Source organism: Homarus americanus, unplaced genomic scaffold (assembly GCF_018991925.1).
Source record: "Homarus americanus isolate GMGI-L3 unplaced genomic scaffold, GMGI_Hamer_2.0 scaffold1024, whole genome shotgun sequence".
Classification (NCBI taxonomy): Eukaryota; Metazoa; Arthropoda; class Malacostraca; order Decapoda; family Nephropidae; genus Homarus; species Homarus americanus.
The window spans coordinates 3,736,722-3,853,314 of record NW_024715228.1 but is presented as its reverse complement, the minus strand read 5'-3'; the positions used below and the strand labels follow the sequence as shown (position 1 = coordinate 3,853,314).

At 37.8% G+C, this 116,593-nt stretch overlaps 7 protein-coding genes across 11 annotated transcripts in view; 4 read left to right on the top strand and 3 right to left on the bottom strand.

The window, feature by feature from the left end:
- The first annotated feature begins 11,493 nt into the window (after positions 1-11,493).
- LOC121856210 (kinesin heavy chain-like) lies at positions 11,494-38,154 on the top strand. 2 transcript variants are annotated; one of them, XM_042351567.1, is made up of 20 exons: positions 11,494-11,972; positions 14,714-14,801; positions 15,953-16,180; positions 17,208-17,351; positions 18,998-19,122; positions 20,488-20,741; positions 20,996-21,083; positions 22,096-22,225; positions 26,304-26,470; positions 26,789-26,995; positions 27,220-27,369; positions 27,566-27,832; positions 30,720-30,845; positions 32,171-32,308; positions 33,317-33,472; positions 33,831-34,019; positions 34,851-34,986; positions 36,379-36,507; positions 37,515-37,591; positions 37,919-38,154. In XM_042351567.1, exons 1-19 carry the CDS (start codon positions 11,823-11,825, stop codon positions 37,556-37,558), a joined length of 2,916 nt encoding a protein of 971 aa, XP_042207501.1. In that variant the 5' UTR covers positions 11,494-11,822; the 3' UTR covers positions 37,559-37,591; positions 37,919-38,154. The 2 variants fall into 2 exon arrangements, with proteins under 2 accessions (XP_042207501.1, XP_042207509.1); XM_042351575.1 differs by lacking the exon at positions 37,515-37,591.
- Positions 38,155-42,943: 4,789 nt separating this feature from the next.
- LOC121856185 (PRKCA-binding protein-like) lies at positions 42,944-78,346 on the top strand. Of its 4 annotated transcripts, none has more exons than XM_042351531.1 (9): positions 42,944-43,460; positions 56,507-56,617; positions 59,217-59,328; positions 61,412-61,540; positions 65,406-65,679; positions 66,923-67,056; positions 69,358-69,551; positions 71,141-71,393; positions 73,383-78,346. In XM_042351531.1, exons 1-9 carry the CDS (start codon positions 43,420-43,422, stop codon positions 73,560-73,562), a joined length of 1,428 nt encoding a protein of 475 aa, XP_042207465.1. In that variant the 5' UTR covers positions 42,944-43,419; the 3' UTR covers positions 73,563-78,346. The 4 variants fall into 4 exon arrangements, with proteins under 4 accessions (XP_042207465.1, XP_042207480.1, XP_042207472.1 ...); XM_042351546.1 differs by lacking the exon at positions 56,507-56,617 and adding an exon at positions 49,299-49,445 and having other exon boundaries at positions 42,946-43,460; XM_042351538.1 differs by lacking the exon at positions 56,507-56,617 and adding an exon at positions 49,289-49,445 and having other exon boundaries at positions 42,946-43,460.
- Positions 78,347-78,947: 601 nt separating this feature from the next.
- On the top strand, positions 78,948-79,502 carry LOC121855888 (basic proline-rich protein-like). Its single transcript, XM_042351060.1, has one exon. It carries the CDS (start codon positions 78,948-78,950, stop codon positions 79,500-79,502), a length of 555 nt encoding a protein of 184 aa, XP_042206994.1.
- Positions 79,503-83,032: 3,530 nt separating this feature from the next.
- On the bottom strand, positions 83,033-83,808 carry LOC121855661 (basic salivary proline-rich protein 1-like). Its single transcript, XM_042350739.1, has 2 exons — positions 83,438-83,808; positions 83,033-83,354 (listed from the first exon to the last, which is right to left on the bottom strand). The coding sequence occupies exons 1-2, from the start codon at positions 83,806-83,808 to the stop codon at positions 83,033-83,035; spliced, it is 693 nt and encodes a 230-aa protein (XP_042206673.1).
- A 493-nt stretch (positions 83,809-84,301) lies between these two features.
- Positions 84,302-85,034, top strand: LOC121855581 (homeobox protein Hox-D12-like). Its single transcript, XM_042350600.1, has 2 exons — positions 84,302-84,558; positions 84,818-85,034. Exons 1-2 carry the CDS (start codon positions 84,302-84,304, stop codon positions 85,032-85,034), a joined length of 474 nt encoding a protein of 157 aa, XP_042206534.1.
- Positions 85,035-93,807: 8,773 nt separating this feature from the next.
- Positions 93,808-110,891, bottom strand: LOC121856179 (potential E3 ubiquitin-protein ligase ariadne-2-like). Its single transcript, XM_042351519.1, has 8 exons — positions 110,781-110,891; positions 106,330-106,521; positions 104,195-104,489; positions 103,660-103,891; positions 101,187-101,304; positions 98,635-98,859; positions 96,254-96,466; positions 93,808-94,604 (listed from the first exon to the last, which is right to left on the bottom strand). The coding sequence occupies exons 2-8, from the start codon at positions 106,519-106,521 to the stop codon at positions 94,449-94,451; spliced, it is 1,431 nt and encodes a 476-aa protein (XP_042207453.1). The 5' UTR covers positions 110,781-110,891; the 3' UTR covers positions 93,808-94,448.
- Positions 110,892-115,403: 4,512 nt separating this feature from the next.
- Positions 115,404-116,593, bottom strand: part of LOC121855437 — a 17,271-nt gene continuing 16,081 nt past the window's right edge. Inside the window, exon 20 of the mRNA XM_042350377.1 lies at positions 115,404-115,847. Coding sequence (XP_042206311.1) covers positions 115,458-115,847 — 390 coding nt within the window. The 3' untranslated portion in view covers positions 115,404-115,457. The remainder of the gene's footprint in view (positions 115,848-116,593) is intronic.

Sequence of the window (116,593 nt, the reverse complement as noted above, 5' to 3'; positions counted from 1 at the left end):
TTTCCTGCATTGTAGTCATTGTCTTCCAAGAGCTGTAACAAAAGAGAAGTGGGAAGCTCTCGTGGTTTTGCATCCTGGACTTCTTCATTTTCGGCATCTTCTATTTCCCCAGCAGCAACAAGTTGTTGTAGATCAGCTGTAGAGAGGTCTTCACAGTGGGACTCGAGCAGTTCCTCAACATAGCACTTTCCACTTCAGCAAAGCTAACTTGGTTTGCAAGAGAAACACAATTTTCTTTTATTTTTGGGAGCTCCTCTGATGCATCAAAGCCTTTAAAATTATGAATGAAATCTGGGAGAAGCTTCCGCCAAACTCCACTCAAGCAGTCCTTACTTACATCACCCCAGGCCTCCACAATGATGTCACTTGCATGCTTGATGTTGAAACTACCAAAACTGAAGAACACTGGCCTTATCATCTCCTTCCTCAGTAGCTGCAATAAGTTTCTTAAATGTACGCCTCAAATAATAGGCTTTGAAGGCTGCTATTACTCCTTGGTCCATTGGTTGAAGGAGCGATGTTGTATTTGGAGGTAGAAAGAGCAGTTTGATATTGTCAGAAAGCTCAGCAATGGTGGGAGGGCGGCTTGGGGCATTATCTAAAATGAGGAGAATCTTAAAATCGATATTCTTCGTCTTGCAATAACCCCATGCCAAGCAACAGTACACTTAAATGTTCGAGTGGAATCGCGTTACAGCCAACACGTGTTCGCGTTTTACAAATATCGTTCTATTCATCAATCGCGTTATAGCCAATTCGCGTTGACAAAACACGCATTGTAGCAGAAATGACTGTATTGTTTAGTGAAGGAACAGGCAACTTAGTTAGGGATAACAGCAAAGCCTGGAGTGTGAACAAAAGGTTCAAACAGCAGGGCAGTAAACACTTGAGTACAGTACTGTACTCCTTAATAATAGTAAACGAGTTTGTTATAAATGGTTTCAAAGTATAACACCAAATTTGTATGTAAACTATATTTCTAGGAGGGTGTCAACATCTTTATCACTAAACTGAATTAATGCTAAACATATTATATAATAGCAAGTTATGAATTGCACTCTTGAGTCAATGTATACATATTAGTAAATTATTATATAAGATTTCTTCATCTTATAATATATTGCAAATGGCAAGTTCATTATGGCAGTATGGGAGCAAGCCCTAAGTCAGTCAGTCACAACATAAACATGTAGACATCACAGCTCATGACATGCCAGTTGACACTTGGGAGACAGGATGCACATTACTCCCAACACTAAACAACTTTTATGATCCTTTTATCACTATCAGGTTTCCAAAAGAATTCACAGCATACTCTCAGGCGTGACTGATGCGTTCACCAACATTCTTTTTGTCACATCATCGCTAGTGACCACCTTTTTTTCTTACTGGCGCGGTTGCCACATCTACTCCTTTTGTGATGTAGTTGTGTACTTTTCACCACAACTTTATTACCCCAATAAACTGTTCTAATACTGTATGTGCATGTGTACTGTTATGAAAAATTTTGAATATGGATACCTGTACTGTATGATTTTGATCTCCAACTTCACAGGGCGGCTTACATGCTTTATTGCATGAATTCTGTCCAAAACTCACCATTGCAGCTTAGAATTGGGGGTGGCATATGTTCATCAACTATGTTAGTGTGGGAACATTACATACACAGAATGGTGAGCATGTTTATATTTATGGATGAGTTCAGTACTTTTTTTGAAATGTTTTATTTTTAACTAGCAAAATTGTCTGGCTTTGCACAGGTTAAGTATAAACTGTATAACCTTGACTGTCACTGTTTGCCCTCCCTGACATGGGTAAGCAACTCCTGCAATCGCTGTGGCAATGTCTCAGTTGAGGAAGATTTTTAATTCTTGTCCTAACCATCCGTGGTCAATAGTAATACCAAGATGCACAACCTTGTGACCCATGTAATGTGTGTGTGTAAAGTTTCAAGTCTAACTGTGGCTGAGGCAGTACACTCACAGACAGACGACACATTCTTTTATTATTAGTGGTACTGTATAGATATTTTTTATGAATATTTGAAATGTTTTGTTTAATAATTAATTATTTTTTGTTATTGGGTAATTGTTGTTTGATTGTCACGAAATAGTGAAAGAAATGGGTCTGGGGAGTTCTGTTTAGGCAACCTGTTTTGTAAGTTAATATGCCATTATTTGTAAAAGGTCGAAATTTGAGGTTAGGAATTCCAGAAAATAATCAAATTATGACATATTGCAAATTATGGAAGTTTTAGTGTATCTTACCTAATATTAGTTACAAATTTGAGTAATCAGTGTGGTATATGTGTAGTGTGGTGTAACTGTTAGTCAAAACCTGTAATACATCCAACTTTAGTCCGACTTGCTCTATGCCACCTGTTGATATTTGGCTATTATGAAGAATACAGTATATAAGTTTCAAATAAATCCTACAAAACACAAAAGTAAAATATTTTAGGTTGAAATAATCGTCATGAGTTTACTCACCTATAATCCTGAAATGAAGTCAACATTTAGAGAAATATACAGTATAGTTAAAATCATGTACCGTATTTACTTTATCAGTGAACAAACTACAGCTTACTGGCCAGATCCAGCCATGGCAATATTACCTATTCCCAATTAAACAATACTTTGATTTGTAACTAAATTGACTCTTTTTGATTCTAGAAAACTTAAAAGAAAATGATAAGAATTACATAAATTTTAGCTTTAACTCATGCCATGCTAATGGTCAATGTTATTACAAAAGTTTATACTATTCGTATACAGTACTGTATATATTTTAAGAAATTTTAATTTAATGGTTTGTTATAGAAAATCTATTTCATCTAAGACCATATACAGTATACATACATGAGAGTAAATACATTTTAAGGGTGAAGAATAGATCATGCTGGTCTGTACAGTATAGTACAGTGTATATTATTAGAGCATGACACTTCACATAGTGTTTAATGCTTAACCACTCTACTGTATACTGATGGGACCCACTTTCATTGTATACATGGAGTTGTAGACTTTTCACAGTGGCTGATGGGGCTTTGGGGAAATACTCGTACTATTTTGCAAAATTCACTCTTTTTGCAATGGGCTTTGTGCCAAGTACTATATTGCAAAATATAGTGGAGTCTTGATAATTTGCAAGTTAAGTACCGCAAGACATTGTGAATTATATTTTAATTTATTTAAATAATCTGTATAAAATTGCAGTAGTTTGCTTTGAGGCCAAGAAATACCCATAAACTGTTCTAAAACTGCTTTAATTATTTTGTGTGGGTAACACTAATACACCAGCCGGACAGGCTGTGACCACATTGTCATTGATAATGTTTTATGAACCAGGTAACAAATGAACCTAAGTATTATGGGAATTATGGTGAAATTGCATAATGCTGTAGTAAGGTCGGAGGTGGAGGGGCACTGAGCACTCGGGAAGAGGGAGGGAGAGGAAGCTTAGTCCACCACCCAACTGCCTTGCCTCCTACCTCTCCCTCACACAATTCATTTCTTACTTTTAATTTTTCTTAATTTATAGTTTTATATTTTCGTTATTTATAAGTAACTTTAGAGCATTGAAGTGATATTTACATTTTCTAAACTAAGTCAAATAAGAGCATTGAAATAATATTTCCTCAACTATTATGGTTTCTTATGTCAAAGCTCGGCCGCAAATTATGGATATTTGACGGCATAATTAATAAAAAGAAAGGTCGTAATAGAGGTACTTTCAAATTGTGTTTGTGAATTTTCAGGACTACTGTACTGAGCTTCTATAACAGTATACATTACTTGTTTATAATTATGTATCAAATTAAATGGTGTACAAATATGAAAAATACATTAATATACAGTACAGTATTTCAAATAATCTTTAAAACTTTTGCAGCAATGCAAGCTAACGTATAAATACAGTTTTAATTAGAAATCCGTGATCCAACCTTTGAAACTGTAGGCAGAATTGGAATACGTACAGTACAGGGTACTTTCTTCAAAGCTCGTGTTCTTATATTATTCTCACATTTTTTATACCCGAGGTGTGGAGGTGAGATTATTATTATTATTATTATTATTATTATTATTATTATTATTATTATTATTATTATTATTGGTATTATGGTGGTACAGTACAGCGGTAACTCGCACCAATATGTCAAGGGTTTGAGCCTCGGCCTGGTCACACGTGAAAAGGGTGTTGTCCAGTGTGACCCTACCAAACATCATAAGTTCCCAGTCCCCAGTTCAGTTTCCTCCTGTACTAACACTGGATAGAGCACCCAAACGGCTAGTACACTGATAAGTGACAAAAAATTATAAAAAAATATTACAATTATTTTTTATTATTATTATTATTATTATTATTATTATTATTATTGCTTGTTTACCTGCATTAAGTTGAATATTCAGATGCCAAATTTCCATTTAAATACTGGCAGCCTAAAATCATTTGTAATTACTTTACTATTACATTCGTTTCAGCTCTACTACCAGCTTACCAGTCTTTGTCTTTGATTATATTTTTTATTCTTTATCCTGTCAATATTATCTTTTGTATCCATAGTTTTTATTATAACCACAGGACCACTGTTTTGTGCAGTCTTGCAATAAGAATGAAGCAGTATTATAGTGTCGCCAGCATTTAGAAGAGTTATACATTCTTCATCACCAGCCTGCACAAACTTTAGTTTGCATTTATGATGTTTCCTGAAGAGATTTATACAGTTCCCTGTATTCCCAGTTCAGTGTTTTAAGAAGTTTCCACAAGAGAAGGGGAACTCATAACGAGGTATATTGCATAAATAAACTTTTTTTTACTGATCGCCTCTGAACTTCTGAGTGATTAGATACTTTTAAAAACATTTCAGGGCTTATATTAAAACAACTAATAATAGGGAGAGACCTAAACACTTGGAAGTTCATCGGAATCAGGTTAGGAATGAAGGTGACACAGTACTACTTTACTAGAATAAAACATTAACTGTACACAGCATAGTATGATGTGAGTTAACATGTGTACAGCATGGTATGATGTGAATTAACCTGGGTACAGCATAGTATGATGTGAGTTAACATGTGTACAGCATGGTTTGATGTGAGTTAACATGTGTACAGCATAGTATGATGTGAGTTAACATGTGTACAGCATGGTATGATGTGAGTTAACAACATATGTTTATACAATCTCACCAGTTATGCCTTGATAACTCATTTGTACATACTATACAGTACTGTATTTAGTATTGAAAGATATTAACTCAGTCACTTCAACTTTTCTTCGTGATAAATCAGTTTTGTTTGTATACAGTAGTGACATGGATAAGTCACTGTTAGCTACAGGCTAATTACTCAATTGGTTATCAGTGGAAACCATGTGCAAAGAGAAATTATTTGCCTGAATTTCACAGTTGGGTTACTTATTTGGCCATGTTTCAATTTTAACACTTCATTCTCTAACCACACAGTATTACATTTGTTGTTCAGCTGGTCCAGAATCAGCATGAGTTAGTCATGGCCTTCTGTCTACATGTCTGGGCATCTGTTTATAACGTCTTTGAAACATCAACATACATTTCATAGTAACTTGACAGTCAAGTTGATCTAAAGATGCTTAAAATGGACTATTAATTTTGCTTGAATCTGTTGTCCACATTGGTATTTATCCCAGATTTTTTAGTGTTGTCTTTAAAGTTTTGTATTTATGCTATAACTCAAAAGAAATTTCAGTTAATATCAATTAAGCATATTATAGTACAGTATACTGTATTGTATGTATATATAGATGCCTTGAATAACATGTTACATAATGAGCAAGATCAATGAATATATATCATTAATATGGTCTTGCTACTACAGATACTAGGTTAAGATCCTAAGTACTCTGAAAGCCTTATTGAAGATACAGGTATTTTATTTTGGTTAAACTTATATACCATATTCCTTCTCAGATACCTTTACCAAATTTTTACGTAAGTTAAGTCCGTGCATATTAATAAGATTTTATGGATCCCTTTTGGTTAAATTTCTTAAAAAAAAAAAATTAAGCTTTAAGCTTTTCATATCACTGACACATTTGCTCCGATGCTGTGTATAGTTGATTTTATAATGGACGAGATTTATGCATACTGGCTGAATTTCTAAACACAGTGGAAGTCTTATGAAGCAGCACAGTTTCTGGCAACTTTGTTTGTGTTCTCTTCTTACACCCCAGCTGATTCATTATTTTTGTTTGTATGTATCAATATTCAACAGAGTCTTACAGTCATCTTGGAACTAAGATACAGTACCAAGGTTGTGATCAGTGGAACTGTCATACCGTACCTTGAATAATTTATTAATGACTTTTGACTTTAAAGGTTTAATCAATCCAAATTCTGATTGGGTGACACTTTCTGCTTAATTTCGCTAGTTCTTACCCATTTTAGATAAAATTTTACCTGGCAAACTCTTTTTGTGTAAGAATGACATTATTTTCTTTTTAATTTCAAATATATCATAATGCCTTTGATAAAACTACAGCATGAACCGAGTGATATAAATGTTATACCCACATCTACTAAAATTTGTGTTCAGATTGGTCAGCTGTTTCCTCTTGGAGATTTCACAGTCCTGCTTGTGGCTGAACTCCAGCTCAGTCATGTAGACTCTTTGGGATTGATTATATATTGACATATATACTTCTTTTGTTTTATCATACTTCTTTACTCTACTTTTTCTTGTACTAAAGAAAGCTCTCATATTTCCACATAGTTTAATATTCAGACAAGTTGTGCCTGTCCATGAAGATATAGCCAAACAAAAGTTCATAAATTTAACAAGTGTCCTCATTGTGTTTAGATAGTGGATACATTCAGATATGAAGTGAGCTAGCAGTCTAATTATTTGTACGAGTTTTAGCATATTCCATTTTGCTGTCAGTTTAATAAAAGACATAATTGGTAATGATAGGCAGTAAAAAAGTTAATAATTGTTTATTCATATCCAGTATATTTTTTTTCCTTGTTATAACTGCCTGTCACATTTCCAATTACGATCAGCCAAACTAACTTGATATAATCACAGAGTTTAATCATTTAAAGCTTTCCTAATACTCTGTTGTGAATATACTTTTTTTTTTTAATTACAAAGTGATTACAGGTAGCCTTGCTGTTCCCAGCAATATCTTTCCAGTTAGAAAGCATATGATTACATTAATAATTACAGTATAATTAACATTTACCACATTAGGATAACCAAGTAATCTTAAAGGCCATTTGCTCTGAAAAATATGTATGGTATAAAATGCACGAGGTAAAGGCAAACCTTAGGAACTCCTTCTCTTGCTGATTATCTTTAAAAATGTAACTGTATACACTGTATTTTATAATACAGTTTGTATAGTACAGGGCTTGTATTTGTATATTATCATTCCACATGTATTATCAAGGTAAGAATGTGACTACCTAAATCTTTTAAGAACCATTAAGAGAGCAAGTTAAGAAGTTGTACTGTAAGTGGTGTTTAAAAAAAAGGCATTGATATAAATGTGGTGCCTGTGTGACATCAATTGTATACTCAGACTTAACAAATTGTAAAGAGATGTATAAAGATTTGTTATGTCATGTGTGGTTATATTGACATTATTGTTGCCAATATCAAGTGTGATGTGTGACAGTATGAACTCTACTGATGTTTAAGATGTTTTAGTTTTGTATGTATCACAATAATTTGTTAATAAATGAAACTTTGATCTCTAAATAAAATGATCTATGCTAACCTGCTGTATTTGGTGAAATAACTAAAATGTTTTAAGAAGGGTAGGTACAGTACTGTATTATGTACATGAACTTCAAAGTTTTCTTTCTGCTAACCCCCAAAAAAACAAAAACCTAAAATCATAATGGATACATAATTATGATCCTGCCAAAATGGATGAGTCCATACAGGTATCCTTCTGGCTATGAAAGCTGGAATTATGTAAATTTACATAAACAGAATCTATAAAGTATAGAACGAATTTTGGGGTAAAAGACAACAAATTCCCATAAGTGGAAAATCTTCTGGAAGTATCTGAACCTTAATACTGTATGCATAAATCATTAACACATCAAGAAATTCACTAAACATTAAAGAGAATACAATACATAATGTATATAGTGTATAAAAAGATTGAACTTATCTGTAAACTAAAATGACATACAGTACAGTATTAAAAGTGCTATAACCATATTGGCTGACTTGTATATTAAGGGAAGGCTGACAATGCACCGTCACCTTAGGTGCAGTGCCTAAATTTTTCATAGATAGAATTTTTACTATACAGGTAGAATATTTTTTACTAAAGAAAAACTTGTTTTCAATTAAATATTGTATGACCTAAAAAATATTTCCAATGTCATTTTATTCAGTCGTGCAGGAACAGATGTCGGCAAGTCTTCAATTTGCTTCTTTTTGGTTATGGTTTCAAAAAATGCTCTCTTGTTGCTCCTCAATGTCTCCCATTAAAAATAGTGGTAATATGTTAGTAGTACAGGTACCGTAGTCCTCATTTATTGTAAATTTGTGCACATGAATTATTTCCAGCTGAGAAGCTTAAATTTGAAACTTGTAAATGCAAAGATGCATAAGTTGACACATGGCCGTGAAAGTAACACTCAAATACCCCAGTAAATTGCTCATTACCACAACTTAATTCTTTAATGCATTTTTACTTTTATTACATGCTTGTAGTTTTGTCATAAAGTGGTAAACTGGGTGTTGAGCGTTGATGGTGGTGGATTGTCAGTTAACATAGCCGTGAGGGAGAGTGTGGACAAAACCTCAATTGTATTTTATATTACAATGAACCCTTTGGTCATCCAGTCTAATTTGGGGAGGGGGGGGGTGTCTGGATTAGCAGAAAGTCCAGACTGTCCAAAATATAGAAATGAATGCATTACACTTGTAAGGGAAGCATAATAAATAATTCAACTCAAAATATTATTTAAAATTAACCTTATACTGTAAATAATCAGTAAAAAGAGAAAAATAAATCTAAAATCTAAACTATAGTTGACACTGAACTACCAATGGTAACGTGCATATGTCACCAATATGAGAAGGTTGTTACCCAGCGTGACCCTCACGGCCTCACTACCAAATGTCACAAGTTTCCCCGGTTTCCTCCTGTATTAACATTGGATAGACCAACTGCCCAAATGGCTAGTAAGCTGATAAGTGGCAAAATGTATAAAAAAATATATAAATAAAAAATGATTTAATTGCCTTAGTTTTTTTCTGAATATCAGACAGTTTGTTAGATATACCGTACAGGTATTGTATTTACTGAATCCAGGAAAAAAAGTCAGATAAAAAGGCACGGAAAAAACCTAACCTAAGCTAACCTACGTGCAATGCCATCATATATATATTGTGTTGTCAATGTGTACAAGTCATGTGACTTTTTTCCTGTGGACTTTATTTCCATCCACCGTATTTACTTTATCCTCTTTACCACTGACCAGCCATTTGGGCAGTCGGTCACTTTTTACTTATTTTTATTCTTATCCTCTTTAGCTATTGATCGACCCATTAGCTACTTGGGTGGTCGGTCATATCACTGGTACTGGCTCTATAATATATCTACCTGGTAAAGTCTGGTCTTCAATAAGCTCAACTCCTGCCGTCACGTATCCAGGAAAAAAAGTCACAATAAAAAAAGTCAGAAAAAAAGGCACGGAAGAAACCTAACCAAACCCAACCTAACTCAACCTAACTTAACCTAACCAAACCTAACTTAACCTAACCCAACCTAAACTAACCTACGTGCATCATATATAAATTGTGTTGTCAATATGTAAAAGTCATGTATTGTCAGTTAATAACTGTTTTAAAATATTTTTAGTTTTATTACCTTAATTTAAATAAAATGTGACTTTTTTTCCTGCGACCTTTTTTCCTAGCCAAAATTGTGACTTTTTTTCTGTGACTTTTTTCCTGTGACTCTTTTTTCCGTCCACCGCCGTGACAACACTGGCAGATTGTTCCAAGAGTTCACAACTCTCACTCTGAACATGTTTGCCTAAATAGATTTGGATGATCCCAAAGTTGAGGGTAGGCTTAGAAGTCGATTAATGAGCTCAAACCATCAACAAACTTCTTCGAGACTGATTGATGGGCTTAAACCAAAAAGTGATTTAGACTGAATAAAAAGCTTAAATCACAATAAAGTGGTTTAGAGTCAGAATAATAAATTTAAACCACCGACAAAAAGAAGATAAAGTTAAGTTAGGTAAAGATAGGTTAACTAAAGTTAGGTTTGTTAGGTAAAGTTTGGTTTGGTTTGGTTTGGTTAGGTTAGGTCCGGTTTGGTTTGCTTTGCTTTTTGCATATGCCTTTACCATACAATTTGGGTTGTGTTGGTAAACTTTTTATGTATATGCCCAAAAAATGATGGCGAAATCCATTTAAAAAGTCATCGAATTATACAGGTAAAAACACAATTTCGCCCCAAAAGTAGTGGGCGGTCCTAAAACTAACAATGATCTAAAATTTCAGTCCCAGCCTTATAATTTCGACAATACAACAGTGTTGCTAGTACGTAAATTGTTCCAAGAGTTGCTAGTACGTAAATTGTTCCAAGAGTTGCTAGTACGTAAATTGTTCCAAGAGTTGCTAGTACGTAAATTGTTCCAAGAGTTGCTAGTACGTAAATTGTTCCAAGAGTTGCTAGTACGTAAATTGTTCCAAGAGTTGCTAGTACGTAAATTGTTCCAAGAGTTGCTAGTACGTAAATTGTTCCAAGAGTTGTTAGTACGTAAATTGTTCCAAGTACGTAAATTGTTCCAAGAGTTGTTAGTACGTAAATTGTTCCAAGAGTTCCAAAATGTTTGCCCAAATGGATTCGGATAAGGGTAGGAGGGCCAGAGCAAGGCGAGACTGGGATGAATGAATTAAACATAAAAACTGTGTCGCCAAAGAGATACAAATTCTTGAAGGATTAGTAAGAACAGCCTGAAAATGTTTAAAGTGGAGGACTGTGGTTGCCAACTCTCAGAATAAGGACGGCACGGTACTCTGATTTTTTGAGTCTGTAACTATCTGTCCCTGGGTAGTATAATAGAAGTGTTAGTTATCAAAGGGATGCTACTATAGTATGCGGTCTACCGAGCTGGAGCTGGTCTACCAGGATATTTACACTGTATAGCATCCATTAACCAGGTTAGATTAGGTTAATGGATGCTACAGTGTGGTAGACAGCCTACTATACTGTAGTAGCACCGTCAAAAGCATATTTAAACGGAGTCTTATTTAAAAAAAAAACTGATATAAGATATCTCTTTTAGCTCGTGAGATGATATAAAACAATGGATTATAATTATGATTCTATTCGAAGAAAGAATATCATAGGTATTATTAGGTTATAAAAAGGTATTCCGTCATTGTCTTAGTTAAAGAATATCATAGGTATTATTAGGTTATAAAAAGGTATTCCGTCATTGTATTAGTTAAAGAGCGCGGTGCGGTGAGTCAACTTCCTGTGTCTCCTCCCGTAAGGCTGAGAGAGAGAAAATGGCCGCACGGGAGTAGCGACTTTTGCTTGGGCGTTCCTACATTACCAAGGCCGTGTTTCATTGTGCCTGTGAGCCACTAAAAATTGTAAAATTACCCTACAGGATCTGTTGGCCATTATCAGCGTGATTTACTTATTGAGGACGTTTCTATAACTCCATAGAGCGAGGAACCTGCAGGATCCACCCAAAACACAGCTGACTACACCATAGTCAATATTCCTTCCCAATGATGTACCAAACTTTACATTTACGTTGTTAAAATAGTGGCAAGACGTGTTACAAGGACGGCAACATGTCGGGTGAGGCCCAAGAAAAAGGTAATGAGGACTCTATTAAGGTAGTGGCAAGATTCCGGCCGCTGAATGACTCTGAGGAGCGAGCTGGATCAAGGTTCATAGTCACATTCCCTCAAAACAAAGATGACCAGCTAGTGAGCATAGGGGTGAGTATCTCTTACTTCACACTGTACCTCTATCAATCCTCTCTACAGAATTTTATGGAAGATATTAGATATTCTACGATGTTTTGACAGTTGTTAGAATACAACTTTCTACCAGGAAATTGTTGACATAACCTAGTAAAGGCTTTAACCATATACAAGGTCCAGGTGGTAATGGAAAGTTGTGTGTGCTTTTTTTAAATTTTATATTAATTAGTTAGATATGAAAATATTTCTTATTATCTAAACAAAATCACCATATTGTTAGCTTTTAATTATGTAAGGTTCTTATCAGTATTAAATATTTTGATCTACAAAACATATTTGGGTAAATTTTAGAGGTGCCTGTGCTTAGTAGGAAATTTGAGGAAACTGCCAGATTCTTTTTGTTTAATTCTCGAAAAAAATTGGGTAAATTTGCATAAGTGGGCCACATTCCAACCTAAATTGTACGATATTTTGGTAACCTCGTTTCCGACGGAAATGCCATATAAAAGTCTTAGAATAGTCTGAACTATGTGAAAAACGTTTTTAATTAAGAAATTGAGTTGGGCCCACCAATGCAATACTGTAATACCAAAATTTGATACTCATGAAATATATTAGGGGCCTTATATCCTGAACTTATAATTATAAGCTGTTATGGAGGGTTGTGAAAAAGAAAATGTGTGATTAGAGAAAAATAAGAGTTCGCACATTGTAGTGTAGGAGGAGGAGTGAGGGATCTCAGCTGTTAGCTGTCTCCTTTGTGTAGTGAAATGATCGACAAATTTTGTCATCCAGCAACCAAATGAGACTAGAGTATTTTTTGTTTTATTTTATTTATTAGTACAGTACAGGTATTTTGATTTATTCCTCACATTTACTGTACTGCATGTATTAATTTATCTTATTCCTCATAAGAGTTGGTGACTAACGGGAATACAGTTTCAGAGTTGGTAACACCGTTCATGCCGTCAACTGGTGTAGTGGTGGTCACAGCCAAGACGCAGTGTGAATCTGTGTCTTGCTACAAATTATCTTTAGGATTATACCTAATACATATTTCTCAAAAGTCAGAGTTGAATTATACAAGAAATATATGAAAACTAGGATTTTTTTTTAAAAATCGGGGTCCAAACTATAGCTCCTCCCCGACTTACGACGGGGTTAGGGACCCAAATCCAGGTCGTAAGTCGAAAATGCTTAAATAATAGATAGAAATTCTAAAATGGATGTCTCTTTTTCTTCTCCGCACCACAAAACTCTCACTTTTAAGCTTGCCAGCCATTTTAAAGTGAATTACAAACGAAAATTTTGTCAGTACACAGTGCAATCACTGACGTTGGGACTCGAAAATACGTAATTTGACAAAATTTTGGTATGACTGAGGCGGTCGTAAGTCGGGGAGGAGCTGTACTATGTGAGATCAGTTTATACACGCGTATATACGGTAGTTAAAATATTTAATGGAGCCTTCACCAGTGTTATGTTTTATTGCATAGAAAACAAGCTTGGTGGTGGGAGGGAGTAAGGACAACAATTTACTTAAGAACCCAAGACACACTAGTTTTGTGTCTGAAGTGAATGTAGTTGAATTTATCAGTGTGCACATATATCTTAGGAGTGTAAACTGGTCAATGATCTCCAGTGATTGACTTTCATTTGTTGGTTAGTCTTGACTGTTAATCCTTTGATATGTATAATACTGCATAATACTTGACACATATTGCTCAGGAGGATACTGGTATTTGGATGATGAAAGTTTGTATTGAGTGATCATGGGTTGTGTAAAACAGAATGACATAAAAATGATACTGCTACTGTATTGTAACTTTCATATTGTGTGTTAGAGATTGTTATTGTATGTGAAATATGAATTTTATTTATCAAGCACACTTATGAATATAAATTACTGTAGTAAGTTTACAGTAACTCAGTGTACATATCATAGGTTCTTGTTGGTTCCAGTATGTTGTGAGTTTGTGTGTTTGTGCATGATTCAACTCTGGACATAAGGAGATAGACACTTTAGTTTAATATACAGTACATTACAAATGGATTTTCAAAGAATGGTTGATGGGTAAAAAGCAGCTGTTTTACAGAACGAGGAACCATGCTTTTGGGAAGATGATAAAGATTGTAGTGTACACAAGAACAGAGGAAATATTCAAAGAAACAAGTTGTACAGTATGGTATCTTTTTGTGGTGAGAATAAACAATGGAAATAAAACTCCCTTAGATAGCAAAATAAGTGAAAGGAGTAAAGAAACCCGGAGGGGTTAATGCAGGTGAGAAGGAAGTCACAGAAGTGTTGGGTGATAAGTCAGCCTGGCTGTCTGCAGGGGGGTTTGCTTGAGGCTGCCAACTTGCATGCATAGGTGGTGATGCCTGGAAGATCAGTTTTACATACTGTATTTCCTTATGTCATTATTTACTGGAGTATTCTAGTTGTAATGCTGTTTCCTAAGCTGCAACAAATGTGTCTTTGTATATACTGTACTCAAGGAAGCTGCTACCGGTATATTTTTTTAATTAATACTAAACTTTTTTATTTACAAATTATATTTTTTATCACTACAACCAAATACTCTACTGTAACTAAATTTACTGTACTGGTACTTACTTTCATGCTATAATACATACTCATACGCTTAGTAGGATATGCTGTGGCCAAAGTGATATCCACATAAATTATCACTCCCTTTTTATGAAAGCTGTCATTCGGGAAACCATTTTTTACATCTTTTATTTTTTTATCACAGGGCAAAGTCTACCAGTTTGATAACATCTTGAAGCCTAACGTAACCCAAGAAAAAGTTTACAACACATCAGCCAGAGATATTGTAAAAGGTAAGGAACTGTATATTTGACTTTTTTTTTTACAAGTTTTGTTCATACTGTATATCCCAATTACAAGAGGTCACATGCATTGGCTTAACATATCCTCCCGCCCAGTTCAGGAGAGTGCAGCTGGTAACCTCACCCTTAATTCTTGTTTTTATTTATATAAAGGAAACCAGTGAATAAGTACTGTTTCAGTGCATAATGGTGCCACAAAAATTTTAAGAAAAAAATGTTTGAAGCTGTGAAAGGTGAAATTATCGTAGACATCCTGGTTTTCTGTGAAATAAAATTCAAAGGCAAAAGGATGGTGAGCTTAGAACAAGTGAATGGGTTGAAATCAGGAGAGGAAAGAGAAAGAGTGAACGAAGGTGTGTCAATGTTGTCTAATGGTGAAGAATGGAGTTGTGTGATGGAATGTAAGGGGTCAGTCTCAGAATATTATGAATCAAACAAGAAGCAGGGATTGTAAGACCAGTTATTGTGTGTGTACAGTAGTATATGCACCAAGTAATGAGAGCAGGGAAGACATGAATAACTTCTGTGAAAGTTTTGTTTTAAGAGATAGTGATTGTGATGATATTTAACCCGTCGAGCGCTAATCCCGCACTTATACGGGATGGGTGACCAGCTACGATCAGAGCTAATCCCGTAAAAGTACGTGGCTAGATTTAGCATTATCCTGCATATTATCGCTTAGAGCTACATTATCACCTAATGACCTTTAATATAAACAAATGTTATAATTAATTTTATTTGCCATTTATTCTCTCTGAAATTCTAGTCCTTGTTCTTGTAGAATGTCACCAATTTTTAAACAAAAGATATAGTGTACTTTTTGCCATCAGGTACAGAAGACTCTTAAAACGGTGGTAATAACAACACATTTATTCAGTAACTATACCAATTACATCTGAATCCTGTGAGATTCTTGGGCTGCACAATGTTCTCCTGGTATCCCAGGCTTATACTGAACGGTCCTAGGAAAACAATCTCCTTAAAGGCATATAAAATGTAAAAACTGATCGTACATCTGGAATTATTAATTTTGGCCGAGTGATATCCTATTCCTAGAAATGAACTTCTCTATTAGTAACACCTCTACTGTGTAGCATCTAGGTGTTAAATTGCATCATATTTAATAGTGACTTTTTTCACAGATGTGCTCAATGGCTACAATGGAACAATCTTCGCCTATGGGCAGACCTCTTCGGGGAAAACACACACCATGGAGGGTGTTATTGGAGACCCAAATCTCCAGGGTATCATACCTCGCATCATCCAAGATATCTTTAATCATATCTATAACATGGAAGAAAACCTTGAGTTCCATATCAAGGTATCCTATTTTGAAATCTACATGGATAAAATTCGAGATTTACTAGATGGTAAGTAAGTAGTTGTCTCGAGGAATGTTGCTCTGTGCTAATTTTCTGTATGTTGGATAAAAGAATTACAAGTTTCAGAAACCATTTGATGTACAGTATTTGTGTAGTGTAAGGTATTCATTCAGTCTTTTACAAAAACTATGCACACATGGCTATTTTGGTAAACACATATGCTGGTTCAGTTATACTGTATTAGATGTCAGGAATGGTGTTTGATAATTTATCTTTATTTGGATGGAAAAAATGTAGTCTTCTTTTAAATATTTATTTCTGCTTATGTTAAAGCCAAGACAATAATGAAGCCAGTGATGTATAAATTATGCAAAAAAAAGGCTATTTATGGGATAAATTAGCTGCAGAAAGAAGATGACCAGACTTTACATGAGTGGTCCCACATGATTTTTGATGTGATACAGAAACTTAAAAACTTATTATGTGCATGAGAAGGTTAATTAAAAAAAATAATAAATATCAGCTGAATTTGTTGAAATTTTTCATGGAAACTGTTGGATGAGTCTAGATATTTTGTTAAAATTTCATATAAATCCATTCATAAAAAAAAGGGGTTCCAGCAGGACAATTCCCTTAACAACAAGAACACTTAATCACCATAATTATTCACATATAGTACAGTACTTGTTAGCTTTGTGATTTTAGCAAAAATAAACCATGGTAGAAGTCAAGCTTCCGTGATATTATTGCCTTGTGTAAATGAGTGGCTCGTGGTTGTAGGGGTTAACTGACCCCTTAGACAGTTTACCCCTGAAGCAGTTTTATCCTGCAGAGAGTTTTTATTATACTGTATTTCTTTATTTCCATCAAATAGGGTGGCCAGTAGCAAATTAACATACACTGGCAGTTGTAAATACTTGACTGATTAAAAATCTCCCCCTGACTGTAAATTTTTACAAACAAGTCCAATAGGCCCCCATCTTGAATACTCTAGGAACTAGTTCAGGCCTTGCTTCTCAAGTCATGCTCAACCACTAAATGTTAATTGATCTTAATTAAATTTTATTCCCAACAGTGTCCAAAGTGAATCTTGCTGTACATGAGGATAAAAATCGTGTACCATTTGTGAAAGGTGCCACAGAACGGTTTGTGTCATCGCCAGAAGAAGTGTTAGAGGTAATAGAAATGGGCAAGAGTAATCGCCATGTTGCTGTTACAAGTGAGTATATAAGGAGGTAGAACTAAAGGAGTAAGGGTTTTTCTTTTGTCACTCCTTATCACTGGAGACAAAAGTCACACTCATTACCAGAGGATTATCATTTGCTAGTTATAGCTGACACTCCTCCCACTTATAACCACCTACATCTCTATCTACTGAGCCTGCTTCCCTCCCCACTACACTCACTTTCACCTCTGTTACTTTCCCATCCATGCAGTTTCCATCTTCCCAATACACACTCAAGGTACCGGTATGGTTAATTCCCCCCATAAGAATGCTGAAAATCCTTATGCTACTTGTCATTAATCCCATTTGAATACAGGTAGTTTACTGTACAATATGTATTTGTCTGAGTGCAACATGCAGCTAGAATGTCTTTATATGAGGGCTTCGTGTGTTGAGTTAGTGAAAAGTAAGCGAAATTACATTGATCAGGCATGGGCAGCATGCGGCCCGGACCATGTGTTTGCGAGGCCTGTGGAGTGATTGAGAAAATCTGTTGAATGTGGCCTGCGGTTCAGGTAAATGCAGCCAGTGGAGTTAAGCAATATTTATCAAAAGAATAGTCTTCACACACAATTTGTTACTGTTTCATCACCTAAGAGTAAGTAACTATGAAAATGTAACAATGAAATAAGTATATATATATAATCAGTGATATAAACATAACTAGTGTGAGATTACGGGCCAAGTTCTGTGCGGACTGATTGATGGATTCGCTGCTATATGGCAGTGGGTCACTTGGGAATTAATTAAGGTTGGGTAAGTCCAAGTGGAGTCATGGGCAGTGGTCACACATGGTTTAACTAATTAAGTACTTTCAGAATAACACAAAAACACCCAAATTCCATCCTGGAAACCCATAGTTGGCAATTAATTAGCATTGAAACGATGTAATTAAAAATATCCAAGCGTCAATACTACCACTATTTACCCCGCAATTGAATCGTGGACCATAGATTCGGAGAGAGAGATGTGCCTATAGGTTGTTTCATTGTAGTTCCTCATATGCCAAGATTAACATTGGCATTAATCTGGTGGGTGTGTCATAAGTAAGAAAAATGTTGTAACTGTAGGAAAAATCAACATATTCACAGAATGTTTCACTCATCTTCTGTTAAATGCCAAGAAACAGTAACATACAGTATTACTTTAAAAATTATTATGAAGGATTTGTTTCATGAATGGGAAAAAGACTCGATTGTAAACTGAAAATATTTTAAGGTGGACGTGATGATAAACTGCTTCGCTGTCTGTGCTAATATTAACACTACGTTTGGGTTAGGTAGGATATAAATTTTGGTGGGTAGGCCCGCAGAAAAATAATGTACCTAAATCGTAATGCGGCCCAAGACTGATGAAAGGTTGCCCATGCCTGGCATAGATAATTTAGGAGACAGTAACATTTAATTTACCCATTTACTTTTTCATAACATTTACTTTGTAGCAGAGCATTTTTCTCTGCTTTAAAGTGTTGAGACAAGAGTTCTGAATTAAATGATTTACTGTGCTCACTTCTGTTAATTTTCTCAAAATATCTAAGCAATGTTGTGTTATTGTGCTTGTCTTCCTAATAAAGTTCTAAATTTTCTTTTGATGTTAAAAATAGTGATGGCACTTTTTAAAATAAATGTATTTTTGTGCAGACATGAATGAACATAGTTCGAGAAGTCACAGTGTTTTCCTGATTCAAGTTAAACAAGAGAATATTGAGTCTCAGAAGAAACTACTTGGAAAGCTTTATCTTGTTGATTTAGCTGGGAGTGAAAAGGTAAGTACATTACATTTCTTTTTATTTATCCTTATTTGAATAGAGTCCTGTACAGTTACAGACAAAATTCCCTGAATACTTGGCAATATCTGGCATCTATATCTGGGTATTATGTATGAGGCGCTCGGAGACAGAGTAGCGTATCAACCAAAATTATGTTTTTTTCTAAAGCCATTTGAAGTTTGCATACTTTTTTCTATCTCAGTAACCAACCATAGGATTTTCATGTGTTTGGACTCTTATGATCGGAAATTTAGTTTAACTTTAGGGAATATAAAACTTTTGAAATCTTAGGGTGTGAGTTAAAATAGGTCAAAATTAAATTGGCACCACATTCCCTAACCTGTAATACATTATTATTAATATATGACATTTTTATTTAAATGCGCACCGACCCACAGGAAATATTGATATGCATGAGACTGGACTAGTATTAAAGCAAGTTGTAAATATATTGTGTAGAAATATTTTGTTTGTGGATCTTTTTTTGACTCGGTCTTGTAGAGAATTTATTCAGGGTCATTATGGTACCAAACTCATCTTTCTAACACAATTAGAAAATATGCTATGGATAAAAGTTTATACAGTGCAGTACATTTTTTTTGCTAGCCATAAATATTTTAACTCGTGGCCTCAGCATTATATAATAGGAGAATGAAAAGAAAATTGTGCAATGTAGAAGAGTGTTTCTTATTGTATACATTATTACTGCACTATAATATGTCTCTTGATGAAAAATAGAAGCACAGTAAATGTAAATAATAAAGTGTATACTGTACTTATTAATTATTAAATTATCACGAGTCATTTGAGTCTTGAGGCGGTTGAGTCAGGAGGTGCTTGTATGACACTCAAAATGTACACCACTGAAGTTGGAGCGGAGGTAATGTTTTCACTGCTAATTTCATTCACTATTCATATTACTTAGACACTTCTGCTTACTGAGAGGCCTCTGTTGAGTTCCCATCCTGTGCCACCAGAGTGGCAGGTCCCCCCCCCCCTACGTAGATGAACTTTCCCTCATACTGAATGGATTTTGGTTGTTTTCTCCCAGGTTGGGGATATACAGTATGTGTCTAGTGCTGGACCCCAATCTGGTTTGCAAGGGGATCCGGATTAAGCAAGTCCAGGTTAGAAGGAGTTTATTGTATTAAGAGATTTCAAGTAAAACTCTGCCCCCGAGGTTAACCAAGTAGAAAGAGGAAAGTTATTGTTACAAGAAAGAGAAGTTAAAAAGAGCAGTATTTTTAAGTTGGTATAGTTGAAGGAGGTATAACACCTTTAAGGGATTCTTTATTTGTCTTTGTTTTAATGAGAATTAGAAGTTTGTGTTGCAGAATATAAACATAACTTTTCCTTCTACAGGTAAGCAAGACTGGGGCAGAAGGTTCTGTTTTAGATGAAGCAAAGAACATCAATAAATCACTCTCGGCCTTGGGCAATGTGATCTCTGCCCTAGCTGATAACACTAAAACCCATGTTCCATATCGAGATTCTAAGCTGACTCGAATTCTTCAAGAATCACTTGGTGGTAATGCCCGAACTACAATTGTTATATGCTGTTCTCCGGCATCCTTCAATGAGTCAGAAACAAAGTCCACACTTGACTTTGGCAGGAGGTAATATACAAAAAATATTTTACCTCTCACATGATTCAGATTTAGGGTTCTTAATAATTATTAATATGTGTAAACTCTCTGATAATGGATATCATAAAAGTGCATGTTGATTATTTGTAGATAGAATGTATGTTAGAAATCTGTAGGGTCTTGAGTATGCAGGAATTAGGTTCATATATTGTTGACAATGATTTACGAGGCTTGTAGTTTGGTAATTTGAATAAATATTGAGAAAATTAATTATCTGCTCCCAGAGCCAAGACAGTGAAGAATGTTGTGACGGTCAATGAGGAGCTAACAGCTGAGGAATGGAAACGCCGTTATGAGAGGGAAAAAGAAAAGGTCTGGAATGAATTTTAACTTTGCCAGATTTTCTTGTATTTGTCTTTATAACTTGTTACTTGATCAGTATATCACTACCTTCATTCACTTATGCTCACTGCTGCTTCTTTAATGTCTCACCCCTGACCCGCACTTCTAGTGCTCTTTCACTTGTGCCTTTCATTTCCATGGTCTTCCCTATCTTCTTCCTCTCGTCCACCTCTAAATTGTAACTCTTTTTAACAATCATTCCTCTCCTAGTGTACTATTGCCCTAACATTTCTTTCACTTCCACATTCTCTGCCAAATTTCTGTATTTAGTATCTTCTTAAACCTGGCTGATGTCTTAAAAAGTACAGTATACTCTGCTTCAGCCCACCATTGATTCTGTTACAAATCTTCAGTTTCTCTTCACTGGTAGGGTCCTGAGCATCAATACTTTTATCCCTGTGGTCCTCAGTGATGTTGTTTTGCCTTTACTTGCTTTAGTGGCCATAATAATACACTGGAGAAGCACCAAATACAAACAAAACATAGAGTGCACAGTGGAGCAGTGGTTGTGACATCAAACACAAGAACTGATACCTCGCCCTACTGATACCCAATGCCGGAGCTCTTCCAACTAATGGGGGTTTCCGACTTACAGAAGTCCAACTTATTTTTTTTTTTTCAGTATCCGATGGGATAATTTGTATTATCCAGCCTGATAGTTTAAATTGATTTTTATAATGGCATTCACATACTTGTTAGTGTATTTTAGTAGGAAGTAATAGTGAGTTATTTGTGTTATTCAAATCACCTCTTTATTAATACAGTACCGGGTATTTATTCCCTTCATAAGCCCTTTCAGGTTTTCATCTTAATCCTTCCATGACTTCCTGCCTCTTGCTAGCTACATGGACACATTATTAAGTTCCATTTGGATTTACTCTCAAGTTATACACAATTAAAAACTTTTCACTTTGTGGTATAGAAGTATAATTTGCATTACAGTAATAGGAATGCTAACTAGAAGTATTTTTTTGTTGTGCAGGTGACCAAACTAAAAGCACAGTTGGAGAAGATGGACCTGGAGCTTGGGAGATGGCGTGCTGGTGAATCTGTGAGCACTGATGAACAGGTGGCTATTGATATGGATGCCTCAACTACATCACTACAGTTGGGTAAGTGTCTGAGAGTATGATAAAGTTGTAGAATTGAGAGAACATCGTTCCCCTGACATTACTAACCCAGTATTCTGTTTTGTAGCTAATTCGTTGTCTTGCTTATCCATAATATACAGAAATATATATATACAGTATATATATATTTTATTTTATTTTATTTTTTTTTTATGCTGTTAACTCATTTTGAAAGAAACAAGATGTATTATGCCATTGTCTAATAAATTTTTTTTGTCTTGGGCATACCTTTTGTATTGATTTAAATAGTTAGGAATATGAGGTGAAAGTGGGGGTTATCTTGAGCCTCTATCTGTTCATTATGGTGCTAGAGGTGATATCAGGGGATTTTAGGTATTGTCTGCCCTGTAAGTTGTTGTATGCTGATACAACAGATAATATTGAAGTAGTGGAGAAATTAAGAAATGGAAGGATGGAATGGAATCGAAGGTTTGAGAGTGAATGTAGCAAAATCAAAAGTATTGATTTGTGGTGTGGGTGAAGAACCTGAAGTAGAAAGTGGAAAATGGCCATGTACTGTCTACAAGAAAGATGTTGGCAGCAATTCAGTAATGTGTAATGAGTGTGGAAGTGGTTAAACAAGAGGTGCAGTGATGTAAATGGTAGACTGTAGAATTTTGTTCACTTTAAGTGTTCTGTATGAGCAAGTAATCATGTGGCCTTAACAAGGTTGGAGAAACTCAACATAAGGGATTTAACCCTGGACTCAGTTGATGAGTTCTGCTACTTGTGTGGCATGATCAGTGGTTGTGGTGATGTTAACTCAGTTGCAAAATTCAGAAGTAGCTGGAGGAAGCTTATGGAGTTGCTGTGTTTATTGTCAGCAATTTGTATGGTAGTGAAACATGGGCAGTTAAAGAAGATAACATATACAGGCTTGAGAGACTGTTTTGAGAATGGGTGTGAAGTGGCTATCCAAGGATAAATTAAAAAATATGAAACCCTCTTCAGAACTAAGAGGGCTGTTGAATATTGAGAGTATTGGTGATGTTTTGCATAGAGGTAGTTGGAGTTGGTTCAGGCATGTGGAAAGAATGGAAGAGACAGATTGGCTCCAGGGATGCATGAGTTTGAATGTGGAGAGGAGGAAAGCTGGGGGCAGTCCAAGAAAATGTAAAAAGACAGTTTGAATGAAGTTCATATAAAAATACTGTATGCTTAAAATTTACAGTAAATACTGTAAAGGTATAAAGTTCCCATTAATAAAGCTGTGTGTAAGCCTGTTAGAAAGTAATGCACATTTTCTTATACTGTATAATTAAGGGAGGTGTACATTATAATGTATCCTCTGAAATGACCTACCTGTACAGTACACCATAATTAAGAAAGGTGAAAATGCCTTCAAAATTATGTTGTTGTTATACCTCTCATTTAAAGAGTTGGGGGTTGTAAGTTGATGAAAAGATTTAAGATGAAAGGGAGTTCCTTAGTCAAGGTATGTGAGGAATGAAGGAGGCGACTTGTGAAGTTTCATCAAAGGGGCCTGCACAACATAGGGTTAGCATGGTAAGGAATGGTATGTGTTGAGATGGTTTGAAAAAAAGTGGAGTGAATAATTTATTGTTTTGTTAGCACAATGTATTTGGAAATAATTCATAACAATTGAAAAGGGAAAGTGAAAAGATGGATTATGTGATGTGGAGGAAGTGAGGGACTGGTCATTAATAAGGGATATAGCAGTCAGTATTTTGTATAAGATGGGTAAATTGGACTCTGGAATCTTACCCCACATGTGAGAGCAATAATTCATGTGAGGGCCAAAAGGGCTGTTTTAAATGGTAAGAAGTTTAACAAAGGTAAAGTATGGATAAAAGTGTTTCTAAATTCTTCCTCAGCCTAGGATTTTAACTACTTCCATAAAATGATTCACAATATCCTTGCTAGTTAAGTGTCTGTGGATAAAGTAGACTTTTTTGTAATCATATATAACAATAGCAGCTTTAGACTCTTTCCTTGTGTATTTATTCATTCTGCTCTACTCTGCCTATCCACCCTCTTGGCTCTGTTTTTATACTATAATAGCACCTGTGCCTCCTTTTCAGAGCATAATTTGTGTGTGGCTCCTTAATGTACAGTACTTCATGTTTTTGGGAGTTTTATGATCTGCTTTTGATTGTCTCTATCCACTTGTTTATTTTCCAAGCCCTTTTTCTATATTCTGTAGGGTGGTTGGAAGCAAGAGCAAAACAGATTCTCACTTGCGATCTTCCATTCACTCTAACTGCTATGTATGCTGCTGCCCAGGTGTCTGTCTACCTCTTTTCTAGTGTGGTATGGTAAACCTTGGCAATTTAGGATTAATTTGAAGAAAGGCCAGTCAAAAAAAATTAATTAATTGGAGATTTGTTCCTACAAAAACCTGTTTCTTGTACTGACATAAGTCTAATGTGGCCCCCTGACCTGAAAAACTTCCTCACCCCTGATGTCAACAAAGCGTAGGAAATTTAGGATGATTTATGAAAGGTTTTTCAGGAAATCCTATTGTAAATTGGGGAATACCTGTACCTCATCCTTCCATCTCTTTCTTGGGCTTCTGTCATCCCACTTAACCTTTACAGTAGACCTTTGTTACTTTGCCTCTCATGCATGCCTTCACAGTTCTCTGCTTAATATAAATAGTCTCAATGAAGATATACTTTGCCCACAAATCAGTTTCTTCCTCCATTCCAATATGGCACTGCAGAAAGAGTGTGGCACCTGTTTCACTGGCTCTACCTGTGGACTGTGATGAGTCTGTTTTCACTTGGATGGGTGAGTGAGTTACCACCATGGTTGTCAGATGTGTGATAATCCTCATACATGAACAATATGATATTTTATTGCCAGTATGATGATGATAGATGTTTCACATGTAAAATAAAACACTGCCATAATGCAGCTTTATGCTACTCACTTCAGCTGTCCAAACAAATCATGATTGTTAAAACTACCTTACAAAAATAACATCCAGAAACATCATGAAAACTACTACTAAGACTATGCATTAACTGGGTACATTTCACACACACTCCCAAACCCTCACACAACACTGACATCAGCTAACAGAACAAACCACTAAATTAGATCATTAGAGCAATAACCAAAGTTAACATCAGAAGTAACTCTTGAAATTCTACCTAAGTTAGATACATTTGCACAACCTCCCGTACTGCACACACCTCATGGGAGCAGGAGTTGCCGGTGGACCTTCAACCAAACATCTAATTGCGTGAAATCTTTGTTAGCCCACATGAGTTCGGTCGATGCAGCGGCCCAACCAGTAACTGTTAATGCACTCCTGAACAATTGTCATATAATTCCCTTACTAACATCTCCCACACACAAAAAAGATTCACTCACTCCTTGCCTCCCTTTCTCACTCTATCCCTCTCCCTTGTTTTCCTTTTTGTTTTATTTTTGCAATTAACAATCCATTTGTTATCCTAATTATAATGCACCCACTCATGCCAGACCCGTCAGCCCTAGTGCTTTAACTATTAAGAGTCAGTACTGTACTACAGTTTGGTAAGGGTTTACTGTACACTTAATGTAAATAAGCTACAATAATAGAATGCACAGCTGCAAAGGTATTACTTATGTTATTGTGAATTTCATTTATTTTGTACTGTATGTAGGCTGGGAGCAAGGGAACTAGGTGTCAGCACAAAACACCTATGGTTGTTTATTTCTGCTGTGGATAGACCAGGATGGGGCAAGAGATGCAGGCCTTGACTGGGGTGAGGCTGGAAGTGCTTAATTTGAGGGTTGGGAGGGGGGAATTCGGTTATTTGGCATTTTCGATTAATGGCATACCATGACTGCTCCATTTGGTCAAAGCTTTGATGTTTTGTTATACTTTTTTTTTGTCTTTCATTTTCCGTTCTCCATTATGTCCATACTATCTTAACTTTTTAGAAATAGTTTTCAGTGATATAGAGGTTATTAATAAATGAGTAATGTAACAATTGGAAATGTGAGAATTTAATAAAACATTGCTTTGGCAAGTATTGAGACATGTGTCTCCCCTGTCATCATCTTGGTTCACTTGTGTACTGATATGTGATTTGTATGTCTACCACAGCTCCAGTTTTGGCTCCAACGGTGGTTGTTGCTGTTGATGGTGATGCAGAAGAATGGGGAAGGGAGAGAGAGCGTCTTTACCAGAATTTGGATGAGAAGGATGATGAGATCAATCATCAGTCACAACTAGTGGAGAAACTTAAGGAACAAATGCTTGAGCAAGAAGAGGTATGGAAACTGACTCCAGTAGTGTGTTTTGTTGGTGGACATTGGGTGGCCATATTTTATTTCAGTTGTCCCAGTATAATGATCTAAGTGGAAAAATTTAGTTTGTATTACTTCTTATTTTCTTGTTAATTGATCATATTATGTTAGTATTAAATAGTGTACTTTTTTCATATACAGCTCAGTTTCAGACCATTTATCCTTTTTTTTTGTGTAAAATGCATACGATGGATATATTAGTATTGCTTTGCAAGCATGTTTCAGGTTACTGATGTACTGTACTTGATGATGGACAGAACCTGACGTTTGTTATATTTTTAGTTGATATCATCGACACGGCGTGACTATGAGCTTCTGCAGTCAGAGATGACCCGGCTTACTAATGAGAACGAGAAGGCCAAGGAGGAAGTGAAGGAAGTATTACAGGCCCTGGAGGAGTTGGCTGTCAATTATGATCAGAAAACAGAAGAAGTGGAACGCAAGAGCAAGGAGAATGAGTCACTGACAGAGGAACTTGGTCAGAAGCAGGTATATAATCTCAACAAATTATATGCGGTAAAGGCTCACTATGTCTTGGCTGTACTGATGTTGCCAATTTTCCATAATGGCGTTAAATTTATTTGAACCCAGATACGTCATTAAGGTATTAGAATTCCATTTTAATTAACTTTTTATTTACAACTTACTCCTGATTTAATGATATTGTTAAAGGTTCTTGTTAACTAAAGTTTAATTTGAATACCTTTGTACAGGCCTCACTAAATGTAGCCACATCAGAACTTCAGACTGTAAAGGACTCGCAATTACATCAAAAGAAGCGCATAAATGAAATGTTGGTGTCGCTCCTCAAAGATCTCAATGAAGTGGGGTCAATCATTGGCACATCCAATGATGCCATGAAGGTTAGTATGCATCGTCTTGAATTATTTCATGGCTTTTTTTTATAAGTTTCATTCTGTTCCAAAGCATTGTACTATACATGAAATTTTTGGTGAATTCTATATATACAGTATAGCTATGTGTGTTCCGTGAATTAAATACATATATACCTTTTAAGTGGTTAAAGGTCTTCTAATTTTGGTTGGTTTGTTTTTAAAGAACCTTGGAGATGTCGATGGCAAGGTGGAGGAGGAATTCACCGTTGCAAGACTATACATCTCTAAGATGCGTTCTGAGGTGAAAAATCTGTCCCAGCGCTGCTCAACTCTAGAATCAAAGCAGGCGGAAATGCATAGTCAGATGGAGGAACGTGAGAAGGAGCTAATCGAGTCCAAACTACTAGTTACCCAACATGAAGCCAAGATGAAAACCCTCTCACAGTCCATGAAGGAAGGGGAAAATAAAAAGAGGACCTTGGAAGAACAGGTGAGTGCACATGGTGCTGAGTGATAGTGCTAAGTCACCTAGACCAGTTGTGTTTAGTTTTGTATGTGTACTCTGATATATGTTGGTGAAAATAATGTGTTTAAGCAGTTGCAATTAACTTATTAAGGAGTGGGATGAGAAGTTTCCAGAATAGATAGTGATGGCTGGGGAGAGAAAGGTAAAAAACAGTGAAGGAGACTCCTTGGTCCACTGGTAGTCCTCACAAATACAATGATCCTGGGAATGACTCTCAGTTGGATAGAAGGGTTGGGTTTGTATCATATATACATTAGTTTGCAACATTAACAATAAAATGAGTACAGTACACTATCAGTTGTGGTTGCCAGTGGTGGGAGAAAACCCAGTGGACTATGATCCCATTGAGGGTGTGAATCAACAACTGTTGTAATGGACCTCTAAGACCATGAAACAAGAAGCTTTAAAGAGGTGTGCCTTGAGTGGTTGTTTAGTAATGGAAACTATGAATCATTAAGGTGGAACATAAGTGTGATGATGATTGTAAAAAGGTGACTAAAAGAATATGCTTAAGATTAATGGTAGTAAACACAGTAGGATGCTATGGTTAAGGAATGCTCAAAAGTAGGAGAATTTACTGTATACAGGTATCCCTCAATATACGAATGGGTTAGATTCCCCCCGAAACAAAAAAAAAATCATTCGTTTGGTGAATATTTGAATCATATAGAGGAATATATGGGAAAAATAGGGTGCGGTTTCCCAATCACAAAAAAATTAATGTCATACCCCAAACACGAAATTGGTTCACAAACAAGAAATAATTCTATGTAACTACTGATTCTGTAAATATTACACAACTACTGTAATTTACTGTACTACAGTAGAACGTCGATTTAAAGCGATTCAATTTAAGATTATTGATTTAAAGCGACACCCACAATTAAGGACAATTAATTTAAAGCGAATATTCCTATTTTGTGCGAGTAAATCTGGCTCATCATATTTTAGAATTCGCGCCTAATGTTTCTCTGGGCACGCTACACTGTCCTAAGGGCAAAGCTGTACTGTACATGTACTCAAAATAATGTACTAAATGATTACTAAAATTTTGTCTAGTGCAAACTATAGCATGATTATATTAAAATTAATCACTATCTTATAAGAATTCCAGCAATGTAAATTATATTCTCCCCGGTTACTTCTGTGACATTTTATAAAAAAAAATTAATCTAAAGGACATAAATAAACAAATAAGTACTTCACTATACCTTCGGCTCCGACTGCCAAACGTGTCACTGTCACCTCTTCTTCCATCCTTCCAGCCAGGGTTAGGTGGTTGTAGGATTACAGTTTTTATCTTATAAAATATCACAGATTAAAGTTAGAATATAATTTGCATTGCTAGAATCCTTGCAAGACAGCTAATAATTTTAACATAAATGTCATATATTTTGCACTAGAGATAAAAATTTTAGCCCTTTGTAATAAAATTAATTAGAACATGACAGCTCAGTGACATTTTATAAGAGAAAAACTTAAAGGCACTCTTAAGGACAGATAAATAAATAAACACTAGACCTTGGCATCAACTGTCAAACATATCACCTCACTTCTTAACTTCCCATCAGCTAATCGCAAGTAAACAGACCATTTAACGTCCCATAATTTTAGCTGTGTTGATTTATGAGTGTTTGTTTTAACATAATACTACAAAAAACAATGTTTTGTTTATTCTAGGAGATGGACTGAGGTGCATCTGGGTAGACTCTCAGTCTTTTTAGTATTTTGTGTTTCCCTCAAGTACCAAACAATTATTCCATTGAAACAACACTTCAATTTAGTGCGAATTCGGTTTAAAGCGACCTCTCTTGGAACGTATCTCGTGTTATATCGATGTTCTACTGTACATGACACATTGAAAACATTAATAAATTACTATCTAGATGAAAATATGCAGCTAAAACTATTAAGGAAAAGCTAAACCAAAGTTTAACACAACCGCCAGCAGTGCCACTTGCATAGACGCTGGCTGCTTCGCGCATGGCTGCCTCGAATCATCACCATAGCAACTAGCCCGGCTGCCTCTGCCGGCCCTTAACGCTTCCCCTCCTGCTCACACACAAAGAAATGTTTACTACCTTTAAGTTTTTTACCTTATGATAATAATTTTATTTATTTATTTATTTATTATTATTTATATATACTGTATATTTTCTTTTTTGCACATTCTGTAAGTTGGATTGTGTGCATGTAACTGAATGAAAAAAAATATGAAGACAGTTATGTTTATAGTACGTATACCCAAGATTACAAGTTAAAAAATAACCATAACGCCTTCCTGAGCCTGGTAGGGAGAGTGCTTGGGGGATGCGGCTGCCCCAGCTGACTACTGGGGGTGTGCGATTTGAATTTTCAGTGTGACCCAAATTCTTATAAGCAGAGGAAGCTTTCATAACACAAAAGGGGGTGAAAATTTAGGAAATTTGTACAAGCGAATTTTCATATATCGAGGGATACCTGTATAGGTTAATGGAAAGAGAGGCATAAGATATATAAAGGAATTTGCTTCTTCGCACCTAAATTAATATTGTTCATCTGTGTTAATTATTTTAACATGTTCATAGTTTGGAGATATTTTCTTTGATTGCTTAAGCTGTACATTAATATTCAGTTCGTCAGTACTGTACAGTACTGTAGTCCATTACGTATACTATAATGATTAGTCGTCACTTTATCTCAAAATCTTAATTCCTTGAAGATAATATTGAATATGTTTACTGTTCATTTATAATGATATTTTACCTGTGTTTACCTTTAGTTTTAGTGCATCATATTTATTGTTACATAATTATGATTTTGGTTTGAATATAAATGTTATAAATAATTTATACATTCCTGTAAATTTTAGTTGGATTCCCTGAATGAGGAGGTGGCTCGTCTGAAAGCAGTGTCTAAGGTTTCTGAACAAGATGGCCATGTTAAGGATGCACTTGAGAAGCAGATTGAACAACATAGGGAACAACATCAAAAACAGGTATGAATTATTGAAGGGTTTTAGTTTTAATGGGCTTTCCTAAACATGTTTCAGCCGAGTACTGTAGAGGCTGATGTATGGTAGCCGTGCCTGGCAGCCCGGATGTGACCAGATTAGGGATAGACAAGTGGGTTTTTTTTTGTCTTTGTGCCATTCACTTTCTTGGCAGATAGCTTAATATTTGTGGAGGAAAATACCCTGACAGTGATTTGTCAGGTGCTGCGCGACTCCACCTCCCCGTACATATTTAACCCTTTTGCTGGCCGCTCGTGCAGTCCAAATCTCACCTGTAGACAGGACGATGATGCAATTTGCAGCCAGCGAAAGGGTTAACCTGTGAGGACCGTCAATCAACCAGGTGATGGAGAGTGTGTTGGGGATGGGGCATGCTTAACTTGATGCCATATCATTTAGTTAACTTTTCCCATAGAAAACTGGGCAATCATATTTCCTCCTAAATTGCCAATAGCAAGCCAAAAAATTTCTGGGCAAATAAATTTCATTAATCACTTGCCCGAGACAAGTTGCTAAATGTTCCACATAATCTGCACAGCCTGATTTAACAGATAATGAAAATTATATTTGACATCATAGGACACACAGTGACCTTGCTCCAGGAGTAGTGGGAGGTTGCCAGGTGCCACTACTATGGCTACGCTTCACTCCTTGAAACATTGCACCATAGTATACAAGGCACTCTATTAATGCTGACATTATAATGACACATCAGGATTGAGTAACTATTGCAAGGAAGTGTAGGGGATTGAATCCCCAGACACCATGACCCCAGCTTGTATGACTGGCATGTAAGAATTTATAAAATTCTAAAATTAGATGTCTATCATAACACCAGACTCCTGAAGGATAGCCCATGGTATTGAGGGATCCTAAAAAGGGAGATGGTTGAAAAGATCTTGCTTCTGATAATAAATGTATGTCCATTGATTCGTGTTTATATTTTGAACATTGGCTTCTAAATATTACAAGGATCTTCACCTAAGATTCAGATTTATATAATGGAGTTACATGCTACATTCTCTTAACATTATGGACAGCTGAGTGTTTTCTGATAATTTTAAACACATACCTACAGTTTATATTGCTGCCATGCAGTCCTTGGTATTAGTTTTATACATGATAGATCTGTTTTGCATTACAGTAGTACAGTATGTGTACAGTATTTTGCTAAACAACCCAAATTGCTGTTTTTTTTGTTTTTTTATTCAATTTTTTTATCAATGATGTGTGACCTTATCTCAACATTCCTGTTTCTTAATATGAATAATTATATCATCTCCTAAATTAATTCTTAATTTTTTCTTCAGTTGGCTGCATTACGAGATGAAATTACGGAAAAACAGCAGCAAATTGATGAATTAACAGATGAGAACCAAAAGAGAGCAGTCACAGAGGAGCAACTGAAGGCTGAGTATGAGAAGCTTAAGACTGAAGTTGCTGAAAAGGTAGGGTTAAGTTATACTGTACACGAGAAGTTTTGCTTTACAAATTGAATTTCTTACCCATAATGCTACAGGTAATGTAAATTTATTTTTAAAGGATAGATGATTTAACTTTTGCCTTACAAACTTAGGGCCCCTGTTTCATTCCTAGCTATAGTGAGGTGCTGGTTTTCTTCCATTCATTAAAATGAGCTGGGTGGACTTGCCATTGATTGAATAAGGCTCTGATGGACTAATATCCTATCGAGGGGATGGTGTAACACACTTCCTGTCAAATACCAAAAGAATCGGGATCAGCATTTGACTGGCCACTCTGTACTGTAGCAGGAAAAGACTTACAGAAAAAAAACCTTTGTAAATGCTTTTCATGTCAATGTGATACCAGTACAACTGTAGCCTATTTTCCCTCAAAAGAATGCAAATAGAACATGCTGTGCTGAAGACTTTGACTATGACATTGATTTATTGTAACAAGAGCCTGGAGATCTGTGAATATGACATCAAATTAGTGTAACATGGGACAAGTCCATACCACCAAGAGACTTTCATCATAGAAATAACCCTCAGAGCAGGACCATCTTTCATTAGTTAAGCCACATACCCATAAAGCTTCATTTTGCAGTCTTGGAACTGTGTCTGTAAATGGATCAGCATGAGTTGTCACAAGGTTTTTCTGGTGATACTTCATGATCTTGAATATTAATTTTTTTGTACTGTGCATGGATATGTACTGTATAGCTATAATGGGAGGAGACCTTTAGTGTAAGGAGGATCATTTCTCACACCAAGGAAATGATTCTGGTTAACAATAAGAGTAGCAATATTTTGTCTTGATTATTCTTGTAATTTTGACTAAAGATAAAATTTATGGCAACATGTATTCTTAATGATCAGCTCTATGAAATTTTACATTGAAGTGAAGGCACACAACTTCCTCTCACACCCTTTATATTTTGCAGAATCTGATGATATAAATTTTGTTCAATAATGATATTTCTTCCTGTTACCCAGACTACTAAGTTGAGTGAGTTGACAACTGTCCACGAGCGCAAGGAGCAGGCACGACAAGACCTTAAAGGCTTGGAAGAGACCGTGGCAAAGGAACTGCAGACGCTACACAATTTGCGTAAGCTGTTTGTACAGGATCTCCAGGCTAGAGTGAAGAAGGTAATAAGAATGGATTTTTATTTGACTTTCAAGTATTTCTAGTGTGGGAGCAGCATCAGTCATACACATTAAGTGGAGGATCTGTTATGCCCATGACCGTCACCTAAATTGTAAGGAATATTACACTTTTGGCTATCTTATAACTTATCCTGCAAATTGGGAATCATTGTTTCCATCCCATTTTGTCTTAAGTGAACTCTGATTAATTGACTTGATACTGTATATATTTGTCAGTAATTTATTCAGGATTTTTTTTTTTTTTTAAGTTTTATGTGACTGTAGATTCTACTCTTGAGTGTGAATTTAATACTTTTGTGGTGTGTGATATGTCTAAAAAAAATTATTTTTACCTGTTTAGTCTGCATCAGGAGAGGAGAGTGATGAGTCAGGTGGATCACTGGCTCAGAAACAGAAAATTCAGTTCCTGGAGAACAACTTGGATCAGTTAACCAAGGTGCATAAACAGCTGGTCAGAGATAATGCTGATCTACGATGTGAACTTCCTAAACTAGAGAAGAGATTGAGAGCAACAATGGAGCGAGTAAAGGTAAGTAAGAATGAAAGGGAAATTCAAAGTTATTTCAGGTTGAATTAATGGCTTTGATTTGGACATTTTTACAGGCAATATTTTTATTAAAGTTAATATTGTATATATAAATCAGTCCTGAAAGTATTAATATCTGGGTACCAGAAGACCTCTTGTATCTCAAAATGACTTTTTCGAACTTAATATACAGTACATGTTTGAGAGGACATTTATTATTTTTTAACATGAGACTGGTCTCAAGCAACTCGGTGTAGCAAGCATATCAAGGGGTTTGTTTCAACTGTAAGAGTGAGTTGGTGATAAGAAGGGCATTCACCCATAAAACTTGCTTCAAATTTGCATGATGGCAACTGGGAAACCGTATCAAGTAATCTTGGCTCATTCACGTAAGGAGGACTGCTTATAATCAGACAAGCCGAACTAACAGCTGAACAAGTACTGTTGATCAGTAAATCACTAGGGCTCTTAAATATTATTGACTCCCTAGAAAGGTTCATCTTAAAGTGTTGTGCAAGTGCTTAAATATTGCAAGTTGGACAGTTCCAAGTGACCACAGAACATGACCAGGTTAACAATATAACCTGACATGACTACTGTAATCACACAAGAATTGTGTTGACAATTAATAGCTGTTAGTGGTTCAACTTCTGGATGCAAATTCAATAATCTTATTTTAAAATTTAAGCAATATTTAAATTTCAGTCAAGTTTGAGTCTTGGGACTCAGGAATGATACAACTCCATATACCTGGTGGTTATACAGAGTTAGTCAGTACTATATCAGACATAATATTAAATTGTGATTTCAAGACCAATTCCTCTTTTTTTCCAGGCTTTGGAAACTGCTTTAAAAGAGGCTAAGGAAGGGGCAATGAAAGATCGCAAGAGATATCAGCAGGAAGTTGACCGAATTAAGGAAGCAGTGAGGCAGAAGAACCTACAGCGTAGGGGCACGGCTGCTCAGATCGGTACGTCTACAGTTCTACAGTACTACTAGATTGTGATTTTTTTTCTTTTTATATTCAGAGGATGAGAATTACTGTGGAAATTTTTTAAGGTATTTGAAGAGTGAATGCTTCGGTGGGGTAAATTAGTGGCTTAAGACCTCCTTTTAGGCTCAATGATGGTAGGAGAATGAGGAGATGGGAGGATGAGGCGATGGGCATCAGAAAGAAGTGTCTACAGTACATAAATGAGTAAAGTGATTTGGGGGAAATTAAGTCCTGTTGATGGGTAATGTTGGGTTGGGTGAAGCAACTGGAAGGATATTTGAGACCTTGTGAAAAGGGAGTACCATAGCAGATTACATCAGTAACAACTGTAAATTTAAATAAATTGCAGTGAATAAGGGAAGTGTGCATGCGTGCCTGTTTATATGGGCCACCCTTCATTATTACACTAAACTCTTATTAATTTGAAACAAATGGGTTCTGGGTGACTCAAATAAACCGAGTTTGGAATATTTTTACATTATTCGACAATTTCCGAATTTATGTGCTCGATATGCACTAGTTTTCTGTTCAGATTGTTCCTCATTATTCAAACCAACAAACACTCAGTTACCAAGCCTTGGCTGCCACATAATATATTCTATTTGTAAATATTATGCAAACAACTATTTTTTTTAAATCTACAAACATTGCTAATGAGGTAAATAATACAGTAATAAATAAATGTGACGTATTCTACATTGCAAGGTGATCTGATAATATGTAGATGATATTGCAAAAGTGTAATGGTCACACTGGTAAATGAAGTAAACCACATTGGAGAAGTGAAAGACAAAATCTTGGAACTGGTATGCTAGGACCCTCTTGAGTCAACTAACAGAACAAAGCAAGGGAGAAAGGCATAGAACAAAGGAATCCGGTCATATGACCTGTCTCCTGAGTTTAGGTAGGGTGCTCACATAATTATGCAGTACAGTATCTTCCCTCCCATTGTTCATGGCTCTTGTAAAGCAAATGGCAAAACTTTTTATAATTTTACCTTTTTTTTTTTTTAATACTCATCTTTCGCTGTTAATGGAGAATATATGTGTGTGTGTGCATGTGTCTGTGTGCGTGCTCTTAATTTGGGCCACCCTGCATTATAACTTAAAAAAACTTGAAAGAGTGAAAAGGGAAATAATGTATGCCCGTTTTTTCATAAATACAGTACAGCATTGAAGAGAAATTAACGGAATAAAATATTCCTTTCTCTCTCGTACTCACCAAATTGGTGTGAGTCAATCAGCAGCCTGGGTAGAGAATCACCACCTGACATGTGAGGAGAATGAAATAAAAGAAGGAGAGAGGATGCGATGTGGAAGTAAAGCTTATAGTGTTTATCAATTATTATCATTCTTGTATTTTTTACAGCCAAACCAATTCGTGCTGGACATGCCCCTCAGGCAAATCATGCAAGTATACCTGTGATTCGTGGAGGAATGCAGCCCTACCAACCACCAGCAATGCAGAAGCGGATAATTAGTAGTAGTGCACGTATGGGTAAGTTGAAAGAATGTCTTTTTGTTTTGTAAGTAGTTAAACTATTCACTGCTTATTATTGTTGTTACTGTTTTTAATGCATTGTCAGCTGTCTGTTGTTAGAATTGTTTTATTTTAAGGCTATATTATGAGGTAGTAATACTCCAATTATCTATTTATTTGCATGTAAGAACAATTTCATTATGAACTTAAAAGTTTTCTGCTTTAAACAACGAATATTAGGTTTTTACTGAAAGTGGATTATTTTCATATCTATATGAAAACACTTATGGTAGCCAGTTACAATATCCAAAACTTGTCAGATTTGTTTTGGGTTTTATAGGTCACATTAATGGAGGTTAACAAAACAGAGTTGTGACAGGACATAAAAAATTTCACATTATCAGGATTCTTTATAGTATCTCAAAAAAGTATGCCAGGATGGGTCTGATGATTTCCTGAATGCTACATGCAGCTTGTGATGTCCACTGTGGCATATTGATCCTGCTACGTTTGGTGACCGAACATCATATTAATTATGCCAAAATAAATACACATACAGTGAGGACAGATACTTTATCTTAGGTACTGTACTCTACTGTACATCGACATTGTACACTATTTAGCTGCCAGATGTCACCAACCTCTCCATTTCACTAACTGAAATAAACATTTTCAACAGCTTTTTCTGTGTCATCATCAACAACATTTTATGGACAAATCCCGGGATATACAAACAACAAAATGGTCATCGTAAATTAGCTGGAGAGAGTCTTAAGGTGTAACTAGCTATTTCCCATGACAAAGCCATGAAGCCATGTTACTATGTTTCTCATAGTACAATATAGCTGCAGTACTACATTCAGTACAGTATGATGTAGCTGTCTTTCCTACCATGTCTGGATCCACCAGTTCTAATACAAAGGATTTTGGAGTGATATAAATACTATATTGTCTTTTAAGGTAGTAAAATTACATGACCAAGATAGTTACTACCAAAAGCCATTCTTTGCTTTACCCAATCTTAGGAAAATGCGATCTTCAGAACTCTTGTGGCAGGAATCCACCATGAGATCTCATCACTCATATTCCACAACACTGGGAGGTGGGCAGAAAACCAAGCCATCCACTCGACTCTGGTTGATGGATTTAATTGTTTCTAAAATGCAGTTGTGCCAGTGTGTTAGGAGCTATTTAGGTTTCATTAAACTCTTTTTGTGTTTTATCATGACCCTTGAGATGATTGTATATATCTTTATCATCTGGTCTTATTCTCACACTCCTAGTTGCTTTTGGGAACTTAAGACTCTTGAGTAAGTTTGAATTGACTCCCATATATTTATTGTATTATATAGTAGAGTGAATATTTAGCATGGTTTTTGCCAACAGGTTTAAATTTTATTATTTATCCAAGTTTTTCTTTTTCTTTCAGACACATCAAGCTAAATGAAGCCTTATCATATTTCTGAGATAGAACCCACCCCTTGTTTATGTTGAGCTGTGGCTATGTATTCTTGAAATATTTAAATATTTTGTTACCAATCTCAGTACAGTAACACCAAATTTATGCACTGTTACGAACCACGCCATCAATTGTCATGACCTATCTACCCAGCACCACGAGCAATGCCATCTAGGGACGAAACCCGAGTATGACTAGTCTTAGTTACCACTCCGGGGTTTCCCTTCTCCATATCCTGGTTGTTGCGTCACCTCCTCCAAGTCTTCCTCATCAGCTCCAGTTCGAGGAGAGTTCAGTTCACTCTGGGAAGTGACCACACTAGGATCACCTATCCTGGAAACCTACGGCACAGTGACTACCTACCATCTTCTTCAATTGTGAACAGAAGTGACTGGGAGGAATAATTAACAAGGAGTAACAAGGGGGGAAGAAATATGGCACTTAATGTTGGATCCTGTCACGGTCGCCATTTGTTACGAGTTGGGGATTTAGAATATAGTTAAAAGTCTACCCAGATCCCAACAGGCAACAACAATAAAAAAAACAAAGACAGTCTGACTATAAAAGGGTAGACAAAGGATGCGAGTTTTTGTTGTGTATAATAAAGTACCATAAATTCCTTAACAAAATATTCAGCTTTCTATAATTTACCCTTAACCATACTTTACCTAAACATACGCAACATTGGCTTAACAGTATATACATATTTATACAACATACAACAATTTTGAAGCAAGTGGAGGTGGGAGGCAACATAAGATTACAATACTTAAGTGCAGTGCTGAGATGGCTGACGAGTAAGGCTGAGTATTGAAGAAGATGGTAGGTAGTCACTGTGCCGTAGGTTTCCAGGATCGGTGATCCTAGTGTGGTCACTTCCCAGAGTGAACTGAACTCTCCTCGAACTGGAGCTGATGAGGAAGACTTGGAGGAGGTGACGCAACAACCAGAATATGGAAAAGGGAAACCCCGGAGTGGTAACTAAGACTAGTCATACTCAGATTTCGTCCCTAGATGGCGTTGCTCGTGGTGCTGGGTAGGTAGACATGACAATTGATGGCGTGGTTCGTAACAGCACCCTCTAATGAAATCTTGTCTTAAGCTTAAAGGGAAAGGGGGGGTAATGATGCAATTGTGTGGAGTTATGGAAAACAAATTCTATTTCCATTGGATAAGATTCTAATTGGAAAAACATGAAATTGTTTAATAATTTCTTTGCAATTTTATATATAGCATATTACTTCTTAAAATTTTAAACTGCAGGATTTGTTTTTAACTTTGGGTGAAAAATTTACCCTTTAGAGGTACGAATCAAGGTTCAATATCTATGAGTCATTTGCTTGTCAGAAACCTCACAATTTTAACCATTTTTATCATCAAACGTCCAGAGTAAAAGCTTACACGCAGAGTAGTTAAGCACAAAGTGAGGGACACCACTGACCAATGCTAAGTTGTGGGGTAAAAATCACCATGGACAAGCTTTATGGTAGAAGTGGGAGAAGCAAGGTGTAGATTGTTAGACCAAATTTTTATATAAATTGTCATTCAGTTTCAAAAGATAAACCCCATGGAATTGAGAAATATTTGGACCGACTAAACAAGGTAAATGTGATGAACTGCCCTTGTAATAAATGTGAAATCTGATAAATGTAAGAAGCTTAAAGTGGCTTTTTAGGATGTCCTACTTTTAAAATATCATAATGTCTTTATTTTTTACAATCAGATTGTATTATATAATACCTGTGACAATTTGTCTGTACCTTTACTATAATGTAAAGTTTCATATCAGATAATTTACTGAGGAGTTTTGATGGATTAATTTCTGTGAATTGATAGAATGTATACTGTTGTAGAAGCAGCTATTAAGAAGTATAGCACGTGTAGGTCTCAATGTTAGAATTTGATATCCCTTGAAATGTTAATTAGTATTTTAAAAACATATATGAAGAAGAAATATATACATTATATACATACAGTATTTTGGTCTGCTTATTTTGTATAGGATTAAAATTATTTGATAATATACAGTATTTGATATGTTTTTACTTGAACTGAAGTTTGGATTTCTTGTACAGTACAAATTTCAGGCTTAATTTTTGTGTTCCCTTGTGTATAGTGAACCTATAGTGTGTTCTGTCAGCAGATTATTGGTATTGGAAGCTGTTTCATATTTCAGAATGGCTGTTTCTATTACATCAAGAATATGTGTTTAACATTCTTGATCAACAAGATGTAATAAGGTCTGAACTGATGTTTGCTTACATTTTTTTTATTTACTTTTTTTTTTTATTGTTTGTCTTTTTGATGACATATCCTATTGGTGGTTAAGACTGTAAATTAGTACTGATAGTAAAATGCTGCAAACATGGCTTAAAAACTTGATATATAACTTACTTAGATCTGATGATTCATGTTGATGCTGTTCCAGGTTTTATATTTAACTTAAGTTGATATGTATGGGGAAGATCACTATTGAGGCATTATACCAGTTTTAATTGTCCCAAATTTGTACAGGTATTAAAAGAAAAAGTCAGAGAAAGGTCCTATTTATTTCCATCTATTATAGTTAAATGGAAACATGGGGTTTAAATATGCTGATAGGCTGTCTGCTTCTCAGAGAATATATATTTTATGTTGAGACAATTTATGGTAAATCTCTCCAACATATTATGTAGATATATTACTATTGTGTTTTGTTTTTAATAGTGGCCTGTGACGCTACTTGTCATGTCCCTCACCTAACGTTAGATCAGCATTCACTCCTACATTAGGTCGAGTGATCTCTTTCAGCTTTAAAATTGAGTGTAAGATGTTCTACAGTGCCCTTATTAATTTTGGTATAAGGTACAATTTTTGTAGTTTTTTTTTAATAAGTTTTTAAGTCCATTCCTGGTGGAGAACATTCTAGTATTTAATTTGGCTAATTTATTTATTATTTTAAGTGTAGTTATGAGAGCAGCTACATTTTATCCATCCCACTGTTGCCTTAAGTTTATCCTTGCCAGCAGGAGAGCTATCCAGGTTTATGTCATCACGCATGCCAGTCACCTTAACTTCATCCAGTTATGTCACACCATAAACTACCCTTTACATCATCTTACCTGCCATCAGCACCATTGCCTTGGATAAATAATGCTAGAACTCCTTGAAGAGAAAATTTTTAAACATCTTAATCAAGTTTGAATTGAAGGTTAATTTTCTGTCACCAATACAGCTGATGTATGCTGGTGGTAAACATTGTCTTGCCATTGGTCATTGTGAGGTGAAAGTTTGTTCTCCCATATTCTTTTGACTAAGAATATTGAAAGAGCATGCTGTTTAATCGAGCCACACTTATATCAGTAGTCAATATTAAAAAGTGATACCAAGCAGAAGAAAATCAATATGACCTGAATGGTATGCCAAAAAAGACCATAAACAATTTAATTCTTGAAATTTGGTGTGATTTTTAGCATTGTAGTGTTAGGTATTGGTTCACGCTGCCTGGATATGTACAGAATATTGTAGTCCAGATGTAGAGAGGAATTTCTTCTGCAACCCAGATCTATTACCCAATCACTAAGATGAGAAATGTATTAACTTGGCCTTATCTCCACGTTTGCTAGGATTTACCGTAGCTATATTTTGCCCCTGGCCATGATTAGAAATCACCCAGTTGGACTGCAGGGGAGGAAAACAAAAGCAATGTGAAACTATTTTACAATTGTAAAATTTATTGCACTAAAATTGCTGCCTCAGCTTTACATGCTTGTACTATGGAAAGGTACTGCAGTAAAAACACTAATTAATGCAATTAGTTTTATTTATGTTTCCTATAAGTGTGTCTGCTTTAATTTTATGATACAGTATTACAATATTTACTTTGCAAAAATGTTTCAACTTTTGAAATGTAATGGTTGCAGAAATAGCAAATGTAAACAAAGGGGAAGACTGATTGTGATGAGAGACATGAATGAGAGTAGGAGAGAGTTGAAGGATGGGCGTGGCTTGAAGTATTGGAATGCAGTAAACTACTCAATAATGGATATTCCCAATTACTGTTCAGGGTATATAGCACAGTGAACACATTTTATTCTGTATAGTTGGGAACATTGTCTGCTAATAATTAGACAGCTGACAATGTTTACAGGATGATGTATCAACACACTGAGCTTACATAAACTGTTACACACTAATTTCTCCTCTAAACTTTATTAATATATTTTATAAATTATTGTTGACAATACAAATTCCTAATATCAGGGTTGCCACAATGTTTCAAAACTATAATACTTGATGTGGCATTAGATTTATAAGTTGTGTACATTAGTTTATTTTAATCTCCGTCAGTATAATAATATTCTTAAGTAATATGGAGAGGTTTTATTTTGCATACTAGTATTTTGATTTAGTCTACCATTCAAATTCACAACCTCTGTCTTCTATAGAGTTGGACTGTCCCTATCCTGATTAGGAAGAGCACCATGTGAGCACCTACACCCACATTCCTTTTCATTATAGACAACACCTGAGAGCATATACTTTTAAGTTCCAGTTTCTCGGCCTTTATTGCCTTCCTGAATGTAAATAAACAAACAAGTTGAATTAACAAGGGGTTGACGGACTGAGTTAAAGTGTTTGGGTTGATGAGTGCTTAAAATAAATTGGGAACCCCCATCCGCTGGTAACACTGTCCTAGCTTACTTAAGTCAGGGCCTGCAGGGAGAGAATATAATAATAATAATAATAATAACAATAACAGCAATAATAATTAACAATTAATAAATAATATAAATAAAAAAAATAGTGATAAACGACATACATTATGTATGTTGTGTTGTCGACAGTAAAAGAAACAACTGAGAATCTGCAATTGTGTGTAAATGATAGTTGTATCCAGTATGCTATTATTAAAAAAAAATCAATAGGCCTAGCATCGGGGGCTAATACCAAAGGCTTTACTAATACAGTATCATCTCCGTAAGAGAGACGTAACCAGCCGATAAGTAGCGCAGAGGATAAAGTAAAGTAATAAATTGGGTGTATCTGTGGTGGTGGTCGTGTATTTTACCACTAACATTCCTTTCTTTTGTCCAATACCAAGGATTTTTTTAATATAATCCTTGACAATACCCCCAAGAACTCTACCTACTAGGGAGTCGATCAAGACATTACTGAACCCATGAATCCCCGATCCCTCTATATAGATGAAAACATTTTTATCAGTTTCACTACTTATCAGCTTACTAGCCGTTTAAATAAAATAAATAATGACCAAAAAACAGGTTCAACTACCTAGATTTATGGTTCCGTTTCCCTTATAAGAGGTTTGGGGGTTCGAGTGAAGCCGTGAAGCCGTGAGACGTCAGACAGGTTGACAGAAAAATAACAAAACACTGCAGTAGTAAAGACTAAATACGTCTTTGGTGCAGCAGTAGTAATATACCTTCACCATCATTATTCTTCCTCCCGTCACGTCACCTTTCCTCCACATGGAGTTTGAGGACGAGTTTTACCTGGAGGAAGACAAACTGTGAGTGTCCCATGTTTTAATTACCTAAGTCATTTACCTACGTCATGTTACCTTATATCTTGTTTACCTATATATTTTTACCTTCTTCATTTTACCCATTGTCGTATATCAAACGTCTTCAGTAATCAAGGCTTTATTCAACTCATAAATCCATATACATCTGCAACAGAACAAAACAAAGCCCAATTAGAACAAGAGAACATTTAGAGTAAAGGTAAACACAAACATAATTTATTCCATAATATGACATTCACCCCTGCCAACATAATCAATCAAACATCATAGCCGCATCGCTGGGGTTCTCTTCGCTGCCGAGTAGAATGACGAGGAGGTAACTCCTGCATGATACTAGGATTCAGTAATGTTCTCCCTGTATCTCCCTCTGCAGCAACTCCCTCACCATTATCCAACATTTCTGGCTCCACTGAAGGTGAGGTTGATCCGGCATGGAGCAAGATCACGGAGGGAAACAGAAGATTCGCGTCCATCTGAATACTTGATGTGTGCATACGTTGGGTTAGCCTCGAGGAGCTCCACCTCATCAACGAGAGGGTCACCTTTGCTTGAGCGGACGAATCGGCGTAAGAAGACAGGACCTTGGCAGGGATGTACCCTGACAAGATCGTCTCGGAAAATTGAAAAACCTCTCATGTGGAGTCACGTTGATGGCTGTTGAGAGCAATGATCTAATGGAGTGAAGTACTTCGGGTAGGAGAGCTTCCCATTAAGTATCCGGAACATCTCGAGATTTGGCAGCTAAACATATGGACTTCCAGATTATGCCATTGTACCGTTCTATTTGACTGTTTCCTGTTGGGTGGTAAGGTGTAGTTTTGCTGGACGCCACTCCACGACTAGCGAGATGAGTTTTCACTTCACGAGACATAAAAGCACTTCCTCGATCAGAGTGGACAAAACTCGCCATACCACAAAGCGAGAAGATGGTGTCCAGACATCTGATGACAGTTGAGGATGTCATGTCAGCACATGGAATAGCAAAGGGAAATCTGGAATATTCATCCACAGCAGTGAAGAGATAAGAGTTTCTCGTGCCTGATGGAAGAGGACCTTTGAAGTCAATGCTCAGTCTATCCATTGGCTGAGTAGCTTTGATAAGGGTATTTTCAGTAGGCCTGTGAAATGTTGGCTTGATTTCAGCACATACATAACAAGTTGAACAGACCTTTTTCACATCCTCCGTAGAAAATGGGAGGTTCTTTGTCCAGACAAAATGAAGCATTCTGACAACCCCTGGGTGGCAGAGCCCTTCATGGATGACAGTTAGGTTTGACGATGAGATGGGTCCGCAGAACGCTCGAGTGAAAGTGTCAGGAGCAACGTTGTCTCTACCTGGCTGATACCAAATGGAATAGCTAAAACATGCAAGTTCGAGGCGCCACCCTTGTATCTTGTCATTCTTCACTTTAGTTCTCCTACGACTGTCCAGCATAAATGCAACTGATCGCTGGTCAGTAACAATGGTGAAGTGCCGTCCCAACAACAGGCGAGACCAGTTTCTTACCGCTTCAATTATTGCAGTCACCTCATTCTCAACAGGGGAATAGTGAATCTCACTGCCAGATAACATCCGAGGCATGAAGGCTACTGGCCGACCAGCTTGATTCAAAGTAGCAGACACGGCTACATCCGACTCATCACACTCCACAACAAATGGGATGGCATGGTCACTGCTATTTAGGGCAGCTTCCCCAAGCAGTTTCTTCAAGTCATCAAAAGCTGTGAGTGATTCACGGTCCAGAGGAAAAGATTTAGCATTGTAGAGAGGCCGTGCCTTGTCTGAAAACTCCGGGATCCACTTAGCGTAATAAGCAAACATACCAAGTACACGTTGAAGAGCCGATCGGTTTGTAGGTGGTGGAAGTTCTTGCAGTGGTTTTAGCCTTTCAGGATCTGGTTTGATTTGACCATTTCCAAGTTGATAACCCAGAAGATTGATCGATGTTGCTGATATTGTAGATTTGGATGTATTGAATGTCAGCTTCCTTTTCTCAGCAGCAGCAAGAAATTTCTCAAGATTTGTGTCGTGATCTTTCTGATCCCGACCACCTATGGTAATATTGTCAAGGTAGGGAAATGTGTCACATAGATTCTCCTCCTCCACGAACTTGTCTATGGCTCTTTGAAAAACAGCAACACCATTAGTGACCCCAAATGGTACACGTGTGAATTGATGCAGTCTGCCTTTTGCTTCAAATGCTGTAAAGGGTTTATCAGACTCGCTTATGCGTAGTTGATGGTATGCGCCCCTTAGATCAAATGTTGAGAACACGTGGTACTCAGCAAGAGTGTTGACCATGGTCTTGTTAACCATGTCTTGTTAGCAATATCATGTTACCTAAATCTTATTACCAACATCTTGTTACCTAGTATAGGTCGGTAATCCAGGAAAAGATGGCTAACACCAGAACCTGCTGTTTGATTTCATTATTTTTTTCCACAAATGTTCTTTGGGTGATAGGAAGTAATAAAGGTTTTATTGCATTTTCACATTCCACATTCCTACCACTAATCTATTATCATATTCTAATAAGACGTCTAATTTTAAGATAATTTTCATCTATTACATTACCGTCGCAAATGTATAATAACAGAGATAGCATATCCAAAATTTCTCTATTTTCTTCCATTAATCTTTCGCCATTGCCGCCTACCTCACCTCCCACACTGCGTGTCTCCTTCATAAATCATCACGGGCATGCGTTCCCGTACACGTCACGCGGCCAATCAAAAGCGTTTTTTTTTTTTGCAACCAATTAAAATGAATTTTGGTTTAATTCGCGGTATTTTTGACACACTCAAATTCAATTTTTATTTTGGGTCTCTCGTATTTCGAAATTCAAATTCAGTTCCGACCATGGAAGTCTGCGATGGATGTCACTTAAATTATATGCAGCTTATTGCGAGTTTTTTTTTTTTTAAACGAAGAAACTGTTGCATTTTTTCGATCGCATGGTGTTCTTCCAACATTAGTAAAGTGTCCTAAGTGCAAAACAATGTAAATATCTCAAAAAACAACATGTGTCCTAACTCGTCCCTTATCCCAAAGACAAAGAAGAGACGGCAATAAGGTAAGAAATAGGTGATTCCATCATGTGGTGAGAGTCAGTTAGGTTTGGTTTTGGTTTTTCTAGCGTTTTTTTTTTTTTTATTCGCTTAGCCATTATTTTTTTTCGGAAAGCGTCCCATGAAAATAAATCGATAAAAAAACAGCCAATTTCCGACGGAAATGAAGGTCATATTCGGTTTAAACACACAAATACACTAGAAAAATTTATTTTTTACTTTCTAACAGAGTGGAATGTGCAAGTGCAAATTTACCACAATAAAAATGATACGATAATGCACAGAACCTTATAGAACCTGACCTAACCTACCAAAGAAACCTAACCTAACTACCTTACCCCCTGGACTTCTCGCCATATTAAATAGATAGTACTAATTTTGATATATAGTAACAATGAAAGTAACTTTATTGAAGCATCCCTGTGTAATTTTACGTTTTTTTGTGGATGTGTGAGTACACTCGGACTGAGCGGGTCTGTTGTTGCAGGTAAACAAACATAGAGCAGATGACAACGCTGACAGTGGCAGGTTTTTCAGGAGAATATTTAATGTACAGTAAGTAATTAATTTCCTTGGTCAATTTAGGACAGTACAGTACTGTAGTCAGGTTTCGAATTCCGTTATTTTATTGTTTGCTACCACATTACCTAACAAAAATAAGACAGATTTCTTCTAAGACTCTTTCTGAGCTGACGAGAAATAGTGGAGATATAGCGAGTTAAAAAGCCACCGCATTCCTTGAAGAGCTCTGTTCTCGGCAGTAGGTAAACGATGAACGGAGGAGAATGATACATTGTTGGAAATGTGGGGCCTGTTCATAATTTATTTAATGTCTTGCATTGTGGTAAGGCCATAGCCAGTTAGCGATGACACATATTGCATTGACCAATCACAGTGATTAGGTTAGGTTAGCACCAGAAATGAAGGTCAGATTCGTTTGAATCACAACAAAAACCATAGGAAAGCGTAATTTTTATTTAAATAAAAAACCTGGCTCCTATCATAAATTGACCATTTCATCACATTCAAATCACGTAGAAACGTCATTTTAGTGTCAAAGCATCAGTTTTTCACCATGTTTTACCTCACAATTTCCCTCATCCTTCGTACCCTGCCTACTTTCATTTTCCTGTTCAGGACCATGATATAAGTCTCTTGACATTGAAGAACTGAACCCTATTTCACCCATGTTATGTTATTTGCTATACGAATATTCATTTTATCAAATCTTTTTCGATCCTTCATGCAGTACACTCATTTCAGATTTTTTCTCATTTGTTTCAGAAAGTATTATCTTTGTGTTTTTCATTATGAATTAATCACTTCATTTAATGTGTATGTTATTCAAATTATTACCTGTAGCAAAAGTTTTTTCTTATTTGTTAATAGAAAATGTATTGACAGTACTTAACCAAAGTTCCTCCCCTAGCCCCTTCACTATGGGGATGCCTCTTTCTATACTTTATTTGACTAATGCCAGGCAATTTTATTAAGCTCAGAGACAATGCCATATACAGGGGGTTAAACACATAAAGTATGTATTGATCTCTAAGAGGAGTTGATGCCCAGCCCCTTCACAACTTCTCTGAATCTTATATACAAAGACCTGTATACAAGTACCCATATTGTGAAAACTGCCATGTTATTGTTAGCACATTATTTGAGGAAGACCATAATGATCCTCTCATGTGCTCACTAACTGTGTAAATTTATGTTGTACAGAATTCAAATACTGTACAGTAGTTAAACTTACAATAATCTTACATTGTGGGTTTTTTACTTTGGAGTGAAATTGTGGTCAGCCAAGTGCAGGTACACTACCGATTTTCCTGGAACTGATGGTCCGGCACCTCGTTTAGTCCGGACAAAATTACGAGAGGGCGCTTGAAATTCCTGCGAGTGCCAGACTAGTTTACTGGGCGATTCTTAGCTTATTTTGCTTGCATTTAACCATAGGTATGGCTTCTAAGAAAGGTACAAGTGTCGGTGGTGGAGTTTTAAGTTTTTAGCAGTCCATAGTGCTTTAGAGACACGGGAGGTGTATAATTAGTAGGCCAGAGGTGTACAGTATTGTTGAATTATTATCACCTGACCTCGGCTGGTCCGGCAAAACGGATAATCCGGCAAGGCTTTGGAACCAAGGGTGCTGGAAAATCGGTAGTGGACCTGTATTATAGAAATTATCAATTTTATAACTTCTTCCAATTGTCATTTAAAAATATGCAGTAACTTGAGTGCAGATTTGTCACAGCAGTTAGTATAATCCATTAAGTATTGTAGCTACTACAGTAAGTTTGCACTCTATGATTATTTTTATTTTGTAATATTAGAAATCATCCATCAATATCTTAATTTTTGGATTTTATGGTCACAAGTACAGTACAGTACAGTACAGTACAGTATGGTATGGTACGGTATGGTACAGTACGGTACAGTACAGTACGGTATGGTACAGTACAGCACGGTACAGTACAGTACAGTAGTATTCGTACATGATTGACCTGATAGCTGTTGACAGTTAATTGTTGAGTAAATTTGGTTTAACTAAAGATACAGTACTGTACAGTATACAGTACTGCTTTCTTTATCGCAAATTGAAATCATGGTACATGCACACTACACCCAACAGTGGGTGACATCATGGCTTCTGTTTGCTGTGAGGGAAGGGTTAATGAAAGTGTCTGCACTTTTATACTATTAGATTGATGCTACTGATGAATGTTGCTCTACTGTGCTTACCCAAGGTGCATATAGGTAGTGGAGACCCCCCCAATGAGTATCAATGTGGTCAAGAAACTTTCCTGGAATGTATGAGTATTCCTTGGTGCCCTTCTACGACCCTGAACATCTCACAACTCTACACGAAATGGAAGCTTATTACTCCATGTTTGAAGATCGCATGTATGTTGTCTGATTTTCAGTTTTTGCTAAATTACTTTATTGCTGTGGTAGAAATTTCATGTTGGTGCTTTGGCATTTGTTGCATTTTTATTTCCTGTTGCCTTTATTTCCTCTGGTACTTTGATTTCAGTTCTTTTGCTTTCTTGCTCTTTCTTAATTTGATGATGTCAGATAGCTTAAAGCTTCCTTACAAATGATGGTGTACATCTCTGGCGTTCCCTCACACACTTGTCCACCTTCACCTGCCTGTACGTGTGTGATTAATGTTTACAGCAGGTGATTTAACCGGTTATTTCAACGTTTGTTCTGTGGTTTTTCATTTATAGTTATGTGGAACTTGTTTTCTTTTTTTATGTTTTTATTGACAAAGATGTATGAATTCCCAGTTAAAAAGGCAGTTCAACATTGTTTTAGTAGTTTGTTGATTTTGTGTTCTTTAGAGGATTACGGTATGTTCAGGACAGTTTAAGATCTTCCCTATTCTACCCTAACTTATTACAACCTAACCTGTACTAACTTACTACGACCTAACCTGTACTAACTTACTACGGCCTAACCTGTACTAACTTACTACAACTTAACCTAACCTGAAATAGCTTATCCCAACCTTATCTAACTTTCTCCCTGAGTCAAAGTTTGCCCTGAACTGTTTAAACACTTTCAAAAGGCAACCTTACTACTTACTGTACATATATGTTTGTTGTGGTGTTGGGCTTTAGACACCTTGAGCATTCTGCATCCTTCTTTTTGAAATGCTTCTCCTCATATAGCTAAAAACATCCAGTTACATAATTTACATCTTCAGATTTCTAGTCAACTACTGTATTACAAAAACTTAATCATCTGTTCATGTGTTTCTTTATTTCTGTACCTAAGTCCATGGATCTTGGTTGTTTTTCAATCTTTTCTTCCCTAACTTGACATTGAGTTAGTGCTTTGTAGATTTATTTTTGGTTGGTGCATCTATGATGGTTTTACTAAATTCTACTAATCTCTTAGTCCTGAGACACGCATAACATCAGGGTCTCCCATCAGGGACAGAGAAGAGAATGAAGAGTAAGTACAGCAACTTGTTTTGAGGTGTGAGATGTTCTCATGCCACATATCACTAGCAGTTGTAAGGTTTTAATCTAGGTTATCGTAATTAAAGTTGAAGTACTGTACAGAGATGTCCTGTAGGTTATAACCTCTTGTAATGTAAGTGACCTTTTCTTGTTTGAGTGTTGGATCTTTATTAGCTTGTATTTGAAGAGAGGTTAGGGTAGTGCAGTAGCATAGATGTATAACAGGTCTGTTACTGTAGCTTGAGAGAATGAGTGACAGGGCAACAAATGAGAATGTGTGTGACTCTTAGTTTCCAGCCACCCCTTTGTCAGTACAGTAAGTCAACAGGGCTTACAAGAGTGGAAATAAGAATTACTACAGTTGTTTCAGAGACATATTCTCCCCAAGACATGACTCGCCCAAGATTCACTGTACAGTATTCATGTCAATTATAGACATAACAGTAAACTATTTCAAAGGGAATGTGACAATGTCTTATGGTAACAGGATGGCTCATGGACAGTCTGTTTTGCATTCAAGTTTTTAATTGTAGCAATAAGGTTTTGTTGAAGTAACTTTGTTATTTAATAAGAAAAATAAGTACTAAACGTTTGTTCATGGTCGCATCTGCTGTCCTGCTGTGATCAGCTGTTTTGTTACTGTCCACTACCATTAATTCATATTTTGTAGTTTTTTATCATAATTGTTGTTTGCCTTGTTTCCTTTGATACATGTATAAGAATTACACAATCAATATAGAAATGTTTAGAATCATTGTTAACAATTATAAAAAAAAAAAATTAACAGCACACCGTATATCTCGGCTTATAAGACGAAATTTGAACATTAAAAAAATCTGCCCAAAGTTAGGGGGTCGTCTAAACCACCAAGTATAAAATTCTTACCTCTTAAATATTGTGGTTTAGTGTGTCAAGAGTGGTGATGAAAACATCGTAAGCCACTCACAAGGTCTTACCACTAATTATTTTATACTGAAACTTACGTTTGGCAAGCTGGATTCAAATTAAGATTACCGGTATATTAAAATAATAAAAATGTATTATAAACCTGTCTAACATACCGTAAAAGAGATTTATACCCCTGTAATAAACACAGCTATCATCACACACCCCTCCCCACGCCCCCCCCATTTGCCAGTGAGGAGACAAGAAAGGGAAAGTGACCGCGAGATTGGGCTATTTTTAGCCGTGGAGGTGGTCAGTAATGCATATCGGTATATTTACTGATAATACTTATCTCCTATAAATAATTAATTTAAAATTTATTTTTTTACAAGGAATATTCAGTAAATGACTGCATTAATTCTTGAAACTACCGACAGTTAAATACAGACGCTTAAGTGACGTCACTAGTGTTTACACTACACCAGCGGGTAACATTTGATGACATTACTTGAAGTGAATTGGCCTTTTTTTTTAAAAACTAAGGATGGTTGGTAAAGGACTACTGAGTCAGTGGGTAAGTGTCACATTTGGGGTACTGGTCTTATACAGCGATTAGAGCTCAAAAGCTACTTTTTAAATGGAAATTTGGGGGGGCCGTCTTATGCACCCCGACGCCTTATAGGCCGAGATATACGGGTACACATCATTCTGGCAGATTAGTTGACCCTCAATTTTAGCTGATAATTCATGTTTAGGCCAATGCCTGTCCTAAAGCCTACCCCCCAAAATGCTGAGCCATTTCTGTGAATTCCATGTCTAACTATATACTTGTAACTTTAACCAAGGCACCATTTTGGTGATTCATCACAATATTCTTTTTCCCCACAGTACAAATTAAAAACTGCACACTTAAGCTATCCTAATTACAGTACAGTACTGTACTTATTTATTTATATATAATGTGAATTAGCACAACAGACATGTTACATAAATGTCAGGCTGCCAACACAACTCTGCTGCATAAAATTGTCTGGTTTTATCCAAATAGACAACAGTACTGTACCCAGTACTACTGTACTTAAAAGTGGTGTCCCTGTAGTGAACGGGTTAAACTTACACCTTAAGTCACTCTATATTTTTGTTTTTGTTTTCCCTTAAGGTTTGAGTTAACACACTCCAGTCTTTCTAAATGCTACATTCATTTTTAATCCAATGAGTACAGTACAATGATAACCTCTTGAGTATGATGTCTTAACCCTTCAATTATGATGACCAAATCCGTTTTCACCATCCTCAAGGGGTTAACGCCCAGAGATTTAATCACCGTCTTCTGTTGAAATGATTCATCGTGTTTACAACCAGAGTTTTAAAAAATTTGAGTCGCGAAGGATACAGCACTACAGCGCTCTGTCAGGGAGGTGTTGCGATAAAATTAACTTGTAATATTGGAATTAGTTAATTTTACTGCCCCATCTCCCATCAAGTACAGATAGAAAATATGGTAACCACATACATAGAGTAAATCATATGTTATGCAGTACGATACTGTACTTCAAAAGGCATTGTGAGTGAGCAAAACACAATATAATACTGTACTGTATATCTTACTTGTATTTACTGTACTGTGTTTTGCCTCTTGTTGGTAACTTGTGTGCCCCACATCAAGAATGTCTTTGTTGTACAGTACTGTATTGTATTGTGTGGTTATTGTGTGCTGGTGGAAAGCTTTCACCATAATTGCAAAACATTTAGGTTAGTATTCATTGTGGACATGGGGGTCACCTCAGGTACAGTACTACCCTCATGTGAAATATATGCAATTTTTTTTTTTTACTGTTTATACAGTACTGTACTTTCTTAAGTTTGTAGCACTATACAGTGAAAGGGGGAGTACTTTTTTTTTTTTACAATCTAATTAAGCTTTGAAGAAGATAATGATTATGATGATAATTTTCTGTTCAGTACCGTGGATTTACTGTACGATGGAATGTAAACAAGTGTAGATTTATTTCATAGTGGCATGAAGCTTTCTTGTACAACAGAGGTGTGTGTTTGATGTGCAGGCCTGTGTATTTGCTCTTTAGCTAGGACTAGTTCAGGCTCTTTTTTACAATTAATTGGTAAATCCAAGTTGAGGCTTAGAGGGAAATGGTGGGCAGCATGTGTCTCTCAGCTATGGGGGTGTGTGTGTGGTGCTTGCTGCCAGTATGGTACTGTACATGTCTTTGTGAATCCCCCCGCCCCCCATCTTAACTCTCTGGCTAGCCTTAGGACTAAACCTGATAGAGAGCCACAAGTAAGAGGAATCACTTTGGTGTAGCTGTACAGTATTGTAGTTCTGGATGTTGGTTACAGCAAATGCACAGGCCTTATGTATACTGTACCTGGTGTGGTGATCTTATGTAGTCTGCTGTAGATATTTCTATAATAATGCAGTTTATAATGTTTTCTTGGTCCATTTTTTTGTCATAGCAGTTTTATCTTGTAGCCATAATCATCACAAAGCTTTAAGTCAAGATTATAGGTGATGATGAAACTAGTGTAGCATAGTAATAAATAGGGTTGGGTGATTACCTCTAAGTGAATGTTGTTTTTAATATGTGTTAGATATTTTTTTAGTAGTTTTTCCTTCACTTTTGTGTTGATGAGCTGTCAGCCACATGTGATATTGTACTGTATATAGTTCACTGCTCACTTTAAAATCTTCATAAATCATTAAATAATTCATAAGTTTTGCACCAAAACATTTAGTACAGTTATATTGTTAAAGTTAACAATATAACTGTACTAAATGTTATGTGTGTGTGTTTTCACTAATGATTTTTTGTTTAAGTTGGCATTGTGCAGTCTTAAGTTTCACTTCACACGTGCTTAGAGGAAAATTAGGAATCTGTATGATACATTGTCCCCAGCAGGCACCCACTGTTGTTTAAAGCAAAGTTACAGTGCCATTTACATTTTCACTGAAACACTATTGTGTGCCTGCAAGTACAGCATATATGAGTTACCATACCATATGATGTGTCCAGTGATGAAAGTTTAATATGTTTGTGATTTGTCTTAAATGACTACCAGTGTCAAATTTACATGTTCCAACCTAAGAAAGAACTTGTTTTACAAAGTACATTAAACATTTATGGGTAGTGAGAGGTTGGTGTTAGACTCGGTGTCACTGAATCACTGAGATCCAGACTTTGCATAAGACTTGTTTAGCAAGTTGTGTAGCAAAAACTCTTGTTTCCCAGTGTAATATTATTAAACTGAAGCACATTTAGTTCTATGTTTTATTGTACAATACAGTATAAATAATGATGATGGTTGCAATGTTATTTAGCCAGAAAATTACAGGTTTTATTACAGGTATCCCTCGATATGCAAAAATTTGGGATACGAAAATTCACTTATACAAAATTCCTAAATTACCCCCTTTTTTTTGTCTTATGAAAGCTTCCACCTCTTATATGAATTTGCCAGCAGTAATTCAAATCGAGCGCCCCCAGGACTCAGCCACAACTCCCTAGCACTTTCCCTACCAGGCTGAACTAGGAGTTATGTTCTGGTTATTTTTCAACCCGTAATTTCGGGTATATCCTGTACTGTACTGTACTATAAACATAACTTTCTTCTTCTTTTTTTTCCATTCAGTTGCAATCACACACAATCCTACATACAGAATGTGCAAAAAAAAATAAAAAATAATAATTATCATCAGGTCAAAAACATAAAAGGAATTACTTTTATGTTTTATCCTCTTCGCCACTGATCGGCTCATTAGCCACTTGGGCAGTGTTTCACGTCTCTGTTACGCACTGCTGGCAAGTACTGGGCATGTGCTGGCTCCTGAATGTATCAACCTGCTCTAGTGTTGGTCAAGTCTGGTCTTGTTATGTTATGATTATTTTTCAACTCGGTAGGTATTTTTGTCATTGGGGAACCGAATCCCCTTTTTCTTATTTGTTCTTTTATTTGAGATATGAAAATTCACTTAGTGATTTTTATCCTAATCCATTTGTATATCGATGGATACCTGTTTACAGCCCCCAAAGGGTGCCAATTCCATACCAACAACAGAAAAACTAACTAGCCAGTGACAATGAAAATAAACCAACTGAAGCTAGCTTTTTAGATTTTCTTTTCTATATTTTAAAGTTGGGTACCCTGAAAATATGCGGGCCCTGTTTGACAGCACACCCTGAATGCTCCTAAATCCAGCACTGGTAGGGGAATCATAAGTCCAGGAGGGAAGGTGGTGAGTCAAAGCAGTGGAGGAAAGACAACTACCACATGTAATAAGTCTGAGATTGTATAGTACAATGCATAAGCTCTATAAACTTATATCAAGCTGTGTAATAGAACCAAGAGTCAAGTATCAGCAGAAACCTATGACAGAACTGTGGTCAATTTCATGAATTTCTTCATAATCAATTAGTGAGAGATAGGTGGTGAAGGAACCTTGAAAATATTGTATTGTAACCATGTAATGTCATCAAATTTTCCTCAAAATTTTATGATCTAAAAGTGGGTAGAATACAATCATAATAATTTCTCCACATACTAAACATAGAGTGGATACACATAGTTATGACCTTGAACATTTTTAGTGTATAATCGTACATGTTTCAGGCACCATATTTGTGAAGATTTGTACGTTAATCCTCGATAATTGTTGTTATGGTTGAGCTTCGGTGCAGTTTTCATAAATTTTGGCCAACATTCTTGTGCCACGGCATAACAAGTCAGATGTGTTCTTTCATATCCGGTTAAAGAAAAGTTTAATGAATGAACCGTAGGGAATCCAACTTTGTGTTGTAGCTCAAGTGAGTCAGAGATGTTCTCTCAATTTCCAGTTGGGACGAAGTTTAACATACTGTATTAACCATTTTGAATGAATCTTTGTGTTATAGCTTAAGTTAGTAAGTTAGTGTGTTCTCTGGTTCTGAGGAAAATGTAAGAGCTGGTGTAGCATCTTTTACCCCTTCAACATGATGGTAACAATGCATACAGATTCCTAAAGCTTCCATATTAATAAAGTTCCATGTGTGGTATTATCGTGTGGTGTGACGACTGTGTCTCACTGTGTTTGCTTGGTTTCTTCCTTCATTGCTTCCCAAGACCCAAACAAAAGGAGAATGACAAGGGGAAGGAGGATGAGGTTAAAGAGGAAGAAGAAGATAGTAATGAGAGGGAAAAGTTTTTGTGTGGATTTCGAAGTGAAAATAAAATGTAAGTAGAAGGCTAAATTAATCTAAGAAACAAAAGATTCTTATGTAGAGATATTATTGTCTTGTAGACGACCAAGTAATATTGGTACAATTGTGCTCACCACTTCTACCAGAGATGTTGGACTGTCAGGTGGTATGACATTGTCTTCTTTAACGGCTTATTAATAAATTATGTGTTTTCATTATTATCAATGGTGGTACATTATTGTTTCTAAAATACAGTACATCATAAAGGCTAATTACCCCTGTATTGTAAGAGGCCGGTCATCTTATATCTGATGATGATAACACCTGAAATACCCACAGAATTGCTTTAATGTCCCTTACTTTTTATATATTTTTCTCTCTTTTTGTAGTTGTGGTCTTCACTGAATTTGATGTTGATGGAGCTTATTTGTGTGTTAGAAACTTGCTTGGTAACCTAAAATGCTTAAGAGACAAGTATGGTCCTCCAATAATCAAGACATTAAATTAACATACTGATGAGGATGTCATGTCTGTATGAGAGGACTTCACACAGTACTGTACTGTATATTCAAAGATTGGTGAAGTTGTACCTGTAGTTAAGGCACAACTGAAAATATAATTTGCTGTATTTAAACTGTTAAACTTGAGGACAGTAGTCTAGTTAATGAGAGTTATTTGCTGATATTGAAGTGAAAGACATCCTGGATATTAACTGTGAGCAATTAAATGAATACAGTATTAGTGTTGGGTTAATACTGGAGTAGTTTTGGGTTAATACAGTACTACTGTACGGTAGTGTTGGGTTATTATTGTGGTCGTCACGTAAGTACTGTATGTCTTGCCTCCCTTTGGCATGCTCATTACATTTTGTTGTATGGTTACTCACAAGTGAGTTAGCTAGGTTATCTTTTAGTCAAACTAATTAGATTACCCTCAGTACTGTTGACTTTAGGTGCTCTGTCACCTTGACTTTTTTAATCCTAAATTTTTCCTGTTGACAAATTACATCACCAGATGTACAAACTAAGGAAAGTCCGCACATGACTTTTGTTACTCCATTATACAGTATAGTGAATGTTGTGTGGTGGGGTGTACAGCAGTGGTGTGAGACAACTTCTATGTTATTACTGTGTGTACAGCTCTGGTACATATGTTGTCTTTTGAAAGGTAGCAGCTGACTTAACTTGACCTTACATCCTCTGTCATGGTACTGTATATACTGTACTGTATAGAGACACACAGGCTTATCCCTGCCCTTTTTTTTTATCATCACTGTTTATCAGCTTACGAGCCATTTGACCAGTTGGTGTGTTACACACGACCTTCTTTGTCCAGTGTTTGTTGTTCCTATTCATAGGCTTGAGTGAAGATTTGTGGCTCAAATAGAACTTGAGTGAATAACTTTACAATACTGTATACAGTATATTGAATATCTAGAGAGAGTTGGATAATGATCATTTAACAACTGTGTTTACCAAAGAACTGGCCCTTTCTTTGATGTACTGTACTGTACAAATTGTAGCAGCAACAGTCATCACTGTCAGTGATAGTCCAGTTCTGAGCACTAAGTATTCATTTATTAGTGTATACGTATTATCATGAAGAACTGTACTAACAAAATATGGTGATTTTCTCCTTATTTGTACTCTATTTTTTTCTGTTAGACAGACCAAGACTATGACAAAGAGATAAATGTATAGTAATTGATTACCATACTCAGACATCAGCATGGACAGTAGTATTGATAGTGCAAGAGTTATGATGAGGTAGTGGACATTATTATTTCATGTCATTGGGCTTTTTATATAACAAAGCTTTCAAAATTGACTTTCCTCAGTACAGTATGTGTACCCGTGTAAACTTATATTGGTGGTACTGTATGTTAGTCTCCGGGTCATTTGAGAGTCGACTCGTGATTACTTCTTATGACTTGCTGAGGTAAAACTTTTTGAACGCGCTGATAAAGCTTTAAGTAAAATATTGGGCGGAAAATAATGTCTTCCATATATGACATTGATTAAGTGTACTGTTTCTTATTTAGGCTTTTTGCCTTTATGCTGAATTATTCTCATTACCTGTATTGTGGATGAACATAAAAGGCTTCAGTTGATGCTGCTTCTGCTTATACTGTACAGTAGTATTTATATTTTGCTGATTTGTGGTTTGCTTGTGTTTAATGTTATATGTTGCTTGTGGTGAAAGGTTTCTTTTTTATTTTGCATGAGTCTTGGGTGTAGACATTAACCAAGATGTGCATGGGGAAGGTACTGTAGTGTTGATGAATATATGTCACTCTAAGAATCTCTGTGTGAACAAATAGTACCAGTTCTGAACTCATATATTTTTTAATTGTCAGTCGATTGTATAAAATAGTAGGCTAAGTTAATCATTTTCATAATCATGTAGAACAAGATATTTCCTACATACAATACTGTACAGTATATTGAAAGATACTTATATTAATAACTAATGCAACCTAATGGTGAACACAAGCTTTCTTGTTAATGTCTGTTTCATCTCTCTATCTCTCTCTCTCTCTCTCTCTCTCTCTCTCTCACACACAAAATAACATCCCATGGTGTACTGACCCAGACTAACATGATGAAGTATACTAACTGCATGTTGGTCACCAGGGGAATGACCGTCACCTCGGGGAGTGTCACCCTTGAGAAGAATGACAGCAATCTCATCGGTATTAGTATTGGAGGCGGTGCCAAGTACTGCCCCTGTCTCTACGTAGTGCAGGTATGGAATTGAGCATAATATTGGGCTTGTTGACATGTAGTGTGACTGGGTCCATAACTGGAGACTTGTTAATGTTACAAGAATAAACTTGAGAGGACAAATTGGAACATGTCTTAGTTTGCATCAGTGAATTATGATATTAGTTCAATTGATTGTTTAATAGAGTGGTATTGTCCACCCATTGAAGATTTTGTGAATTGAACAGAGGGAGGCTGTCAACAGAAATGCACAATGTGATTCAACAGACATACCAAGATCAAGCTGTGGCTTGAGCAACAGTTTTTGGCTGATACAGAAATTTAATTTCTGGCCTAAGGATATTGAAAATAAACCAAGTGAATGGTGCTCTTAAACCTAAACAAGTCTGAAATGAGAGTAAAAGCTGATGTAAAAATTAATGAAAATCACCATTTGAGGGATGTTGGGAGTCTTATCTCCCAGAAATAGAATTTGATTACAGTGTATTTTGCTCAACTCTGTACTGAATCTCTGAATCATGAATCTTGGTAGCATGTGTCGGTCTCATCCATCCATGTGACTGCTGAGGTGAGCTCTGTCACTAATTCTGTTTTTTTTTGGGGGATGGGCATACTGTTTGTGTTCATTTAAATTTATGGAATATGTATGAGGTTGTACACCCCCACACTACACTGCTCTTGTATATCCTTGCCAAAACCCTACTGTTGTCAAGGGGCAGGCATAGAGACATTCTCATATGTTCGTCAACAGAACATTCTACTGCTTCGGATTCACTGCCAGTGTCCTGCCATACTTAACCACTGTTCTGCTGCTCCAGCCACATACTCTCCCTGCCACTTTTATTCTACCACATCACTTCTTTACCTCTTTGCCTCTACCCATCTACTCCATTGCTAAGCCCAGGACTGCAGTGGAGACTCACTCATAGCGTCGGGGTTGGATCTCAGCGACACCATAGTGGTGGTGTTGTCAATTGTGTCAAGTGTGGTGTTTTATCATGCCAAGAGATTCAAATGTTGTGGTTTAGAGTGAAAAGTGCTGTAGTATTTGTGATGACTAAGTTGTGTAAATAATTCTATTTTTTATTAATGCATTTTCCTGATAGTACAGTACCTCAGATCTGGCATAGCCCTCTAGGAGATGTAACATCCTGGTCCTTCACACAGACTCTGAGACAATACTGAAAAATTTTGAATCTCTCTTGGAACAGCTTATATGCTGTACCATTGTTCATGACAGTAGGCTTATTGAATGATTGCAGCTTATTGGATTCCATGGATGTTATAAGAAAAACCAAAAGCTAATTGAGTGTGCATTTGTTAACAATGGAGGTATCAGCTTCATCAGGAACCAAACTTTGTGATCATGGTGCATCTGGTGACCAGTCACAGTATTGCAGGCATCCCACACTTCAGAAAAGGAAAATTTATTCACAGTGCTGGGAAGGTGGTGAAACTATTTTTTTTAAAGAATAATTTACATTTGTGTTCTCAGAGGATAGACTGTCAGCATAAAATTTTATTCCTGTGTGCTCTTAAAATTCCCACAGTTCAACAGCAGTGGATGGATACAGCAACAAGATAAATCATCTACCCATACCAGTTGTGCCTGACAACAAACTATTGATGAATCAGATACTGAATTGATGACACATCCCTTGTATACTAGTACTGTATTCAATCATTGGCGAGTGGTGCTGGGGCCCCTCTGAGCCTACGGACCCATGGGTGTGAGCCCAACTTACCCATGCATTGATCCAGCAATGCCTACAGCCCTGTGTCCCCACACCAGCTCATATAGAAGGTTACCTTCAGAATTAAGTCATATTTTCCCTACAAATTGATTAGTTTGTTCCACAGGAGGAGATCAGGTGAAGCCAAGGTGAGCACTCTGGACTATTCTGATGATCCTTATGGGCTAAAATGACAAATGCTCTCATTTGTGGTCTCAGACTCGGTCTCAGTCTTGGTCGTGACTTCATCACTAGTATATACTGTACTGTATTCTACTGTTATGATGCATTTTGGCTTCAGATAGCTGAAGCTCATGTAACTTATACTAATTACATTTACAAAACTCATCACCAGTAATGTTATCGTATCAGGTTTTCGACAACACTGCAGCGTCACGTGAAGGGACCCTCCAGAGTGGAGACGAGATCAGTGGGGTCAATGGGGTCAACGTCAAGGGCAAGTCAAAACAGGAGGTGGCCCATCTCATCCAAAGGTCTACGGTGAGTCATCGTTAAGTGTTGCCATATTACTTTGGCTGTACCAGTGAGATGGGCGTTGCCTGGTAGTGGAGGAGAGCGGTCGGTGTGTGGAGTGTGGTTCTCGTGGGTTCAGTATGTGACAGCCAAGACTCATGCTAAGAACTCTCAGTAAAGTGACAGCCATTACTCTGGTGTTTCCTTCCATTCTGGACATCTTACAATCTCTTCATCATTGAAAGAATGACAAGTGGTGGTGGTGGTAGAGATGAAGGAGATGGTTAAGTGGTAGAGGAATGGTGCATTTGTTTCTATGGTAATGCTGTTTGCTCACTGCCAGAAGTAAGGGAACAGCTGTCTTTACACACAAAGAATTATCAAATAAATAAATAATAACAATCAAATGTTAATTTAGATTTAAAAAAAAAGATCAGTAAGAAAGATATTAGGTGCATAAACCATTCATATCACCACACAGCTCTCCACACACACTTACACCCGTCAACCACACAGCTCTCCGCACACACTTACACCCGTCAACCACACAGCTCTCCACACACACTTACACCCGTCAACCACACAGCTCTCCACACACACTTACACCCGTCAACCACACAGCTCTCCACACACACTTACACCCGTCAACCACACAGCTCTCCACACACACTTACACCTTCAACCACACAGCTCTCCACACACACTTACACCCGTCAACCACACAGCTCTCCACACACACTTAAACTCTTCAACCACACAGCTCTCCACACACACTTACACCCGTCAACCACACAGCTCTCCACACACACTTAAACTCTTCTTCAACCACACAGCTCTTCCACACACACTTACACCTCAACCACACAGCTCTCCACACACACTTAAACTCCAACCACACAGCTCTCCACACACACTTAAACTCTTCAACCACACAGCTCTCCACACACTTAAACTCTTCAACCACACAGCTCTCCACACACACTTACACCCGTCAACCACACAGCTCTCCACACAGTCAACCACACAGCTCTCACACACACTTACACCGTCAACCCACAGCTCTCCACACACACTTAAACCTCAACCACACAGCTCTCCACACACACTTACACCCAACCACCCAGCTCTCCACACACACACTTAAACTCTTCAACCACACAGCTCTCACACACTTAAACTCTCTCTCCACACACTTACACCGTCAACCACACAGCTCTCCACACACACTTAAACTCTCAACCACACAGCTCTCCACACACTTACACCCGTCAACCACACAGCTCTCCACACACACTTAAACTCTTCAACCACACAGCTCTCCACACACACTTCCTTCAACCACACAGCTCTCCACACACACTTAAACTCTTCAACCACACAGCTCTCCACACACACTTACACAACCACACAGCTCTCCACACACACTTACACCCGTCAACCACACAGCTCTCCACACACACTTAAACTCTTCAACCACACAGCTCTCCACACACACTTACACCCGTCAACCACACAGCTCTCCACACACACTTAAACTCTTCAACCACACAGCTCTCCACACACACTTACACCCGTCAACCACACAGCTCTCCACACACACTTAAACTCTTCAACCACACAGCTCTCCACACACACTTACACTCTTCAACCACACAGCTCTCCACACACACTTACACTCGTCAACCACACAGCTCTCCACACACACTTACACTCGTCAACCACACAGTCCTCCACCACACAATTAAGTTTTTCAGCCACAAACATTTTGTCATGCATAATAACACACCCTATAAAAAATTTTAAGATTGATTTAACAATATAGCCTTGGGTAGTGATCAATAACTGGTAACACATCACAGTAGGAGTGGGAGGCAGTGTGGGAGAGGCTCATTCTTGAAACTTTAGGAACACTTGGAACACTGTCACTTGAAGGGTCTAAAAACAGTCACAATAATTTGCAGAAATCATTCAGGTAAGAGAGAGAGTAGGTAGTCCATCATAAGAAGCACAACTGAGAAAAATGTATGTCTGAAGAGAGAGCGCTCATTGGATAGAAGCATACACATTTTCATCGCTCTCATTGGCTGATGATGCAAACAACAATTGGTGCACTGTATTATACTGTATATATTATAGAGATTAATTTTAACAAAAGGAGCGTGATTATATTATGATGTACTGTACTTGAGTTACTACTGATTTAATCAGAGAAGTATAACTAGACGAAGGGACTAAGTTTAGTCTAACGTATTACCATTAGTATATAATTTCTGGATATGGTCAAACTCCGGACAAGAAATTAGACCTCGAAAGGCCTCGTTTGGCTTCTTGTCATCTGAATTTATGTTATGTTAATCTGTTCTTAATCCAAATGAATGCAACACTGAGTGTGCCTGATGGGCTGCAGTTAGCGCACAGCTGGTCATCCTCAGCTGCTCCACAGCAGCAGTTATGTTTTGACTCAGTCAGAATCTCTCACCACCTTCAGTTGTATATTATACACTGTATGTATTTTCAAAGTTATTAAAACACTTGAGTACACATAAGTTAAGTTATTTTTCTTGATTTTTTTTTTTTTTTTTTTTTTAAACATCTGGACTGTCCTGATTAACAGGGTCCATTCAGATATCAGATGATCTGGATACTCTCTCCCCCCTATAAGTCAGGATTAGTGAAATTTGTCTGTATATGCGATTTTTTTTTTTTTTTTATTTTTTATTATACAGGGATTAACCCATCCGAGCACAGGTCACTGACCCACGTCGAGGCCTGGGGCGCGAAAACGTAATGATAATTACAATAATAATAATAATAATCAGTTCAAAGTAATTAAAATTTATAATAAATGCAAAAATAAAAAATAAATAATAATAACAATATTAATAATAACACTGATAACAATAATAATAATAAAGAACCTTAAAGTTATAAAAAATTGAAAAAAGATCAATAGTGAGAAACGATATATGTACAGTATGTTGTGTTGTCAAAGAAAGAGAAACAATTGGACCCTGCAATTGTGTGTAAATGAAGCAGAAAGTCAGATCAGCAACCTGGAACTTGGTCACAATTTTCGTGGTGCCATATGGCAGCAGGGTCTACCATTAGACAACACATATGCTTCCAATATCTTCCCTGGTGGTAGTACCTCCCTGTTTGGGACAGGGTAGCTGCCTACTACCTGTTAAGGTGGTGGTGATATGTAGAGGATTATTCAGTTTGTATGTATGACCGTCTTCAGGTCATTGCAAGATAAGCAAGATAACCTTTACTGCACACTGATTCTTGGGATCTTGTTGATGACTTCCCCTGACCCATGGTTTTAGGGGCTCTGGAATTGAAAGCTCTGTGAAGGTTCGAGGACAACACTGAATAAACTATATAGTAAGGGAGAGTTACAGTTTAAAACCAGCATACCCCCACCCTATTCCTCTCTTAGGGTGCATGTTGACCTTATCAATGGAACATATGTAGCTTCTCTTCCCAGTGTTGTAGCTGGCTGTCTGTTATGAGAGCTGTCTGACAAAGAATTTATACGTACCGGTAGTTAGAAATAAAGGAATGATCTTGAAATTTTATTTTCTAGCTGACCCTGCATTCAGATGGCCTTAAATACTGACTAGATAGCTTTGCCCACATTATGCTATCTGCTTCTAATCACCCTCTTCTGAGGTCAGCTGTTGTGATAGGGAGGGATGGGCAATCATAAGATAGACTTTGATGTGTCAAATGGGGGCAAAGAACAGTGGGCAAGTGTGATAATTAAAGCTAAATGGGTATAGGTTCAGCTAGGAAAATACTAGTAAGGATATCAGGATCAACCCTCTATTTCTCATCCCTTAGGCTTCTAGTTTTGTACAGTTGTACTGTACTATGTTGATTTCATTTTCAGGGTTCTGTCACCATCCAGTACAACAAACTTCATGCTGACCCCAAACAAGGCAAGACCTTGGACATTGCCATGAAAAAAGTGAAGCATCGACTGGTGGAGAATCTGTCGTCCTCGACAGCAGATGCCCTGGGACTCTCTCGTGCCATTCTTTGCAATGATTCCTTGGTCAAGAAGTTGGATGACTTACAGAGGACTGAAGAAATGTATCAAGCACTCATGGACCACACTAAGAGGCTGCTAAAGGCATTTTTTGACTTAGCTATTGTCTATAGAAGTAAGTTCATTTGTAGAAATGGCTAGCCATAACAGAATACTTCCAGTAAGTGAAATGTGTCCATAAATTTGTTGCCGATTCAAGAGAAGGTTAAATGTGTCAGTGATATGAAGGCAAGCTCTGGTTGGTAACTGTGTTCATTAAATTGTCTATTTGTTTATTTTATTGGTACAGTATTCTGCATTAATATGTTTAATGTTATCTCTAATATGTAATTAAGTCAAGTGTAAGTTAAGGCATGATGATTGAAAATTTGCCTTGGAAACTCATCCCCCATTATAATACAGTATTAGAATCTGTGGTAAAATTGTATCTGAATAATGTTAGTTTGGATAACTTCACAGTTTTTAAGAATGCTTCCATGACGTACATTAGCAACTTAGTGTAAAGGATTTTGTATTTTATTTGAGAAGAGTATAAAGTAGGAAGAAATATTCTGATGCACCTCACATTTGTAGGAAAGATATGCATGGTGTACACTACATCACTGGTTGAGTCATTTCATTTAGAGAGATTTGTGTCATTGTCATCATTATTTTATTATCTGTTTACATGATTTGCAGCCTATAAAACAAATTAAAAAAGTTACGTTCCATATATGGTTCTGTATAATGTAAGGTGACCTGTTCTATCTTTCCAAACACACCATCTGCTTTATAGTTCCAACCAGTCATGTCCCCACAGTTGGCCTTTTTCTCTTCATCTAATTCCTATAATGTTAAATAATGCACACTTTTCTCCTTATAAATTACTGACTACACTTGGAACCACCTCCTCCCCTCCTCTTCTCCTCCCCCTCCTCTTCTCCTCTCATCCACTCCTCTTCTCCCCCTCTTCTCCTCCTCCTCCACTTCACCTCTCCTCCAGTTAATTATACAGTGTACTTTAGTGATTACCAGTAATAAATAAACAATTCAGTATTAGAATCAAAATTATTACATGACATAATTTTGGACTTATGTGAAGTGAAATGTTAAACTCTGGGGATATGATTGGGTCGCGGTGTACAGCAAGTAAATTAGGTCATGTCACATACAGTATAGTTCTTCATCTTTGTTTATTGAAAAACTAATTTTCTTCATTGTGATGTATCCACACTGCCCCTAATGGGCTGACAAGCATATGGAGCTGACTCTCACTTTCACATTACATTAAGTATGGGCCTTGACTCTTTTGGAGCTGAATGGCTAACAAAATTTAAAAGAATGTAATATACAGGTTATGTAATTTATTGTGTTTCCAGAGTTTGGAGATATCTTTTGTGAAATTGGAGTTCGAGAGCTTCAGCAGAGTGCTAATGAGGCATTCAACCAATTTGGAGAAGCTCATCGCCAGATGGAGAAGTACGGTATTCAGATGCTCAAGAGACTCAAGCCCGTAAGTTAAGCAGAAACTTTTCATCACTCCTTTTCTTTAACAAGGTGGCCAGACTCAAGAGCAGCAAAGACTCCTCCAATAATTGCTATCATTCTTCTCTTAACTGCTATCATGAGTGTATATTCGTTTTTTAGATTAATATAATCTTTTTCTTTTCTATTTTTAATTTCTTTTTACTCTTACTTTTTTGCCCCCTAGGCCCTGTTGTGGGTCTATGACCTGTTCCCGGGTCGGCTATTCCCCGTAAAAAAAAAAAAAAAAAAAACATTAATAAATAAATAAATTTGTTCTAGTGTTCCCTTCCACAACAAAGCATAGCCCCAAGAAATCCATCTGGTTTATCACTGCCACTTCACATAACCCAGCATCAAATATCACAAGAACTTCCTCCCAAAAAAACCTTCTTTTTACTATACAGTATTGTTTACCCTTAATTTACTTGGCTATTAGGTTAGGTTCTATTCCTAAAAAAAAAAAAAACATGCAAAGTGAATCCACATTAAAAAAATTCCTTAGGCCTTTTGGCAGTAGGAACTACAGTATGTCCCAAGCTCTCTCATTAGTTCCTCATGACTGGCTCCAAGAAAGGTAGATACCATCAGGTGGCCAGTACAGTATAGACATAATCTACAGTCGATAAATGTCATCATCATTCTAATTTTTTCCTTAGGGCACTTGTTCTTTGTTCACTACTTTCATCTGCAAGAAATAACTTCTCCATTGATACCAAACTTGGTAATCTAAATTACGAAAAAAAAAATGTATGTTAACCTTAAATTTAATTTTACCAACTATCTTTGGTAGCTGTGTGGCATGTTTGGTGGGGCTGAAGGGAGATTTGCAGAATTGTACCACATGCATCTAACATGGTGACAAAGTTGGTACTGAGGCTTTGAGGAAGCAACCAGTAAATACAGGGAGCGGCTATTATCTATGGACAGTTCAAACTGTGGTGCAAATAATGTGCACCATGATCATGGCTTAAACTGAGCAGTGGTAGTTTTAAGATGTTACCATAGAACATCATCACTTAGAGATCTTTTAATGTTATTCACTCGCCAGTGGAGAATATGCACCCTAATCAAGATAAGTGTCCAGAGAGGTATGACAAGTGGTCATATGGTCAGATGGAAAATAAGAAAATCAGCATTTACTGTATTGCCATTCTAAACAAAGTCATTTAACTTAAAACAAATGGGATATAGCATAAGAAACATAAAAATTACCATGACTAGATATTACTAAACATGGTGCATATTTAGTAACATCTAGTTTTCATGAACTTATCAGCTGGCTACACTTGGTGATGAATGATTCAGGCTTAGTATAGTTAATATAAATTTACAGTAAATACAATTTTGCTTTGGTAAGTATCAATACTTTAGTTTCAGAAATGTTTGATTTTGATGCACTATAGGTAAAATACTTAGTAAATTTTGCCAATGACAGTCTCTCAGACCTGCCAGTGCCACAACTTCCTGGCTCATGCATATAAGAAATTTGCACAGTTAACTTAATTTTGCTTAGTTAATCCTCAAAGCTCTAGGTTTTGATTATTCTTGGTTTACTCTACTTTTATAATACTGTGCTAATGCTTGGTTTAATCTACTATCATAGCACTGGTAATTCTTGGTTTAATCTACTATCATAACACTGGTAATTCTTGGTTTGATCTACTATCATAATACAGTACTGTGCTAATGCTTGGTTTAATCTACTGGTGAATTTTACTGCAAGCATGGCCCCTAAGAGGATCATTAGTGACAGTGTTCAGTGAAGTTACGCGTTGATTACCTAAATATAAAAAAGGGTAATTCATATATATATATGCAGGAGAACCCAATATGTACACGATAGCTATATACATCCTTAGCGTGAAGCAGACATGAAACTGTAGAGCAATGCTTACAATTCATTCATTGTTGCATAGCAGATTCTGCTATTCATATTTTCAGAATTATTTTGTTCTCAGAATGGTCACATGTACTCCCACAAGGAACATTCATCCAGTCTTGATACACTGCATCCCACTATAAATTGAGCTGCAAGTTCACAATTATAGATAGTGAATTTTCAGACATAATACCTTGTAACTGGCAGATGGCCTTCATGTACTTACTGCACTTGTTCCTAGTTATAATTAGGAATGGCCCATCCAGTGCTATAATTTTCTAATATCCAGAAGATTATTGTAAAAAAAAAGTAGGATAATTGTCATTTTCTCCAGAAATTGTTTGAATTATGTAAATTTATAGTTACAAAGAATGAAGATTGTGTTTATATTTATTAATGTTCTTCAAGATCTTGAGTGATTTGGGGACATACCTCCACAAAGCCATTCCTGACACCAGACTGACCATCAGGCGGTATGCGGATGCCAAGTTTGAATACCTCAGTTACTGTCTCAAGGTGAAGGAGATGGATGATGAAGAAATGCAGTTTGCCCAGTTGCAAGAGCCTCTATATAGAGTGGAGACAGGCAACTATGAGTACAGGTGAGTTATGAAACTGTGTACAGTACTTGTTGCCATTACAGTTTTACCCCGCCTAACGCGGTTTCACTTAACGCGTTTTCGCATATACGCGGTGCCTTGCCAAAGCTGAACTTTCACTTAACGCGGATTTTTTCCACATATACGCGGTGAGTGTCCGAGACGCTATTTTTAGATTTGCCCCACCCGCCACCCTGCCTGACTGCCTGTTTTAGCTCATAAAATTCATACAAATTACCAGGCCAGAATATAATTTACATTGCTGGAATTCTTATAATTTGGTGATCATTTTGAATATAAACATCATATATTTTGCTTTAAACTTACATTTATATTCAAAATATTCCTGGTCTTACAAGGAATCCAGCAATGTCAATTATATTATCCTAACTTTAATCTGAGGTATTATTTAATACTAAATGTTAAAAACTCTGGAAGGGAGGATTGGTGGGGGGTGGGGGGGAGGGTTGGGACTGACCGCGCGGTTGGAAGAGGGGGGAGGCAAGGTGGGGTACTTTGATTGACAGATAGTGTCGTGAAGATTATTTTTTTTTTATTAACTGAAGATATTTGTTTTAGCTCATAAAATTCATACAAATTACCCGGTCAGAATATAATTTACATTGCTGGAATTCTTATAATTTGGTGATCATTTTGAATATAAACATCATATATTTTGCTTTAAACTTACAATTTTTAGATAAAAATTTTTCTCTAGGTAACTATGTTATCTTTTGTGCAAAATATATGACATTTATATTCAAAATATTCCTGGTCTTACAAGGAATCCAGCAATGTCAATTATATTTTCCTAACTTTAGTTTGAGGTTATCCCACACATCTCCTTGGGACGGTTGGTGGGGGGTGGGGGGGGAGGGAGGGACCGACCGACCATCTGTTAGCCGGCTGTGTAGTGTGAGAGGGGGAGGGAGTTGAGTCCATTATTTGAATGGACATTAACTTGGCGACTGTATTTCTCTATTTCTCTTAAGTATTAATTGTGTGCATGTACCATCATAAAATTAAGATGTTATTTTTACTACAACATAGGTATGTGCCTTCAAAAAGTGGAGTTTGGGGGTCGGGCCGGTTTCTATTGGAATTAATCCCATATGTTCTGTTGTTCACTTAACGCGGATTTCACTTAACACGGGACCCTCTGGGTTCAATTGACCGCGTTAAGTGGGGTACAACTGTATATCATATGTGTGCATGTTACCATTACATCACCTGTGTGCATGTTACCATTACATCATGTTATCACCTTCTGCTCCCTTGTGTTTTCCTTAGGTACTTGGTATTCCATTTTGTATTTTAACATTTATCAATTTAATATCTTGTAAGAAGTTCACATTAATTATATACATAAACTATGCTCTTTGTGTTAAATTTTACATATCCATTAATGAAGAATAAGTGATTGTAGCCAATGTTATTATTTAAAAAGATTTCCTTCAGATTATACGATCATCATTATTTTCCTTCCTCTAACACTAGAGTACAGTACCTACAAGCAGCTGCGTTGATATACCCTTTTTCACCATGTCAAGAGAACTAGTAAGTAAGATAAATCCTCTTCCATTTACTTGCAGACTGGTCTTGCGTTGTAGGCAAGAAGCTCGAGGCAAGTTTGCCAAACTGAGATCAGATGTTTTGGTGAAACTAGAATTGCTCGATTCCAAACATGTCCAGCATCTAACGGAACAACTAACTCGACTCATTGGAGGTCTAGCAAGCTACCACAGCCAGTGTCAGCAATTAATGCATGACAAACACTGGTTTCCCATTGAGCTAGACATGGTGGGAACAACTCTTCATTCAGACCACAGGAATGATAGCTTACAGGTATATTAATGTGGTGTAAGGAACCACTGATCTAGCAAGGATGATCAATGATAAGACTGATCACTACAATCTATTCTAGAAGGGAGGTGAATCTGGAGTAGGTGGTGTAGGGATCTTGATCGCCAAAAAGTGGTTAAAGTACTAGAGGTAAAAAGGGTGAATGTAAGTAAAGTATTTTGGCTCTAAGTGCAAGTAGGAAAGTATCTAGGCAAAGTGAAGAAATGAAGGTTGAGTTCTGGCATAAATTGTTGCATGTGGTGTCATAGCTGGGTGAAAGAGATTGTGGTGCTGGATAGTGATGTAAACAGTCACATTTGGGCACAAACAAAAGGTTATGAAAGTATGCCTGGCAGAAGAGGCTATGACACAAGAAATGTAGAAGGAGAGAGAATAACTTGAGTTTGGGGATGCAATGAGCATGGTTGTATGCAATACATTGTTTAAGAAGAGGATTAGTGGGCTGATTATGTTTGAGTCAGGTGGAACAAATTCACAGATTGATTACTTTGTTAGGAAATCTGATATGAAACTTGTTAGGGATGTAAAGGTGTTGCCATGCAGCACATATTGCTTGTGTGTGTGACGTGATGATTATAAGGTGCAGAGAAAGGAAGAAGGTGTATGTTCCAAGAAGAGAGTGGAAGTTGGAGGAACATTTCGAATGCAAGAGAAGCATTTTGTATGGAGTTGAAAAGATTGGAAACATCCATTGAGAGTATGGGGTAGTGTAGTGAGATACTGGGCCAAACTAAAGGATGTTCTGCTGAATGCAGCTGACAAGATGTGTGGCTGGACAAAGGACCCAGCAAGGCATGCAGTAGCAAGGTGGAGGAATTATGAAGTAGACAGACCAATAAAGGAAAAAAGAAGATTGGGTGGTAACAAGGAGGGGTACCTGAAGACCAAGTGTAGGGCAAGAAGAGAGGTTACATGAACAGACACATTAGTGGATGAGACAGTCGGTGGAACAATGATGTACTGTATGTGCAAAAATTTTGTTTAGTTGGCAAATGTATGGTATCAAAACTTGATGTAACTTTCTGCTAAGAGTCTCTGATTTTCTGAGTTGTGGCTTAGACAGTCTCGACCTGTATCTACCTGCAGAAACTGCCCTCCCAAATCTTCATCAACATCTTTAGTTGAACTTTAGTCCCCTGTTTTGATTTATATACAGAATATCTGAAGTTACAAAATTCAGGGTCTAGGATATGAGGGTCTATACCTGTAATAGCAGATGGTCATGATGTTTAGGGAGGCCTTCTACCAATGAATACTAACTGATATGATGCACATCTTTCCTAAGTGTGTTTTATCTTGTCCAGAAATTTTGTCCTAGTTTGTAGTCATAATAGTAATATCTCCATTAGCCGGAATCCCTCAAACCCGGAACTCTCCAATAGCCAGAATTGAAATTTTCTATGTAAAATCATTCCCAAAGCTGGAATTTTTTGGAGTATTCCAGATTTGGGAACGATTTTACTAGGGGCACATTTTCTGGAAAATTCCGATAAAATTTTCCCAGTATACCTGGAAAATTCCGGGTATGGAGTTCCCCCTGATTTGAGAGATGAAAATCAAGCACATTTAACGGAAATTTCAAGGATGGGAGATATATCTTTCCGGGTTCGAGAGATGATGTAATGTGCAATTTCTGGAACTTCTGAGAATATTTTTCCATTAACCAAAACATTACGGGGGGATGAGGGATTTTATCTGGCTTTGAGAGGTGGAGTAATGCATCATTCTGGAACTTCCAAGAAATTTTTCCGTTACCTGGAAAATTCCAGAAAATTCTGGGGATGAGGGATTTTTTTTTTCCGGCTTTGAGAGTCATGTTGTTACCCGGAAATCTCTCATTCCCTGAAGTGCTCTGCACCAATTGTTCCGGCTAATGGAGATATCATTATTTTTATATTAACATTGTGTCTTAAAATTCTATTGACTTATTTTTTGTCCTGAAATTTCATCAATTTCTTTTATTGTCGGTAGACCGGAGATTACGAGGATGATGAAGAACTGCTCGACGCAGAGGGGGCCACGGAGGCAACAGATCTTGTCCAACCAATGGAAAACCTCACTCTTAATACCCACGATACTTGTAATAGTAAACCACAGCAGGAAGTAAGGGAAAGAAATTTTCAAGAGGTTAATCTTCTTGGAGACTTTTAAACCATGTACAGTACTGTACTGTACTGTAATTGAGTTCAATAATAAATTTTTTAAGAGAAAATATTTTTTGGACTGAATATGAATTGTTAATTTACTTATTCAGAAATTTATATTTATTAATATTTGCATAGGATATTGTGTTTTTATGATTTTTATGCAGAAAATCCTATTGGCAAATAGATTTTGATTGTAGAGTGGAAACTGGCCATGTAACGGGTGATGATGATGGTAAAAGATGTGTGATGAACAGTAAAATTTTAATTGACATTGTACAGTAGGAAATGTATCTTAATGGTACAGTACTGTACAGTAAAACTTCCATAATGCAAAATAAAGCAAATTCCAAGTTACAATCAGTTGCTGCAAACGTGGAAAATGTCTGTAAAACAGTGATGATGATGACAGTGTGTACAACAATGCCAGCAAAGTCAACATATGATTTATTATAGTTTATCATGTAACATTAGCGTTGATCAACAACAATGAAGCTCAGTGAGGTAATAGTTTACCTTCCTTGCATTCCTTGATTATAGCATGCTACTTTATGTAGGGTAATAGAATGAAAGAAGTTTGTTACCTTCTTAATATGACAAGGTCAGCATCTGCTAATGCATTCATATGCAAGGATAATTTTTCTTACAATCATTCATTGTATGGGAGATAATTCCAGCCTTTTATGGTTAAATGTGTAAACCCAATTCCTGTGCCACTTCCTGCCTCTCGTTGGTCATTTCTTTTCAAATGAGAGTCTGCTACATAAATCTGCCTGTACATGAGAAATTATTTATGATGCTACTCTACTCATCATGAAGGCAAGCCCAATTATACATGGCTGCCATTTTAAATTTTGCCACCAAGCCTAACTCGGTAAGCCAGTCAGGAGTCCCCACCCAGCAAAAACCCACCAAGCCTAACACGACCTGCCAGTCACAAGTCCAACCCTCTCCCAAGGAGCAATAACCCGGTTAACTATTCATTTTATTTATATTTAAGTACTACAGTATCTAAATGTCTGAAGGGTTGGTATTGAAAATAGTAATTCTAAAATTTGATTAATATTTGTTTAAAACAAAATGTGCTGGAGGGAATACTTATGTGTACAGTATTCCTTACTTGATATCCAGTGTGTCTGTACACTACATGTTAAAGATGCACAAAACACTCCAGCTATCAATAGTGTATGGGGCTATATATAAATATCTTAATATCTTGTGGGTTTGTTTGAATAAATATACAGTTGTTGCTCATTTAACACAGTACAGTATATGCTTTCCAGAAGGATACTATGTTGGTGTAATCATATTAACCCTCTCAGCCTCGGAGCCTGAGACACATACGTGCAGGAAAATTAACGCTCAGCCTAGAAGGTTTTTGCCGAAGAATCTTTGATTTTTTGGGGGGGAGGGGCTCATTTTACTGCTATGGAATTGTTTTATTAATTGTAATGGGGTCTCTTCCAGCATAAAATTGTCTGAAAAAATTTTAATTTAAATTCTTGAATTTTATGTCACTTTTTTCGAGTATAAGTTGAAAAAGTAGGAAAATGTTTAGTAACATCTCGATTTCCATTCACATTTTCCTTGTATTATGGTGTTTATTGATATGTACTGTATACCAAAATAAAGAACAAAGCATGTAGAATATTTTGGTATAAGGAAAAATAATATAACACAAAACTCATTGAATAATTAAAGGGCCAGGCGGCACACCCTCCTCTCGCTCTAATGGCCAAAGCAACACTGGCTTCATACTGCACTGCCATGCACACAATGACCAAGACGGTCTTGGGGAAGGTGATAAGGCCCACACAAAGAAAACAACGTCTGTCAAATGGCGTCCAAAGTTCAGTCAGTTTCACTGAATAGTTCTTGAGTTATTTGAAATATAGCCCATTGGATGTACCATGTTGGTGCCGCGAGGCTGAGCATAAGTTTTTTCGCCTTTTATGTTCAACTCCACAATGGCATTGTGCGAGGTTGAAAGGGTTAAGCAAATACTGATTTGCCATTGTGATACATATATAGGTAGCTCTTCACAGTACGAAATTCACATTAGCACGAGGACCCAATTAAGAAAACTGTTTACTTAGCATGAAAATGTTCCTGGTTTAATATTGGCTATAACATGTCAAAGTGTCATCACTCCAGCCCACCCCAATGGTTCACTGCCACGGTCTGCTTTTGACTGTCCTCTGGGTCACACATTCATCATAATGATTGGCTATTATCTGTTGTTTAATGATTTGTTGGCAGTGCTTCAAATATTTAACCCAAAGGTTCATCACCTTGGCCACGTAGGATTGTTCGGGTGTTATTTTGTTGCATGTACTAAACTGGCAAATAGTCTCATCAGTGTCCTGGATGTTAGTTATGAGGGTTTAACACTACAGTACTGTATTTTGTACTTGCACTATTCTAACAGTACAAAACCACAATGTTGCAGCCTTAGAATCAAGACCTGTATTGATGCAGTGAATCCCAGAGGCATTTTTCAGACTTCAAACTACTGTATTCAGTGCCATTTTTTATGGGTCCATCCATACAGAAGTTTGTGTTATTATTTGGTTCAAAATCAATACTTAGTTCAGTGTATATGTACTTTATGTCTGTACATGCAAAAGCTTTAGTTTTCATTGTATTAAACTTCAGAAAAGAGCACAGCATACTCAGAACCTCTCATTTAGTTTTTGCTGTACGCTGGGAGCCCACAATATGAGGGGCCCATCACACCTACATTAAACATGCCTCTGGTGAATCCTTCATATTGCTCTTTTTTTTTCTTTGTTCAACAAGAAATCAGTTTTAATATTCACTAGTCCAAGATGTTCACTGTGAACTGGCTACTGACCAAATTGGCTGATCTTTTGTAATTCATGTCAGGTCCAGTGCAGATTTCCTCTAGAACAAATATTTAACGGTAATTTTTGTGATGATAGAAAAACTTAACCCATCCATAGATAACCTATAAACAAATTTCCTTGAATTTGGTTTTGGTCATCTAGCTCAACTTAGAGAAAAAACACTGAATTAGATTAAGTTATTAATGTGTAATATCACATCAACATGTTATATTATTTGCAGAAAATGCATAATTTTTTGTTCTTTAAATGTGCATTAATGTGTGTATATTTTACAAATATAACTAGTCATTTCTCCAAATACTGTATCCAAAGTTTCCTGAGTGCCATGAATTTTGTGTTTGATTTTGTAGGTTGTCTATCACTTCCTGTGCCATATTCACTGTTAACAATTCCTAACATGTCACATTCTGAGTGGAATTTCCCAATTGTTGTTCACAGAAAAAAGTAGCTTCCTTGCAAAGATTCCAAAAAGTTTAACAAGAAATGTGATGCTGCATGGACAGGTCAGAAAGTAGTCCGTCAGTCAGTAATTATTGGCATTCAGATAAGATAATTCAAAACTGTTTTTCACTCTTTAAGTGTTGTATAAGAATGTTAAAGAAATGTCTTTTTGTGGCTTAGGTCATAACTTCCATTCATTGACCATAATTAATAATATGTATTAGTAGTTATTAGATAAAATAATCAGTGTTCTCAGAATATACATTTACTGTACAGGCTTTAAGTAATGAAGTTGTTTAAGTGCAGAATTGGTAACATGGGATAAAACAGGATGACCTTTTGAGTGATGACTGGACAAGTACAGGGTAGATCAAGATGATGTACATTTACAGAGGTGTGAGTGTATGCTACAAAGCCACTGCCCCATCCACTGTAGTCCTGTCAAGTGGTTTATAATCGAATGTAGATTTGTACTCACAGAGAGAGAGAGAGAGAGTTCATCCACAACACATATGAAGAAGTGACAAGATTATAACCACTCATCTTATCCCTCTCAGGCAGTTCACACCACCTGATAGAACATTGTGTCAATCAAGTAACATGAACACTCACTCACTGACCAGTATTTGTTTACAGACACCAAGATTATTGAAGGACACACACACACACACACACACACACACACACACACACACACACACACACACACACACACACACACACACACACACACACACACACACACACACTACCAAGACTACAATTCTGAAAACCTTAGTACAGGCAACCTTTGAGTTACACACAGTATAGGTTCTGTTCCAGAATGCCATTCTTAAATTGGTCCTTTGTAAATTTAGGGATGCCTATATTTCACAACTTGGCATCATAATGCATTTGTGAACTTCATGTTGCAGTGTAGTACAGGCATCCTCAACTTACCATTGTTGCATTCCTTAAAACCTTTCTTTAATCGAGAAATACTGTACCTGTACAATTCATATATTATGTAATATGCTAAGATTAACATTTCCCATGAAATATCACTTAGTCACTATTTTAAAGTTTCTTGTGAGTCTTTTCAAACCATTTGATATTTGTAGTTATAGAAAGTTATTTTGTAAGGTTACAGGAATGTCATTACATCTTAGGGACTGGGGGTTGTAATTATTGCTCAGGACATCAGAAGACAAAGTTATTTTAAATGCACTCTCCTGCTAAGTTGGTTCTCCTGTCATCAGAAGGATCTAATGATGATAATGACTAGCTGGAATTTGGAGAGCAATTCATTCTTATAGTGAAGATAACCTCCCAATGGCAAAGGGAAAATGACAAGTATTCATACATTTCATTATTTACAAACATCTACAGTATATTTTAGTTTATGCCTTGTGTGCATGAATTTTTTTTAAAGACTTATTATTTTGTAGTTGTGCCAAGAAAATTAAATTTATATTGTCAAGTGAAAAAGTTTGCAATTTCCAAATCATCTTGTTTTTATTATAAGTTCCTGTTAGAAGATGTACACTACTATGGTGTGGGTCTGTTTATTCATCTGGGTGTGTGGAAATTCTTGTGCTGCTGCTACACAATTTGAAAAACCTGTTTTGATTATACAGATACATATATCATCACTATATGAAATTTACACCACCAAATTCAAGTCTCTTCATCAAAGTTCAAAGACATGTGGCTGAATATTTTGGTGGTTTCAGCCAAAAATTAGATTTTGATGAAAATCTCAATACGGGTATAGGTACTCCTGAGCATGCCGATTCTGAATCTATGGTCCACGATTTGATTGTGGGGTAATTAATGGTCATAATAATGCTCGGAATAATCTAATTACATTATTTAAATGCTAATTACTCGCCAACTATGGGTTTGTGATATGTGATTTTGGTGTTTTTGTGTTATTCTGGAAATATTTAAGTAGCTAGACTCCTTAAATTCCAATTGCAAGATAAAAGTATATTTCAGTAAATAAATTACTGTGAGGGACCCTCCCAAGGGCGGCGGCATCCCCAGGGGCCCTCCTTAGGAGTAGTGGCGATCTCAAGGGCCCTGCCAGGGGCAGTGGTCTTCCCATGGGTGGCTGCACTCCCAAAAACCCTCCCAAGGGCAGTGGCGACCCCAGGGGCCCTGCCTTGGATGGCAGCGCTCCCAGGGTACCTCCCAGGGGCGCGGTAACACCAGGAGTCCTCCCTGGTACGGTGACGTCCCCAGGAGCCCTCCTATTTGTGGCGGCACTCCCAGAGGCTCACCCACGGGCGGCGAGGTGCCCTCCAAGAGGCGGTGGCGACCCCAGGGCCGCCAGCGCACCCAGGCCCCTCCCAGGAGCGGCAGCATCCCAAGGAGCCCTCCTTAGGGGTGGCAGTGCCCCCAGGGGAACTTTCATGGGCCCTCCCAGGGGCAGTGATGGCCCCAAAGGCCCTCCCAAAGGCGAAGGCGCCCTCAGGAGCTGTGCCAGGGGCGGCAGTGCCCCCAGGAGCCCTCCCAGGGGCGGTGGCGCCCTCATGGGGCCTCCTAGGGGCCTCAGCACCCTAGAGGCCTTCCCAAGGGTGGCGACACCCCTTAAGGCCCACCCACAGGTAGAGGCGCCCTCAGGAGTCCTCCTAGGGGCGCCGAGGGTCATCCAATGACCTTCCCAGGGGCGGTTGCTCCCCTGGGTCCTTGATTTTGAATATAAGGTCCACGATTCGATGGGGTAATTAGTGGTTGTAATGACGCCTGGAAAATTAATGACAATGCTAATTATTCGCCAACTATGGGTTTCCAAAGTGTGATTTTGGTGTTAATGTGTTGTTCTGTAAGTACTTAATTAGTTAAACCCCTTAAATTTCAATTATAAGAGAAAAGTATATTTATGTGGAAAAATAACTAACATTTCTGATAGTTTTGGCCCCAAATTAGATTTTGTTGAATATCGCATTATAGGTACTCCTGAGTAAGCTTATTTCGAATATATTCTCCATAATTCGATTGTGGGGTAATTAGGGGCGGCGGCGGTCCGAGGAGCCCTCCTTATGTGTGGTAGCTCTCCTAAGGGCCCTCCTTAGGGGTGGCAGCACTCTTAGGGGATCTCCCAGGGGTCGCAGCGCCTGTAGGGGCCCTCCCAGGGGCAGCTACACCCCCAAAAACCCTGCAAAGGGCCCTGCCAAGGGTGGCAGGGCTACCAGGTGCCCTCCCAGGGACTGTGGCACCCCCAGGGGCCCTGCCATGGGTGATTTTGCCCCCAAGGGCTCTCCTAGGGCAGCAGCACTCCCAGGGGCCCTCCCAGGGACGGCGGCACCACAAGGGACCCTACTAGGGCGGCTGGTGCCCCCAGGGGCTCTCCCAGGGACAGCGGCGCTCCAAGAGACCCTCCCAGGGACGGCGGCGCTCCCAGGGGCCCTCTCGGGCGATGGCGCCCCCACGGCCCCTTCCAGGGATGGCGGCTCACCCAGGGACAGTGGCGCCCTCCCAGAAAGGGTGTCACACCCAGGGGCTCTCATAGAGACTCCGGCACTGCCAGAGGCTCTCTTGGGGGCAACAGTGCTACCAGGGGCCCACTCAGGTGTGGTAACGCCACCAGGGGCCCTCCCAGGGACACCGGTGCCCTCCCAGGATGGGCGTCGCATCCAGGGGTTTTGCCAATGGCGCTGACATCTCCGGGGGTTCTCCCAAGGACAGCGGCGCTCTTAGAAACCCTCCCAGGGACGGCGGTTTTCCCATTGGCCGTTCCAGGGGCCCTGCCAGGGACAGCGGCTTCCCCATCGGCCCTGCCAGGGGCGGTGGCGCCCCCAGGAGCCGTCCCAGGGGCGGCAGTGCCGCCAGGAGCTCTCCCAGGGGCGTAGGCGTCCTCATGAGACCTCCTAGGGGCCTCGGCGCCCTAGGAGCCCTCCCAAGGGTGGCGGTGCCCTCCCACGGGCAGAGGCGCCCTCAGGAGCCCTACCAGGGGCGCCGAGGGTCATCCAAGGGCCTTCCCAGGGACAGTTGCACCTCTGAGGTCCTTGATTTCGAATATAAGGTCCACGATTCGATTGCGGGGTAATTAGTGATTGTAATCATGCCTGGGAAATTAATGACAATGCTAATTATTTGTAAACTATGGGTTTCCAAAGTGTGATTTTGGTATTAATGTGTTGTTCTGTAAGTACTTAATAAAAAAAAAAATTAGTTAAACCTCATAAATTTCAATTATAAGAGAAAATTATATTTAGGTCGAAAAATTACTAAGGTGTAAGGCTTACTTTCCGATAGTTTTGGCCCAAAATTAGATTTTGATGAAAATCACATTATAGCTACTCCTGAGCATGCTGATTTCGAATATGCTCCATGATTCGATTGTGGGTTTTATTAGGGGCGGCGGCAATCCGAGGAGCCCTCCTTATGTGTGGTAGCGCCATCAAAGGCCCTCCTTAGGGGTGGTAGCTCCCTAGGGGACCCCCCAGGGGTCGCAGCGCCCGTAGGGGCCCTCTCAGGGGCAGCTGCGCCCCAAAGGCCCTCCCAAGGGCCCTACCAAGGGCGGCAGTGCTCCCAGGGATGGTGGCACCCTCATGGGCCCTGCTATGGGTGCTTTTGCCCCCAAGGGCTCTCCCAGAGACCACGGCACTCCTAGGGGCTCTCCCATGGACAGCGGGGCCCCCAGGGGCTTTTCCAGGGACAGCAACGCTCCCAGGAGCCCAAACAGGGACGGCGGCACCCCAAGGGTCCCTGCCAGGGCTGCTGGCGCCCCCAGGAGCCCAAACAGGGACGGCGGCACCCCAAGGGTCCCTGCCAGGGCTGCTGGCGCCCCCAGGGGCTCTCAGGGACGGCAGCTCCCTCAGGGGTTCTTCCAGGGACAGCGGTACTCCATGGAGCCTTCCAGGGACGGCGGCGCTCCCACGGGCCGTGCCAGGGGCCTTCTCAGGGGCGATGGCGCCTCCACGGGCCCTTCCTGGGACGGCAGCGCCACCATGGTCTCATCCAGAGACAGTGGCACCCTCCCAGGAAGGGCGTCACCCCCAGGGGCTCTCACAGGGACCACAGCGCTCCTAGGGGCTCTCCCAGGGACATCAGTGCTAACAGAGGCCCACTCAGGTACGGTGCCCCCACCCCAGGGGCCCTCCCAGGAAGGGCGTCGCCTCCAGTGGCCCTGCCAAGGGTGGTGGTATCCCCAGGGGCGCTCCTAGGGCCCCTTCCAGGGACGGCGGCGTTCCCAATGGCCTTGCCAGGGGCAGTAGCACCCCCAAGGGCCCTGCCAGGGACAGCGGCGTCCCAAGGGAAAGGCGCGCTCTCAAGGGCCCTCCTAGAGATGGCGGTGCCCCCAAGGGTTCTTCCAGGGACAGCCACTCTCCCAAGGTCCTCCCAGGGGCCTTCACTGGGATGGCGGCATCCCCATCGGCCCTGTCAGGGGCGGTGTTCCAGGGGCCCTGCCAAGGGCGCTAGTGCCTCCCATTGACACCCGCGCCCTTAGGGGGCTCTCTCAAGAGCGCTAGGGCCCTCCAAGAAGAGGTGGCGACCCCAAGGGACCTCTCAGAGGTGACGGTACACCCAGGGGCCCTCCCTAGGGTAGCAGCGCCCCTATGGGACCTCTCAGGGACTGCAGCGCCCTCATAGCCCCTCCTAGGTGCGCTGCCCTCTCCAGGTGCCCTTCCAGGGGCAGTGGCGACCCCAGTGACCCTTACAAGCGTGGCTGTGTCCCAAGGACCCTCCTAGGTGCGGCGGCACCCCCAGGTGATTATCGTTGTGTCGTACATAGTGCATACGTCCAGTAATCTCTTTCTTAATTGTGATTGGTGGACTCAAATGTAAATCCTCCAATTTACAGCCAATAGGAGAACAGAGCAATCAGTCAGCACAACACCCCAACTTATGTTTTCCTGTTGGATTCATCTTTTCATTGATCAGGATGCGATGATACACCACCGCTCATACACCGCCCATCGTCACATTTGCTGTGTGTATCATCGCATCCTGAGCAATGAAAAGATGAATCCAACAGGAAAACATAAGTTGGGGTGTTGTGCTGACTGATTGCTCTGTTCTCCTATTGGCTGTAATTTGGAGGATTTGCATTTTAGTCCACCAATCACAGTTAAGTAAGGGATTGCTGGACGTATGCACTATGTAAGACACCACAATCAAGCCCCTGGGGGCGCCGTCGTACCTAGGAGGGCCCCTGGGGGCGTCACCACCATTGTGAGGGCCCCTAGGGGCGCCGTTGCCTCTGGCAACGATCCAGGGAGGGCCCCTGGGAGTGCAGCTGTCCCTTGGAGCGCCCCGGGATGCGCCAGCCACCCTGGCAGGGCCCCTGACGGGGCCACCGTCCCTGGTAGGGCCCCTGGGGGCGCCTGGGTGCGTCACCGCCCCTAGCACGGCCCGTGGGAGCGCCGCAGTCCCTGGGAGGGCCGATAGGGGCGCCACTATCCTTAGGAGAGCTCGTGGGGATGCCGCCGTCACTGGGAGGGCCCCTGGGAGCGCCACTGTTCCTGGCATGGCCCCTGGGGTCGCCACCTTCCCTGAGAGGGCCTCTGGGGGCATTGCAGTCCCTGGGAGAGCCCCTAAGGGTGTTGCCGTCCCTGGGAGAGCCCCTGGGTGCGTCAGCACCACTGGCTGTGCCCCTGGGGGCGCTGCCGCCTCCGGGAGGGCTCCTGTGAGCGCTGCTGTCCCTGGGAATGCCCCTGGGGCTCCATCGCCTATGAGAGGGCCCATGAGGGCGCCTCCGCCCCTTGGAGGGCCCAAGGGGGCGCCGCTGTCCCTGAGAGGGCCCTTGGATACGCCACCGCCCCTGGCGGGGCTCCTGGTGGCACCAACATGCTTGACAGAGCTCCTGGGGGCGCCACCGCTCCTGGCAGGGCCATTAGGGGTGCCGCCGTCCCTCAGAGAGCCCCACCGTCCCTTGAATTCCCTTGGGAGCGCGGTTGTCCTTGGGAAAGTCCCTTGGGGCGCCAGCGCTCCTGGCAGGGCCTCTAGGGGCGCCGCCATCCCAGGAAGAGCCCTTGGGAGCACCGCTTTCCCTGACAGAGCCACCAGGGGGTGCAGCACCCCTGGCAAGGCCCTTGATGCGCCAATGCCCCTGAGAGGGCCCCTAGGAGCGCCACCATCCCTGGGAGGCCCCTGGGGCTGCCACTATCCCTGGCAGGGCCCCTGGGGGCGCCACCGTCCCTGGCAGGGCCCCTGGGGGCACCATCGTCCCTGGGAGGGACTCTAGGAGCGCCACCGCACCTGGCAGGGCCCCTGGGGGCACCACCGCCCCTGAAAGCGCCCCTAGGGGTGGCACTACACCTAGCAGAGCCCCTGGGGGTGCCACCCTTCCTAAGAGCCCCTGGGGGCGCCACCGCCCCTAGCAGGGAGGATGGGGACGCAGCCGTCTCAGAGAGGGCCCCTGAGGGCACCAGAGCCCGTGGCAGGGCCCCTCGGGGCCCCGCCGACCCTGGGAGGTCCCTTGTGAGTGCATCTGTCCCTGGGAGAGCCCCTGATGATACCAGCGCCATTGGCAGGACCATTGGGGGCGCCGCCGTCCCAGGGAGGGCCCATGGGAGCACTGTTGTCTCTCGCAGGGCCCCTGGGGGCGCTACCGCCCTTGGCACGGGCCCTGCGAGTGCTGCCGTCCCTGGGAGGGCCCCTAGGAGCTCCACTCTTCTTGGGAGACCCCCTTGGAGAACCTCTGTCCCTGGGAGCCGAAGCACCCCTGGCAGGGCCCCTGGGGGCTACAGCACCCTTGATAGTGCCTCTGTTAGCGCTGCTGTCCCTGGGTGAGCCCCTGGGGATGGTAGCACCCCTGGCAGGATCCCTGATGGAGCCGCCGTCCCTGGGAGGGCCCCTGTGGGCGCCGCCGTCCCTGGAAGGGCCCTGAGGGTGCCGCCGTCCCTGGGATGGCTCTTGGTAGTGCGGCTGTCCCTGAAAGAACCCCTGGGGGCGCCGCCGTCCCTGGGAGGGCCCCTGGGCACAATGCTGTCCCTGGCAGGGCCCCTGGGACGGCCCCTGTCCCTAGGAGAGCCACTGGGAGCGCCATGGTCCCTGGGGGCAAAAGCAACCTTGGCAGGGCACCTGGGGGTGACAGCACCCCTAGCAGGGCCCCTGGGGGCTCTGTCGTTCCTGGGAGGGCTTCTGTGAGCGCTGCTGCCCATGGGAGGGCCCCTACGGGCGCCGCGGCCCCTGGGGGTGCTGCCACCCTTAAGGAGGGCACTTGGGGGCTCTGCCACACATAAGGAGGGCCCCTGGGAGCACCGCCGCCCCTAATTACCCCACAATCAAATCGTGAACAATTATTTACAGTATTATGAATACTGTATATAAGTGAGCAATGAACATTTTGTTCCATACTGTACTTACCCCATCAAAAAGAACCACTACATTGTACTGTATTGTAATTTAGTCATTATGAACACCCATCACTGAAAGCCATAAATACAGTGTCCTACAAAGTACACATAAAAGTCAAGCAACAAGTACTGTAGTTTTAACTACCATCAGTTCCTTTGCCAAATTACTAATCCAAAGCCATGTTTTCTGTCATGCACCTCTTTTTTTTCTGTATGTTCTATGATAATGTACTGATTCTATATCAAATTTGTGTTCCAGTAAAAAAATTTCATTTACATAGTCAATATACTGTATCTTTATTTTCCCATTTGGCTAATGACCAAGCAAAGATAAACAGCCAAAGATGGCAATAACACAGACTTTAGCCAACCTGTGGAGCCAAGTGGTGTTTTGCAAGGAACTGATTGGTAAACATGTATAGTGATCAAAGTTGATTTCAAGCCTTTTATTTGCCATCTTGTTTTGAATATAAAAAACAACATGTGTGATATATGGAGACAAGTATTTAAAGAGCTCTGCATGTGCAATGTGACTTTAAATAATACATTGCAAATTAGATATAAAAATATATTTAGACATGAAGAATAACAAATCAAATGAATCAGACCAGATCTTCAATTCCTTTAAAAAAAAATCATACTAAAATGATAGCTATGCATAAGGATCAATTTTGCATTGTTTTATGATAAAAATGTTTGAAGCATGAATCTACTGGACATAAATAATATAAAAACATAACTAGCAGTCAAGTAGGTGATGCACATTTCTCTACCCATTCACAAAATTCATTTTCACTTGGAACATGGCAGACACTTCTACAATTCACTCTGTTAACATGAACTATTTGAGTATTGCTCGTTATTTTAGTTTTAGCACATGGGAAGGGCTATGCAAGAGTAAACTGTATTAGATCATAAAATGGGTTACAAGTTCCGTATACTGTATATCATCTGGTTTAGTAATGTGGAAAGGATAATATATGATGGCAAATCATTTTCAAGAATGAAGTAAAAGGGATAAGGTGGGTGGAAAAAAAAAACTCTAGCATATGGGTAAGGTGAGGTAATGTACACTTGAAAAAATTATGAAGGTGTGAAGATAATGGAAGAAACTGGGGAGGTATATTTAGATAAGGTAGACAAAACTTATTCTGCTGTATCTACTGCCTCATGGGGAGTTCCCAGAGATATTGAGGAATGAAAGATGTGAACAGACAATAGCAAAATAATTGTTGTTTCTATTTTGTTCCAAAACTAAATACAAAACAACCTCGGAAATCTGGAAATGTTGGGATGAGAATATGCAGTTGTTTTTTCCACCTCTTTGAACAAGGTCACTCCCCCCTCCATATATGCTCCTATGCACCCCACTTGAATCCATGACACATTTCTATCTTAAACCAATGAGTATTGCAATTTAGAGTTCACAACTACATCGTAGAATTTTCTTAAAAAAAAAAAAAATCAATAGTACATGGATTCCTTGGTTAACATGCACTCATACAACACAATTCCATTTTTACACTACAGCTCCTCCCTGACTTACGACGGGGTTAGGGACCCAAATCCAGGTCATAAGTCGAAATGGTCAAAAGTAATAAAATGCTTAAATAATACATAGAAAATCTAAAATGGGTGTCTCTTTTTCTTCTCAGCACCACAAAACTCTCACTTTTAAGCTTGCCAGCCATTTTAAAGTGAATTACAAACGAAAATTTTGTCAGTATACAGGGGTGTACAGCGCAGTCACTGACGTTGGGACTCGAAAATATGTAAATTGACAAAATTTTGGTATGACTGAGGCAGTCGTATGTCCGGGTGGTCGTAAATCGATTAGGTCGTAAGTCGGGGAGGAGCTGTATTCAGTATTCATCAATGTGGAAATACTTTTCACAAAACACAATCCACTTCCAGTTTAATGTATATGTTCGACAAACATGTCTAGGCTTGTCCTGAACAAAGTTTCTTTGCATATCCACTGTAGAACAGTACTCAGCTCTATCCTGATGGCCATTCACCTCTCATGCATGTTATACTCAATTAACTCTACCAATGACAACCATTAGAATAATGAGCACAAAGCAAGCATTCAGTGACAACAATGCTTTTAAAATGTAATTGTAGGTAGTAAATATAAAAATAAACAAGTAATGTAAGTGCAGGATACATGAATCAATATAAAAAGTTGTAATAATGAGTGTTCTATTATGAGGTATAAAGCTATAGGTACAGTACAGTGTGTGTGTGTGTGTCAACTATATTGCATCATTCATGGTGTTTTTGACTCGCAGCCACTATTCCACATCAAGACATTTACCACTCCCACATTATGCAATAAAAAAAAGTTTTAAGAACAAATAACTTTAATATTGTACATATAACTCACGCTCAAATCTTGGATGCTCGCGTTAAATCTTGAATTGTGCATAGTCTTGACCATTATGGATGTGTGAATTTTGGATTTTTGTTAGTTTTGACTGTACAGTATTTGCATCTATAATTCTTATTTCATATTCTTTATGTAAACAAACAGTAATTTAATACATTTATGTTTGTTATGCAATCTTTCTGAAACACACAACCTTCACCTTTTTCACGTTTTTTTTATGGAATTATTATTTTCCCTTTACTCGTTTTTGCTAAGTACAATACTTCTCAGGAACATATCCATGGTGTTAACCAAGAACTACCTGTACTGTCTGTTACTTACTGACATCAAATCATCTTACCACAATAATTTAGACAGTTTAGTCATACAAAAAATCTTAGTGCTGATAATAATGATTCCCCTAAACAAGATAAACATAAGCAATTCATGATGAAAAAGAAAAATAAGCAATCTAAAAAAAACGTCCAATATCACTGTAGTGCTCCTCAACAGTCTCTCTCCCGCCTGGCAGACAACACATTCCATAATTGTTGTCCTACAGTCTATGTATCTATATCTTTCTTCTCATCTTTACTTTGTTTTCAACATTATTTAGATACATTATGGGTGTTATAATGTCAAAGTATGATTTATAAAGTAATAGTTTTCTCATTATATAAATAAAGATCTATTATGATAATGCATGGTGTTTCTGTTACCTGTTTACAAGTAGGCAGTGCATGACTGCATAGCATACATTTAATCTGGACATAACAAAATACTTTTTGATCATTTTTTTTTTATCAGTTCGCTACTAATCAGCTTACTAGATATTTGGACAGTTGGTCTATCCGATATTAGTACCATGCAATACAGGAGGAAACCGGAATACGGGAAACCTATGATATTTGGTAAGATCACACTGGATAACACCCTACACCCTTCTCACATGTGTCCAGGCTAAGCATGACTCAAACCCTTCACATATTGGTGAGAGACAATACCATTGTACCTCAAGTTGATTGTAAAAAAAAATTATTTTGGAGTTACATAATGTATGATTTTGCATCTATAGCCAGAGTAGTAATTTTTAAGAATCTTTTAGAACATTTTATCCAGTGTTGGCCGATTCATAATATACAAGTGATATCTCCGTTAGCCAGAAAAATTGGTGCAGAGCATTTCCAGGAATGAGAGATTTCTGGGTAAGACGACGACTCTCATAGCCGGAAAAATTCCCTCATCCCCGGAATTTTCTGGGGAATGGATAAATGTTCTCAGAAGTCCCAGAAATAGAGCATTACATCATCTCTCGAACCCGAAAAAATATCTCCCATCCCTGAAATTACAGGTTATCTGGAATTTTCAAGGTACCTGAAAATTTTTCTGGGAATTTCCGGAAAATGCACTTGATTTTCAGCTCTCAAACCTAGAAAAAACTCTCCCATCCCCAGAATTTTCAGGGTACTGAGAAACTTTTTTCTGAAATTTCCAGAAAATCTCCCAAAGCCAGAACTTTCTGAAAAATTCCTGCTTAGGGAACAATTTTCCGAGAAAATTTCAATTCCGGCTATCAGAACTTTCCGGTTAAGAGCGATTCCTGCTAACAGAGATATTACTGATAGTATAAAATGAGGAACTACTAAATACTTCATTATAATTTTTCCTCCTGCTGTTATGTTATTTTTAAGAGACAGTACAGCCAGATACAGAAACTTTATGGTTTTGCTTTAATAAAAATGTAGTTAATAATGACCGGTTACTATTTACATATTTTAGTAGAGAAATGACATTCCTCGAAAATGAAACTTGGAAACAAAATATGGCCTAAAGGGTTAAGATGGAAAAAATTGGCATAAAAGACTTCATCCTGAACAAACCTTACAAATGAAGAGTTTTGCTCAATTTGTTTACATAAAGCAGCCATTCAGCATACTGTACCTATTTTCACTTTATTTTCATATTTACACTTTGTCCATTGTTCTGAAAAGGTGGTATGTTCTTTGAAACTAAAAGCAAATACTGTATGTGAATTCTGTGAGAAAATTCTGCTCAATAAATGTATGACATTATACTGAATGTTTTCAATTCTGAAAAAACAGCACACTGACAGGCTGATGCTTCACACATGGAGGCTGCCTCACTGCCTTCCCACAAAACTGTATGTCAAGTTAACTTCTCAACTGTGTCATGATATTAGTTGTTCTGTTATGCTGTAATTTAATTATACCATTTTTACTTATTCAATTCTACATGAACAGAACTTTAAGCAAAATTTTAATTCGATTTCATGTTTATTATATCTAATAAAATACAATATCAAACAGTGTGTCTGGCCCAGTGGTGGCATACTGTACACAGCAAAATTTTATAACTAAGAGAAACCTTTATGACAAGTATAGAAAGTTTAGGAGTACTGGGTAATGCTGCCAAACACGAAACCATTTGGCATTTTATTTACATAAATATCTCGGGTATCGCTACAATGAAAACAAAGTGTTGCCTGCCATCTGGGAGAAGAGAGTTGCATTTTTCACGTATTTTCAAATGCTCCAGTTTTCCTGGATAGCTAATTTCCGAGGTTCCACTGTATTTGGAATGTGCCTGTACCATCTGTGTAACCGTTTTGTGATTTCCCCAACTAAATACAAAACATACATGCAAAAATCATCTGGAATATTGATCACTATATTTACTGTATTAAATATTTTAACAATTTTAATTTGGGCAAATGTAAACTTTTTAATGGATGAAATACAGTATACTGTACTGTACTTCAAGTTAATTGATATACAGGGTGTCTATATAACTGATGAAAGGATGTTTTGATGATCCTTATGAACAATTTCCTTTTTCACCACCTTGTTCAAATCCTTCTTCATTTAATATAAAATTACACACTGGTGAGTTTCAAATAATTGATAACACCATTGAATAACAAAGAAAGGTTTACATAAACCAGAGGAAATCCTTGTCCTTTTATTATCACAATGGTGGTAGAAAATGAAATGCCCTGCAATTTACTCTGGAAAGAACTTATTAATTATCACCAATACAAAAGTGTATTGGTGACAAAACCTTATATTAAAGCCAGAGACTTAAGTGAAAAAGGTATTTTGAAATACAAGCTCTTATTTATTCCTTCTGAATTACATGAAAATGCTAATAAAAGATTAAAAATTCAATTAATTTCTTTCTAAAGTTAAAATAATTTATATACAATGTGACATCAATTACTGTATTTCCCTTCAAAGATTCACCTTTGACAACCAGCTCAAAAACACTTCTGGAAAATCACTCAAGATCATTATATAATACAGTACAATCAAAAATTTTCCAACCTTTATTCATTCAAAAGTTCATACTAATTTTAAGCTAGATATATTTCCAATTCATTTAGATTCTTGAGGAACACAAACTTTCCTTGAGATCTAATACTCAGTAAAGGAAAAGACTTCAAGAAAATTAATTTCATTTGCATATAGCCGGTTAGCATAACCACTTTCATTCACCAAGTAAACAAGACACATACACAAAAAGCCAACAATGAGCTACTGAGTAAAAGACAAAGATGACTGTATGTAATGGGTACATTATCACACACCAGTAAATTGACTGTATGTAATGGGTACATTATCACACACCAGTAAATTGACTGTATGTAATGGGTACATTACCACACACCAGTAAATTGACTGTATGTAATGGGTACATTATCACACACCAGTAAATTGACTGTATGTAACAGGTACATTACCACACACCAGTAAATTGACTGTATGTAATGGGTACATTATCACACACCAGTAAATTGACTGTATGTAATGGGTACATTATCACACACCAGTAAATTGACTGTATGTAATGGGTACATTATCACACACCAGTAAATTGACTGTATGTAACAGGTACATTATCACACACCAGTAAATTGACTGTATGTAACAGGTACATTACCACACACCAGTAAATTGACTGTATGTAACAGGCACATTACCACACACCAGTAAATTGACTGAATGTAATGGGTACATTACCACACACCAGTAAATTGACTGTATGTAATGGGTACATTACCACACACCAGTAAATTGACTGTATGTAACAGGTACATTACCACACACCAGTAAATTGACTGTATGTAACAGGTACATTACCACACACCAGTAAATTGACTGTATGTAACAGGTACATTACCACACACCAGTAAATTGACTGTATGTAATAGGTACATTATCACACACCAGTAAATTGACTGTATGTAACAGGGTAAATTGACTGTATGTAACAGGTACATTACACACACCAGTAAATTGACTGTATGTAATGGGTACATTATCACACACCAGTAAATTGACTGGTATAACAGGGATTACCACACACCAGTAAATTGACTGTATGTAACAGGTACATTACCACACACCAGTAAATTGACTGTATGTAATGGGTATACCAGTAAATTGAATGGGTACATTATCACACACCAAATTGACTGTATGTACGGGTACATTACACACACCAGCAAATTGACTGTATGTAATGGGTACATTACCACACACCAGTAAATTGACTGTATGTAACAGGTACATTACCACACACCAGTAAATTGACTGTATGTAATGGGTACATTACCACACACCAGTAAATTGACTGTATGTAACAGGTACATTACACACACACCAGTAAATTGACTGTATGTAACAGGTACATTACCACACACCAGTAAATTACTGTATGTAACATGTACATTACCACACACCAGTAAATTGACTGTATGTAATGGGTACATTACCACACACCAGTAAATTGACTGTATGTAACAGGTACATTACCACACACCAGTAAATTGACTGTATGTAATGGGTACATTACCACACACCAGTAAATTGACTGTATGTAATGGGTACATTACCACACACCAGTAAATTGACTGTATGTAATGGGTACATTACCACACACCAGTAAATTGACTGTATGTAACAGGTACATTACCACACACCAGTAAATTGACTGTATGTAACAGGTACATTACCACACACCAGTAAATTGACTGTATGTAATGGGTACATTACCACACACCAGTAAATTGACTGTATGTAACAGGTACATTACCACACACCAGTAAATTGACTGTATGTAACAGGTACATTACCACACACCAGTAAATTGACTGTATGTAATGGGTACATTACCACACACCAGTAAATTGACTGTATGTAATGGATACATTACCACACACCAGTAAATTGACTGTATGTAACAGGTACATTACCACACACCAGTAAATTGACTGTATGTAATGGGTACATTACCACACACCAGTAAATTGACTGTATGTAACAGGTACATTACACACACCAGTAAATTGACTGTATGTAACAGGTACATTACCACACACCAGTAAATTGACTGTATGTAATAGGTACATTACCACACACCAGTAAATTGACTGTATGTAATGGGTACATTACCACACACCAGTAAATTGACTGTATGTAACAGGTACATTACCACACACCAGTAAATTGACTGTATGTAATGGGTACATTACCACACACCAGTAAATTGACTGTATGTAACAGGTACATTACCACACACCAGTAAATTGACTGTATGTAATGGGTACATTACCACACACCAGTAAATTGACTGTATGTAACAGGTACATTACCACACACCAGTAAATTGACTGTATGTAATGGGTACATTACCACACACCAGTAAATTGACTGTATGTAACAGGTACATTACCACACACCAGTAAGATGCAAAATAATTTTTCAATAAAAATGCAAACAATAGAAATTAGACGAGATGATGCATACAAATTTGCCTAGTCATTGCACATGCACGATTGTCTACCAGTTTGGGATACATATAAAATGACCCTATTATTCAAAAGGTAGACAACACCAATACCTTCCTGATAACACAAACTCATGCTAGTGTTTGTTAGGACAGATACAAGATAAATTCATGTTTAAAAATAAACATTTAAATCATCTGCTATAAAGCAGTACATATCACCACTTGCAAATTAGGTGGTCTACCTGCTGGTTTAAGGCAAGATCTACATCACCTTGCCATTAAACTTGCATAAAAAAAATTTTGTTTTTGACAATGAGGGTTGAATGTACATCAATTAGCCAGTTGAGGCTGTCCATAAAATCACCACTCTTTATATATAAATATAAATCAATATATATATATATATATATATATATATATATATATATATATATATATATATATATATATATATATATATATATATATATATATATATATATATATATATATATATGTATATATATATATACACACACACACACGGTGATCCAGTTACAGTTGCATAAAAGTCCACAACCTGCTTGTATTAATACATACATAACTACGTAATTGATAACAATATATAAATAACTGCCCTTAAAACCTGGATGAAATGTGTAACTCTCCCAAACTGACTAACCATTCTGGAGCTGCAATGTAATGATAAGGCCCCAATTCTGGAACGGCACCTTTCAAAGTAGCTTAATGAAAAGATAGTCGTAAAAATAACGAAAAACAAAAAAAAACTGATTGCAGTTAACAAGAAAAATGAAAGGTACTGTACTATACTTGGCATTTATATTCTGTTGACAAGTGCTTTACCTAAAACAAACTTTTATATATATACTGTAGTTACAAATATTAATGCCAGCCAGACCTAACAGAAACATTCAATCGGAATAAAGCTCCAAAATAAAAATTAAATGTCTAATGAGATGCAGTTATTTTAAGTCACAGTAAACATTTTCTCAATTAGTGCACTTATGGAATAAGATAACACCAATTAAAATTTGCAATATGCGCTCACTGAGTGCATTCTCTGGTATGGAAGTATATTTCTGCTACTGGGAGCCAGGACAGGTGAGCTATGTTCACAGCCCCCATCATACTTGTAGGAAGTCTGTCAAAAGGGTGGTTCTTCGCTTCTCTACAATATCCATTTGGTTTTCCAAGTCGCCTCTGTCTGTCATCTCAGCACGCTCAATTTTCCATGAGAGATTTTCAATCTCTGCTTCTAGCTGTGCTTGCTGATACTCAAACTGGAGGTAAAAATTGCTATTTTATTAAATTGCAGTCACAAATACCCCAGCTATATCATTTATAATAAAGCTTACAAGAAACTTAGCAGCTATTTTCATCATCACCACCATTTTACAGCCAACCAAGCAATGTTTCTGAATCTAAATTACACATCTTGCACAGACAGATACCATCCCACATCCCCACAATGTTTCTGGGTGCTGAGGAAAGTTTATTGAAAATATGAGGGAGTCTAAACTACACATCTAATCTCAACTTTAAACTATGCTTCTAATCATCTCATCTCACAAGGACAAACACTCTCCTATTACATTTAGACTGCAGACAGTAGTGAAAAGTGTATAAACTTTTATTCACACAATCTATTCTAATTGTGCTAGAGATGAATATGGTACATAATGACCTTGAATAATTTTTTGACACGATATAATGACGGACTCCATTCTTTTATACACCATTTTTTCCCCAAATAATCCTCAGTGTTTTATTTAAAAGTTTGATTAAATTACTAATGTACTGTATATTTAAATAAATAAATAAATAAATAAATAAATATATATATATATATATATATATATATATATATATATATATATATATATATATATATATATATATATATATATATATATATATATATATATATATATATATATATATATATATATATATATATATATATATATATATATATATATATATACACACATATATATAAGAACATAAGAAAATAAGGAGTCTGCAATAGGCCGGTTGGCCTGTGCATGGCAGCTCCTGTCGAGAGTTACAACCACTCTCTATCATCCATGAATCTATCTAGCCTCCTTTTGAAACTTTCCAGAGTTCCAGCACTTACTATAAAGTTGCTAAGCTTGTTCCACTCGTCCACCACCCTATTTGTGAACCAGTTCCTTCCTCCGTTGTTTCCCTTTTCCCGTGTGATTTTATCAAGATTTATCTTATCCACGTTTTCATTGTGGATCTACATGATATATATATATATATGGGCAAATCACTGTTAATCATAATTAATGACTAATTTCAATTTCAGCTCATAAATATCAGCCAGAGACACATTAGATGATGATGTTCCTACTACCAATATTACCATGTAATTCAATTGATAGTAGGAACATCATAGAATCTAGTCTTATTAAACATACCGAAGCATTCAACATGAATTTGAGTAGCGGCATGTACAAGCTGGACAATTTTGTAATTGGGCGAAGATTTGTGATCAGGGTGAGAAGGCCGGGTCACTGACCATCTGACCTGACTCACCCACTGCCAGTGCTATTTGTAAAGATTAGTAGGCTGGGCTACTCAATACTCACCATTGTGGACTCATTCACCCTCCTCTGTATATATAACTTGGATTTGTATTACTTCTAGTCTGTACTCACCCTGAAGATGAATTACACGAAGCGCTGGAATTTTTTGTGTTTTCTTTTCCTTGTATATATATATATATATATATATATATATATATATATATATATATATATATATATATATATATATATATATATATATATATATATATATATATATATATATATATATATATATATATATATATATATATATATATATAAACTATTAAACCAACACTGATCTAAAAAAATACAAAATTGATGAGAACACTAACCAAATCTTTTCTAGGTCCAGATTCGAGGTAGTACGCAAATGGATAAGTGTTCTGGAGGGTGTAACGGCATCGTGCAAGGAGAGCTGCAGCATCAAGAAGATACTGCCAATCAATCCAGGTGCCAGTGCCTGCCATCACTTTGTTCTGGATCCTCTCCCGAATCTTGGCTAAAGTCTCTTCTTCAAGTTTTAGAGACTTGCTATGATTCTCCCACTGAAATGATCAACAGTTATGAATCATATGATTATAAAGTTGATATTAAAATAGTTAAATTTCTTTATTACGTAAAGAAAATGTAAAAGTACAATAAACAAGTTTTATGGAAATCCTCTGATTCACATTCCTGTTGTTAATATGAAATAGTGTACTGTATGTTTAAAATTCAATTTTGATCCATTTTCCTAGGTCATAAAATTTTTGATCATAATAAATTGTAAATAAATGCAAGAGAATAAAACAGTCAAATGAAACAGAATAAAACAGAAAATGATCAAATAAACAAAGACTAGTTTGAGCTGCATCACCTGGCATGTCTTATCACAAACAATTTTCTCTGCCAAGTATTAAGTTCTATTCATTCAACATTTAAAATGAGTTTTCAAGGGAGAAATTTCCCGCTTAACGTCGTTTCGCTTTAAGTCGCTCAACTTTGATCCCTAACCTTGACATCTACAGTATCGGGGACCCCCTGCACCGGTATAAGTCATTTCACATATACAGTACCTACATCTCTAACAAATATAAGAAATAAATTTTCATTATACAATACATCAATTAAACTGACTAACCATATTGATTTGATTTTTCAGTCAGCAAAGACAGGTATGATCTGGCAGCCCTGGTTGGTGACACAATCCTACTCAGTACACATAAAGAAGCACTTCTACTATTTATACCATGGGTAACCACTTTACAGTACAACACAGTCATATCAGTGAAAAGTATGTCTTATTTTCCAGAAACAGTCCAGATATGCAGGGTTATGTCTGGCCCCTGCACAGATTTTTTTTTTTAATTGCGCATTTTCCGGACTGAGGTCTGCCCCAATTAGTCCGGTTTATCGAGGTCCTACTTTTATAAGTGCGAAGGATGGACATATCCAGGAAGTAGAAATATGCATGAATCAAGAGAGAGAGAGAGAGAGTTATCAGGTGATTTCTGGGAAGGAAATACTGTTGATAAGTGAAGTTGGCTTATGTAATGGTACAGGAGTAAACTTAATTTACAGCCTTGTTGCGGGAAATCTGGTTACAGAAATTCTCCCTTACTGACTTGGTAAATCTCTACCACTAAAATCAGGGTACGGAATATAAATTTACCTTTACTGAATTAAAAAAATAATTTATTTTTTTTTTACTCACTAAATGAAAAAAAAAATTGCAGTTTTTTTTATTTACTGTATATTAAGAAATTCTAATTGCATTTGTGTGCGTCGATGACACTGGTAGCGGACTTTGTTTTGAATCTCGGAGTGCATCAGTTACGTTCTACTTGTGTCTACCGTAACTGTTCTTCTTTCAAGTCTGAAGTATATTTCCCCTCTAAATATCTACAAAAAGACCACCAAATTCAAGTGAAAGTACTTCACCTAAACAAGCACATAAAGGAATTACACTGGATGTAAACTCAATGTTTATGGAGGTTTGATGCTGGAGAAGAGAGCAGCCATTGCTAAAACTTTGGGGCTGACTACGTCTACAGTGGGAGAAATACGTGACAACAGAGATAAAATTAGGAAAGTGCTAATGCAGCAGCAACACCAGGAAGTGCTCAGAAACTATTTTTATCAAAGTGAAGTGATGCCCAATAAGGAAAGACTCTTTTAGTGTGTTGATTGAAGACAAGCCCCAATGTAATGTGCCAATAAATACAATAGTTATTTAAGCTAAGGACAAGAGCCTGTATGATAATTTGTTGTTAAAAAAAGGCGGTACAGTACAGTAGTGGAAATTCACATGAAAAACCTTTTCAGGCAAGTAAAGGGAGGGTTAATAGATTGAGGAAGTGATTTAACTTGCACAATGATACACTAAGTAGTGAAGCTGTCGGTTCTGATGTTGATGCTGCAAAGATTTATCCAAGTGAACTGAAGAAGATAACTGATGAAGGACACATGCCAGTACAGATACAGGCAACCCCTACTATACGAACGTTCGAAATACAAATATTCCCTTTTATGAATTTCTTAAATTGACACCACCCGTAATGCACGGTTCCAGTGTACCAGGGCAGATCTTTTACAGAAATTAAAATGAATGAATGATTATGGATGAACAGAATGTGTGTGTGTTTGTGGGTATAATCATATTTCCAGTCATTCAGCTTGAAAAAATAAGAAAACATAATTTCAGCTGAACACATAAAGATCATTAAATACTCACCCGCTCATAGTAATGTAGATACTTTTTGAGAGCTTCTCTGGCTTGTGCATGGGCAGATTCATGAGCTATATTGGGATTTTCCTTGTAGCGTGAACATTCATAGTATTCTGAGCCATGCGTTTTCCAACAGCCCAGACACATCCAACAAAAGTCATGCTTGCAATTAAAGCACTGCATGTGATTGCAGCCACCATTCTTCTCAATACAGATGTGGCACTTCGGACACTGTTGGTCAAAACATTCAAATTAATATCACAGTCTCGGCACTAAGTTTTAAATAATCATTTTTACAAAATGGATGTTAATAGAATTTTGATTTTCAGGTTTCACCCAAGAGATTATTTTAGGACACTCTAAATTAAGCCAACCAGGGTTAACTTATTACCCTCAAGAGAGGGAGGTACGGAGCCATGGTTGCTGGAAGATTGACCCAAGTTTTGCGATGTGTAACTTACAGTACTACACAACTCACACAGCCATTCGCTCAGCCATCACCCAGTGTTTCCTAAATGGCTTGGTTATAAAATGGGTTTTCAGGATCAAACCCTTTAGTACTTATAATCTAATGACATTATGGATCACCTCATGTTATCAGAAACTATTTAAAGGAGAAGATGGAAAGAAGAAGTGAGGGCTAAATGACATGCAACTTACATGGAGTTTGTCCATGTACCACATTAAATTTACAAGAGCTAATCTTAACAAGTCCCTATTCTACACCATCTGGTGAAACTAATGACTCAGATAAAGGAATTCTCAATGAGTAGACCCAGATATAGGTATATAAAAAATTAGCTGATTAAAGGCAAGATCAACCATGAAAATCAGGAAGGTCCATTACTAAGAAATAATCCAATCAAAATAACTCCACTCATTTCAAGGTACATTACAGCACAATATCATCAATAACCTAAAATAAAGTAAGCAACTTGTAAAATCAAGGACACAAACTAACTGAACTGACTTTGGAAAAGGTAAAATTCTACTGGACCAACAAAGAACCCCTAGTGTAGCTTCTAAGGAATTGTCTCAATTTGGAGATAAATACTGCATTTTTGGAAGAAACATATAAAGCAGATTCCATTGGTTCCAATCAGAACAAAGGGCAGACATCAGCAAAATATCCAACACCTTATAAACAAGTTAACTGACAAGCAAACTCACAGGGATAGAATCCATGAGAAAGATTCTGAATACACTCTGAATTACGAGGGCTTCACTTTATTCTTATACAAATCTTCAACCCTGGCATTTGCTGTCTCAGCAATAAGTGTAACAATCTCTGAACAGGAGAGCTCAAACACAAGAAATTCAAGTTCCTTAGAATTTCCAAAGGATATTTCTGAGAACTGCCATGCTACAGCAGAAATGTTGTTAATAAAAAACATGTTAATTTCATATTTGATCTGATATCCCCATGTATCCCCATTAAAATAAGGAGCACTAACAATTCCATCTTAAAGCATGAGACTAATTTCCCAAGCATTCAGATCCATCTGAGGGAAGGAAACCCCACACTTGTTAACCCCTTCACTATGGGGATACCACTTTTAATATTTTATTTGGCTAATGCCAGACAATTTTATTCAGCACAGAGTGGATCCCATACACAAGTGGTTATGAAGTATTTGTCCAAACTAAGAAGGTGCTGCTAAAAGCCATCCATGAGGCAGATGAAGAGACTTCTTTTCCTCATTCACTAGTATAAAGCTCACCGGAACTTTATCAGAAAGATCAATATCAACCAATTCCCTCTACAATCCCACTCAAGACCTGATCACTGAAAGAAATTGATATGAAACAGACAAGACTTTTCTGCGCTAAGTAAGTATCCTTCTGTAACCTTAACATGAACAACTTTGAGTACCATTAATAACTGCTACTAGAGAAGGTCATTAAGAAGATAGGGAAGGGAGGGTGTAGTATTGGAGGCCTGCTTTGTGACCAAGACACTTGATGTGCAGGTTGTGTAGTGAAATGTGTGGCACAAGACTCAATCTTCCAAGCCTCAGTCAGCCTCTGTTCCTGATCTCCCTCTTTTGAAAGTGATGGTTACTGCACTAAGCCGCCTTAGTTTGTAGAGTCCTGGGCCAACCCCATCTGGCTAAGACAGCACATTACACATGTGTTGATCCAAAATGGCACTTCATACATATAGGAAAAAGAAGACTGAATTCGTGAAACCCCCTTTTGTGGGTCAAGACCATGATCCTTGACGCACTTTATCCAGCTCTTGTGGGAGGTTAGCATGCTATCTCAATGTACAGACCAACAGCACACTGACAAAAAACAGTCACCCTCCTAATAAAAGCTGATTTTTAAGATTTAAGCTGGCAGCATGTCTAATGAAACGTTCAGGGTCAAAACTGCTGAAACTTGAAGCACCTCAACTTTAAACATGAATTTTTACCATATTCATTGACTATTGTGATGTTTTACTAACATGTTTTACTAACATGTGATGTTTTACTAACAAAACAAACATATGCAATCTCTTCATATTCTCCAACAGTTTTACATGGACCTACAGCCTGAAAACTATCTATATTTACATCTTTGGTGTGTGCACTGATGTAGTTGGCCGTCTCACTGTCATCAGCACATTTAGTCAGCCAACACCTGATGGTTTCACAGTCAGTTGGGGCATGGTAGTCACCACCACATTTGTAACTAAAGAAGGAAAAATAAATTCATTTCTTCTTTCTCCATAGCTAAACAAAGCTGATGAAGAAAAATTAGTATAGTATTGACATTAATAAAACCTATACAGTGGAGTCATGATAATTCACATCATCAAATTTGCAGGTAGTACCTGTACAGTATTATTACCACTTTTTTAAATGTTGCAGACAAATATTTATAATTCACAGCTGAGAGGCAGCTGTGAATTGTGTGGGAGAGAATGTCTGTCTTGTAACTTCTGCCTTGTATTATGGATGCTCAGCCTTTTTATTTTCCAGTAAAAATTAATTCCAGGAGAGGACCAAAGAGCTCTACTGTATAATGAATCAGTGTTATGCAGGGTAGGACTGAACGAGGTATTATTGTAATTAATTATTTGTGATAATTTGGATACGAATGGACCCGAATCAGTAAATTTTTTATCATAATGGACCCGAGTCTGTTATTTTTTACTTTAACAGACCTGAGTCCCTAATACTGTTTATGAACCTAGTCCGAATAGGTCAGAGTGTCCGTTAAGGCTGAGGCCCATTATAGACAGTGTTGTTATACTGGGGGTTTACTATACAGTGGTCCCTCGGTTAACGAGCACAATCCGTTCCAGCAGCTTGCTCGTTAACCGAAAAACTCGTTAACCGAAACTTATTGTTTCAATGGGTTTTTGGGTAATTGGTTCCAGCTCACCGAAAATTGCCTAAATTCAACAAAAAAGGTAGAAAGGTACACTTACTTTGAGGTGTGTATGTAGAAGGCTCCTGGATGATGATGGGAATTAGAATGGGGGTGGAGGAGAAGGGAGAAGAGAAGGCATTGGGGTGGAAGAGAAGTCGGCCCCTTGGCGCCATTTCACCCATAAAATTTTAGTTCTCTTGGTGTAATTCAAGATTATTTTCTTTAAATCAACGCTGCACTGCATTATATATTGTCAATATGTAAAATAAATTTAAAATGACCAATAATTTGCTTGGAAACACAGAAAAAAGCATTTAGTTGGAGAGTCTCAAGCAAAATGTTACCTCCACTGAAAAGAGAGAGAGAGACTAACGCCTGTTTGGTGTGTTAACAGGCTGGATGGCGCGCCAGAAACTAGTTTCTTTACCTTCAATTGTGTTCAATAATTGTTAAAATTACTAAAAAAATTAATATTAAACTTTTAAAATTATTGAATAGTATAAACTTCTTGATATTTACTAAAATAGTAAGGAATTTAAGCCCTAAAACCGATTACTGTATTGGCGGACTAATACTACAGCTGGTGGACTGCCAAATGCAAGCGAAAGCATGTTGAAGTCGCGTAAAAAACTCGTTAATTGAGGGATTGCTCGTTAACCAAAGTTAAGAATCTTATGGAAGGTAAATCGTTAACCGAGGCGCTCGTTAACCGAGGGATCACTGTATCTGTAAATCTTCATTTGCATCAAGTATTTGTGCAGAGGGTATATTTAGTTTGGCATATACTGTACAGCATATGGTTCTGCTCTTCATTTAGCAACATAAAGAAAGTATAGTATCTTGGGGTATGGTAGGCAAGCCAGGATAAAAGCTTACTGTTAAGGTTAGCCTAAAGGGAGCACGTACTGTACCTAGCAGCAATAGTTCGTTCACCGTAAATGAACGATGGAATGGATGAATTATAACCCATCAAAAATATTACACAAACTGTACAGTTCGACCCCCTACCTTTTGTATAAAAATTCAAACATAAAAATTCAAACTATACTCGAGTACATGTGGTACATATTTTAGGGGCTCAGAGAAGTATGTTCTGTCAAATGGCAAAAGAAAAATTATCAAGAAAGCAAATGATATGTTTACTGTATTATTTACTACATTTGAGGTGTTTAGGCAACCACACGTTGGCAGCAATGACATCAATTAGTAAGCACTTGTTGCTCCGTGGAAAACGTTGTTAGCACCTACCAACCGTATTGTTAGCTGTTCTTGGGCTTGGGAAAGACACTCTTTCAAATGGCAAGAAAAGAAATGGAATAAAAACACTTAAAATTTTTCATAAAGTAGCTATTTTAAGGGGCTTATTAATTTTTGCGCATGCCAAAATTAAAATTTTTAATGTGGTCCAGCAACTCACAATGCTACCCCTCACACTGTCGCTGGTAATTTCCACTCTTTTAAACCCATAACAAAATCCTTCCTTTACATTGTTCCATCAATTTATGGCTCCTTATGGTCTCTGGATACATTATCTCTCTTAACACAGGGTAAATGTCTTGTCCATTAACCTGGGCCTGTGTGTGTGTGTGTGTGTGTGTGTGTGTGTGTGTGTGTGTGTGTGTGTGTGTTTAGATGCCAAGGAAAGAGTTAAAAACTGAAGCTCTCACTTACCAAAACTGAGATTTGCAGGCTGTACAGGTTACTCTTTTTGCTCTACATTCTTTAGCTTGTATAACAATATTACAGTTAGGACCTGGGCAAAATCGTAATTGAGGATGGCTTCTAACATAATCAGAAAAGGCATACTGCTGGTACTTTTCTTTCAGTCGCGGACGTTTCAACAATGGCACTACAAAGTCTTCAGGGGCCAGCACCTGACAGCTGTTGCCCATACATTCGATTCCTGGGTTAGAAAATAAATTTAGTTATTATATCCCTAACAAAGGCATGATTTGTTTTATTTGTACAACAAGGTCTTATTTGCCTTTATATTAAATCAATTATCTTCAAAATTTCTTGATATTTTCCCTATGGCACAGGAAAGGACAAAAGAAACATGCCTAGATATGCCCTCTAAAGTACAGTACACTTTATGCAAAACTGAACTGGTTTAATTTTCTAACAACCTAAAATTGTCTTCCTGACTAATTAAACCATCAGCTCATTCATAATCAAGTAGTGACAAGAATATACTGTATTATTATACCTGTGGACATTCCCTGCTTAATTTGAACTTCAAAATGCATGCTCCAACAATCCTTGCAGAATGTGTGACCACAGGTGAGATGGCTGGCATAATCTGGAGACATTGGAGCAAGGCAAACAGGACAAGTAGCTTCACTTTCTCCCTGTTGATTGTTGGTCATCTGCTGAGGTGGCGTAGCTGGTTTTATATGCACAGATGTGAGCATTTTGTGACAGTCTTGGCGATACCCTGCAACAATCTCAATCTGGTTCCAGTTGTACATGTGGAGCAGCAACTTTGCCAAAGAAGGAGTCACCTGCAAGGTGAAAGGACAAGTAGACACACTACCCTACAATATATAAAGAAATTCAGAGAGAAAACACATACAGTTAAGTGGTTGAAGGTTACCAATAGTGGAGCAGATACTGTAACTGCATTTTGCAAGTAAATATTTCAAATAGTAATACAAGCATGAAAATTGGTATGAATATCCTCTATAGGTCACTCTTCAAATATATTCGATTGGCCACTTGAAGATCCATGACGGCAACCATTTTTCAATATGGCTACCGAATTCACCTGCCAAAGTTGATTTTTTTATATCACTGGCTACACTTGGTCAACTTAAATGATGCTGATGTTGATGTATACCTTTTCAGCAACTCTGAATAAAATTGTCCAAGTTTTAACCCTCTCAGATATCACCCTTTACAGCACTCTGGCGATTTGATCTTGTTGCATAGTCTGGTTATTGTGGCATGGACGCTTATACTGATCTATAGTCTATAGCTGGCAATGCATGGAGAGTAAGGGTGTAGTAGGAGTAGTACCTTCATTTCAGTAGTCAGCCACATCCTCTAGGTGGATTAATGGCACTGGTCCTCACTACTGATCCTATGGCTCTGAGAATTTGCTAGCATACAGCAACGGCCAAATCCCAGTACTGTGCACAGCACTGGCTCGCAGGCTAGACTAGGTGATGGCAGTGTACAGTGTGTCTCTGTGCATGATGGAGTATGCTTAACTCCAAACTTTAAGTGCACTAAGTCATTAAACATTGACACATATTATGAGCAAAAGGGAAAAACAAATCTGTTTAAAGAGTGTATGTCAGTGCACTACCAGGGCACAGTGGTGACATCACTGATGTGAGACTCATCATGGGTGTTCAGAGTCAGCTAATTGGAAATTGTAATTTGTTGCAACATCTTAATTGTCCCAAATGCTTCCTTATCAATCCCCATAAACTGTTAGGTAGCAGCACCTGAAATGACAGGATGTGTCAGCACGGGAAAGCCAAGCCATGGATAATGGGGTTTTAGTTTTCCGGATGGTGTACAGAACGCACAGGACTGATTTGACATTGGATGAACGATCGAGCTAGGTGTAGGGTCAATGACACTTGAACCTAGTTGTATCCCAGACAGGAAACCCTTGGCCCTGAACTCAAAGTGATCATGGATGTCAACTCTAAATGGCAAACTAACTTGTATATAATTCAATTACCAGGGTATACAGGCATTCCTAGATAAAATAAGTGGAAGTATAAAGTCTAAAGATGATAATAATGATAAATACAATTCAGTTTGCACTATTGAACACTTGCAAAACTGACATAGTGGGAGGTTTCAAGAGGGAGGTCTTTGTGCGTGACTGATTGTACACAGTGGAAACGACTTACTTGCCCTTGACCACATATCCACATCATCTCCACTAAATATCTACACCATAACCACTACAGATCCACTTATCTCCATTACATACCCACAATCTTAACTAAACATCCAAATCATATCCACTTCATGTCCCATTACACAACTTGTGAGGCCACCCATACCATGTACAAACATACGTCGGGACTCAGGAACCTTCAAGAACTGACGTGCACAGCTCAAGAAACTTATAGAACCTCCAGGGAGACTTGTTGTTGCCCGAGTGAGCAGGCGCTCGCCAGTCGATATTGGTTTATTGTCCGAGAATTGTTTGGGACCGAGATAAAAGGTCAGAGTTAGTGAGGATTTATCTGAAAAAATTTCCTTTTCTGAAGCATCACCTGTGATTGTGACCATTTCAGATAAGAGGTCATACTGTACTACCCTACACTTCATTTGTCTTAAATTGTTGTAGCTGCTTTTACGACAATGATCCTTACTCACCTGTATACTATTTGAAAGTTGCTCCACTGATTCATTTAAAAGTCTTTCCACCTCGGTGTCAGTGAGACATGCAACATGAAAATACTCTGGATCATTCTTCTGTGGGTCTACATGGTCAACATCACCATCATATTCCCCTCCATAGTAGTCATCATAGTCATCATCACTAAATTCCATTTCCTCATCAGACATCTGCAAATAATAACAAGGCATAAAAAACCTATTGCATTAAATTACCATTTACTACATTATATATATATATATATATATATATATATATATATATATATATATATATATATATATATATATATATATATATATATATATATTATATATAAAATAGATAAATCTTGATAAATCTGCGGAAAATGGAAACAGCAGTATATCTTTATGTTGCGAGGGGCAGGATATATATATATATATATATATTACCTATTACTTTGTTTAATATGGCAGGGGGTCTGCCAGCCGGCATGGAAGTTAGATAAGGTTAGGTAGGTTTCTTTGGTTGGTTAGGTCAGGTCAGATTCTATTAGGTTCTGTGCATTGTCGTATCATTTTTACTAATGACAGTACTAATATTCAAAGAACATATGCGGAAAAAAGGAACTAAATCAAACAATGCATTGTAGTGTTAGCTATCTGCTCCAAGATTACCAAAAACTATTTCATAAAAACATACACTATACTGTACTCAAGTGTATAAGGCATATAAATTGTCAACAGGAGGAGGAAGGCAAATGTGGCAGTCCAAAACTGTGGTCTGAGCAGCACACATTGTTTTCACTCTAAACAAAAACAAGGAAAACCAAAAGAAGGGAGGTTGCATATCCTCCACCCATTTCTTTACATGAGGTAAGAAACGAGCTTTTGAGAACACCACTACCACCCAACGGAGTTATTCAATTTCCGTCATTTTGCCAACACATGGTCTTATCATTATAGTAAGTATTTTAAAAGAGGCAACAACTTTTACTTTAATCATAAGTATATTTTAGTTTTTATCTACGATCATAAATCACCAGTGGTGGGCAGGGCATGACTGACGAGAGGAATTGCAGGTTAAAACACGGTGAAAAAATGATCATAAGACACTAAGGTAAATTTTACAAGTTGCCCATAATCTAATAAATTAATGCGATTTTCTCGGAACATATCATTTGCAACGAAACGTTACAAAGAAAAGTTGCTAGAAATGAAGAGATATATCTAGAGCTGGACCCCAAAAATATTGTGGGACATTATGGGAAACTTGTTAAAGAGTTTTGGTGAAAGATCATCAAATTTGAATGAATCACACCAAAACCCATCGGAAAACCCAGGTTTCATTTCAAAACAAATTTCAGTGCTAACCTAACCTGACCTAACCTTACAACCAGTGTTCAGATTATATATATTACCTAACCAAGGGGTTGATTGGGAGGCTCCACCCCCAATAGAGCTCATATCGAAGAAACCAACCTAACCTAACCAAACTAAACTAACTTAACAAGCTAACCTAACTAAACTATCTTAACATGGCAAAAATTTACCAGTACTGGATAACTCGTACTCAAGCAAATTGTACCCATCAGAACATGTCAAGTCGTACCCAATTTTATATATAGTGTATATATATATGAGAGAAATCCACCATATGCAGGAAGGAATTTAATTAAATAAGATCAAAATTAGAATGCTCTTATATGCTGATGAACTGAATATAATAAGCAACAACATCCAAGGAATAGATACGATGGCAACAACCTTTTAGGAAATGGCAAAATGAACAGGACTTGAGATAAGTGTGGATAAGACCAAAACAATGATCATGGAAAGAAACCAAAGACAAAACCCACAACGTATCGGTATAAGTGGAATGAATATTAAAAAATCTGGTCCTTTAAATACCTTGGATCACTTATGACATAAGAATACAAGATTGAAGAAGAAATTATGTAAAACCAATGTAAATTATAGCCAGGATTGGAGCAGGTAATAGATGCTACTACTGTACTGTCTTCTGGACATAATGAACAAAGACCCGTATCATTATCCATTTGGCAGCATTCTATCACTACTCTGAACCGATTGTGTACATTTTTATATGCAACCCTTCTACCCTGCAGCCCACATAATATAGACTAGAGAAGTGTTGTCATCAACATGCTGCTTTAGTTGTTTAATTCTGGTTACTTTGTATTCTGCACTACTAAATAAAGCCTGGGTCATTTTTCGTTAACCACCCATCATATTTTTACGATTTTTTTCTCTTATCATTTAATAGATCTCTCTGAGAAACGAAAGAATATACTTGAATTTAGCGGCGCATTAAAAAAAATCAACGCAATATATGCGATTTATTTGTAATATATTTTTCTAAGTCCCAATTTGATGTATGGTGACACGCAACGTCGCTCTCGTTCGTTCGTTTGTGTGTTGGTATTACATTGGCAGTGACTTCATCCCCCTGCCTAAGGAACATGGCATCATTGGGGGTCTGGGGGGGCAAAGACCCCCTAGCTAAGTAGGACAAGGCTTGTTAGGTCAGGTTAAGTTAGGACATGGCCTGTTAGGTCAGGTTAGGTTAGGACATGGCCTGTTAGGTCATGTAAGGTAAGGTTAGTACGTAGACTTTGTTTAGTTTTAACCTTTTTTTCCCATGAAAAATATTTTTTTGCAAGTTTTCTTGGTGTTTTAGATGATTCTGACATTTATTATTGGTGAAAATTACTCGTTTTCAGCCCCCCCCCCACCACCCATAAAAAACTGCATCCTCCTGCATTGTTGGGGTGGAAGGGGGGAAATAACTTAAAAAAAACAGTGATTTGCCCCAAAGATTAATGTCAGAATCATCTAAAACTGCAAGAAAACTAACAAAAAAATATACTTTTCATGTGTAAAAAGGTGATGGGTGGTTAACGAAAAATTACCAAAGCCTGTGCTTCCACCCCGAAAATATCAAAGCGTGAGTTGGGTACGAGTTGGCGTAGGTACGAGTTAACTTTTTTTAGTACGATTTATCTTGGGTATGAGTTGTCTTGGGTACGAGATGACCCTTACCCAAGTTTTGTTGCCCATAATCTAATAAATTAATGCAATTTTTTAGAAAACGAATCATTTGCAACGGAAACGTTACAAAGAAAGTTGTTAGAAATGATGAGATACCGAGAACTGGACCCAAAAATATTGTGGGACATTATGGGCAACATGTAAAAAAGTACTGACACTAAAATGTCTGTATGTGAAAAATATTACCATGTTTTCTGTAAATTTACCGAAAATGTTAATTACTTGCCATAAATATTCCTCCCAAAAATCTGCCAACTCAGCGTTTGTTGCCGACTACTCGGTTCATTTACTACCGACCATTCGATCTGAGCGTACTCTCACGTCCACAAATAAATTAAAATTACACCATGACACCAAGTAAGTTGCTTTCATTGGTACCAAATATCAAAATAAGTATTTTCTATTTAATATGGCGGGGGGTCCGCCCCCAACCTAGGAAGTTAGGTAAGGTTAGGTAGGTTTCTTTGGTTGGTTAGGTCAGGTTCTATTAGGCTCTAGTTAATGTAGTAAAATTGCAGTTTCACTACCAATTGGTTTTTGACCAGAAATCAATAGGTTTTTCCAAGGTATTTGGTTTGATTCATTCGAATTTGACCTTCATTTCCGTCGGAAATTAGTCATTATTGAGTTATCAAATGAACCCAAAATTACCCTCACCCAATTGGGAGTGAAACTGCAATAATACCATTAATGTCGCCTCTTTTAAAATACTTACTATAATGATAAGATCTGTGAAATAAATTAAAGACAGTGAACAACTCCTTCTGGTGGTAGTGCTGTTCTCATAAATTACCAAACATTCTTCAATAGAGACTGTTAAGTAGCTCGTCCCCATGACTCTGACAACTAAACAATTACCCAAGTTTTCTTCTACATAGATCTCCCTGGTGTTTCCCTCCCAGGAGTCTACCGTCTATGGTACTCTAGTAACTTTTTAATATTCTCATAAAACTTGACTCTTTTATACAATCTCCCGTGTATTAAAATTTACCTTCTTTATCCTCGTTTATTAATTATACTTGCGTATACTTAAAATATAATAAAGTGTGATGATTCTTGACTGAAATAAAAAAAATAATGAATAAAAACAGAAAACAAAAGGCGAGATAAGGAAAGACTTCACTCCATATTTAGCCACATATAACTTCACCAAAAATCACAAATTTTATCCAAATTATCAATCAAATAATCATCAAACTTATATATCAACGATTAATTTACAAAAAACACAATTAAACAAGCTCTGGTTAGTGCATATAGTACGTACTTTAAACCAAACACATTAAGTCAGACCAAGAGCAACACCATTCCTGGAGTTTTATTAATCATATTGTGGCTAATGTATCGCTGTTTCGACGTTTAATATTTCTGTAAATTAAATTAGAATAATGCCTTACCTTGGGGAAGTGATAGATAGTTAGGAGCCTCAATTTATAACTGAGGTGCGTAATATGTATTGATATTTTTCCAGCTGCTTAGTTTACTATTTCCCTGCCAGTCGTTCCAATACTATCTGAAGGTCAACCTGGATACTATATTCCTAAATACACCAAACTATTTAACTCCTTGTTTTTTATTATTATTATTTATTTGCTTGAATTTGTTTTCTAATCTGATAAAGTAATATTAAATAATTTATGATAGATTTTATAATTATTTTAAAAGATTTCAGGGTATGGTAATAAATATTAGTCTCCCGTTTTCTAGGGACTGATCCCATACATGTTTGGGCCAACTTTAATTCACTTACATAATTCACCCAAGTTCTTTGTTATAATTCATGGAAAATGGTTGGATTAATTCATGCATTGGATAAAAATAATAATTTTATTCTTTGTTTCCTTTTTCTGATGTTAATAGTGTCTTACAATATTCAGGCGACATCGGCATTTTTGTAGTGATTTGAGGAATATTTACATTATAACAGGAGACAAATTAGCTTGACAATCGGACATGATATGTGTTCAACTGAGCCTGTAGTGATATATCATAAAATCTGAAGTAATACTTTGATTAAAACAATAAATTTAACAAACATACCTGTGGGCGTACAACGTATAAAGTATGACTTTCAAAATAAATGTATAAAAAAAATTCACGAATTCACTTCTGCATACAGGATATTGATTATTCTTTGACCTCTTCCATTGAATTTTAATGGTGGGGATAATGAATTACAGCTCAACAATTAAGTAACAAACACTATGACTTTGTGGTTTCGGGTACATTATGGTGTGTGAGCGCGGTCTGGTCAAACAAGTTTGGCAAGCTGGAGTGACATTCATAGTGATGCTGACTTATCTAAAAGTTTGTACTGTACAACAAAATTTAATTTATCTTCTACGTACTGTATAAATACGAACCACATGGAGCATTTTCAAAAAAATATATATTTGTCTTGCCTTATTAATGAGAAGGCTTATGGTAAAATAACAAAATCGTTGCACGACTGATAAAGCTATCAAACTTTTATTGAGAATAACTATGGTCATGAAGGTACAACTATATATCATGCTTCAATCAATTATCACATAAAGGGTGTCATATTAATTTGCATTTTGTTGCAAGATGTTAGTAAAAACAAAACTGTATTTCGAACTTCCAAGAATAACAATGGCAAATGAAATGTCAGTCGTTCTTATTGAATCCCAAATGGGAATACTCAGAATTATAGCCAGCTTTTTATAAATCCAAAAGACACCAACAATGTTAATGCTGATTTGATTAATTAATAGTAGCCACCATCTTGAAAAATGGCCGCCATTTTTAAAAAAGGCCGCCATTTTCAAAAATGGCCGCCATCTTGGAAAATAGTCACCATATTCGAATAACTTAAAAGCAAAATAAGTGCTAAAGTATTAATTGTATCGAAAAATAATATTCAGTCAAAGTTGTTCTAAATCATTTAGTTCCCCATTAGCTTGTTATCTTTATGTATTAATGCGATTTTGAAGGATATTGGGCAATGATATGAGAATGTTGACATCATGGGTCAGCCTGTTAGGTCCCCAGTTAAAAGCTTCCGTTTTGTGGATTTACTTCATTATACACAAGTATCTTCCTTACATGAAAGGCTTCCATAAGTCTCTGCAAAGTAAAGTCATGAAGTTGGTTGAGTATTTCGCCAGGTGTGTGTTAGTTACGTCGTGCCTTCAGGATTACCGGAAAGATGCAGAAGACTACCACGCAGTTTGTTCTCAGGCTGTGGGGGAGACTAACGAAGCAGACAATGTTCCCGCTGAGACAACCAAAAAGTATTATAAGCAATCGCTAAAAGTTCCATTTCCTGACCACAAGATACAGGTGAGTGCCTTCATTTTACGGAAGGTCATCAAAGCGGCTGATCCCGTGAAGCTACCATGGGCTAATGAAGTTTGCCAGGTTGCATCCACTCCAGCATTTCTACGCATAAGATCCAAAGGAGGGCCACCAGACTGGTGCTTGCTCTACTGAACCTCAGCTACCCAAAGAGATTAGAGCGCCTGCAACTACCTATCTTATACTACAGACGGGCAAGGGGAGAACTAATTGAAGTGTATAAACATTTCAAGGGGCACTACACGGTCGAATGTACATTCCTAAAGCTGGCGGACGTTCGTCTTACAAAGGGTCAACAGCTTAAGGCTGAAGCAGCCACATGTCCAGAAAACAGTGAGGGTAAACTTTTTCCGGAGAAAGTTGTGAACTTTTGGAACAATCTGCCAGAGAGTGTTGTGACGGCACCGAGTATGAGCTCTTTCAAGACCAGACTTGACAAGCACTGGAGCAGATTCAGATATCATTCAGGAGCCAGTTCATGCCCAGTACTTGCCAACAGTGCGTAACAAAGACGTGACCGACCACCCAAGCAGCTAGCGAGCTGATCAGTGCCGAAGAGGATAAAAGTAAAACGTGGCAATCCACAGTATCTTTTAGCGAAAGGTACGGTACCAAGACAACACCGTGTGTGGCTATGTGCACCTCTCCACTAGTTCTAACCTAAAGTGAGTCACTCAGATTGTACGTGTTTTTTCACGTTAATTGCAGTAGCCAAGTGCAGTTTAGTTTGTGGAAATTGCCTTCTTGTTCCTTTTAGTAAGATTTTGTTAAATTTATGCATTTTCGTCAAGGCAGGAAAGCTATGGGTTTTCATCATGCGAGTCGATAAGTAGATCAGTATTTTTGTGTTACGAATAAAAGTTGTGACAAAGTGGATTTGCTTATGTTGTTTGTCCTGATGCTACCCGCAGTCCTCCACTTATCATGCAGCGCAGGTACACTCGCGAACGCCCCAAGACACTAAAATGGTGACTTTGAAGGATTAAAAAATTTAGTTTTAGTGGATGGGCGGAGCTAGTGCACCATCATTGCCCGCCCTCTTCCCCCTTTCCCTACAACTGCATAAGGTCATCTACGCTTGAAATACTGAGGCCGGATGATCCCGGATCAGGTGTGAGAGTTCACTCGTCAGGTGTTGGAAACGCTAACAGAAAACAGTGAGGGATGACTGATGCAGTTTCTATAGTTTTGGGATCTTTTTCTCTTTTGTCTCTCAGCAAGGAAGCTTGGTGTAACCTATTCTTGTTTCAGTAAGTATACATCTCATAGGAGTTCCTATTTCTCCTCCTAGGATGACGCTTGGATGACCTCAAAGCGCAGGTACAAATAGCTCCGCCCCACCACTGAAAATATGCTTTTTAAAAAATACTTCTCTGAACAGGTGTGTAACAAACAACAGGAATTAAGAGGTTATTTATCAATTTGGGGACAATCAAATTGAATCACGTGTTTGTAAAATCAAAACTTATTTTCATAAATTTTCACATAGCTTCGAGGCTAAAAATCCATTCTGTACTGTCAGGAATTAAATTAGCACTGTGATACTCGAATGAATTACCTACAGTGAACAATGTATAGTGCATGGGTAAGCTGTTCTACGTCTGAGTTAGTTTTTGTCTACTGAATTACCGTGCCAATGGTGTTATACTCATCTCACCTTGCTACTTCCTAAGAGAGAGAAAAATGATGAAAATACGTAGTGAAAAACCAAACAAATGTCACTTTTGAGATTACGTTGACATTTTGACAATGGTGTTAGATTTTTATTGCATAGATAGAAAAACAACGAGCAAGAGACAACGTACGAATATAATTGGGAGAAAGTAAGAGATTATGGTCTAAGAGTTAGTGATCTATCATCAGTAGAAGGAAACCGCAAACAGGAATTACATTTCTTACTTCAACCCTGATGTTCTAGGCAACAATTGTTAATGAAGCTGCCAAATATCCTGCTAACCTACTACTTGGCCATCTGACGTACTGCATGAACAGTTCCACATTGAATGTTAATGGCCACGTGACCTGCCTCACGGCTAACTGATCTATTGTTTGTTCACCTGACCTACCAGTTGTCGTACCACATGACCAAATGGCTTTCCACTTGACTGTTCTACTGCACAGCCACTTGATATGTCTCATTGCTAGCTGACCTTCCACGTGGCCATGGGAATCACTACAGGGCCAGTTGCCAACTCATTTACCAGACTGCCAAATAAACTATAGTGAGTTGTTACTCAGTCCTGACTATGCTTAGAAATATAAGCTAAACATTAAGCATCAGTAAATATTTTTTTATTTCATAAATATTTAAAAGGGACCTTCAATATCACTTACTGTATTCGGAATAAATGAATGTAATATAATGTAACCAAATGTTTCTTTCACTCTTGAAAGCTTAATTAATAGTTTTAGATAAACAATGCACAAGATGTATTGTGAATAAATATTTTTGGTCAAAATGCATTATACAGGTACCAAATAGCAATAATTTAAGCTTAATTTGTTGTGAACATTTCAAGTATTGGTCAAGTCCAATTAAAATATACAAGGGGAGAACTTTTACACCGTATCAGCCTAGTATAATTGTTATATATATATATATATATATATATATATATATATATATATATATATATATATATATATATATATATATATATATATATATATATATATTAGAACTTTACAAATAGAATATACACAATACAGTACAATAAGGGCTTAACAGCACAAACTCTTGACTGTTAACGTCATCACTAATCATCTAAAAGTGTCGTTTCTTCATCTGAAGTGAGAGTCCCAGGAGGTTCATCTGATTCCTCCTGTTTACCCTCGTCCTTGTCCTTCTTATATTCCCCTAGGAGGGCCGCTGTATCACCACACTCCAGGATGTAAGGATCATCCAAGTCTGTCTCAGTTGGTGCAGGTTTATGCTTGGAAGGACTTCCTTTACTTGCATGGTCCTTCCCCACATTTTTATTTTCTATCGAATCATCTTTCTTTTTCTCTGGCGGGAGGGACGCAGTATCTGTGTTGCTCAGTGACTGCTGATCACTGGCAGTGTCCAGGTCTTCCTCCAATGTCTTCTCCTGCCTCTCCAGTTTAGCTTGCTGCAGGGATCTTTCCACACTGTCCTCCTTGCTGATCTGAATGGAGAAAGGAAAGATGAAGGATTGATGCAAAATGCATGTTACTATATAACAGAACCTACCTTTGCTACAGAGCCTTAGTGCAATGTGCCTAATAGTAAGGTACACTATCCAGATGAACAATTTTCTAATGCATGCAGTCTTCTACTTCATCTGAGCCAGGGCTGACGATTCAGTCATATTTGGCCCAGTGTTTAACTCTAGGTCTGGTAAGGCTTCAGGCCAGGGGTTTTAACATATTTTGATCATAATATGGAAGGCCTAGGGTAACCAATATTATTTTAGGACGTTTTACTTTTATAATACAATGGAGTGTGAGTGTGTTAGTAATGTGGGCCTCAGACCCTCACAACGTGTGAGCGGCACAGCCCCCCACAGGGGTTAAATGGTGGGTCGATCCCCTGGCTGGCTACATCTCCCTTGGTTGAGGTTTACGGCATCATTCAACTCCTATCATTATCTATCCGCTTTTGAAGTTGCATAAGCAACTGAGTACAATTGTCAACACCCTGAGTACAATATTCATCCCCTGAGAACAATACCATCCTCCTGAGTACGATGAATGAGTTCAGTGAGATTAAGGTTCTAACCGCTTGGGTACTTTCTTAATTTCTTGAGTACATTATTCTAATCCCTTGAGTACGATGACATTGTTTTCAGAGTTAAAAGTTCTACAAATTAAATCATGTATTTGAGAAAAATTACAATAGAACGTAGATATGATATGTAACATGAATAATTTC

Bases quoted from the DNA above. Each gene is read 5' to 3' on its own strand.
- LOC121855661 (XM_042350739.1), bottom strand. From the start codon at position 83,808: ATGGCGGCGCCCCTAGAGGCCCTGCCAGGAGCGCTGGCGCCCCAAGGG. The intron at 83,355-83,437 runs GCCAGTGGTGCT...CAATGCCCCCAG, and splicing joins GCAGCGCCCCCAGGGGCACA to AGGCCCTCTCAGGGAAGGTG.
- LOC121855888 (XM_042351060.1), top strand. From the start codon at position 78,948: ATGGGTGGCTGCACTCCCAAAAACCCTCCCAAGGGCAGTGGCGACCCC.
- LOC121855581 (XM_042350600.1), top strand. From the start codon at position 84,302: ATGATACCAGCGCCATTGGCAGGACCATTGGGGGCGCCGCCGTCCCAG. The intron at 84,559-84,817 runs GTTAGCGCTGCT...CCCTGTCCCTAG, and splicing joins GCACCCTTGATAGTGCCTCT to GAGAGCCACTGGGAGCGCCA.
- LOC121856185 (XM_042351531.1), top strand. From the start codon at position 43,420: ATGGAGTTTGAGGACGAGTTTTACCTGGAGGAAGACAAACT. The intron at 56,618-59,216 runs GTAAGTAGAAGG...GTTGGTCACCAG, and splicing joins TTTCGAAGTGAAAATAAAAT to GGGAATGACCGTCACCTCGG. The intron at 59,329-61,411 runs GTATGGAATTGA...TTATCGTATCAG, and splicing joins CCTGTCTCTACGTAGTGCAG to GTTTTCGACAACACTGCAGC.
- LOC121856210 (XM_042351567.1), top strand. From the start codon at position 11,823: ATGTCGGGTGAGGCCCAAGAAAAAGGTAATGAGGACTCTATTAAGGTA. The intron at 27,370-27,565 runs GTTAGTATGCAT...TTGTTTTTAAAG, and splicing joins CATCCAATGATGCCATGAAG to AACCTTGGAGATGTCGATGG. The intron at 33,473-33,830 runs GTAATAAGAATG...TTACCTGTTTAG, and splicing joins TCCAGGCTAGAGTGAAGAAG to TCTGCATCAGGAGAGGAGAG.
- LOC121856179 (XM_042351519.1), bottom strand. From the start codon at position 106,521: ATGTCTGATGAGGAAATGGAATTTAGTGATGATGACTATGATGACTAC. The intron at 104,490-106,329 runs GTGAGTAAGGAT...TTCACCTTGCAG, and splicing joins AACTTTCAAATAGTATACAG to GTGACTCCTTCTTTGGCAAA. The intron at 101,305-103,659 runs GTAAGTGAGAGC...TTCCTTCTTTAG, and splicing joins GCCTGCAAATCTCAGTTTTG to TTACAAATGTGGTGGTGACT.